The following is a 114,682-nucleotide window of genomic DNA, read 5'->3' as shown; positions in this document are numbered from 1 at the left end:
TTTCGTTCCTTGGCTCTGGAAGACAGATCAAAGTGACATACTTAGTTGGGCTTTGAAGGTTACGAGAGGAGAGAGTGAGAAGTGATCCAACTACAAAATGAGCAGAATGTGTGGAGTGGACAAGGGAGGGAATGGATGACGCGCGGAGGCAGACAGGAGAGTCAAGGTGATCAAGGTTTGCTCTCAATGGAACCTTGTTAAAGTGTTCGTTTAAGTGTTTCAGTGTATCAGACAATTACAGTTTTCACTGATGCTCCGTCTATTGGCGTCTAAGGATTCATCATTCTGAAGCAGTTAGAGGAAAATATAATTGTTGTTCAGCACTAGTCCAATCAGGGTTCTTTATTGGCCTGAATTGTGTTACTGCGGGAGGAACCAAATGAAAAGGAGGCACTGCAGACAAGTAACTGTCTGTCATATAACCACAGAAACAATCGGAAAACAAAGCTACTTTAACACCCTTTTTTAATTGAAACTAGCTTGATTGAGGGGATGAAGGGAAAAACTTAAAGAGACAGGGATGTGAACACAGGCAGGTGTTGTGTCATTTCATCAACCAGGAGAGGTGAGGTGAGGGGGTAATCATGGCAAAACTTTAATCAGATCAGATCAATTATTCATGTTGAGGGGCCTGGCGACGCGCACGCCCTTGCACACAAACGTACACACGACACACTGGCACACCAACGCACACACACACACACACACACACACACACACACACACACACACACACACACACACACACACACACACACACACACACACACACACACACACACACACACACACACACACACACACACACACACACACACCCCTGACAGGCAGACTGGCTAGAATGAATAATGCAAGCAGCATTTACACTGGGAAGTCCATCTCTGATCCCTAATCAGCCAGTTCAGGGAATGACAATTAGACAGAGAGGAAATGTCTCCTGATAGGAACAGGATGAAAGACAAAACCCTGAAGTAAATATGGGTCTAAAATCAGCATTCCCTACTACACAGTGCCCTACTTTTAACTTTGGTCAAGCAGAAAAGTACTGAGACAAAATTAGTGCACTAGGGAATAGAATGTCATTTCAGACCTTCTGAAAGGTGTGCCGTCCAACATAAGTACTTGGTGGGCTTTATGTCGTGTCGTTAGCATACTCTATACACAACAGGGATGAATTATCAGAGAGAGAATCAAACAACATCAACCACAGTGTTTTTAAAAGCAGTGTATTGAACATGTTAGGACGACTGAGGACGTATGACTCCAAAAAGTAATTGCAAGTACGCTGAACAAAAATATAGATGCAACATTCGATCTTGCGTTCGATCTTGCAACCTTTCGGTTACTGGCCCAACGCTCTAACCACTAGGCTACCTGCCGCCCCTATGGTGGTCACACCAGACACTGACTGGTTTTCTGATCCACACCTTATTTTTCTGTAAGGTATCTGTGACCAACAAATGCATATCTGTATTCCCAGTCATGTGAAATCCATAGATTAAGGACTAATGAATGTATTCCCATTGACTGATTACCTTAGAGTTTATATATCTCAGTAAACTCCTTGAAATTGTTACATGTTGCATTTATATTTTTGTTCAGTGTATGAACTTATTGGTGTGAAGGGAGGGAAAAGACAGACAGGGGGGTTGGGGGAGGCAGGAAGAGGGGAAGACGGAAGAGGACGACGAGGCAAGGAAGGAGGGGGAGAAGGGATATACATGCAGTAAAAAGGAGAGTGTCATTGTTGGCTGCCACCATTTATCGTTAAATCCCAACCATAAATCACCAAATAATCCCTCATGTCCTCCTCTTCTTCCCGATGCCCTTGGTACCACCACAGCATCAGGTCAAACCACTGGCCATTGAGGCACTTGTCCGTTCCACAGTTTGGGCTGTCGTTACATCATTTTTATGTCCAATATTTTGAGGTGCACTGATGATGTTTTGCTTTTTTCAGTTCTTCCCTTGTTTTGTTTTTTGTGGACCCTTTGAAAACGTACTCAAGTTCCTTGGATGAGAATCACTAATGGCTGCATCAGTGAAGCACACAACGTGTCAGGGTACAATAGCAGACGGTGGAAGAAAACAGTACATGCTGTACATTCCCTACAAGGCATCGCTAGTGATCCTGCATGTCAGAGGCTGCATTAACAAGGCAACACTGTCTTGACATCTCCATGGAAACGATCCATTGCATTACTGATACCCAATTCACCTGTGTTCTCTTTACATTCCATTAAAGCTTCAGATATTTGAGAGACACAGGAAGAGTAGCCTTCTTCCTAAACATTTGACATCTTTACATACATGGTTACAATAGAAAGACACAGCATATTGATACATAATAGCGTTCTACGGGATTTAGCCTCACCAATCAATAGTATTTGTCAATATAAATCTTATGAGGATAAAGTGCATGGATGGTTGCATATACACTATAGTAATGAAGAGGTTTATTCGTGTGGTAGTTTCAGGGAAACAACTGACTAACAACGCTTCTAAACGATCATTAAAACACAGAATAATACAGTTAGCATGCATAGTTTATAAATTATAATAACATCAATTGTTATGTTATTTAAAGAGTCCAATATGTCACGTTTACGTGCTTAAATCTGTTGATTGTGTTTGCTGGACAGCACTGTCTATCCTTGTCATGTCCCGGTCCCAGCTGAGGTGTAGAGGAGCGATGAGCGCTCTGGTCCGATGATGTACGGTGTCTCACTTTGACAATGATAGAAAGGTAGCGCAGGTCAGATGGACGGAGAGAGGGATCAGTTCTCCCCTCTATCCTCTACCTCTCCATGTCTCTCCTGTCATCTCTTGATGATGATCTTTATCTACTCTCCTGAATGGTTTCTAATGTCTCCCTCTCTCTCTCTCTCTGTGTGTGTGTGTGTGTGTGTGTGTGTGTGTGTGTGTGTGTGTGTGTGTGTGTGTGTGTGTGTGTGTGTGTGTGTGTGTGTGTGTGTGTGTGTGTGTGTGTGCGCATGCGTGCGTGTGGTGGGTGGGTGGGTTTTTTATTACAGGCAGGGATTAGCATCGACTTGGGGGACGTCTATGAAAATGTCATTGTTTAGTTGTGTTTTTGTTTTATGACACTGTTTATACAGTGTGGATGATTGTTGATACCCAACGGGGAGAGAGAGAGAGAGAGGAGGAGAGAGATAAATAGAGAGAGAGAAAGAGAGAGGAGAGAGAGAGAAAAAGAGAGTGTGTGTGTGTGTGTGTGTGTGTGTGTGTGTGTGCATGCGTCCATGTGTGGGTGAGAGAGTTACAAGTGTGTAGGTGCATGTGCATGGAGCGTATGTGCCTGTATGAGCGAGTGCGTACGCACATGCGTGTGTGCATGTGCTTCCGTCTGTCCGTGTGTGTGTGTGTGTGTGTGTGTGTGTGTATGGTCATTGGGGAGAGATTTCTGTCATCACTTTAGAAGGCTATGACCCCAGAACACAGGGCACTGAGCTGCTGTTTTATTCAGTCCATGTCTCACCCCTCCGTGATTGCTGGGAGCTGACTGACTGACATTTGCACATGTAAATCGGTTCCGTCCCCTCCCCCCCCCCCAAAACATACGCTGCTTAAGGAAAACAGTGGAGGGACCATGGTCTCTATGTGTGGAGGTGGTGGGATGGAGTGTGTGTGTGTCTGAGAGAGAGTGTGTGTGTTTGTTTGTGTGAGTGCGTGTCCTTATGTGTGCACGCACTCACGTCCATCCGTGTGTGTGTGTGTGCACGTCCGTCCGTGCATGTGCGTGTGTCCATCATGTGTCATGGTAGCTCCTAGGGTTTCAAATTCTGTCTGGCTCAATATCCCGCTCTGCTCCAGTGGTCAGTCTCCTCTCTGTCTCCTCACGAGCATCTCTGTCCCTTAGAGGCAGGCCAGGCTGGAGGAGCTGCCACCTCAACTACTACTCTGCATCTATTTCAGGTGCACTCGCCTCACCTCTTCTCTTGGCGCCACACTCACCAGACACCTCCTCCTCTCCCCCTCCTCCTCTCCCTGGGCTCAGGTGGGTATGTGATTGACAGCTGTCTTCTCAGTCGAGGCAGGAGAATACCACCAGCTGTCTCGGACTCAACAACAGAACAACAGAACAACAGTAGTTCTCAGACTGAGCCAGTGTTTTCTTTTTATCGGCTGTTAATTTGGAATGATCTCTCACTAACACCTCTATAGTTCAGGCTTTCCCAGAATGATCCATGGGGCTTCTACGGTTACAGAGATTCACAGTTTATATAAACCAAAATTAGAAAGTAGCTGTTCTTCTTCGATCCATAGGGTTTCACAACATCATGTTGTGGTGTCCCCCTGGGTTTGCGGAAGCCTTTAGCATTTTCAATGAAATCTATCATTCAAATGTACAGTTCCAGTCAAACGTTTGGACACGCCTACTCATTCAAGGGTTTTTCTTTATTTGTACTATTTTCTACATTGTAGAGTAATAGTGAAGACATCAAAACTATGAAATAGCACATATGGAATCATGTAGTAACCAAAAAAGTGTTGAACATATTTAAGATTCTTCAAAGTAGCCACCCTTTGCCTTCATGACAGCTTTGCACACTCTTGGTGTTCTCTCAACCAGCTTCATGAAGTAGTCACCTGGAATGCATTTCCATTAACAGGTGTGCCTTGTTAAAAGTTCATTTGAAGATAGCCCTATTTGTTATAAGACCAAGTCCATATTATGGCAAGAACAGCTCAAATAAGCAAAGAGAAACGACAGTCCATCATTACTTTAAGACATGAAGGTCAGTAAAATCCTGAAAATGTCAAGAACTTAAAACATTTTCTTCAAGTGCAGTCACAAAAATCATCAAACGCTATGATGAAACTGTCTCTCATGAGGAGTGCCACAGGAGAGGAAGACCCAGAGTTACCTCTGCTGCAGAGGATAAGGTCCATTAGCGTTAACTGCACCTCAGATTGCAGTCCAAATAAATGCTTCACCGAGTTTAAGTAACAGACACATCTCAACATCAACTGTTCAAGAGGAGACTGTGTGAATCAGGCCTTCATGGTCGATATGCTGCTAAGAAACCACTACTAACGGACACCAATAAGAAGAATAGACTTTGTTTGGGCCAAGAAACATGAGCAATGGACATTACACCGTTAGAAATCTGTCCTTTGGTCTGATGAATCCAAATTTGAGATTTTTGGTTCCAACTGCCGTGTCTTTGTGAGAGAGACACAGAGTAGGTGAACGGATGATCTCCACACGTGTGGTTCCCATCATGAAGCATGGAGGAGGTGGTGTGATGGTGTGGGGGTGCTTTGCTGGTGACACTGACAGTAATATATGTAGAATTCAAGGCACACTTAACCTGCATAGCAACCACAGAATTCTGCAGTGTTCCATCTGGTAGGACTATTTGATTTTCAACAGGACAATGACCCAACACACCTCCAAGCTGTGTAAGGGCTACTTGACCAAGAAGGAGAGTGATGAGATAATGATCATCAGATGACCTGGCCTCCACAATCACCCGACCTCACCCCAATTGAGATGATTTGGGATGAGTTGGACCGCAGAGTGAAGGAAAAGCAGCCAACAAGTGGTCAGCAGATGTGGGAACTTCTTCAAGACTGTTGGAAAAGCATACCAGTTTAAGCTGGTTGAGAGAATGCCTAGAGTGTGCAAAGCTGTCATCAAGGCAAAGTGTGGCTACTTTGAAGAATCTCAAATATAACATATTTTGATTTGTTTAATACTTTTTTGGTTACTACATGATTCCATATGTGTTATTTCATAGTATTGATGTCTTCACTATTATTCTACAATGTAGAAAATAGTCAAATAAAGAAAAGTAGGTGTGTCCAAACTTTTAAACTGGTACTGTATGAAGTGCTCTGTTTAAGTGCTCTATGGTAGAACATTAAGCTTTGAATAAGGTCTAAAGCAGCAGTTGCTAAAATAACTCCATGTTTGATAACCATGGCACTGGCAGCAAATTCAGTCATGCCCAAAACAACCCTACTGCTTGATGAAGACAAATGTGCAAACCCAGGTTGGCAGGATTGCTCTCTCGCCGAGCGTGCTCGGCTACAGTTGGGAGGGCGGAACCATAGCGTTGTGATTTATAGTTTTGTGTTGTCCCTGGTCGATGGATCACCACTCTCTGCTGCCTCCTAGCCACCAATGTAATTACAGTGTGTATCTATTAGAATAGAAATGTCAGGAATCCCAAGCACGTACACACACACACATGCACACACAGTCAAGGCACCAACCACCATAATTACCTTGTGTCTATTAGAATAGTGATAGTCATACTACCCAAAGCACATCACTGAGAGGTGAGGAGAGGGGGAGGGGAGGGAGGAGAGGAGGGAGAGGAGAGGAGAGAGAGAGAGAGGAGAGGAGAGGAGAAGAGGAGAGGAGAGAGGAGAGAGGGGAGAGGAGAGGAGAGGAGAGGAGAGGAGAGGAGAGGAGAGGAGAGGAGGAGAGAGAGGAGAGGAGAGGAGAGGAGAGGAGAGGAGAGGAGAGGAGAGGAGGGAGAGGAGAGGAGAGGAGAGGAGAGGGGAGGGGGAAGTATCACTTACCGGTGTTGTTGTGTTGTTATTCAAACAGTGTACTCTGCAATAAAATGATAGAGAGAAAGAGAGGACTCCACTTTAGGAACTACAGAAGATGTAAAGGTAAAGGTCAAAAAGAAGAATGGTTAGAAGTAGTACTGGAGGGAGTGGGAGAGGTGGAGTGAGGAGTAGTGAAAAGGCAGAGAAAAGGGTAGGCTACAATATTGTGTTTCTAATTGGAACATTCATTTCACAACAAATCTTAACAGTCTTTCTTTTCATTTTGTCAAGCAAGCCCTATATTCCAAATTGATGCACAATATCTAACAGTCCTGAGAATATCTGTGCTTTAATCCGTTGTAAAGGTTACATGAATATGTGCAATTGATTGAATTGGAGGTTCCAAGAACATACAATAGCTGGTCGTTAGACATCAAGGCATATTGAAAGCTGCTATTCTTCCTCCAATACCTCTCACATCCTACTACAGGGATGAGCCCTAGTATAAAGTATCTGTATCACAATGGAGGAGCTTATGCCACTGGGCCCAGTCAGTGACTGTGGACTTGGAACCTTGTAGCATCACCTAGTGGTCAAACTGACTACTTTTTGCAACAACAAAAAAATGTCCTGTAGGCTTTTGCTTCTTGGTGGATATTCAAAAGATGTTCTTACATTCTATTTAGACCATTGAAATGGAAAGGCGATCTAAACTCGTATGATGAGTGTTCTGTTCTGACCTTTCAGGTGATGAAAGGCCAGTGACTGTATGCCTCAGTAAGCAGAGGTCAGTGTCCTTAAACAGACAATTAGCCTTTGGGTGTAAAGACCCTCACTGTGCAGGAGACAGGAAGGGTTACTGCTGAAGAGAAGAGGCTAATAATGGCAGAGCTGGTGAAGCGTAATTTCTCACAGCCTCATTCTGGCGAGAATGACTCGTGAAAGCAGGATATTGGACTCAATGTTTTGGGGCTGATACCAGGAATGCACCATGGATGTCCACTGTACTCAGTACTTACTTAACACATGTATGACATAGGAAAGGTGGGGAGGGGGTTGCACTATTGAACTGTATAACTCCCCAACAATGCAGCTGTGTTGAATCTGAAGTGTGCAGCATTCTGACCTTTCGTCCTCAGGTCAAGAAGACCCTCCAATAGGTCAAGAGGGAATCTCACCGTAATAAAAAAAACACAGGACAGATTCAGGTGGCGAGAAAGAGGATGTCAAGCAAAGAATACAGAGTAGCGTTCACACGGATAACATAGCTCGTTACGGAAGTATCCGTGTCTCCAACTGCCCTTTCAGTTGCTTGTGTGCATTATTGGTGTGTATGGCTTATTAAGGGTAGCCTAGGGTCTAGGGTGGGTAGCTCACTATAGAGATATTCATCTTAAATAATTTTTTAGAATACATGTTTTTTTTTCTCCACTCCAGATACAAACGTATACATATGAACAACAACTTACAGACGCACACAAACAATGACTACATCTCACCTGCCCAGACCCACATGTTCTCACCCCCCAGCCATAAGCGCCTGCGTTATTGTTTTCCGCTTGTCCTTAAATTGTACCTATTTGTTTTTCTCGGTTGCCCATTTCAATATATACTTTTTTTTTTTTTCCATTATGTTAATGATGGCGGATTGATTGATATCTAATTTGTTAGTATACGTTTTTTTTCTCAAGATCAGTGATGAGAAGAGAATCATCTAGCCCATTGGATATTTCACTACGCCCCCATATACCATATATTGAAATAGGCATTCAGACGGATTAAAAGTATGTTTACATTGTAATACAGTAATACAACTTTCTATCCCAATGACTTATTTTGCCCTTTATAGCATTCCCAGAATGCATGGATTATTGAGTCATTCGTTTTACACTTAAGACACGACTCTGCTGTTGTGCTGTAGAATTTGTGAAAAGATTTGAAATCAACATTTCGTGATATCTTGGTCAGTCCAAAATTACTACATTTTTTCATTTTCTTCAATGTTGTTATAGTGTTCTTAACTATGAAGTTGTTCATGTTCTCAGCTTAAGCCTTTGAAGATAGACAAATAAAAAAATATTCTCGGGTTGAGCATGAGCATCTTCAAATATGTACCCATTGTTCCTCTTTACTGCATTTAACAATATGTCGCAAGTAAAAGCCTTGGGTGCCAGGTTGATACAATACCATGTCTGGAAGGGTAAAACCACCCTCAGACTTAGGAAGATGTCAAACTTTCCATTTTATTCTATGCATTTTATTTGCCCACGTAAAGTATGTTATGAACGAGTGTACTTTTTTAAAGAGAATGTCTGTGGTGGGGTAATTGGTATTACCGAAAGTAAATACCAAAACTTTGTCGGCCATGCCATTCTATAGAGTTTTTTTCTACCTGTGAGATTTATGGCAAGATTATTCCATTTTATTAGATCTGCTTTCATAATGTAATACAGTTTTCTTTATATATGACTCTATATGATATTGATATGACTACCAGGAAATGGAGCTATTGATCGGGTCAAGAAGAAGAAGCAGGGGTTTACCTTATACTTTCCACCAGAGCGAGAGAGGATACACATTTTAGTCAGTCAGAGAACAAACATTTGTCAATAGATTACACACACTGGACTGAGGCTTTTTCCCAATAGACATCAAATCGCATGCAATGATGTACACAAATTGTATAATGCCAGGGATCCTAGTAGGTCACACTTTTTAAATGTTTTATTCCAACCCAGTAGGTGGCACCATTGAAGTTGTTGCCAACAACGGTTAACACCACTGAAGAAGAACAGCTGAAGTCATCTTGTGGTATGTGCGTATGAAATAAATAATGTTTCCAAGGTATTTACTTGCTAATAAGTATATCGCTGGTGTGGTATTTTTTTCTGTTTAATTTGCAACATACACATATACATCAATGGCACGAATGTCTTCGACTTAGCTTCCATTTTAGGCCCTTTTGACAGCTTGCTAGCTGTTGTTGCTGTATCACTATAGACAGCAGTTGTAAATGAATTTGTTTATTTCAAAATGTAGCCAGAGAGAACATGTGGGAGACAACTTAATGGAATGATATGTAGTATCAAGCTATGTAACTAACATGTAACTAAACTAACTAAGATTTGCCATAAAGAGTGTGTTTGTGTGCCCTCTTCCTCCTCATATAGGGTAGTGTTCTTCCTCCAGTCCAGGGTAAGGAGGTTGCTACCTGGCGGGTCTGTCTGTTAGTATGTCGTCCAGGAGAGAACAGACTTCCATGTCCCTTTTAGTCGGCCTGCTGGTTGTACTGCTCAGTGACGCCATCTCCTTTGCACACGCTAGTAAGGTATATCAATTCCAGGACCATCAACTCTGGTGTATTCTAGCCCAGATCCGTTTCTGCTCTCTTTCCAATTCCATTGCCATAGCTGGCAACTTTTGAAGAAAGCTTGTGTGATAGCTTGTGTGATATTTGCAATGTGGATTTCATTGCCCAATGGCACAACCCCTAGACGGGGGTCTGGGGGTCCTGTTGTAAAAGCTCATTTCCTGCAATTCTACATATTCTGACATGGTTTAGGCCTATGACCAGAGTGGAAGATAATTTATTTTAGGACAACTGTTACGTTGAGTATGCACATTATTATAATATTTTTTAAATAATTATCTGGCTGTTTGACACTTTATTCAGACAGTAATTAAATGAGATGGGGAGACAGGAAAATGGGAAGGTTGGATGCAGGGATTGGTCCCTGTTCTCATGTGGAAAGTTGTATCTGACATGTGCCGGCGAGTGTTACCACTACACCAAAACTCTGTACAGTAAATACTAATATTAATGGTCTATGGCAGTGGGGAACCAAATCATAAGATTGTATTCTCCTTGTCCATAGACTGCTTTCAAGGTAAGGGCACAAACATTTTGTAATTTAGGTAAACTATCTCTTTAAAATAGGGCTGAAAATCCTGCTTGCTCTCCAGGAGGGTTGGCCACCCCTAATGTTTCCCCTGGGTGTTTGAAAATGTTCTTGTTATAACAATTAATTTCTCAAAATCACCCAACCTTCAATAAAAGTCTAATGAATTTCATTATTCAGGTGGTTTATTCCTTCTAGTTTAATATCATTGTCATCGTCTCACTCTACATAGATGCAATATGTGTTTTATGAGTTGTGAGTCCCCCCTAAAATGTCTCAAATGTTATTTGGTTCCTGGAGCATATAATATCCGGTGACGATTTGTATGACTCAATCAAAACGGTCCATTAATGGCTGAAAAAGACATGATTTAATATGATTAATTTTCAAAGACCCAGCAGTGTTTTCAAAGACACAGCAGTGTTTTGCTGACAAGCACACGCATCAACCCTATATTTTAGCCCATTGTTAAGCAGGAGAATTGTTCCACTGATCAGACTAAATGAAGTAAATAGATAATAAAAACTCATGAAAACAAGATTACATAAATCTACACCCTAACCAAATAATGTTTATATTTATTGTCCCCTCTGTAGAATAAAATCAGGTCACCCTGCCCGAAATTCCCTGCTAAAACATACTGTAGGTCTGTCTGCTGCTGCCTTTTTGTTGGCACAGCCTAAATGTCAATCACCTAACCAGGGGACTAATGCAAGTGTGGATTTAACATGCTGTCAAACGGCTGCATTCTGCAATAGAGGCGGGAGCAACAGCAGCCTCATTTTGTTGGCATTGTACATTAAACAGCTCTACCGTGCTACTATTGTTTTTACTTATATAAGCTCAGTGGATCAAGTTCTCTCTTTCCATTCAGTTCCACTCTAATCTTGAGGGGCGTTTCTCTAAAACATGCATCCAATCCACTTGATCCCTAACATAACGAGACCAATCCTATGCTTCAATGTTCCGCGGTTCACAGTGCTGTGGCAAGACAGGACGATGTTAGAGGTTCTGCTCGTGATGCTAACCTGCAGGCGCAGATGCTCCGATTTCAAAACGATTTGGAGCACAGTTGAAAAGTTAATGCGCTGACTATAATGGACGAATTAGGAAAATAAAAGCAGTGCTTTTCAATTACATGAGATATTAGAGATGTGCCATGAGAAGGAGGGTCAAACGCATGTGTCTCACAGCCAATGCGCGAGAGTTGGCAGCTCTGCATTGCTGTGATGGCCTACAGCGTTTGGCGTGACAAATGACAATGACAGCAATGGCGTTGACAAGACAGCACAAATAGACCTGGTATAAGCTAGTGTATACTGCTACTACTGTCATTTTTTTGATAATGCACATGTCACTGTATAGTAATAAAGATCTTCTCTATATTCTCAGAGTTTTGAAGATGTGCGCTGCAAATGTATCTGTCCACCCTACAGGAACATCACCGGACACATCTACAGCAGGAATGTCTCCCAGAAAGATTGGTGAGCAATTGTCTAGTGCATTACATGTGCATGCACATAATGCTGAATTCACAGTCTAGTCTTCCAATCTAGGGGTGGTGGATTTCAAGTTCCATACCAAAAAAACAACCATCCTAGACCAACTTTACTCCACACACAGAGATGCATACAAAGCTCTCCCCCGCCCTCCATTTGGCAAATCTGACCACAATTCTATCCTCCTGATTCCTGCTTACAAGCAAGAACTAAAGCAGGAAGTACCAGTGACTTGCTCAATACGGAAGTGGTCAGAGGACGCGGATGCTACACTACAGGACTGTTTTGCTAGCAGGAGGGACTGGTGCACTTCACAAAATAGATGGCATCGTGAGGGGGGACAATTATGTGGGTATATTGAAGAAACATCTCAAGACATCAGTCAGGAAGTTAAAGCTTGTTTGCAAATGCGTCTTTCTAATTGACAATGACCCCAAGCATACTTCCAAAGTGTGGCAAAATGGCTTAAGGACAACAAAGTCAAGGTATTGGAGTGGCCATCACGAAGCCCTGACCTCAATTCTATAGAAAATTTGTGGGCAGAACTGAAAAAGTGTGTGCGAGCAAGGAGGCCTACAAACCTGACTCAGGGTAGTGAGGTCTGCACAACGCATCACCGGGGGCAAACTACCTGCCCTCCAGGACACCTACACCACCTGATGCTACAGGAAGGCCATAAAGATCATCAAGGACATCAACCACCCGAGCCACTGCCTGTTCACCCCGCTGTCATCCAGAAGGCGAGGTCAGTACAGGTGCATCAAAGCTGGGACCGAGAGACTGAAAAACAGCTTCTATCTCAAGGCCATCAGACTGTTAAACAGCCACCACTAACATTGAGTGGCTACTGCCAACACACTGTCAATGACACTGACTCTACTCCAGCCACTTTAATAATGGGAATTGATGGGAAATGATGTAAATATATCACTAGCCACTTTAAACAATGCTACCTTATATAATGTTACTTACCCTACATTATTCATCTCATATGCATACGTAGATACTGTACTCTATATCATCGACTGCATCCTTATGTAATACATGTATCACTAGCCACTTTAACTATGCCACTTGGTTTACATACTCATCTCATATGTATATACTGTACTCGATATCATCTACCGTATCTTGCCTATGCTGCTCTGTACCATCACTCATTCATATATCCTTATGTACATATTCTTTATCCCCTTACACTGTGTATAAGACAGTAGTTTTTTTTTTGGAATTGTTAGTTAGATTACTTGTTCGTTATTACTGCATTGTCGGAACTAGAAGCACAAGCATTTCGCTACACTCGCATTAACATCTGCTAACCATGTGTATGTGACAAATAAAATTTGATTTGATTTGATTTGATTTAGTTACACCAGCTCTGTCAGGAGGAATGGGCCAAAATTCACCCAACTTATTGTGGGAAGCTTGTGGAAGGCTACCTGAAACATTTGACCCAAGTTAAACAATTTAAAGGCAATGCTACCAAATACTCATTGAGTGTATGTAAACTTCTGACCCACTGGGAATGTACTTCCGGCGCCGACAGAGATGGCCGCCTCGCTTCGCGTTCCTAGGAAACTATGCAGTTTTTTGTTTTTTTACGTGTTATTTCTTACACTAGTACCCCAGGTCATCTTAGGTTTCTTTACATACAGCCGAGAAGAACTACTGAATATAAGATCAGCGTCAACTCACCATCAGTACGACCAAGAATATGTTTTTCGCGATGCGGATCCTGTGTTCTGCCTTACAACCAGTGTAACCGAGTGGATCACATGCAGAGACCAAAAAAAAAAACGACTCAGAAAAAGAGGGAAACGAAGCGGTCTTCTGGTCAGACTCCGGAGACGGGCACATCGTGCACCACTCCCTAGCATTCTTCTTGCCAATGTCCAGTCTCTTGACAACAAGGTTGATGAAATCCGAGCAAGGGTAGCATTCCAGAGGGACATCAGAGACTGTAACGTTCTTTGCTTCACGGAAACATGGCTAACTGGAGAGACGCAATCCGAAGTGGTGCAGCCAACGGGTTTCTCCACGCATCGCGCCGACAGAAACAAACATCTTTCTGGTAAGAAGAGGGGCGGGGGCATATGCCTTATGACTAACGTGACATGGTGTGATGAAAGAAACATACAGGAACTCAAATCCTTCTGTTCACCTGATTTAGAATTCCTCACAATCAAATGTAGACCGCATTATCTACCAAGAGAATTCTCTTCGATTATAATCACAGCCGTATATATCCCCCAAGCAGACACATCGATGGCTCTGAACAAACTTTATTTAACTCTCTGCAAACTGGAAACGATTTATCCGGAGGCTGCATTCATTGTAGCTGGGGATTTTAACAAGGCTAATCTGAAAACAAGACTCCCTAAATTTTATCAGCATATCGATTGCGCAACCAGGGTGGAAAGACCCTGGATCATTGTTACTCTAACTTCCGCGACGCATATAAGGCCCTGCCCCGCCCCCTTTCGGAAAAGCTGACCACGACTCCATTTTGTTGATCCCTGCCTACAGACAGAAACTAAAACAAGAAGCTCCCACGCTGAGGTCTGTCCAACGCTGGTCCGACCAAGCTGACTCCACACTCCAAGACTGCTTCCATCACGTGGACTGGGAGATGTTTCGTATTGCGTCAGACAACAACATTGACGAATACGCTGATACGGTGTGCGAGTTCATTAGAACGTGCGTTGAAGATGTCGTTCCCATAGCAACAATTAAAACATTCCCTAACCAGAAACCGTGGATTGATGGCAGCATTCGTGTGAAACTGAAGGCACGAACCACTGCTTTTAATCAGGGCAAGGTGTCTGGTAACATGACTGAATACAAACAGTGCAGCTATTCCCTCCGCAAGGCTATCAAACAAGCTAAGCGCCAGTACAAAGACAAAGTAGAATCTCAATTCAACGGCTCAGACACAAGAGGTATGTGGCAGGGTCTACAGTCAATCACGGACTACAGGAAGAAACCCAGCCCAGTCACGGACCAGGATGTCTTGCTCCCAGGCAGACTAAATAACTTTTTTGCCCGCTTTGAGGACAATACAGTGCCACTGACACGGCCTGCAACGGAAACATGCGGTCTCTCCTTCACTGCAGCCGAAGTGAGTAAGACATTTAAACGTGTTAACCCTCGCAAGGCTGCAGGCCCAGACGGCATCCCCAGCCGCGCCCTCAGAGCATGCGCAGACCAGCTGGCCGGTGTGTTTACGGACATATTCAATCAATCCCTATACCAGTCTGCTGTTCCCACATGCTTCAAGAGGGCCACCATTGTTCCTGTTCCCAAGAAAGCTAAGGTAACTGAGCTAAACGACTACCGCCCTGTAGCACTCACATCCGTCATCATGAAGTGCTTTGAGAGACTAGTCAAGGACCATATCACCTCCACCCTACCTGACACCCTTGACCCACTCCAATTTGCTTACCGCCCAAATAGGTCCACAGACGATGCAATCTCAACCACACTGCACACTGCCCTAACCCATCTGGACAAGAGGAATACCTATGTGAGAATGCTGTTCATCGACTACAGCTCGGCATTCAACACCATAGTACCCTCCAAGCTCGTCATCAAGCTCGAGACCCTGGGTCTCGACCCCGCCCTGTGCAACTGGGTACTGGACTTCCTGACGGGCCGCCCCCAGGTGGTGAGGGTAGGCAACAACATCTCCTCCCCGCTGATCCTCAACACTGGGGCCCCACAAGGGTGCGTTCTGAGCCCTCTCCTGTACTCCCTGTTCACCCACGACTGCGTGGCCATGCACGCCTCCAACTCAATCATCAAGTTTGCGGACGACACAACAGTGGTAGGCTTGATTACCAACAACGACGAGACGGCCTACAGGGAGGAGGTGAGGGCCCTCGGAGTGTGGTGTCAGGAAAATAACCTCACACTCAACGTCAACAAAACTAAGGAGATGATTGTGGACTTCAGGAAACAGCAGAGGGAACACCCCCATCCACATCGATGGAACAGTAGTGGAGAGGGTAGCAAGTTTTAAGTTCCTCGGCATACACATCACAGACAAACTGAATTGGTCCACTCACACAGACAGCATCGTGAGGAAGGCGCAGCAGCGCCTCTTCAACCTCAGGAGGCTGAAGAAATTCGGCTTGTCACCAAAAGCACTCACAAACTTCTACAGATGCACAATCGAGAGCATCCTGGCGGGCTGTATCACCGCCTGGTATGGCAACTGCACCGCCCTCAACCGTAAGGCTCTCCAGAGGGTAGTGAGGTCTGCACAACGCATCACCGGGGGCAAACTACCTGCCCTCCAGGACACCTACACCACCCGATGCTACAGGAAGGCCATAAAGATCATCAAGGACATCAACCACCCGAGCCACTGCCTGTTCACCCCGCTGCCATCCAGAAGGCGAGGTCAGTACAGGTGCATCAAAGCTGGGACCGAGAGACTGAAAAACAGCTTCTATCTCAAGGCCATCAGACTGTTAAACAGCCACCACTAACATTGAGTGGCTACTGCCAACACACTGTCAATGACACTGACTCTACTCCAGCCACTTTAATCATGGGAATTGATGGGAAATGATGTAAATATATCACTAGCCACTTTAAACAATGCTACCTTATATAATGTTACTTACCCTACATTGTTCATCTCATATGCATACGTTGATACTGTACTCTATATCATCGACTGCATCCTTATGTAATACATGTATCACTAGCCACTTTAACTATGCCACTTGGTTTACATACTTATCTCATATGTATATACTGTACTCGATATCATCTACTGTATCTTGCCTATGCTGCTCTGTACCATCACTCATTCATATATCCTTATGTACATATTCTTTATCCCCTTACACTGTGTATGACAGTAGTTTTTTTTTTGGAATTGTTAGTTAGATTACTTGCTCGTTATTACTGCATTGTCGGAACTAGAAGCACAAGCATTTCGCTACACTCGCATTAACATCTGCTAACCATGTGTATGTGACAAATAAAATTTGATTTGAAAATTTGATTTGATTTGATTTGAATGTGATGAAAGAAATAAAAGCTCAAATAAATCATTCTCTCTACTATTATTCTGACATTGAAAAACGAGTTTTAATGACTCCAACCTAAGTGTATGTAAACATCTGACTTCAACTGTATGTGAGAATGCTGTTCGACTACAGCTCAGCGTTCAACACCATAGTGCCCACGAAGCTCATCACTAAGCTAATGACTCTAGGACTAAACACCTCCCTCTGCAACTGGATCCTGGACTTCCTGAAGGGCCACCCCCAGGTGGTAAGAGTAGGCAACAATACGTCTGCCATGCTGATCCTTAACACTGGGGCCCCTCAAGGGTTTGTACTTAGTCCCCTCCTGTATTCCCTGTTCACCCATGACTGCGTGGCTAAACACGACTCCAACACCATCATTAAGTTTGCTGACAACACAACAGTGGTAGGCCTGATAACCGACAACGATGAGACGGCCTATAGGGAGGAGGTCAGAGAACGGGCAGTGTGGTGCCAGGACACCAACCTCTCCCTCAATGTGAGCAAGACAAAGGAGCTGATCGTGGACTACAGGAAAAGGCGGGCCATACAGGCCCCCATTAACATTGACGGGGCTGTAGTGGAGCAGGTTGAGAGTTTCAAGTTCCTTGGTTTCCACATCACCAAATAACTATCATGGTCCAAACACACCAAGCCAGTCATGAAGAGGGCACGACAAAACCTTTTTCCCCTCACGAGACTGAAAGGATTTGGCATGGGCCTCCAGATCCTCAAAAGGTTCCACAGCTGCACTTTCGAGAGCATCCTGACCAGTTGCATCACCACCTGGTATGGCAACTGCTCGGCATCTGACCGTAAGGCGCTACAGAGGGTAGTGCGACCGGCCCAGTACATCACTGGGGCAAAGCTTCCTTCCATCCACGACCTATATAATACGCGGTGTCATAGGAAAGCCCATAAAATTGTCAGAGACTCCAGTCACCCAAGTTATAGACTGTTTTCACTGCTACCGCACGGCAAGTGGTACCAGAGCGCCAAGTCTAGGACCAAAAGGCTCCTCAACAGCTTCTACCGCCAAGCCATTAGACTGCTGAACAACTCATAAAAATCGCCACCAGACAATTTACATTGACCCCCCCCGTACACTGTTGCTTCTTGCTGTTTGTTTGTTACCTATGCATGACTTCACCCCCACCTACATATACAGATGCCCCTAGCCTGTATACACTGCCTCGTTATTGTTATTCTTATTGTGTTACTTTTCATTATTACCGTACTTATAATATTAGCCTACTTGGCAAATACTTTCTTCTTGAACTGCACTGTTAGTTAAGGGCTTTTCACGGTAAAGTCTACAGTTGTTGCCTACACTTGTGGCAAATAAAGTTTGATTTGGTTTAAATGAATAGATTTCCATTTGTTGTTTATGGTAGTCATGGAAAGGCTCAACTAAAAATGTAGACTACATCTTGGCCCAGTCCATAATGTCATCTTGGATCCATCATAATATGTGTATTTTTCGGTCCCCAGTAAGTGCCTCCATGTGGTGGAGCCCATGCCAGTGCCGGGCCATGATGTGGAGGCCTACTGTCTGCTGTGTGAGTGCAAGTATGAAGAACGCAGCAGCAACACCATCAAGGTACTGAGGTCTGACCCTTACACACAGTCCATCAACTGGTATTAACTGATGTTGGGTGTGGTTAAATTCCACGTGCCCATAGGAACAATTTTGCCTCTTAAATAACTCTCCCGAGGTTAAGGGTCACCGATTGTAACTCAGCAATGGTGGAAAGTGACTTCTAAGGACTTACTGTCCACTTAACAGATGGTTTCTAGCCTTAAGTTATGTTATGGCGTGGGCTGTGGGAGAACGGAACAGAACAGCTTTTATAATACGTTTTTTGTTCTTTGTGTTTTTTGGTTAATGTTACGGACTCTCTGGAGAACGTTTCTGCCCCCCTTTTTGTGCACAATTGTCTTATGAAACCTTTAAAATACAGTCGTGGTTCGCTTTATGCTTTGAATCCAGCATTTCCATACCTGAGCAACCGAAGATTCCCAACTGTGGTAAAAACTGACAGGTGGTAATGCTAAAGAGGAAATGGTATAGCAGCATGGTGTTCAAAACCATGAGGAAAAGAATACATTCACTGACTATCCATACAGCATGTTCTGTATGTAAGGCCCGTATCTAATAAGTGTAAATGCCAGATAATGAGAGAACCAGATTGTACTGAAATGCATGTTTTTTACACCTTAATGTTTATCAGTAAAATTCATTACAATTTCATTATGGTATGTGATGGCCGAATGTTGTACATTATGGCTGGCTTACTGGCATCTGTAAGTGTAGTAGAAGGTTCCACTACTCAGACCACAGGTTACGCTGTGAGTGCCAGAGCGGAGCTTAGTGGTGCAGGTTCCCAGGTGGTCATCGAAGTTCAGGTCCTTCTCCCAGATCTCAAACTTCAGGAAAGCACTGGATGCCACATTCAGAAAGTTGAATATGGCACTCCAGGATGGGTTTTGAGTGTCCTTGTCATGTCATGCCACCGGATTCGCCACCACACCAAACCTTGACATAGGGGTCAGGGGTAATTACCAGCAGGGTCCCCTCGAAGGCCGCTAGCATAACGACCCGACGTTTGCACCATGGACGCCAGCCAGGATACAGAGAAACAGAATTCTCAAGGACAGGGAGAGGGAGGAGGAGGCCATGGGGACGGCGGGATGGCGGGGGGGGGGACGGGTTCAAACACGTTACCGTGACAACAGGATGACCCTACTTAAGCCACATGAGTTTCCCCCTCCCCAAAAGGATGATGATAATAATAATAATTTTGCTAGGTATCGTTAGCTAGCGCTAGTTGGCTGTACCTGAGCCAAAACTCAAAACACATTGATAATCTTGAGAATCGCTATACATATCGTATCGTCACCAAAGTTTTGTGATAATATTGTGTCACGAGTTCCATTTGCAATTCCCAGCCCTATACTTCACAGAGAAGAGTAGATGCAAGTGAATAAAAAGTCCACTACATTCCTAAAGAAAATATGTACTTTCTACTCAATAGATTTTCTCTGACACCCAAAAGTACTCATTACATTTTGAATGCTTAGCAGCACATGGAAATGGTCTAATTCACGCACTTATCAAGAGAGAATCTCCGTCCCTACTGCCTCTTATCTGGCGGACTCACGAAACACAAGTGCTTTGTTTGTAAATGATGTATTATTTATACTTTTACTTTTGATACTTAGGTATATTTAAAACCAAATACTTTGACTTTTACTCAAGTATGATTTTACTGGGCGACTTAGCTTCTACTTGTCATTTTTGGATGAATTTACTTGTCATTTTTGTCTCTTCTATGGATGAATAGACAGCATGTATGGCCTCGTGTGGGCGAGCGGTTTGCTGATGTCAACGTTGTGAACAGAATGCCCCATGGACAACAAACACAATTGCATTTTGTGGACGCCGATTAGAATGCACAGCGATACCGTGACAAGATCCTGAGGCCCGTTGTCGTGCCATTCATCCGCCGCAATTCATCACCTCATGTTTCAGCATGATAATGCACGGCAAGGATCGGTACACAATTCCTGGAAGCTGAAAATGTCCCAGTTCTTCCATGACCTGCATACTCACCAGACATGTCACCCATTGAGCATGTTTATGGATCGACAGCGTATTTCAGTTCCCGCCAATATGTGGAGATGTGTCACGCTGCATGAGGCAAATGGTGGTCACACCAGATACTGACTGGTCTTCTGATCCACGACCCTACCTTTTTTTTTTTTTAAGGTATCTGTGACCAACAAATGTATATCTGTATTCCCAGTCATGTAAAATCCATTAGGGCCTAATTTATTTATTTCAATTGACTGATTTCCTAATGAACTGTAACTTTAATCTTTGGAATTGCTGAAGATTGCGTTTATATTTTTGTTCATTTTAATTTGGTAACAGAATTTTGAGTTGAATCACTTAATTCCAAAAACATATATATTAGTAAAAGCACTATAACTAATTGGTAGGTCTACCTTTACTTGTTACATCTGTGAACTTTCATTATACATCTGTGAACTTTCATTATTGTTCACCTAATACCTTTTTTGTACCATTGGTTAGAGCCTGTAAGTAAGCATTTCACTGTAAGGTTTACTCCTGTTGTATTCTGCGCATGTGACAAATAAACTGTGATTTGATTATGCTCCCTCATGAAGGAGAGAAATGAGAAAATATCTTTGGTAACGGAATTTCAAGGCACAGGGCAATGTTTCTTAAACTTTCACAAGGTAAATCATTTCTCCAAAACTAAATATAACTGTTGATATTATTTGGCAGGGGTCTTTAGGTCGACAGTAATGTGTTTTGATGTATTTCTAATACTTATTAAGACTTTTTCTGGTCGATGTTTTCTAAACACCCCTTTTCCATCTGACCAGAAATCTAAGCCTTTGCTTGTTCTTAATATTTAGGATAGAAAATAGCTGCTCAAATGTATATATGCCTTAATTTCTAAAATAAATATCTGGACTCTTAACTTTAATTTGACACTAGATTTGACATGCTCCTATGCAGTTCACATGTTGGTGTTCATGGGTCATTTTACTTCTTTTTTTACATGCCATGCTTTTTTAGATACTGCATTTGCCAATAATGTTTATAATAAATGATATATTTATAATATAGAAGTAATGTGTGAAATATCCCTCTCCCTCTGCTTTTTTTGTAATAATACATATTTTCTTCTCTTTGTATTCCTGCATATGTTTTAATATTTGCCTTTGCATTTCAAAAAGCAGCCAAAGGCCTTGTTTTCCCGAAATGTAATCAAAGCTGCATTATATCCTCTGTCCCAGGTGACCATCCTCATCTACCTGTCAGTGGTGGGCTCCCTCCTCCTCTACATGCTGTTCCTGCTGCTGGTTGACCCTCTGATCCGTAAACATGACCCGTATATCCAGCCCCTTCACAACGACGAGGACTCTGAGGTCGGCCAACCTTTTAAATACACATAGGCACACACAAATGAATGAGTTACTTTAACTGTTTGAATTCTGGAAGGTCAGACATATACAGGAGCTCTTTTTCCAGTTATCCTTTGTAGAGTGTCAAGCTTTTTGCTCCTCCACACAGTCATCACACAGAGGGATCATAAACTCACATTACCTATCAATTAAGCTTCGTGCTTTGATGACTTTAGTTCTCTTTCTTGATACCGCTACGTTTTGTTGAGGTTAACCAGGGAAGGTCAACAGGTGAAGAACACAGGAGTATGTGTGACGTCTTGTGTCTGTAACGTCCTGTGTCTGTAACGTCTTGTGTCTGTAACGTCCTGTGTCTGTAACGTCCTGTGTCTGTAACGTCCTGTGTCTGTAACGTCTTGTGTCTGTAACGTCCTGTGTCTGTGTCTGTAACGTCCTGTGTCTGTAACGTCCTGTGTCTGTAACGTCCTGTGTCTGTAACGTCCTGTGTCTGTAACGTCTTGTGTCTGTAACGTCCTGTGTCTGTAACGTCCTGTGTCTGTAACGTCCTGTGTCTGTAACGTCCTGTGTCTGTAACGTCCTGTGTCTGTAACGTCCTGTGTCTGTAACGTCCTGTGTCTGTAACGTCCTGTGTCTGTAACGCCCTGTGTCTGTAACGTCCTGTGTCTGTAACGTCCTGTGTCTGTAACGCCCTGTGTCTGTAACGCCCTGTGTCTGTAACGTCCTGTGTCTGTAACGTCCTGTGTCTGTAACGTCCTGTGTCTGTAACGTCCTGTGTCTGTAACGTCCTGTGTCTGTAACGTCCTGTGTCTGTAACGTCCTGTGTCTGTAACGTCCTGTGTCTGTAACGTCCTGTGTCTGTAACGTCCTGTGTCTGTCTCCTGTGTCTGTAACGTCCTGTGTCTGTAACGTCCTGTGTCTGTAACGTCCTGTGTCTGTAACGTCCTGTGTCTGTAACGTCCTGTGTCTGTAACGTCCTGTGTCTGTAACGTCCTGTCTGTAACGTCTTGTGTCTGTAACGTCCTGTGTCTGTAACGTCCTGTGTCTGTAACGTCCTGTGTCTGTAACGTCGTGTCTGTAACGTCTTGTGTCTGTAACGTCCTGTGTCTGTAACGTCCTGTGTCTGTAACGTCCTGTGTCTGTAACCTGTGTCTGTAACGTCCTGTGTCTGTAACGTCCTTGTGTCTGTAACGTCCTGTGTCTGTAACGTCCTGTGTCTGTAACGTCCTGTGTCTGTAATGTCTTGTGTCTGTAACGTCTTGTGTCTGTAACGTCCTGTGTCTGTAACGTCTTGTGTCTGTAACGTCCTGTGTCTGTAACGTCCTGTGTCTGTAACGTCCTGTGTCTGTAACGTCCTGTGTCTGTAACGTCCTGTGTCTGTAACGTCCTGTGTCTGTAACGTCCTGTGTCTGTAACGTCTTGTGTCTGTAACGTCCTGTGTCTGTAACGTCCTGTGTCTGTAACGTCCTGTGTCTGTAACGTCTTGTGTCTGTAACGTCCTGTGTCTGTAACGTCCTGTGTCTGTAACGTCCTGTGTCTGTAACGTCCTGTGTCTGTAACGTCCTGTGTCTGTAACGTCCTGTGTCTGTAACGTCCTGTGTCTGTAACGTCCTGTGTCTGTAACGTCCTGTGTCTGTAACGTCCTGTGTCTGTAACGTCCTGTGTCTGTAACGTCCTGTGTCTGTAACGTCCTGTGTCTGTAACGTCCTGTGTCTGTAACGTCCTGTGTCTGTAACGTCTTGTGTCTGTAACGTCCTGTGTCTGTAACGTCCTGTGTCTGTAACGTCCTGTGTCTGTAACGTCCTGTGTCTGTAACGTCCTGTGTCTGTAACGTCCTGTGTCTGTAACGTCCTGTGTCTGTAACGTCCTGTGTCTGTAACGTCCTGTGTCTTTAACGTCCTGTGTCTGTAACGTCTTGTGTCTGTAACGTCCTGTGTCTGTAACGTCCTGTGTCTGTAACTTCCTGTGCTCTGTCTCCCCTCACAGGACATGCGGCCGCAGCCTGAGGGTGCCAGCGCTGCTCAGGGAGGCAGAAGTAACACCGTACTGGAGAGGGTCGAGGGGGCACAGCAGCGGTGGAAAAAGCAGGTCCAGGAACAGCGCAAGACTGTCTTTGACCGACACAAGATGCTTAGTTAAACCCCAATGGCTGGCTTCAGATCAGAGGCTAGTCACCTCCTGAGCTTTGTCCACATCTGCTGCTGTTATACTGTCATTAGCTACATCGTTGTTGTTCAGGATTTCAGTTCCTTTGCCATTTCAATACATTCCCAGCACCTTTAGGACAGCTTATGTACAGTAATGCTGTTTGGAATGATGGCTGGCTCAAATTGTCCTTTGTTTCCAAAATGGTGGTTGCAGTCATGACTCCAAAGCTAAAGAATACAGATGTGATAGATGTGTACCAAATGAGGAGTATAACAAAACAGCATAATGCAAGTTGCATCTTCATCTCTGCGTCATACACTGAGTGTACAAAACATTAAGAATACCTGCTCTTTCCATGACACCGACTGACCAGGGGAAAGCTATGATCCCTTATTGATGTCACTTGTTAAATCCACTTCAATCAGTGTAGAATGAAGGGATGGAGACAGTTTTAAAGAAGGATGATTAAGCCTCGAGACAATTGGGACATCGATTGTGTGTGTGCCATTCAGACGGTGAATGGGCAAGACAAAATATTTGTGCCTTTAAACGGTGTATGGTGGTAGGTGCCAGGCTCACCGGTTTGTGTCAAGAACTGCAACGCTGCTGGGTTTTTCCACACTTCACAGTTTCCCAAAGGACATCCACCCAACTTGACACAACTGTGGGAAGCATAGGAGTCAACATGGGCCAGCATCCCTGTGGAACGCTTTTATGCTGTTCTGAGTGCAAGAAGGGGGTGGGGGGTGCAACTCAATATTAGGAAAGTGTTTCTAATGGTTGTTATACTTGGTGTATATCGTTAAATGAAACTGGATATATTGCAATGACGTCGTAAAAAAAAAAAACCGCTTGAAAGAATAGGACTGATTCAGAATGTCTTAATATGCTTAAGCACCTTTTAAATAGATATATATTTTCAACCCTCATTGTAGCATTGTTGTGTTGTGAAGCTACCTCGGTACCTCGGGTTTTTATTAAGCCTTGTGATAATGATTCATAGTTTTGCTGACTTTGTTTTGAGAGGCTCTGAAGTGGAGACTTGAGTTTGTTGAAACCTCTGAGGTAGCTGAATGAATGGCTTGGCTTGAAAACGCTCTTTTATAATGTAGTTATTAAGTGTAGAATCACTGGTTAATGGTTTTTGGAATTACTGGACTGCCAAATGGCTTTGAATGATTCCGGAGTGGAATATTGCAGTCAGTTGGATTGCTTCTCACATTGTTAGCGAGGACTGATGCTCTGTGCTGTGCGTGTGCACTTTCCATTCACAAGGTGACGTTATGCTGGCCTGCTTTTACTCAGACATACATGTTACGGAATGATGATGTCTGTTGAAATATTATTTCTTAGTGTGTTTTTTAGCTGTTGTATTTAAATGCAGATGCACTCTTTTTAATTGACGTTGTTTTGAATATAATTTTCATAATGTGAAAATGATCGGTTGATTTTTAAGACATCAACTGATACGTTTGAATCGGTTATTACATTTGTTTGTTACAGTTGTCATATCTTGCACTGTTGAAAGAATGTCTGTTTGATGTAATTGTCTACATCATGCTTGGAAAACAATAAAAGAAAAAAAGTTCCCTTGGTTGAGCTTATATATCCTGTTGAAGTTGTTTGGTGAAATCTGTTTAAAGTAGTTTGAAGCCGCTTTTGTCTTCATTCATTATGTTAGAGACCTTGTTGTCACTTGCTTTGCTTACTGAAGCCGTATCCCTCGTCTTCTGTTGTGCTTGTATTACTCATGACCACTAGATGGCAGCACATCATTTTTTTATATTTTTTTATAGGCCTGTCTATGTTAGCTGGGCCTGGGGGGAGATACTTCAAAGAACAAAATGACCAACCACACATTTTGTTAACAGAACACTTAGCTTAGTCCTTTTTAACAACGTTGCAGTAGCTAGAGGACTTGTGATAAGCTATTACACAGCCTTTATGATTCACCTTACAAGTTTAAATTAAATGCTTGTGTGTTGTTTTTTTTGTTTGGTATAGGAAGTTAGAAGTTGTGAATGGTATTCTTTTGATGCAGTTTAGACATGCCACCTGCCCTATCCTGGAGAGGGGTTCTGTGGAATTATGGTGCCGAGATCAATGTCAAACAGGTAAATATGTTGTGTAACACTTCAGAGAAATCATGACAACATGAGAAGACTCTTAATCGTCGCTAATGGCCCTATTCCCTATATATTGCACTACTTTTGGCCAGATATTGCACTACTTTTGGCCAGGGTCCTGGTCAAAACTAGCGCACTAAATAGGGAGTAGGGTGGCATTTGGGATGCATCCTTTGTGTTCCTGCATGCCAACTCACTGTGCTGTTCAGATGAAGAATGTTTATACTGTAGACTAGTTTGGGTTGGTACTATGATATAAACACTCCTCCATCTGCACTGTGTCACAGAAGCACAACAAGTCAGCCTGCCCTGGCCACTGAAGGCAAGAAAGAACATCCACACCTCTTTTCCTCCCTCTCTCCTCCCTCTTTTCTCCTCTCTTCTTTTTCATGTGTTCAGACAATGCCGCTAGAGCTGCTACAAGTACCTCCTTCCTGGCCTCCCTCTTTCCTCTTCTTCATGTTCACAGATTAGTGTCTTCTTTAGATCTCTAGTCGGTAAGGGGACAGCTGCACACTTTCTCTGTCTCTCTTGGGTACAGGCTGTTTTTTCTGCTGCCTCAGGAGGACTTCCTCTATCACTGACTGATCGTGCTTCCCCCTTCATCCCTTGTGCGCACCGTCCCCCACGCCCTCACCCCCCAAAACCCCCTTCGCTACCCCTCTACTCCCCTACACCCTCCTCAGCCCCCCTGCTGTCAATCCCCCTACCCTCCACCTCCAGCCTGTTAGCCATCCCCAAGCATGGCTACAGTCAGTCCCCTACCCTCCACCCCACCCCACCCCTGCTGTCAGTCCCCCTACCCTCCACCTCCAGCCTGTTAGCCATCCCCAAGCATGGCTACAGTCAGGCCGTCGTTAGCGCTCTATATTTAAATCAGGGAGGCGGCCGGGCCAGCTGCTGTTCTTCAAGCAGCTCTGAGACAGCTCCTCTTAAGTTTTCCTCTCCTGGTCTGGTGCAGTTTACTCCTCTAACAGGAGCCTGGGCCAAGTGGATCGCTGTCCTCTCCCTGTTCCTGTGGCTCTGAGGGAGAGAGAGACAAGAGTCAGGAGGACAGAAAGAAGGAGAGAGAAGGAAGGGAGTGGAGGCAGAAGAGAAGAGAGCACAGAACTGATGACCTAATGATTGTGGAAGTTCTGGAACTTAAGCGGGGCCACAGTGGAGTCACTACACAAAGTTGTGTAGCAGATACAAACGTTTCTGGAATATTTGGTGGTGATTAGAGGAGAGGACGTATCTTCCCAGGATTTAGAAGCTTTGTCCCAGGCGGGACAGTAGGACAGTATGGCGTCCAGCGGTGAGCCGGCGATGGCTGCGTTGACGTCGTTCATCATGAACGAAGAGGAGCTGAAGAGGAAGCAGAGGGATAAGTTGAAGAAGATGCAGGCGACGGGGGGTAACCCTCGCCCCGCCCGATCCCTCTTCTTCTTCACTCTCAATAACCCCTTCAGAAAAGCCTGCATTAACATCGTAGAGTGGAAGTATCCTTTCAGGGCCCGTACAGTACACAGAAATGCATGCGCGCACACATGCACCCTGCGCTCTTTAACACAATCCTGACTCTTGCTCTTTGATTCTGTCGAAGAAATGTTCCATGTGACTTATTTAAGTGATAATGCCCGAGAAGTACAGGTGTTTGTTGGATATGTTGGCACGGGAGTTGTTAAGGCCCGAGACGAAGTCGGGTGTTATACTCTCTGTATGCTCTCTACTCATGTCATGCCTTTATTCTCTACAGAACATTTATGTGCTTGGTGGTTGAACCTTCTATTCTACAGTATCACTCTCGTTTGGACATTTCACAGACTTTAAATGTGTCACTTGCCAAATGTTTTTTTTTAGACCAAGTACATATGCAAAAGCAATCTGCCTGCCATGCTAAAAGTGTACGAATAGTTTAACAGGGAACTTCCCAGCTGGTGCATTTAGTTCCTAAGCGCAGCCATGTCTTATAATCCTCTTTCAAATCTCTGTTGAGTAACTGTTGTAGGTGTTAAAACATTTGTTATGCAGCCTGCCTGGGTTGCCCACCCAGAGTCTATGTGAAATATGTAACCCCAGTCTTTTCACTGTCCGAGAGTGCTTATCCACGGGTTAACCCTGCACGATTTAAAAAACCCAAAGGTTAATGAAGCCAGTTCATTTAGCGATTAGTGTCTGGCTGACTTGGCTGCTTTTATGTGGAAAGAGCATTGTTGAAATGTTAGGGCACAGTTAGCCCATAGATATATATTCTACCAGTATCATATAGTAGTAGCCATAATATCTACGGTATTATATACGGCATCTACTGTGTTATTGGGTGCACTTTCAAATTGCCATGGTCTGAGCTGAGGGGCTTTTCCACCCATTCTAGTTATTCTATGTCTACGACAGTCAGCTTGATCCTGAAGACAGGTTGTTGAAGGATGTTTTCCTACTCTGGGGGTTTCCCACCCTGTTTTCGGATCAGTCTCGTTTACTATAGCTGTCTGCTGGTTATACATTGGTAAAAACATTTAATCTAGATTTCATCTAGTATTCGTCGACACTATTTCTCCTGGCCAGAGGCAAAAGGACTTTTGATGGTGGAGATTGTTATTTCTTAGATCCACTGCTTGTGTCCATCATAGATTATGGTTTGTAAAATAATTTGCCAATTGACAGGATGACCTATTCATAGATTAAAGATGGCACCTACTTTTGTTTTTCTGCAGGCATTGTCGGTTGTTAGGATGAAGCATCCTCTTTGCATTCAACCATAAAAAGAGAGTTTGATTGTTTACACATCACTTTGTGCTCACAGAATCCAGGCCTCAGGTACTCGGAGCAGAAGAATGTTCTAGAAATAGAAGCTAAAAATATATGCTCTTTACAACACTTGTAAAAATGACTTTTCCCTATGTGCCAGACACAACGCCATGCACGAGACCGACCTTAGTAATGCATCATCATCATAGGCAACTCATTTGAGTTTGTGGGACTTATTTGAGTTTGTATAAAGTGTGTTTAAAGGGTTTGTAAATATTCTGGGCTGGTGGTCAGTAGTGCAGCTGTCCTGTGGCATCACACTGAGACACTGCTGCTGAGCTGGCAGGGGATTTCTGACATAGCTCCACTTAGAGGTGGGAATGAGCAGGGCGGGCAGGATTATGGCAGGTTCATGGTCCGTTTATATTCGTTTTTATTTTTAATTCAGTTTCATTTTAGTTCGTTTTCAGACCTGATTTGCTAGTTTTTATTTAGTTTAAGTTTAATGAAAAATATTTATTTCGTTTTTATATTATTTAGTTTCAGTTAGGGACAGAAAGTATACGTGGGAGGCTAGAAGCCATTGGTGTATAGTTTCTGTGTTTTTTGGGATGTCACTTTTTGCCACTGGGGACAGTAATACAAAAAATGATGGGTCAGGTCCAACTTTATATGGACAAAGTGATTGATGATTCCACACCATTAATTCCTATGTGAAGACTCAATGGCCCATTTGAAGCTCAGGAAGTCGGTTTTACTTTGCTAAAATGGTGTTTCATGTTGACATAAAATCTACAGTATGAAGATAGGCAGAAAATGCTTCCCCAATAGAAATCCCGGATCACACTTGTTTTCAAGGCGACGTTAGCTAGCTAAGCTCATGCGCAGAAACACGTCATCGGGTCTAACGGTCAACTCGCGTCGAACTGCGCATGTGCAGGCTATCAAATCAAAGGCACTAATTTGATATAAAGTTGTTTTTGACAAAAATGAAAAAATTTGTCCGTTTTTCACTTTCACCAAGTTGGAATAACAACATGTTCAACTACTTAAATGACATTGGCGCGAATCTGTTGTGCATTTTGATTTAGGAGGCTAGATTCAGTGCTGCGCCCTCACTGAGTATCTCAAGGCCAACAGGGTTAATACAGGCTGCCAGTAGCAACTCAATTACATTTAGAACTTCTTCTGCGTACGATTTTAAAATAATCGGTTCACAGACATGCAGACGCAAAACAAATTAGGAAATCACTTGACTGTTTTCACCATCAAGGTCGTATCTCAGGAAGCATCACAGTGAAATCCACAACAAGAGCATATCTCTCAATAGCTCAATGTTCCTGTCTGGTCCAGTCTCATATTTTTAAATATTAGCCCTGTGTGTATCTGCCTGGTTGTTGTCTTCCTGAGCCGTCCTCTCCAGACCCTTTGAGATCATCATCCTGCTGACCATCTTTGCCAACTGTGTGGCCTTGGCTGTGTTCCTACCCATGCCTGAAGACGACAACAACGCTACCAACACCAGCCTGGTGAGAACCTACTGACCTGATCTTCAGTTTGTGTGTGTAAAGCTGTTCTGATTGTAACATAATTATGACATGCACTGAGTATACCATACATTAGGAAAACCTGCTGGCCCGTGTTGACTCCAATGACCCCACAGTTGAGGCTACATTTGGGGGGGTTTTCCCAGTGGAGTGATGTCACATCAACATGCAGTAAGAGGGTATTTTGTGGCTGATGGCAACTAAGTCATGTTGAACAAACTTGACGGTCGTCAGTTGGACAACAACAGCTGTGTCCTTCTATCCTTAGTGTATGACTGGTAGGCTAATACATGGCACAAATGCTTGAAATCCAAGTAATCTCCTTTCGAAACAAACAAAGTGTTTGGTCATAGTCAGTTGGTCATCTCGGTGCTTCCCCTTTCGAGTCATCGCCAGGTCAGACTGTCCTGTCCAGTAGCTAACTGCTCCAGCTATAGTACATCGGCCCCTTGAGTCCCATCCTCATCCTCAACATGCCTCCAGAGCTAAGACAGTGCTATACGTAGCGCAACATGTGGAAATATACTGACAAGGAGGCAAGGGAATCAGTGAGAGGGTTTTAGTTTACATGCTGAAAGTTTTATATAGAGGTTTTCAGAGTATGAGGTTGAGATTTTGGAGCCTTGGTTTTTGACAGTGTCACACCAGCATGGTAAATGAGACCATGACATTAGTTTGGATATAGTCGCTCATGACAGACTGTTAGCTGGAGAGATTTGTTTCTGGGTTCCAAGATTAGCCAGGATGTGATTTCCGTCCGCATACACTGGACAACAGCCGCTCATCATCTTAACACCGCTACGCTATCAACTAGGCTGGGTGACAGTCTGAACTGCTCTCTTACCAGCTCAAATCCATAATGAAATAGACAGGCACCCAGGCTAAGTATCAACAGCACCTAATAAAATATCTGTCGATCAGATATAGTTTTAATAAATTGATCACACTCTACATAGCAGGTGACTCTTAATGTCTCCAACGTTTATCACACTCAGTGACTGTAAGGCAAGACAGGCGTTAGGCAGGTGTTCGCCCTCCCTAGCCTGGTCTGAGGAGCATCCTGAGGCTTTATATTTAGGCCTGTTCTCATAGGTGTGTGTTGATGTACTGATGTGGGTGTGGGAGTATGGTGCAGGCCATAGTTCTGAGTCGGAGGGTTATACTTGTACATAACCCCACAACCCAGGAGGTTTTTCCATACACTCACCCCATAATTTAGGGGATTTCTGAAGGACTATTTGAAAGAGTCTTGAGATAACTAGTCGATGATACTGGAGAGTGGCTATGTGTGTAAGGATTGTCTCCGAAGATCAGAGACAGGCTTTCAGATCAGGCACACAGAACATGCAATGTAAAATAAATCTAGTTGTTTCAACTCATTATTTTTAAGTAACTGGTTCTGCAGTTTTTTTTCTCAGCCCAAGTATTACCTGAATAACCCAAAACATTGGCCAAACAAGAGAGAACTATACTGAACAAAAATATAAACACAACGTGCAACAATTTCAAAGATTTTACTGAGTTACATTTCATTTAAGGAAATCAGTCAATTGAAATGAATTCATTATGTCTTAATCTATGGATTTAACAAATTTGTGGCCAAAATTAGAGAAAAATAAGCTTTTTGTGCATATGAAAAATATCTAGGATCTTTTATTTCAGCTCATGAAATACATGTTGCATTTATATTTTTGCACAGTCTAGTTCTACACACAGACAGTGCTTTTAACATACATATTTGACACATGTTGCTCTTCATGATTACATTGTGCATGTTCATTTCTATAGTAATTAATATTCAACATGTCCTCACCTGGGATTTGAACTTGCAACCTCTTGGTTCACGGCATTCCAATCTTACAGCTACGCCACCACACCTCGGTCAATGACTGATTTCACCTGTGTTGCTACACTACGCACTTCAAAGTCAATCTCAACTCTGCTAGAAGTACACTCAAGATAAACTATTTTATTTATCCTAGTGATTAAGGATTTGCGTTAAAACTGAATAAAATGCCCCACCATCTTTAGACAACCGTACAGAAAAAAAAACAAATGACAGAAATAACCTACGTAAATCAATGAAGAGAGAATAGTCAGATGAACTGATAATTGACATTGACGTGGTGGCGTAGCTCTAAGCTTGGAATGCCATGAACCAAGAATTTGTGAATTCAAATCCCAGTTGGGGACAGGTTGAATAATAATTACAGTATACATGCACAATGTAATAATGCATGTCAACGTGTGACAAATATGTATGTTTAAAGCACTGTGTGTGTAACTAGTTGCTCAAACTTGCTTTAGTTGAGCAAACACATCATTTTTGTTGGAGCAAAGCTTAGGCCAACCATTTTTGTTATTGTTAAGGTAACACGGACCAAACATTTGAGTAAACAAAAAAAGCCTGTGGAACCAGTTAATCATTATTAGTTGAAACATTACTTGACACGCGGTCATAACCATGTCATAATATGTCACAACTGACACAACTTGCCATAATATGTTATAATCTGGTCGTAAACACTGTGATGACTCATACATTTACACCTGTTGCGGCATATATTGCGTTATTTTATGGCAGTCTATGACCCTGACAGACAGACCTTAGGCACCCCTACTGTATAAAATGTTTAGATGGAACACCCAGTGCACCAACTGCCCCTTAACGCCACATAGCTAGCTAGCGCACCCAAGTTCACGAACCCTGTGCCTGGCTCTCCCTAGTTCTGCTTCCTCGTAGTTCTGCAACATGGAAACTAGTTGCCTGTGCCATGGTCCTACGTGTCTCAGTTAGTAGAGCAGAACGCTTGCGGCGCCAGGATTGTGTGTTCGACTTCCGCTGGGGTCATCCATATGGAAAGAATAATACAAGCACTACTGTAAATCACTTTGAATAAAAGCATCTGCTTAATGGAACTCTGTCATGGTCCACATTCCACCTCCTTTCATCACAACAGAGTAACACTACCATGGCCAACATACTGTTAATGTGTTGTCCGTCCATATTATACACACCCATCTCATCACCCTAGATTACAACCCCAGCATGATCCATCTAGCCATTCCTGTCATTAAATCTGATTTGGCATAAGATATCCTAATGCTTCCCTGATTCATCCTGTATGACTCGTCTCTCAGCTGGCCCTCGGCTGGCTCTCAGCCCACCCACCAGCTCCTCGGTGAGTGAGTCATTCCAAGGATGCGAGGCCTGAAACAGGAGCTGTCCTCTGGGCTCTGGAGAAGCAAACCCACTCTCCCCCTATATATTATTATATATATATGTATATACACACACTACATGACCAAAAGAATGTGAACACCTTTTCGTTGAACATCTCATTCCAAAATCATGGGCATTAATATGGAGTTGGTCCCACCTTTGCTGCTATAACATCCTCCAGTCTTCTGGGAAGGCTTTCCACTAGATGTTGGAACATTGTTTCTGGGACTTGTATCCATTCAGCCACAAGAGCGTTAGTGAGGTCAGGCACTGAAGTTGGGCGATTAGGCCTGGCTCGCATTCGGCGTTCTAATTCATCCCAATGGTGTTTGATGGGGTTGAGGTCAGGGCTCCGTGTAGGCCAGTCAAGTTCTTCCACACCGATCTCGACAAACCATTTCTGTATGGACCTTGCTTTGTGCACGGGGGCATTGACATACTGAAACAGGAAAGAGCCTTCCCCAAACTGTTGCCACAAAGTTGGAAGAACAGAATCGTCTAGAATGTCTGTCACGCCCTGGTCTTAGTATTTTGTGTTTTCTTTATTAATTTGGTCAGGCCAGGGTGTGACATGTGTTTTTATGTGGTGTGTTTTGTCTTGGGGTTTTTCGTGGTATTGGGATTGTGGCTTAGTGGGGTTTTCTAGCATAGTCTATGGCTGTCTGGAGTGGTTCTCAATCAGAGGCAGGTGTTTATCGTTGTCTCTGATTGGGAACCATATTTAGGCAGCCATATTCTTTGAGTGTTTAGTGGGTGATTGTTCCTGTCTCTGTGTTTGTTTGCACCAGATAGGCTGTTTTGTTTTTTTCACGTTGTTTGTTTTGTATTATGTTCATGTTTGAGTTTTTCCTTTATTAAAGAACATGAACACCAACTACGCCGCATTTTGGTCCGATCCTTGCTACACCTCCTCTTCAGAGGAGGAGATAGAAGAAAACCGTTACAGAATCACCCACCACAACAGGACCAAGCGGCGTGGTGACAGGCAGCGGCAGGAGGAGCAGCGATCACAGGACGTGGGAGGAGATATTGGACGGAAAAGGACCCTGGGCACAGCCTGGAGATTATCGCTGCCCCAAAGCAGAACTGGAGGCGGTGAAAGCGGAGAGGTGCTGGTATGAGGAGGCAGCACGGCGACGCGGATGGAAGCCCCAAAAATGTATTGGGGGGGTCTCACAGGGAGTATGGCTACGCCAGGTAGGAGACCTGCGCAAACTTCCTGTGCTTACCGGGGGGCTAGAGAGACCGGGCGAGGCACCGTGTTATGCTGTGGAGCGCACGGTGTCTCCAGTGCAGGTGCATAGCCCGGTGCGGTACATACCAGCTCCTCGTATCGTCCGGGCTAGAGTGGGCATCGAGCCAGGTAAGGTTGGGCAGGCTCGGTGCTCAAGAGCTCCAGTGCGCCTGCACGTCCCGGTCTATCCAGTACCACCTCCACGCACCAGCCCTCCGGTGGCAGCTCCCTGCACCAGGCTTCCTGTGCGTGTCCTCGGCCCAGTGCCAGCACCACGCATCAGGCCTACAGTGCGCCTCACCTGTACCGCGCAGCCAGAGCCTTCCTCCTCTACAGCGCTGTCGGAGTCTCCTGCCTGTTCTGCGCTGCCGGAGTCTCCCGCTTGTTTAGCGCTGCCAGAGCCTTCCTCCTCTACTGCGCTGCCGGAGTCTCCTGCCTGTTCAGCGCTGCCAGAGCCGCCAGTCTGCATGGAGCAGCCAGAGCCGCCAGTCTGTATGGAGCAGCCAGAGCCGCCAGTCTGCATGGAGCAACCAGAGCTGCCCGTCTGCATGGGAGCAGCCAGAGCCGCCAGTCTGCATGGAGCAGCCAGAGCCGCCAGTCTGCATGGAGCAGCCAGAGCCGCCAGTCTGCATGGAGCAGCCAGAGCCGCCAGTCTGCATGGAGCAGCCAGAGCCGCCAGTCAGCATGGAGCAGCCAGAGCTGCCAGTCAGCCAGGATCCGCCAGAGCCGCCAGTCAGCCAGGATCCACCAGTCAGCCAGGATCTTCCAGATCCGCCAGTCAGCCAGGATCCGCCAGTCAGCCAGGATCCGCCAGTCAGCTAGGATCCGCCAGTCAGCCAGGATCTGCCGGAACCGCCAGTCAGCCAGGATCCGCCAGTCAGCCAGGATCTTCCAGATCCGCCAGTCAGCCAGGATCTTCCAGATCCGCCAGTCAGCCAGGATCCGCCAGTCAGCCAGGATCCGCCAGAACCGCCAGCCAGCCAGGATCTGCCGGAGCCAACTACCTGCTCGAGTTACCCCTCAGTCCCGAGCTACCCCTCAGTCCTGAGCTACCCCTCAGTCCCGAGCTACCCCTCAGTCCCGAGCTACCCCTCAGTCCCGAGCTACCCCTCAGTCCCGAGCTGCCCCTCAGTCCCGAGCTGCCCCTCAGTCCCGAGCTGCCCCTCAGTCCAGTGGGGCCCTTGGTGAGGGCTACTAGGCCAAGGTCGGTGGCGAGGGTCGCCTATCTAAGGACGCGAGGAAAATGGACTAAGACTTTGTTGGAGTGGGGTCCATGTCCCGCGCCGGAGCCGCCACAGTGGACAGACGCCCACCCAGACCCTCCCCTATGGGTTTAGGTGTGCGGTCGGGAGTCTGCACCTTGGGGGGTTCTGTCACACCCTGGTCTTAGTATTTTGTGTTTTCTTTATTAATTTGGTCAGGCCAGGGTGTGACATGGGTTTTTTATGTGGTGTGTTTTGTCTTGGGGTTTTTCGTAAGTATCGGGATTGTGGCTTAGTGGGGTTTTCTAGCATAGTCTATGGCTGACTGGAGTGGTTCTCAATCAGAGGCAGGTGTTTATCGTTGTCTCTGATTGGGAACCATATTTAGGCAGCCATATTCTTTGAGTGTTTCGTGGGTGATTGTTCCTGTCTCTGTGTTTGTTTGCACCAGATAGGCTGTTTCGTTTTTTTCACGTTGTTTGTTTTGTATTATGTTCATGTTTGAGTTTTTCCTTTATTAAAGAACATGAACACCAACTACGCCGCATTTTGGTCCGATCCTTGCTACACCTCCTCTTCAGAGGAGGAGATAGAAGAAAACCGTTACAATGTCATTGTATGCTGTAGCATTAAGATTTCCCTTCACTGGAACTAAGGGGCCTAGACCGAACCATGAAAAACAGCCCCAGACCATTATTCCTCCTCCAACAAACTTTACAGTTGGCACTATGCACTAGTTTGCCTCGCATCTGCCAAACACAGATTAGTATGTCAGACTGCCAGAGAACACGTTTCCACTGCTGTAGAGTCCAATGGCGGCGAGCTTTACTCGGCCATGGAAACCCATTTCATGAAGTTCCCTACGAACAGTTATTGTGCTGACGTTGCTTCCAGAGGCAGTTTGGAACTCGGTAGTGAGTGTTGCAACTGAGGACACGTTCTGTGAGCTTGTGTGGCATACCACTTTGCGGCTGAGCCGTTGTTGCTCCTAGACGTTTCCACTTCACAATTACAAAGTTTACAGTTGACCAGGGCAGCTCTAGCAGGGCAGGAATTTGATGAACTGACTTGTTGGAAAGACTGAGAAGCGTTTGTCTGTCCTAACGACCACGGTGGTGTTAGTTTCATCCTTTAGAAGGACGCTGGCTATTAAAGTAATTTTACCGATCAAATCTACAATACACGTAAATAGTTCATCTGAATATTGACTACTAATAAGTATAAGCAGTGAGTAACTCTGAGCCAACTGCAATGCTGCTATATACAAGACAATTCACTTTTCACTAATTCCATTATTTAACCTTTATTTAACCAGGAAGTCCCATTTGAGGTCTGAAGAGCTCTTTCTCAATGGAGACCTGGCCAAACTGGAACTCAAGCAGGGTTTAGTTCTGTGACTGTTCCTCACTGCACAGACATATGTAAATACAGTGTGGAAAACATTTAGAATAGCTATTTGAATCCATCCAATCGGTTTGTTTCAGTCAGGGGAACCAGGAAATAACTGAACTCCTTGGAAGTGATTTGGCAACACAGAGATGTAAAGGCCTAAACGTAGTCCCCGAAAAGTAGCTGTCGTAAATGTAGTCTGTCACGGTGCAGTTGTTGTGTGTTCCACAGTTCCTCTGCCTGTCTGTTCTAGCGACCGCCACAGTGTGTGTATAGAGACAGAGGGACACCCTACATGGTGCTGTTTATGTGTGAGCTTGCCTGCTCTTCCTGACACTATCAATGCTAGAGCTAATACCACAGGGAATCAAATGTTTATCCGACTTATCGTCTGTAGCACTATCAGCTCGAACAAAGGACGAGTCAAAGAAGATGATCTGTGTCCTTAATAACCATTGGTTACAAAACATCATACTTTCTCTCTGCGTACTGTTTATGTGAGAGCTAGTATGTTAGTATGTGAGCCAGTGTGTGTGTGTGTAGCTGACAAAACTACAATGGCACCCAGTCTCACCATACACGTCCCTCCTTACTGAGTCAGCGTCATCCCTTTAAACCCTGTCCAGGCCCTGCCTAATCAGCGCTGTCGCGAGAGAACAAGCTGGCAAATCTAATACCGTTAAAGCCCGTTTGATTCTACAGCAGCCGGTTGTGTCAAAGGTTTCAGTGACCCCAATCATTTTCCATTAAATGCTCACTCCTATGTTCTTATATCGTTAATGAAGGGGGGAAAAACAGAGGTAAATATCACAGAGTGGGCCTTGAAATTAACTGCCGCCGATAGGTCTTTTCGGGCAGATGGGCTCTTTGCTTTCCTAAAATGAAAGATGTTAGACCCGGGACTTGGGTATCAAATCTGATCCCAGCCTGTTCGGTGTGTATGTTGTGCGTGAGCTTTACAACTGCAAATTGGAACAAACTCCCTTGTCTCTTTTCTACTGGATAAGTAAAGATGACGAGTTTTGTAAAGAGTCTCATTGCCAAGGTTTTCGTGTCTTTCTCTTTCAGGAGAGTCTGGAGTATATCTTCCTGGTGATCTTTACGTTGGAGTGCTTTCTGAAGATAATAGCGTACGGCTTTGTATTCCACGAGGGAGCCTATCTGCGGAACGCTTGGAACTTACTGGACTTCGTCATTGTCTTCATGGGGTAAGACGTGCCCTTATAGGAGGGCTCCGTATGGAAGCCAATCAATCAAACTAGCACTGTATGGTTTGGTTCTGCACAACAGCGTATTACAGTCACATTCAGTTTTATGCCAGTAGATTATAAAGAGGGCATACAATGCATTACAACCACACCACAATGCATTACAACCACACCACAATGCATTACAACCACACCACAATGCATTACAACCACACCACAATGCATTACAACCACACCACAATGCATTATGCTTGGCTTTAGTTGGCTTCGGGTTAAAGGGTTACAGAGAAAGTCAATTGTTTAGCATCTCTGTGGTGTTCAGTTAGTTGCATGCCACTCTATAATGTCCTATGTAGCTGTTATAAAGGCTTTATAAATGCGTACGTAGTGAGCCTAGAGTAAAAGTGTCACCAGTTACTGATACTATCTGTTGTTTTTCTCCTGCAGCCTCTTCACCATCGCCCTGGACACCATCAACTATCTAGCAGGCATTCACATGGAGAAGGGAGGAGGGTTAGATATGAAGGCCCTCAGAGCATTCAGGGTGCTCAGGCCCCTACGTCTCGTAACTGGAGTCCCCAGTAAGAACCAACACATCACGCAAACACGCACGCCCACACACGCCCACACATTGTTTGATGTTTCAGTTGTTTGATTCTCCAGTGGAACGTTTCGACCAAATCTTCTTTGTCAAGGTTCGAGTAACATTCACAGTGGGTCATAGTGGGTCACACTGTCATCTCATTCCATTATGTTTTACAATATTGTTTCTTCAGGTTTTTTGCTTAGCGCGCATTTCTGTTTCTTTACCACACCATTGACCCTCATTGTCTGTTTTTATTTTTTATTGAAGTAGTACTGAGGTAGTGAGCTCCTACCTGTTGTTCCCCTCCAGGCCTTCAGGTGGTGATGAACTCTATCCTGAAGGCAATGCTGCCCCTGTTGCACATTGGCCTGCTGGTCTTCTTCATGGTCACCATCTACGCCATCGTAGGTCTGGAGCTCTTTAAGTGTAAGATGCACAAGACCTGCTACTGGACCGGCACAGGTAAGCGACAAAGTAGTAGATAGTAAAAAGTATGTGAAGAGTGTTTGAGGTAAGTCACTCACATTGAGGACAAACAACTATGACAACCAGGTAATATTTGGACAACCAGGTAATGTTTGGACAACCAGGTAATATTTGGACAACTAGGTAATATTTGGACAACCAGGTAATATTTGGACAACCAGGTAATATTTGGACAAATAGGTCATATTTGGACAACCAGGTAATATTTGGACAACCAGGTAATGTTTGGACAACCAGGTAATATTTGGACAACTAGGTAATATTTGGACAACCAGGTAATATTTGGACAACCAGGTAATATTTGGACAACCAGGTAGCTCTACTCTCCTCTTTGGATGGAGGTCTGAGTTGTAAACAAGGCACCTGGTCGCTAATGTGTTAGTGCTGTATACCGTAATTGCTGGACTATTAAGCGCACCTGAATATAAACCGCACCCACTGAATTATTTAAAAATATGTATTTTGTACATAAATACGCCGCACATGTCTATAAGCCGTAGGTGCCTGCCGGTACATTGAAACAAATGAGCTTGGTCACTATCTTCCTCCTCCTGTGCACTGAAACCACTGAAGTCATCTCCTTCGGTGTCGGAGATGAATAGCCTCAGAATTGCTTCATCCGATGTTGGATCGTTTTCATTGTCGCTCTCGTCACTTTCATCCGGAGGCAAATACCCCGCTGAGCTCATGCTGCCCCTTCAACACGCAGCAGTCCAGCCTTTCGAAACCCGTTGATGATAGTGGATTTTTTGACAATGCTCCACGCTGTCAGGACCTACTGGCAGACTTGACCATAAGTTGCTCTTCGCATGCAGCCCGTTTTAGTGAAGGATTTCTCCCCACTTGTCATCCAAGACTCCCACTGAACACGGAGCGCCACCTTAAATGCACGATTTACACTGATGTCGAGTGGCTGCAAATACTTTGGGCCATCTGCTTTTCTTCCCTCTGAAAGCCTTTGTTGTCTTTTTGCACTGAGTCAGTTCCTCATTGGGTTTTTCTGAATTGATTGGAATTGAAATCGAATTGACCCTAACCCTGGTCACCACACATCAACATCTTTCACAATAAAACATTTGGTTGTCTCTCTCTCTCTCTCCTCCAGACATCATGGCTACATTAGAGAACGAGAGGCCCGCCCCCTGTGCCCAGGCCGGTAACGGGCGCCGCTGCCTCCTCAACGGGACAGAGTGTCGTTCAGGCTGGGCGGGGCCAAACTTCGGCATCACCCACTTTGACAACTTTGGTTTCGCCATGCTCACCGTCTTCCAGTCTATCACCATGGAGGGCTGGACCGATGTGCTCTACTGGGTCAGTCTCTCCTCCCTATGAGAAGCATCTGACTGCATCACAGCAGAGTCCTGTGGCGTGCCATTACCTGAGAGGACCATACATCTAGGCACTTCACAGAACATGAGATGCAGTCAGAATCCGGCTGCGATTCCGCAGACAGCTTATTTTGCCTCCCAATGACCTAATTAAAGGCAGTGTATTAGAATAGATGACCCATCCAGCTTCGTCGTGGTGTAGCAAACAACCTACTGTATTACAGTAGTGACGCTGTAGTTGGTAGTAATGTTGTGCTGTCCTTCAGGTGAATGATGGCCCTGGCTCTCTTTTGTGACTGTATGACAACTCGGTCCTGGGGACCCCAAAGAGGTGCACGTTTTGGTTTTTGCCCTAGCACTACCCAGCTGATTCCAATTATCAACATGTCATCAAATTTGATTTTATGAATCAGCTGTATAGTGCTATGGGAACCAAAATGTGCCCCCCTTTGGGGCCCCAGGACCGAGTTTGGGAAAAACTTGTGTATTATGTTGTAGTGACATTGTAACAATGCAGTAGTGATGTTCTCCTGCAGGTGAACGATGCCATAGGGAACGAGTGGCCCTGGCTCTACTTCGTGACTCTGATCCTAATTGGATCCTTCTTCGTGCTCAATCTGGTCCTGGGTGTTCTCAGTGGGTATGATCATGTCCTCTATTCTACTCTACGCTTTTAGAAAAAAAAGGTGCTATCTGGAACCTAGAAAGGCTCATTGGCTGTCCCCATAGGAGAACCCTTTGAAGAACCCTTCTTGGTTCCGCATATAACCCTTCTTGGTTCCGCATAGAACCCTTTTTGGTTCCACGTAGAACCCTTTCTACAGAAAGTTCCACATGGAACCCAAAAGGGTTCTCCTATTTGGACAGCCGAAGAACCCTTTTGGAACCCTTTTTTTCCTAAGAGTATACTGTTCTTCTAGTTACCTTGTCTGGTGTATTTAATCAGAAATGTCCTCTTCCCTACACCCAGAGAGTTCACTAAGGAGAGAGAGAAGGCTAAGTCCCGAGGGGAGTTCCAGAAGTTGAGGGAGACCCAGCAGCTGGATGAGGACCTGAAGGGTTACATGGAATGGATCACTCAGGCTGAGGTCCTAGAAAACGACCAGCAGGGGAAAGGTAGATTGACTCGTGAGGGTGCCCGACATCTCTTGGAGGTGTCCGACGTCTAAATTGTTATAGGGTGTCTGATTTGTTCTGGGGGTTCCCAGGGATTTGAGCAACATTGCATTTTATATTTTAGTCATTTAGCAGAGTGCATTCATCTTAAGATAGCTAGGTGAGACAACTACATATCACAGTCATAGTAAGTACATGTTCCCTCAATAATGTAGTTAACAGCAAAGTCAGTGATAGTCAGAAAAGGCAAGTTGGGGCGGGGTGCCCCTGGGGGTTTATTTAAGATGCACTTCAAAGAGGCAGGGTTTCAGACATTTTCGGAAGATGGGTAGGGACTCTGCTGTTTTGATGTTAAGGGGAAGCTTGTTCCACCATTGGGGTGCCAGGACAGAGAAGAGGTTTGACTGGGCTGAGTGGGAGCTGACCCCCTGTAGGGGTTGGAGGGCCAAGAGACAAGAGATGGGTTGGGGTGTAGGGTGTCTTAATGTATACAAGTCCCCCTAATATTCTGTTTATTCTTGGCAGGACTCCTGCCTTTGACGGAGGCAGACACAGACAGTCTGATAGAGAAGGAGAGTGAGAGCCGGGTGGTGTACTATTAGTGAGTACGGAGATAAAAACATAAGCAATACATCATTTAAATGTAATATATATATATTTTTTTACAGATCATAGACACGGTAACTGACTTCAGACCATCCTCTCCTTCCTCGCTCTCCCTCATTCTCTCCCTCTCTGCTCTCTCTGTCTCCCTCTGTTTTTCTCCCTCTCTCCCTCTCTCTCTCTCTCTTCCTCTCTCTCTCTCTCTCTGTCTCTCCTCCTCTCCTCTCTCCCCCTCTCGTCTCTCATTTCTCCTCCCTCTTTCCATCTCTTTCTCTCTCAACCCTCTCTCTCTCCGTCCCTCTCTCCCTGTCTCTCCTCCTCTCCTCCCTCTTTCCCTCTCTTTCTCTCTCAACCCTCTCTCTCTCCCTCTCTCTCTCTCTCTCTGTCTCTCCTCCTGTCCTCTCTCCCCAGTCGTCAGGCTCGTCGCTGGAACCGGTTCTTCAGGATGAAGTGTCTCGTCTATGTAAAATCAAAGACATTTTATTGGTCTGTGATTCTGGTGGTCTTCCTGAATACTATTGCCATCGCTAGTGAACATCACCACCAGTCAGACATGCTTACTACTGTACAAGGTACACACACACACACACACACACACACACACACGCATGCACGCAGGCATGCAGGCATTCACAAACATACATACACACACACACTCATGCACACACTACTATATAAGGTCTGTTTTACGCTCTCACTGAAGCTGCCATTGACTAGTACATCTAGTAAGCATGTTCTGCATTGGCCCGATTCAGAGTAAAGATAAGCTGCCACAACTCAGGCTTTCGCTTAAATCGTTCATTGATGTCAATAAGATTCTTGCACAAAAATATTGCGTTATGCAGATCTCAGGTCAGAATATTGGCACATAAGCATACACAAGTGTATTGTATCTCGTTTCTGTTATGTCTTTATCTCTTTATATATACTGGGACCTCTTTTACTTATGGTGACTTTTTTTAGTTTACTAATGTTACCCCCATAGACAGAACCTGAGCCTCTAGTACAGAAATAGCAGCTCCCAGTACAAACCATAAACTACATCAAACGTCCTGCTGTCTCAGGGTCAGTTCTTAGCACCCTGTCCTGCCGATAATGAATGCGGGGGGTTTTACGCACATCCAAAATAATAACAGGAACAGGACAAAAAGAAGGTCCAATATATATTGCCTGGCAACCCAGACTCCTCCGGCCAAATGTTACATCACGCCTACGGACGTTAGTTTCTTCTCCCAATGAGTCTGAATCTGAATACCTGCCCGACCGACCCTTCACCGGATGCGAACCCATTCGGGGCCGCCTGATTGGTACAGAAACCGGTGGATTGGGCCAGAACACACGTGGGTAAAGCGGCGGTTTGGAAATGTCTCATTGGATTTGTTACTATGATTGGTTAGAGAAGATCACAGCGCTGATGACTTTGTTTTGTACCACGCCCCTCGACACCACAAACAACTTCAATGACGGCAGAGTAAAGTACGCAGCGAACGACAGAGCTGCGGAAGAATTTAGTGTGAGTCGTCAGGCGAAGAGAAAAAGCCATAAGGAAATGTCTGCTCACTGTTTTGCTTCTCCCAAAATACATATTTGAATAACCCAAAGGGGAGTCGATAGCCTAAGCCTTTGGGTGTTTGTTCCCAGCAGAAAGTATTCCAACTTGCAATGAAAAAGACAACCTTCACTCACAAATAAAATATTACTTAGATGGTGGCTGGTGGGAGGAGCTATAGAAGGACAGGCTCATTGTAATGGCTGGAAAGGAATCAATGGAAACGGTATCAAACACATCACACATATGGAAACCACATGTTTGACTCCGTTCCATGAATTCCATTCCAGCCATTATAATGAGCCCATCCTCCTATAGCTCCTCCCACCAGCCTCCACTTACTTAGCTGTGTTATTCTCTCTGGTGTCAGGTAGTGCCAACAAAGATCAGTTCTTAGGGGCCTGTCTTGCCTATCCCTGATTTCTTATCGGTTACCTCTTGCCTATCCCTTTGTCCTCGTTGTTTCCTGTGTCCTTTCTCAGATAATGCCAACAAGGTGCTGCTGACCCTGTTTGCGCTGGAGATGTTTGTGAAGATGTACGCTCTGGGCCTGCCTCAATACTTCTTGTCCCTGTTCAACCGCTTCGACTGCTTCGTGGTGAGCGTGGGCATCCTCGAGATCATCCTGGTCACTGCTGACGTCATGTCCCCTCTCGGCATCTCTGTCCTCCGCTGCATCCGCCTGCTGAGACTGCTGAAGGTCACCAAGTAAGTCACCTCACTGGAAGAGCATTTATTGACCAATCGTTTGCTATTCTGGCGAGCCTTATCAAATCCCAAGCTAGCTAGCTAGCTAGCCTTCCATCAGAGAGATTTAACATTTGGTGACACAGCTGTTGCTATGATTTTGGGGTTTGTTCTCCGGTGTCTCACAATCACTGAGTGGGATCTCTGTGCTTTCCAAGTTTAATGAGTCAACAATAAAACACCACTTGCCAAGCATTGCATTTGAAATGCCGAGATCAACGATATGATATGACATCAGTAATATAATCATAGTCAATGTAAACAAACATTTGATATAGTCTAGTATCTCTACGGTGGCCCTAAGAGGAAAAGTAGCTTTTTATTTTCGTGAGCGCACTGTCAGTAAACCTTTCACCTAAGTACCACCGTACAGTATATCTCTGATAACAGCCCACTACTCTCCCCACTCTCAGGTATTGGACCTCCCTCAGTAACCTGATTGCCTCCCTGTTAAACTCAGTCCGTTCCATCGCCTCGCTGCTCCTCCTCCTCTTCCTCTTCATCGTCATTTTCTCCTTGCTGGGCATGCAGGTGTTCGGGGGGAAGTTCAACTTCCCAGACCAGGAGATCAGACGCAGTAACTTTGACAACTTCCCCCAGGCGCTCATCAGTGTCTTCCAGGTATTGTGTGCTTTCTATTGTTGCGTGATGTGTTGACTGACTGGCCGGACTGTCGGATTTGGATTGAATGACTTCCTCCTCTTCATTCAGGTTCTGACAGGGGAGGACTGGAACTCCATCATGTATAATGGTATCATGGCTTACGGTGGACCAGTCTTCCCTGGCATCCTAGTCAGCATCTACTTCATCATCCTCTTCACCTGTGGAAACTGTATCCTTCACTTCACCAGTACATTGAAAAGGGTTTAGAATATTTATTGAGGAAATGGAATGGGATGTGAGGGGATTCAGGCGGAGACTGAGATGAAGCCAACGGCTGTAGAGGAAGGATCCAGGGGGTGGACTCTGTAGTGTTTGAGTCTCGGGTTGACATCATCATCATCCTCAGGCCGTGGTAGGCTGCTGTGGTGATGGCAGTACCCCTCAGGTGATCGGTTGTCACTAGTTACCACAGCCACAAAGTCAAAAGTGGCTTTGTCATAAAAATGTGTGAAAACAAAGTTGAACTTTTGTCTTAATGTAAGGTTCGGCATCGGGTTAGCAGTGTGGTTACTGGCCAACTCGATTAACATTTTTGTTACCGTCGGTCAGGATAGAATAGTTTGTGACGTGTTTGGTTACAGAAATAGGGCTTGTTTTATGGGATGTAAATAATTGTGTAATTACAAGGCTAGACTGTGGCATAGCTAAGAGCAGGCCCAAGTACAGGGCTGTTGTTTCCTGAGTGCTGTGTGAACAGACATCCTCCTCAACGTGTTCCTGGCCATCGCTGTCGACAACCTGGCAGAAGCAGAGAGTCTGACGGCTGCCCAGAAAGACAAAGCAGAGGAGCGAAAGAGGCGGAAACTGCTCAGGTAAACACAACAACCCTCCTTTGACTCAACACACTCTTGTTTGGCACCATTGCAGAAAGAGCTAAATAAATTGAAGATGTTAGCAGTGCTTGACTTAGACTTAGACCCAGTACTCATTTTGTGTGCCGGCACCGCTTATATTTAGTTGCAGGAGCTCCATAATACCTTTGAGCTAATATTCTATAGGAGGTGCGGGAAGTCAAGAAGAACAAAATCTGAGGTGCCGGTACACAGTTGCGGTGAACTCCTGCCCATGTCAAGTACTGGATGTTAGCTGCTGTTTGCTCAACTTTCTCTATCCTCCTTTATCTTTATCTTCCTTCCTTTCCCATCTTAATCAGCCGCTTGTTAGCTATACATACTTTATTACAACTAAATGTTCCTCTATTCTCCCTCTCTCTCCACCTGTTCCTACCAGGGCCAACATGCCAGACAAGGCTGATGAGGAGAGGGTTCTGCTGGCTAAGAAACTGGCTGAACAGAGGGCTAAGATAGAGGGGATTCCCACCACTGCTAAGGTTAGTACTGCTGACTCAAGAGTCCTCTGTCTGTACCTGGCAGGTTAGTGTATGAGGTTAGTTAACTAAGCCTAGCATTAAGAAGCTGGCCGGACAGAGAACTAAGATAGAGTGGATTCCCACCACCGCTACGATCAGTCAGCAAAGAGGGCTACTGAGCCAACAGCATCTAACACCACATCTCTTGGTGCAGGGTTACATTTCACTATTTCAGTCCTGAACCAGGTGTTGAGATGGCACTGATAGCCTACTGTGTACTGTGCCATTAAGCTGTCAATGAGCTGATGCTGGGTCCATGTGTGCTATTTAGTTAGCTGTGTCTCTTGTATTCTGAAAATCTCTATGTTTTTAGCTGTTTATAAACCTGTCTCATTACATATCTGTTGTTTTCAATTCCAGCTGAAAGTTGATGAGTTTGAATCCAACGTGAAGGAAGTGAAGGATCCCTTCCCTTCAGCAGACTTCCCAGGTAGGTGGTAGGCACTGTCTGAGCCAGCCCTAGGCCAGGCAAGGCTTCAGGAATGATCCCAGCATACACTACTGTACTATCACCTGAATCTCACTTCTGCTAATCGAACCGTTACAAAAAAAAAAAGAAGCAACTGAATCTAATCGTCGATAGCTAATTGCAGTAGGAAAGCTACTGCTTGATGTTGACGTCACTGCATTGGATTGAATGACCATCGGTGCTGCTCTCCTATCCGCGGTACAGTCAGTATAAGAATAGCCCCACCTAATTATTATTAGCCGCTCATCCCAAAGATCATCATCTTTTTAAGTCCAGTCTATTCTTACACGCTGTCCACTGCCTTTTAAAGGCTGTACTACCACACATGCTTTTGTTGTTATCCAGCCATTTTCCTGGAATCGGAAATATGAGTTGTCTGAGGTTGTTGTGCGCATCCTCGACAGAGCTCAAGGTCCTAAGCGATATCATAACCGCCATCGATAAGAGGCAATACTGTGCAGCCGTGTTCATCGACCTGGCCAAGGCTTTCGACTCTGTCAATCACCACATTCTTATCGGCAGACTCAACAGCCTTGGTTTCTCAAATGACTGCCTCGCCTGGTTCACCAACTACTTATCTAATAGAGTTCAGTGTGTCAAATCGGAGGGCCTGTTGTCCGGACCTCTGGCAGTCTCTATGGGGTTGCCACAGGGTTCAATTCTCGGGCTGACTCTTGTTGCGGATGAATCAGAATTAGTTGGGTAACATAGATAAATAAGATGTTTTATTTACTTTCATAATATGCTTATGTGAGATACTTGTCATTAGGATGTCTCCTTTTGGACTATACTGTTTCCCTTCTCAGCTAGGGAAAAGTCACTTGGGGCCCAGAGAAGGGAGAGGTCAGGTTTGGACATTGTCTTCATATGTGAATGTATCTGTTAAACCATGTGAAAGGCTCCACAATGTCTGTATGCCAGTTACTCCCTCCTTTTCCCATTGGGGGGAGGAGTATGGCAGTGTCTGGAACCATTATATTACCCCTCTGATGTTGCACTTATCTTTAATAGTATATGACCTAGAGGCTCACTCCCCTCCGTGACCTTGTCCAGGATTGGGGTGTTATTGAGATGGGAGTATCTAAAGTTGACAATTGATATGTGCCATTGGATGAGGTAATGTTTTGGTACTATGAAGTACCAGGAACGAGATTAGAACCTCGTCTGAGAAACCAAACTGAACGATAATTTATAGCTAATGCTATCTGGCTCCGGGATACTCCTCTCTCAAGTAAAAGTCTTTCTTTGTGAACTGTTCCTAAGATCTGTGGTTCGTCATGTAAGTTGAGAGGGGTGTATCTTGGCTATAAAAGATCTTGGTATTCTCTTATAGGCACTCTCAGAATTAATTTATAGACACTGAATTGATCTGAGAGTCAAAGGGTTATGGTGAAGCTCATATAATTAAAGATGAAGTTTAAGTATAACTTTGACTGGTGTGTGGTTTGTAAACTCTCCTCATTTAGTAATACAGAAAAATTACCACGACACTCTCTTCTCTGTATACATCAATGATGTTGCTCTTGCTGCTGGTGATTCTCTGATCCACCTCTACGCAGACTACACCATTCTGTATACATCTGACCCTGCTTTGGACACTGTGTTAACTAACCTCCAGACAAGCTTCAATGCCATACAACTGTCCTTCTGTGACCTCCAACTGCTCTTAAATGCAAGTAAAACTAAATGCATGCTCTTCAACCGATCACTGCCCATACCTGCCTGCCCGTCTAGCTTCACTACTCTGGACGGTTCTGACTTAGAATATGTGGACAACTACAATATCTAGGTGTCTGGTTAGACTGCAAACTCTCCTTACAGACTCACATTAAGCATCTCCAATCCAAAATTAAATATAGAATCGGCTTCCTATTTCACAACAAAGCATCCTTCACTCATGCTGCCAAACATACCCTCGTAAAACTGACCATCCTACCGATCCTCGACTTCGGTGTTGGAATTTACCTTCCAACACTCTACTCAACAAATTGGATGCAGTCTATCATAGTGCCATCCGTTTTGTCACCAAAGCCCCATATACTACCCACCACTGCGACCTGTACGCTCTCGTTGCCTGGCCCTCGCTTCATACTCGTCGCCAAACCCACTGGCTCCAGGTCATCTACAAGTCTTTGCTAGGTAAAGCCCCGCCTTATCTCTGCTCAATTGTCACCATAGCAGCACCCACCCGAAGCACACGCTCCAGCAGGTATATTTCACTGGTCACCCCCAAAGCCAATTCTTCCTTTGGCCGCCTTTCCTTCCAGTTCTCTGCTGCCAATGACTGGAATGAACAGCAAAAATCACTGAAGCTGGAGACTCATATCTCCCTCACTAACTTTAAGCACCAGCTGTCAGAGCAGCTCACAGATCACTGCACCTGTACATAGCCCATCTGTAAATAGCCCATCCAACTACCTCATCCCATACTGTATTTATTTATTTATCTTGCTCCTTTGCACCCCAGTATTTCTACTTGAACATTCATCTTCTGCACATCTCCAGTGTTTAATTGCTATATTGTAATTACTTCGACCACAATAGCCTATTTATTGCCTTACCTCCCTTATCTTACCTCATTTGCACACAATGTATATAGACTTTTTTCTACTGTATTATTGACTGTATGTTTGTTTATTCCATGTGTAACTCTGTGTTGTTGTATGTGTCGAACTGCTTTGCTTTATCTTGGCCAGGTCTCAGTTGTAAATTAGAACTTGTTCTCAACTAGCCTACCTGGTTAAATAAAGGTGAAATAAAAAAATGTAAAAAAGAGCACACAGCACATGTCTCTTTTATCCCTGCTACAGTAGCCGGATCCCAGATTTGTTTGTGCTGTCTTGCCAACTTCATTGTCACGCCACTAACCATAGGAGTTGGCAAGACAGCACAAACAGACTTGGAATCCGACTATTGCTACACTATGTCTTATGTTTATGAACCTAAAACAAATATGGTTGTGTTTTTGTCTGAAAAGAGGAGGCCTTATTAAAACAAAAATCTGGTTATAAATTACTTTAATAAAAGAAAAAGGATAGCGCACCATAAAAAAACCTGTAAATAAATGAATTTACTGTACAATAATTTAATGACTGCCAACTACCAACTGTCCTATCCACGACGCCTTCTGTGCTAGGTGATGACGAGGAGGAGGAGCCTGCTATCCCTGAGAGCCCACGGCCTCGACCAATGGCTGATCTCCAGCTGAAAGAGGAAGAGGTTCCTATGCCGGAGACCTACTCCTTTTTTATCTTCGGACCGGAGAACAAGTGAGTCGCACAGATCAACACATTCCCTATTCAATTCAATTCAGGCCAACAACGAACAATGGGTTGTATCTGACGTCTTATTAGACTGCTATTAAAATCATGTTTCAATAATAAATTGGCCTCGTGTTCCTGTCGGATGTTACAATAACTATGTAAGTTGAAGTTGTTGTCTTTTCTTTGTGTGTGTGTGTGTGTTTGTGTTCCCTCCGTGGTCAGGTTTCGTAAGCTGTGTCATAGGATCGTCAATGCCACCCCCTTCACCAACTTCATCCTGCTCTTCATCCTCCTCAGTAGCATATCACTGGCCGCTGAGGATCCCATAGACCCCAAGTCATTCAGGAATAAGGTGCTCAAGCTTTGTTCCATTAGGAAGTCTAAGTGTAGGGTGTCTATCTACTCTGGATGAAAACACGCTTTGGTGAATAAAATTTCACTTCCTTATGTTATAAAATACAATTTGTGTTCTGAATTCTTCAGTGGGGTCTTTCTCTAACATATGATTAACATTATATCCGAAAAGTCTGATAATTAATTATTAATTCAATTTTAAAAAGCTTACAGTACGCTCAGTGCTCCGTTGACATTTCACAGAGATACGCTTGCTTTTGCAAGAAATCTTCTAAAAAGAACAACCATTTCCAATTAATATGAAAAGCGAATACTAATATATAAGACATAAGGCTACTTTGAAGAATCTCAAATATAAAATATATTTTGATTTATTGAACTCTTTTAAAAATGTTTTTTTTTTTTTACTAATTCCGTATTGTTATTTCATAGTTTTGATGTCTTCACTATTCTTCTACAATGTAGAAAATAGTTAACATCAAGAAAAACCCTTGAATGAGCAGGTGGGTCCAAACTTTTGACTCGTACTGTATATTTTTGACAAAACAAAATCTCCGGCCTCCATTGAATTATTCACCTTAATTTTGGTCACCTGCAAGGGTAAAAACTACAATAACCTTATGATTATGATAGAGACATGAGGTTTAGACTACACAATTTACCCATTGGTCAAAATATGTGGTTTTGATTGGACACCCTACTAAGTGGTGTCTTCTAATGTGTTCCAGTCAGACACATCAAATAAAATAACATTTGAAATAAAGTGCATTCAAAATGAAACATCAATAAACGTTCCATAAAAGGACAAACAGTGTAAAGCAAGGTTACTCAAACTTTTTGTGGCCGGGGACCCCTTATGTGATAGCAAATGAATCAAGTTTCCTCATAATCGGAACACAACTCGAATTAGTAAAACTCCTTAAGTGCCATTGTTATCTATGACTGTGTCTTTTAAAGCCCAATGTCTTGGCATCGGAGAGAAAATTGTGCTGTTTTCAAGCTAATTTCCCTCAAATCTAAACATTTTATCACTGTGAATACCCATATCCCTGTGATTATCCCAGGCCCATGTTGCCCAGGGTTGAGAACATACATTGTAGATGAATATCATTGCATTGTATTGTATAACACAATTGAAACTTATTCCACGGATCCCTTGGCCAAAAGTTGTTTCATCTGTTGTTAGGAATATTCATCAAAATATATATATTGAGATCTGTCTGTGGACCCTCTCCAGTTCCTCGGACTCCCCTTCGAGAACCCCTGGTGTAAAGTACGCTACGTGAATGACTTCGCTATGTGATGATAACTCGACCAACCCTCGTTTTTTCTGCAGGTCTTGGCTTATGCTGATATTGTCTTCACCACTGTGTTCACCATTGAGATTGTGCTGAAGGTAAAGTGGTCTAAATTCCTATTGGATGAAATGGTATAATATTTAGGACATTACCCTGGTGACAGCTAGTGTATGTTATAACCCAAGTGTTCCCCCTCCAGATGACGGTGTATGGAGCCTTCCTGCATCCAGGCTCTTTCTGCCGTAACTCCTTCAACATGCTGGACCTGCTGGTGGTGGGCGTGTCTCTGTTGTCCATGGGAATGGAGTGAGTGTTGCTATCCTGTTGGGTGATAGTAAATATGTAGTGTTACTGTATTATTCCTGTGGATATAGACAGAGTTTACGAAACGTTGGAAACACCTGCTCTTTGCATGACATAGACTGACCAGGTGAATCCAGGTGAAAGCTGTGATCCCTTGTTGATGTCACCTGTTAAAATATCACTTGAATCCGCGTGGAACGCTTTCGACGCCTTGTAGAGTCCATGCCCTGACGAATCGAGACTGTTCAGGAAAAAAAGGGGGTTGCAACTCAATAGTTGGAAGGTGTTCGATAAAGGTTTTTTACACTCGGTGTCGTTCTCGATGTCTGAGTGGCGCCGTAGAGATGCAATAGAGCGCTGTAGAGATACACGCGTGACGTCATTTCAACCCGCTTCGCCTGCTGGGACGAGCACATTGTGAAGGCTGTCATGTGTCTGCCGTCGGACTCTAGGTCCAGTGCCATCTCAGTGGTGAAGATTCTCCGGGTGTTGAGGGTGCTGAGACCTCTAAGGGCTATCAACAGAGCCAAGGGCCTGAAGGTACTGTACACCACACACACACACACACACACACACACACACACACACACACACACACACACACACACACACACGTATTTCTATAGAAATGCATTGCCACACAGCTGGTGATCTGACCTGTATGTGTCATCTTTTTCACAGCACGTGGTCCAGTGTGTGTTTGTAGCCATCAAAACCATCGGCAACATCGTCCTGGTCACCATGCTGCTCGACTTTATATTCTCCTGCATAGGGGTCCAGCTCTTCAAGGTACGGTTCAACCTGTATGGTGTAGCTATATGCAGAAGCTCACATATGACACAGAAAAGCAAGGTCCTAGACAGCTCCGTGGCTTTATTATGATTTATAATATGCTAGACTGCATAGGGGTCCAGCTCCTCAATGTGAGATTGAATAATGTATGGAGTAGTAGGTAGATGACATCACTTGAGGTAGATAACAACACTTGAGGTCATAGCCAGCTCAGGGGTTATGGTTGTGGTTGGGGTTAGGGTTAGGGTTGAACGGGGATGTGGACATGAAGCTAGGGTTGTGGTTGTGGTTGTGGTTAGATTTGAAAGGGGATGTGGACATGAAGCTAGGGTTGAACGGGGATGTGGACATGAAGCTAGGGTTATGGTTGGGGTTAGGGTTGAACGGGGATGTGGACATGAAGCTAGGGTTATGGTTGGGGTTAGGGTTGAATGGGGATGTGGACATGAAGCTAGGGTTATGGTTGTGGTTGCGGTTAGGGTTGAACAGGGATATAGACATGAAGCTAGGGTTGTGGTTGTGGTTGGGGTTAGGGTTGAACCGGGATGTGGACATGAAGCTAGGGTTGTGGTTGGGGTTAGGGTTGAACCGGGATGTGGACATGAAGCTAGGGTTGTGGTTGGGGTTAGGGTTGAACCGGGATGTGGACATGAAGCTAGGGTTGTGGTTGTGGTTGGGGTTAGGGTTGAACGGGGATGTGGACATGAAGCTAGGGTTATGGTTGTGGTTGGGGTTAGGGTTGAACAGGGATATAGACATGAAGCTAGGATTGTGGTTGTGGTTGGGGTTAGGGTTGAACCGGGATGTGGACATGAAGCTAGGGTTATGGTTGTGGTTAGGGTGGACGGGGATGTGGACATGAAGTTAGGGTTAGGGTTAAGGTTGAGGTTAGGGTTAGGATTGTGGTTAAGGGTTGCTAGTAATCATATTTCAAATTACTCGAAATACGTAGTGGAAACTGTAAAGGTTGTGCATTACTTTATATCACTTAGCTCATGATTATGTTGTGCTCTCCTCCAGGGTAAATTCTACACTTGCTCAGACCCCTCCAAAATGACAGAGGTCACGTGCCGGTAAGACAGCTTTATTATCAGTCTCTTTAACTCTCCCTTATTCATTCCATTGGGCATTATTATGAATTCCTCCCTTTTCTCCAATCCCATCCTCTCCTGCCATCCTCCTCTCCCTCTTTCTCGCTTCCTTCCCTTCCTTGTCCGCCCTCCCTTTCTCTCTCAATTCAATCCAACTTCATTGACATAGCACTGATGATCGAATACTACATCTCTCCCCCCAGGGGTGTGTTCCTGAAGCACCAGGAGAACAGTCTTCAGGAGATGGTGTTGGCCCACAGGGAGTGGATCAACAGTGACTTTAACTTTGACAACGTCCTCAACGGCATGCTGGCTCTGTTTACCGTGTCCACGTTCGAAGGGTGGCCACAGTGAGTTAACCAGCCTGGAAGGCGAACTGGCTGAATCAGGGTTGGGGCTCAATTCCATTTCAACTCCTATTCAGGAACTGAAACGGAAATTCCAATTCTCCACGATGGTTTTCTGTGAAGAACATTTAGAATGTAGAGTTTAAATGGAATTGACCACAACTCTCGTTCGAGTGTCACCATTTCACTGTTGTTTCACTGTGCTGATTCAGCCTGGAACTGGACATGTCTTCATTGTATTGAATGGTTCCAGGCTAGATCAGTGAAGTGAAACAGTAGTGACACTGAGCAATATTCAGTTTGGATTCCAGACTAGGTACTGCAAGACATATAGCCATTATTATATGAATCCCTCTTTCATGTTCTTCTAACAAGGAAAGTCTTTTTTACTCTTTTCTCTCTCTCTCCTTTTATTGCTCCCTCTTTTTCCTTCCTTCCTTCCTTCCTTCCTTCCTTCCTTCCTTCCTTCCTTCCTTCCTTCCTTCCTTCCTTCCTTCCTTCCTTCCTTCCTTCCTTCCTTCCTTCCTTTACTCCTTCCTTCCTTCACTCCCTCTCTCCCTCCCTCCCTCCCCTCTGCCAGGCTGTTGTATAAAGCCATAGACTCAGACAGGGAGGATATGGGCCCAGTCTACAACAACCGTGTGGATATCTCCATCTTTTTCATCGTCTACCTCATCCTCATCGCCTTCTTCATGATGAACATCTTCATCGGCTTCGTCATCGTCACCTTCCAGGAGCAGGGAGAGTCTGAGTATAAGAACTGTGAGCTCGACAAGAACCAGGTAAGCTGGCGAAGCATATCGATGTGTTCTTAACTCTTTGTGATCGACAGCCTGACGGAGTCACAGAGTATTCTTATCTGCAAGTACTCTCTTTGAGATGTGCTTGACAGAAATGTCCATGTAAATATTCCATGCGCTGCTCAATGCAAGATTTACGCAAAAATCCAAGTTTACGTCATTTGGCCTGTTACTATTTAACAGATACTGCCTTGACTTCACTTCTCTCTCCTCAGCGTCAGTGTGTGCAGTATGCTCTGAAGGCCAAGCCTCTGCGGTGTTATATCCCTAAGAACCACTATCAGTACAACATGTGGTACATAGTCACCTCCTGCTACTTTGAGTACGCCATGTTCTTCCTCATCATGCTCAACACGCTGTGTCTCGGCATGCAGGTAAATCTAGAACACATCCATTCTATTCTGTTCGTGCTCAACGCATCTGGCTGCGTTTACACAGGCAGCCCAATTCTGATCTTTGTAGCACTAATTGGTGTTTTGTCTCTTTGTTCCTCATGGCAGATATTTTGGAGGTATTAAATAGTCAAAATGCTGTTATGCTATTTCCTCAATGGGTTTGTTGTGTATTTCCACCATGCAGCACTGTAACCAGTCAGCCCATGTGACCAAGCTGTCTGACACTCTGAACATGATCTTCACTGTCCTCTTCACGGTGGAGATGATACTAAAACTCATTGCCTTCAAAGCTAAGGTAGGGTTAGGCGCAGGCCCAGGCTCTGGGCTGGAAGGAATGTTTACTGTAGAATGTTTAGTCGGTCTTTTTAAGTATGCTGGAGGTTCTTCGTTTTCCAGAATCGTCTTTTCTCCATGCCCCTGTGTAATCTGTGTATCCCAGGGCTACTTTGGAGACCCGTGGAACGTGTTTGACTTCCTCATCGTCATCGGCAGTGTTGTCGATGTCATCCTGAGCGAGGTCGACGTGAGTACACAGAACAGCGGCAGCTACGTTTGTACACCTATGCAAGTCGTACGGTGGTAGTAGATACTGGCCGTGTTCAGTAGCAGAACATCTTGCAACAATAAATGTTTCCGAATGTTTTCTCCCAACTGAACGTGAACCTGGTGTGATCTTTTATAAGACGCTCCCGTGCAATGTGATTGTGTTTATTTAACGTATTCATAACTGTGACCCAGAAACACAAACTCCTGGCTTCACAGCAGCAGGCTGTGGGAAGCAGCACTAGTTCACAGCAGGACCTGGTTAGTACCACTGTCAGACACACGCCCCTCCACGCCCCACATGATCTCCACTCCCTTCCATTGGAATGTCTATGTTACATGTTGATTTAATATTGCGCCAAGGACTAATATTCTATCGTCGGTATCATCTCGTCCAGTTGAGTTCAGTGAAGTGAGGCTATGACAGGAAATACTACAGCATTTTTGAACTTCACCTTGTTTTCATGTCTTTATTTCCCCCTCTCCTTTCACTCGGTGAAGCACCAGGTTTCGTTTGTTTCTGTCTTCAGCCAACACGCACTCCTGTGTTTTCACCCCTCTGAACCGTCACCCATAAACATCTCCAGTGTTCCCTCACCTCCATCCACCTGTCTAACCCACCACCCCCCCCTTCCTCCTCTTCTCCTCCCTCTCTCTCTCTCCCCCTCTCTCCAGGCTGCCTTGGCCTCTAGTGGAGGACTGTACTGTCTCCATGGCTGTGCTGTAAATATCACTTTACACTGCATCTGTATCTGCATGGGCCTTCTTGCTGTGTGCTGAGCACTGTGAGCACTACTCTAGTTGTCTGTTACTGTGCCCGTGAGGCCCTAGCTGGATGCGCCCTTACAGAGAGATAGCGGATCCAGCCTATGGGGCATCTTGCTGTGTGCTGAGCACTGTGAGCACTACTCTAGTTGTCTGTTACTGTGCCCGTGAGGCCCTAGCTGGATGCGCCCTTACAGAGAGATAGTGGACCCAGCCTATGGGGCATCTTGCTGTGTGCTGAGCACTGTGAGCACTACTCTAGTTGTCTGTTACTGTGCCCGTGAGGCCCTAGCTGGATGCGCCCTTACAGAGAGATAGCGGACCCAGCCTATGGGGCATCTTGCTGTGTGCTGAGCACTGTGAGCACTACTCTAGTTGTCTGTTACTGTGCCCGTGAGGCCCTAGCTGGATGCGCCCTTACAGAGAGATAGCGGATCCAGCCTATGGGGCATCTTGCTGTGTGCTGAGCACTGTGAGCACTACTCTAGTTGTCTGTTACTGTGCCCGTGAGGCCCTAGCTGGATGCGCCCTTACAGAGAGATAGCGGATCCAGCCTATGGGGCATCTTGCTGTGTGCTGAGCACTGTGAGCACTACTTTAGTTGTCTGTTACTGTGCCCGTGAGGCCCTAGCTGGATGCGCCCTTACAGAGAGATAGCGGATCCAGCCTATGGGGCATCTTGCTGAGCACCGTGAGCACTACTCTAGTTGTCTGTTACTGTGCCCGTGAGGCCCTAGCTGGATGCGCCCTTACAGAGAGATAGTGGACCCAGCCTATGGGGCATCTTGCTGTGTGCTGAGCACTGTGAGCACTACTCTAGTTGTCTGTTACTGTGCCCGTGAGGCCCTAGCTGGATGCGCCCTTACAGAGAGATAGCGGATCCAGCCTATGGGGCATCTTGCTGTGTGCTGAGCACTGTGAGCACTACTCTAGTTGTCTGTTACTGTGCCCGTGAGGCCCTAGCTGGATGCGCCCTTACAGAGAGATAGTGGACCCAGCCTATAGGGCATCTTGCTGTGTGCTGAGCACTGTGAGCACTACTCTAGTTGTCTGTTACTGTGCCCGTGAGGCCCTAGCTGGATGCGCCCTTACAGAGAGATAGCGGATCCAGCCTTTGGGGCATCTTGCTGTGTGCTGAGCACTGTGAGCACTACTCTAGTTGTCTGTTACTGTGTGCCCGTGAGGCCCTAGCTGGATGCGCCCTTACAGAGAGATAGCGGATCCAGCCTTTGGGGCATCTTGCTGTGTGCTGAGCACTGTGAGCACTACTCTAGTTGTCTGTTACTGTGCCCGTGAGGCCCTAGCTGGATGCGCCCTTACAGAGAGATAGCGGATCCAGCCTATGGGGCATCTTGTTGCACTAGGAGCTAATTAGACATTGGGTTAGACATTGCTTACCATAGAATTGCATCAAGGATTTGGTCAGTATTCTCTTGACATGGTTTGTAACTGTATGGCTCTTCTCTGAGCGTGTCTAACGCTAACTAACTGACTTAATGTCATCAACACATTAAGTACTAATGTTTGTGTCTACATTTATAGTAGGCCTTGGAAGTTTATTTTGTATTTGGCATGCTGAATGTATCTATTAATAACTGTGTATCATAACTTCCCCCCCCTCCTGAAGTTTTGTAGAGATGAACACACATTCATGCTAAATCTATAAACATGTACTAATTCATAGAATTATCCACTAACGCAACAATAACGTCTGCGGCTAATATGATCGATCTCTGATTGTATTTCAGCAGACAAACCCTATGCAGGCCATTGCGGTAAGACAGTATTTTTGTTGTTGTAGTATCGTTTTCAATTACAAATGTATTAGTCTGACAAAGTTACTCTGTAATTATACCATTGATATGAATGAATGACAATAAAACCAATGTGTTTTTATTCACCTAAAGGATTCTGAGAATGCCAGAGTGTCCATCACATTCTTCCGTCTGTTCCGTGTGATGCGTTTGGTTAAACTACTAAACAGGTCAGAGGGCATCCGTAACCTGCTGTGGACCTTCATCAAGTCCTTCCAGGTCAGTACCAGTCAGTGTTTCCCTAACCTCAATTTACAGGCTTCCTCACATTTCTTCGTAAACAGCAGAGTGATGAGCAAAACTTGGAGTAGGGAAACACGAGACCCAAATGGAAGGTCGGGTCCAACTGGTGGTTCTGGAGCCAATTCCTACTGGGTTGCAGCAACCATGTATGGAACTGATGGTAGTTTAAGTAAATATCACCGGATATCACTGGTTGGCATGACTCAATGTGTGTTTGTTCTGCAGGCTCTACCCTACGTGGCTCTTCTGATCGTCATGCTCTTCTTCATCTACGCAGTCATCGGGATGCAGGTCAACTTTTAAGAGTGAACTGAATATTTTTAAGTACATACACACTATGGGTCCACTTACCCTTGAGTCTTCCCTTTCAGGTGTTTGGAAAGATAGCCTTAGTGGATGGCACACAGATCAACCGCAACAACAACTTCCAGACATTCCCCCAAGCTGTCCTGCTGCTATTCCGGTGAGTCAGTCAGTCAGATTTAGAGAGTGGATTTTTTATATTTTTTATTTAACCTTATTTAACAAGTCAGTCAGAGGTAAGGTCAGAGTTCACACGTACTGTATATCCACCACTGAGGTGCCTGTGTGTCTATGGGAGGGTGCAACAGAACTTTCAGATAGAAATATACTTGGTAAAAACACCATCTGTGATGTAGTGATTTGGCCTATTGAATACACTAGTTGTGTTACAGGAGAGGCGTGGCAGGTAGAGATGCTGGCTAGTATGTACGGGAAGCTGTATTGTCCTATTGTCCTAACTGAATCCGATGCCCTCTGTATTCTCCCACCAGTTGTACTACAGGAGAGGCGTGGCAGGAAGAGATGCTGGCTAGTATGTACGGGAAGCTGTATTGTCCTATTGTCCTAACTGAATCTGATGCCCTCTGTATTCTCCCACCAGTTGTACTACAGGAGAGGCGTGGCAGGAAGAGATGCTGGCTAGTATGTACGGGAAGCTGTATTGTCCTATTGTCCTAACTGAATCCGATGCCCTCTGTATTCTCCCACCAGTTGTACTACAGGAGAGGCGTGGCAGGAAGAGATGCTGGCTAGTATGTACGGGAAGCTGTATTGTCCTATTGTCCTAACTGAATCTGATGCCCTCTGTATTCTCCCACCAGTTGTACTACAGGAGAGGCGTGGCAGGAAGAGATGCTGGCTAGTATGTACGGGAAGCTGTATTGTCCTATTGTCCTAACTGAATCCGATGCCCTCTGTATTCTCCCACCAGTTGTACTACAGGAGAGGCGTGGCAGGAAGAGATGCTGGCTAGTATGTACGGGAAGCTGTATTGTCCTATTGTCCTAACTGAATCTGATGCCCTCTGTATTCTCCCACCAGTTGTACTACAGGAGAGGCGTGGCAGGAAGAGATGCTGGCTAGTATGTACGGGAAGCTGTATTGTCCTATTGTCCTAACTGAATCCGATGCCCTCTGTATTCTCCCACCAGTTGTACTACAGGAGAGGCGTGGCAGGAAGAGATGCTGGCTAGTATGTACGGGAAGCTGTATTGTCCTATTGTCCTAACTGAATCCGATGCCCTCTGTATTCTCCCACCAGTTGTACTACAGGAGAGGCGTGGCAGGAAGAGATGCTGGCTAGTATGTACGGGAAGCTGTATTGTCCTATTGTCCTAACTGAATCTGATGCCCTCTGTATTCTCCCAACAGTTGTGCGACAGGGGAGGCGTGGCAGGAAGTGATGGTGGCCAGTATGTACGGCAAGAAGTGTGACCCCAAGTCTGACTTCCTACCTGGGGAGGAGTACACCTGTGGAGCCAGCTTCGCTGTCTTCTACTTTATGTCCTTCTATATGCTGTGTGCCTTCCTGGTCAGTAGTCCTTTATCCTCTCCTCTCTTCTCTTCCAGGAAGTATTGTTGTTGTCTTAAGTTATCTTTCTCTCCCATCTCAGATCATCAACTTATTCGTGGCTGTGATCATGGACAACTTTGACTACCTGACACGTGATTGGTCCATCCTGGGTCCTCACCATCTGGATGAGTTCAAGAAGATCTGGGCCGAGTACGACCCGGATGCCACGTGAGTCATCTCTGAACCCAGATCCAAGTTTTGCGTGCACTGGTCAGCTATTTATGTCACTAAAGAGACTAGTCCTCTGTCAAGAATGCAGGGACAATGCCCCATGGCATTCCCTTTCAATCCACAATAAGTTAATGTTGGTAGGAGTTTCACATGACATCTGTATGTAGTTGATGCTCTAAGTCTTGGTACCCAGAGCTAATATATAGCTCCTCTCTCTAAATCAATGTGCCTAAGTGTATTCTGTCCTCTTGTCCTGCAGGGGGCGTATAAAACATCTGGACGTGGTAACACTACTGCGAAGGATCCAGCCTCCGCTAGGCTTTGGGAAATTCTGTCCGCATCGCTCAGCCTGCAAGGTAAGTCATGTTATTTGGATGAAATGGATTGCCATTTAAATGGGTACCATTGCCATGTACCACGGATGTGGTTTGGTGCCTGATAATGTGTACAGTACATCTTCTCACTGGTGTCCACTCTCTCTTGTTCCCCTCTTCTCCCTGACAACAGCGTTTAATATCCATGAACATGCCCCTGAACAGCGATGGCACAGTCACCTTCAATGCCACCCTTTTTGCCCTGGTCAGGACTGCCCTCAAGATAAAGACTGAAGGTGTCGAAGGTGTCTTGTCTCTAGCACTGCGCCCGTCTGACACCATAAATAATATTCCATGTTTATGTTTGTGTTTTTATGTAATACTTTGTTTTTCCTGTCTTATGTTGACTAGGTAACTTTGAGCAGGCTAATGAAGAGTTGAGAGCCATTATAAAGAAGATCTGGAAACGCACCAGTATGAAACTGCTGGACCAGGTCATCCCACCAATCGGAGGTGAGCATTTCACTGTGACCCCTACATGAACTCTACCTAACTGAAAGGTCATGTACAAAAGCCCCTAGAATGTAGCAGCATGCTAAGATGAACCCTTGTCAGCAAAGTTGATCTGATCTGTTGACTCTTTCAAACATCTTTCCTACGTGACTTTTCATCTTGGTCCTTCGAGCCGGATTGTGTTTTCCAGTGGTGTTGTGACAGATTTCCGTCCACCACAACATAGACAATTGCCTCCAGTTAGCTCTGTTTGGGTTTTGACACTTTGTTTTATTGGGATCTGTCCTAGATGACGAGGTGACGGTGGGAAAGTTCTACGCCACCTTCCTGATCCAGGATCATTTCCGTAAGTTTATGAAGCGTCAAGAGGAGTACTATGGCTACCGGCCCACCAAGAAGAGTGCTAATGGGAGTGCTCCAGAGATGCAGGTGAGTCCCTCACATTGTTGTATAGCAGGTTTGTGGTCAATTGGAATTGAAGTCTGTCAATTCAGGAATTCAACTGAAAAAAGTGCATCTATTTCTAATGACTTCTCAATAATCTGAAAAAGAGAAACTATTTATTTAAAGCATTTTTCTATTTAGAATTCAAATCACTCCCTGAAATGAGTGAATTCAATTCCAATTGACACCAATCAACGCTCGTTTGGATGTACACCTTTCTGCACACCATCTTTAGGCTTCAAAATCATCCTCAAATCATCCTCTGCTTGTGTCGAACATCTCAAACTCTACTGTAATCTCTACCTCTCTTTTACCCTCCATGTTTGTTTCTCTCCTCACTTTGGTCATCTGAAATTCATCCTTATTGTTCTCACCCTCTCTTTTCTCTGCCCTCTCTTTTCTCATCTTCCTCCTCTGTTTTATCCCTCTCCCATTTCCTCCCTAGGCTGGTCTGAGGAGTATAGAGGAGGAGGCAGCTCCACAGCTCCACAGGGCCATCTCAGGAGACCTGCTGAATGAGGAGGAGATGGAGAGAGCCATGGAGGAGTCTCTGGAGGAAGGCATCTACAGGGTGAGACACCGACGGAGCACTTTCTTTTAGTTTAGCAAACTTTATGATCCCATCTGGGGAAGTAAATATGGTTCCAACACACCATAAACAAAAAGGACGTTAAAAACAATATCATACCATATTGTGTATATATATATACAGTGCATTCGGAAAGTATTCAAATCCCTTGATTTCTTTACACATTTTGTTACGTTACAGACATATTCTAAAATGGATTCAATCGTTTTTTTCCCCCATCAATCTACACACAATACCCATAATGACAAAGCAAAAACAGGTTATTAGATATTTTTACAAAAAAAAAACGGAAATATCACATTTACATAAGTATTCAGACCCTTTACACCAGTAGTTTGTTGAAGCACCTTTGGCAGTGATTACAGCCTCGAGCCGTCTTGGGTATGACGCTACAAGCTTGGCACACCTGTATTTGGGAAGTTTCTCCCATTCTTCTCTGCAGATCCTCTCAAGCTCTGTTCGTTTGGATGGGGAGCATCGCTGCACAGCTATTTTCTGGTCTCCAGAGATTTTTGATCGGGTTCAAGTCCGGGCTCTGGCTGGGCCACTCAAGGACATTCAAAGACTTGTCCCGAAGCCACTCCTGTATTGTCTTGGCTGTGTGCTTATGGTCATTGTCCTGTTGGAAGGTGAACATTCACCCCAGTCTGAGGTCCTGAGCGCTCTGGAGCAGGTTTTCATCAAGGATCTCTGTACTTTCCCTCTATCCTGACTAGTCTCTGAAAAATTGGTGCCAGGTTTCCTCCAGACGTGACGCTTGGCATTCAGGCCAAAGAGTTCAATCTTGGTTTCATCAGAACAGAGAATCTTGTTTCTCATGGTCGGAGAGTCCTTTAGGTGCCTTTTTTTCAAACTCCAAGCGGGCTGTCATGTGCATTTTACTGAGGAGTGGCTTTCGTCTGACCACTCTACCATAAAGGCCCACATGTTGCAGTACTGCAGAGATTGTTGTCCTTCTGGAAGGTTATCCCATCACCACAGAGGAACTCTAGAGCTCAGAGTGACCATTGGGTTATTGGTCACCTCTCTGACCAAGGCCCTTCTCCCCCAAATGCTCAATTTGGCCAGGTGGCCAGCTCTAGGAAGAATCTTGGTGGTTCCAAACTTCTTCCGTTTAAGAATGATGGAGGCCACTGTGTTCTTGGGGACCTTCAATGCTGCAGATTTGTTTTGGTACCCTTCCCCAGATCTGTGCCCCGACACAATCCTGTCTCGGAGCTCTACGGACAATTTGACCTCATGGCTTGGTTTTAGCTTGGACTGCGTGAATCAGGTCTTCATGGTCAAATTGCTGCAAAGAAACCACTACTAAAGGACACCAATAAGAATAAGAGACTTGCTTGGGCTAAGAACATGAGCAATGACCATCAGACCGGTGGAAATCTGTCCTTTTTGGTTTTTGGTTCCAACCGCTGTGTCTTTGTGAGACACAGAGAATGTTAACGGATGATCTCTGCATGTGTGGTTCCCACCGTGAAGCATGGAGGAGGAGCGGTGATGGTGTGGGGGTGCTTTGCTGGTGGCACTGTCAGTGATTTATTTAGAATTCAAGGCACACTTAACCAGCATGGCTACCACAGCATTCTGTAGCGACGTGCCATCCGATCTGGTTTGCGCTTTGTGCGACTATCATTTGTTTTTCAACAGGACAATGACCCAAAACACACCTCCAGGCTGCGTAAGGGCTATTTAACCAAGGAGAGTGATGGACTGCTGCATCAGATGACCTGGCCTCCACAATCACCCGATCTCAACCCAATTGAGATTGTTTGGGATGAGTTGGACCGCAGAATGATGGAAAAGCAGCCAACAAGTGCTTAGCATATGTGGGAACTCCTTCAAGACAGTTGGAAAAGCATTCCTCATGAAGCTGGTTGAGAGAATGCCAAGAGTGTGCAAAGCTGTCAAGGCAAAGGGTGGTTACTTTGAAGAATCTCAAATCTAAAATCGATTTTGATTTGTTTAAACCTTTTTTGGTTACTACATGATTCCATATGTGTTATTTCATAGTGTAGATGTCTTCACTATTATTCTACAATGTGGAAAATAGTAAAAAATAAAGAAAAACCCTTGAATGAGTATGTGTGTCCAAACTTTTGACTGGTACTGTATGTGAATAAGATATTTCTGTTTTTTATTTTTAAGAAATGTGCATATAAAAAAACAGTTTTCGCTTTGTCATTATGAAGTACAGTGTGTAGATTGATGAGATATTTTTTTTTAGAATAAGGCTGTTACGTAATAAAGGGGTCTGAATACTTTCTGAATGCACTGTACATATATTTAATGTAGCCTGTCACAGTCTTTATCTTTAATCAGAGCAGGATAAGATAAACATATAAACGTCCCTTATTCAGGACCCTGTCTTTCAAAGATAATTCGTAAAAATCCAAATAATTTCACAGATCTTCATTGTAAAGGGTTTAAACACTGTTTCCCATTCTTGTTCAATGAACCACAAACAATTAATGAACATGCACCTGTGGAACGGTCATTAAGACACTAACAGCTTACAGATGGTAGGCAATTAAGGTCACAGTTATTAAAACTTAGAACACTAAAGAGGTCTTTCTACTGACTCTGAAAAACACCAAAAGAAAGATGCCCAGGGTCCCTGCTCATCTGCGTGAACGTGCCTTTCGCATGCTGCAAGGAGGCTTGAGGACTGCAGATGTGGCCAGGGCAATAAATTGCAATGTCAGTACTGGGAGACACTTAAGACAGCGCTACAGGGAGACAGGACGGACAGCTGATCATCCTCGCAGTGGCAGACCACGTGTAACAACACATGCACAGGATCGGTACATCCGAACATCACACCTTCGGGACAGGTACAGGATGGCAACAACAACTGCCCGAGTTACACCAGGAACGCACAACCCCTACATCAGTGCCCAGACTGTCTGCAATAGGCTGAGAGAGGCTGGACTGAGGGCTTGTAGGCCTGTTGTAAGGCAGGTCCTCACCAGACATCACCTGCAACAACGTCGCCTATGGGCACAAACCCACGGTCGCTGGACCAGACAGGACTGGCAAAAAAGTGCTCTTCACTGACGAGTCGCGGTTTTGTCTCACAAGGGGTGATGGTCGGATTCGTGTTTATCGTCAAAGGAATGAGCGTTACACCGAGGCCTGTACTCTGGAGCGGGATCGATTTGGAGGTAGAGGGTCCGTCATGGTCTGGGGAGGTGTGTCACAGCATCATCGGACTGAGCTTGTTGTCATTGCAGGCAATCTCAACACTGTGCGTTACAGGGAAGACATCCTCCTCCCTCATGTGGTACCCTTCCTGCAGGCTGATCCTGACATGACCCTCAAGCATGACAATGCCACCAGCCATACTGCTCGTTCTGTGCATGATTTCCTGCAAGAAAGGAATGTCAGTGTTCTGCCATGGCCAGCGAAGAGCTCGGATCTCAATCCCATTGAGCATGTCTGGGACTTGTTGGATCGGAGGGTGAGGGCTAGGGCCATTCCCCCCAGGAATGTCCGGAAACTTGCAAGTACCTTGGTGGAAGAGTGGGGTAACATCTCACAGCAAGAAGAGGCAAATCTGGTGCAGTCCATGAGGAGGAGATGCACTGCGGTACTTAATGCAGCTGGTGGCCACACCAGATAGTCCTGACTGTTACCTACGATTTTGACCCCCCCTTTGTTCAGGGACACGTTATTACATTTATGTTAGTCACATGTCTGTGGAAATTGTTCAGTTTATGTCTCAGTTGTTGAATCTTGTTATGGTCATACAAATATTTACACATGTTAAGTTTGAGAGGACGTGAGAGGACGTTTCTTTTTTTGCTGAGTTTAGATGTGCCTGGGTTGTTTTAACCACAGTGTTTGTGTTTGGTTGTGCAGCGCCAGGGCGGTCTGTTCGGGGACTATTCAGACCCGTTCTCCACAGAGACCAGCAGTGTCTCGCCCTCCCACATGGCTAGCCAGCGTCCCCTACAGCTATCAGAGAACCGCCCCGAGGAGGCTGAGTTGCCCCTCAGTCGCTCAGACTCCGTCTTCCTCCCCAATACAGAGTTCTTTCCCCTGACCCCCACCATACACAACAGCAACAACAACGCGTAAGTAATGTCGTCCCCAGGCTAATTGAGTACTGTTACTGACCTCAACCAAACACAACAGCTACAACAATCTATGAGTAGAGTACTGTTGCACCACCAAAGCTGCATTTGCTGCCACAGAAACGAATGAATGGAGGCCCAAGATTAATAAGCACTTTGAGAACCTGGAAAAGCACTGTATGAATCCAATCAATCAATGATCTTCTTTTGCAAATTCAGCACTATTTGGGTGATACGGTACACTTTGCTTGCTGGTATGTATAAGATACATGGCTTACCTGATTTATATATAGATTTTTTTATGTTTATAGGTTTTCTTATGAGAGAGAGGAGAGTCCGAAAGTGAGCAGGCACCATTCCAGAGTGGACACAGAGCGCAGCTCTCCAGGTCAGTTCAACATCAGCCTAGGCCGGGATTTAGTCTGCGTAAGGGCCGTGTTATAGCGTGGCTGACAGTCAAAGGTCACCTCCACTTGAGCTAACATGCACAGTGTTTCCTCTGAATGTGATCTCCCCGAAAAATGCCCTGAAAAGCCACATTGTCGGGTGTCTAGTGCGCTGCGCTAGGAATTGAATCCCGGCCCTATTCACGTAATCAATCCTACTATCTGCTGATCATCATCACCCTGCATGATATTTGACATACTGTTGGATACTCTTTAGTCATTCTTGTGTCCTACAATAAATAACTGTGTTCTTCTGTCTGTCTCCTGTAGATAGCAGACACTTCTCTGAGATCAGTCAGAAACCAATCAGAACAGACATCACTCAGGTAACATAATACACACCAGATTGAAGACCCCATAAAACCCATTTAAACACTAAATGGACCAGTGATGGGCAACTCCAGTCCTCGCGGGCTAGAGTGGTGTGACACATTTTCTCCATCCCGAGCAAACACCGCTGATTAAACTAAACTGCATTCTAAACTGAAGATCATATTAGCTAAATATTGGAGTCAGTCGTGTTAGCTGTGGCTGGGGCAAAAGTGTAACACCAATCAGGACCCTGAGGACTGGAGTTGCCCATCCCTGCCATAGGCAAAACAGATTGAATTTAGCTGAGTCATGATTCTGTTGTTCCATGAATGTCCTAACTGTAAGTGTTGTCTTTGTTGTTGCAGTTCCCCTATGACCTCAAATACGGTGAGATCCAGTCTCTCCCCAGCTGTTCCCAAGCTAAAGGGGAAGCTACAGAGGAAGCTGAAGGGGCCACAGGAGGCTCTGTGTCTGCACCTGCCGCTGACCAGCTGATCAAAGAGGTACGTTGATACTGATTGACAGATTGTTAATCAGTTATTTAAACTACATATGTAAATCCATGTTTTTCCTCTGTGCCAGGTTCCTCCCTGAGACCCTGTTTGTAACAGTAAACATCATATCAATGTACGTATCATGTCCTCCGTCAGGTCTTAGTGGTTGGCGGTCTTGGCGACCTGGCCAATGACAATTCGTTTGTGGCGGTGACTCGTAATGAAATGGCCGAGGCAATGCGCATGCCCATGTCCCACTTTGAAGACGTGGCCCTGGGCCTCCTCAACGGGCGCAGTGGCCACGCAACCTCCGCCACGAGGAAGAAGAGCCCAATCCCTGTGCCCCCTTCCGCCCCGGACCGGCCCTCTAGGTCTACAGAGCTGAAACCGAAACCCCAGGAGCAGAGAAAGAAGCGCCTCGTCACAACCTTTAAACAACCCCTGAAGGGGGAAGAGGCAGACACCAAAGTGTAGAGAGTCTGTCATCGGAGTGCCCATGACGACAGTGGCGTTATCTTGTGACATGATATTGACACTTGACTTGACAAGGCTGTGTTGTAGTTGGTGACATCACACACTCGCAGCATTAACAAATCCTGATTAGTTGCAGTGGCGATGAGCTCAATCCACTAACCATAGTTTCCAATGGAGACTGGAGGAAATAGGCCCTCTAACCAGGGTTGATGGCCGAGTTACTAGGCTCTAGCTGGTTGGCTGTTCAGGTTTTAACATGCTATTCCACTGTGGTTGTCAATTCCACTCTTGTCAATTCTGATTGAATTCTTGAATCAGATTCATGATTCTTATGGAAAACTAACCGACAAAGGAAAAGGAATATTCTGCTACGGTAATACATTTGAATCTTCTCAGTCCCGCCATATTTATTTCAACAAATTAAAAAAGAACTTATCACAGAGTGCACAGGTTCATGAACCTCTTTATTTGTTATGTTTGTTGACGTAATAATCTATTCCATAGAGTGGTTAGACAGAACAACTATGTCCAGTCTGCTGTGTTTCTTACTAAAACCCTAACTAATGCCCTGTACACACTGCAGGATAGCATTTTTTTGTCATGAATCTTGTTCTAGAGGCAGCGCTGCAGTGGTCACTAGCGAGCATTAAAAAAAATCTAATTTTGAACGTAACCCTAACCTTAAATTAAGACCAAAAAGCCCATTTTGACTTTGCAGCTGGCCTATTGCTCCATTCTGCCTCCAGGACAAGATGCATGACAATAAACTTCAACATGCGCACACACACAACTTGTATTGTGTGCATGGTGACAGATGGTGCTTTCAAGACAAATGGGAAAAAAACAAGGTCAAAGCTCTTTTTTTCCCCCAAGTTGTCTTGAAGGCACTGAAGTCGGAAGTCAGAGATTTCTGAGTTACCAGTTGTTTTGAACGCAGCAAAAGTCTGTGAGTGGAGACAGGGGTGTCCCAGCAAGGGCTGAAGGGGAAAAAGGAGGTGAGAAAGAAAGAATGCCATTTTGGATCACCTGTGAGTGCGTTTCAGTGAGTTTCTATTTATCTGGGAAAACTGCAACTGTTGCATTTGAACAGTTTAGTTCAAGCTTTTGAAAAGAGTCTCTCCTGTTAAAACATCCAGGATGCCAAGGAAAGGCTTAGTACACACTCAGGTTGTACATCTGATGCACAACACATTTGACACAAGTTTTGATAAAGCCTTACCATAGAGATAGAGGACTCTGCATGGATATCACCCGTTTTTAGCATGGACAGTGCCATTGAGGGCTTCCATCATTTTAACGTGGTTAACTGGGTGGGGACTCCCACGAGTTGGGAGCAATCAGTCACTGAAGAACATGAGCTACTTTAAAATGGAGATAGCTTCAATAGCACTGCTGTCACAGACACTATAATGGAGCAGTATACAAAGATGAGTCTATCTCTATGAGCCTCACTGTTTGTGTTCTTAAAGGCAACATCCTTCATTTATGTCGTTAAAGGGAGGACTTGCCATCTTTTTACTTTATTTACACTTGTCTTCATTTAATCGAGACTTGTAAAACACTTTCCTTGATACTCAACCTCCTCCCACTGTGGGTTTGGGCACTTTTTTAAGAGGAAGTTTATTTTATTTTTTTAAACGTGTTGGACATTTCTTTGTACTTTTAATTTATTCATTATTATTGTATTATCAATGTTTGAATACTCACTGAAATAGGTGTATAGGGGAGAGTGGGGTAAGTGGAGTAAATGTTTCATTCAGCATCACTCTGTAAAGGGAAATATATTATTTCTAACAAAAAGGTATCTACATATATTTCAGGATGTTGCACATCCCTTGAAATAATCAGAATTCATGTCAAAATTAGTTTTGAAAACATCACTATGTTTTTGGACAAGATGTCTCTTGGCACAACTTATCCCCAGGTTAAGCCACCAACACATTTCTGTACTGAATGAAATATTACCATTACTTTTTTAAAACCATGTCTATCTTTATTTCCAAACACAATGATAATCACTGTTTGTCTTTTAATCATATTTTACCCCAAGCTTAACGCCTAACAAACACTTAGTACATTTGAACATATCCCAGTGATAATGCTTTGCATTATGCTTGGGAAGAAAACACATTCACTTACCCCAAGACAAACATTTTGGTTTAGATTCAAGCATCATGAAACCTCAAATTCATTTGACTTGCTGAAAATCAGTTTTTTTTGGTCTTAACTTGCTTACCACTTTTTACATGTGGTTTCTTCCTTCACAGACTCCACAAAATGACATTTTCCTAAATATTTGGTCAAATTATACATTTTGTTTGGGGTTTCCTAGAGACGAGGGAGGCTCAACTTACCCCACTCTCCCCTACTGGTATTTAGCACTTATCTAACAGATCACATTGTAGTTCATGAAGATATTGTATTTCATACAAACCAGAGATTTTGTTAAATGAGATTATGTATTAATGACCAGAGGTTAAAATGAAGTTGAAAGTAAGAAGAAAATGTAATAAAAGGTGATTCAGGATTTTAAGTGGTGCTGAAGTTAGTCTAGATTTGATTTGATCAAGAGTTGTTAGTCATATCAGCATACCTGGCGTATGGTGGATTTAGCATGAAAGCCCACATAGGGGATTAACTGGTTTTGTACAAAACAACTTTGCACATTTTTTTGTCTGGGGAAGGATCTCAAAAGTATTTTTCTCGATTCCTTGCGAGCTCTTTCCTCACCTTTTCCTGAAAATGTAAATTGCAAGCAAGGAGAGCATTGGAGAAGATCTGATGTTTTGAGGATGCAAAGAAAGACCGAATCAAGGAAAATACCTTTGAGATTCACACAAGGTCTGTTTTTTAATTTAGTTATCTTAACAGGTCCTAAAGGAGTTATTTTTCACTTCATCATCCTCGTTGGCCATTTCTGCCTTAGAAACCGGTTGGTCTTTAAAAAGATAACGCTGCATAAATCAGACATTAAGTAGTGGGTGGGACAGCTTCTAACCCTGCTATATCAAGTAAACCCATCTTCTAATATGTGCCTTTCAACAAAATGTTTTTGTTTGTTCTTCATGTCAGTCAGATGGAGCTTACACTGGCAAAACAAATAAAACATCCAAAATATACATCACTTTGGTTTACTTGATTTTTTGTTGTTGTAATGTGCCATGCTTGACTTGGACTGAAATAGGTTCTGGTACTCATTTTGGGTGCCGGTACTGTTTAGGTGCAGGAATCCCACAATACTTTTGAGCTAATATTTTAGAGCTCAAGCAGTAGAACATTTGAGATGCCAGTACTCCGCTCCGGTGAACTCCGTCCCAAAGTGAAGCACTGGTTATCTGCAGAAATAAAAATGTACAAAAGGATTAAGTACCATCAGGGTTGAGACGTGGCCGGCTGTTTACAACACAACGCAAGAAGCATCAGCATAAACAGGTGAGTTTGCTCAAATGGTGCTGAAAAACGTGATACGACAAATATAAATGGCTGGCCTCTAGAGGGAGCCTCATGGAAAGACATGTCAAATTTGAATAACCGCTCCTTCGTACTCGTTGCTGGGAGAAAACTGAGGCAATACTTTTGGCATGTCAAAGCATACGTACACTTGACGTACACTCCACTCACCCTTATGGACCGGAAAGTCCTGCCTCAAAACACACATACCCGCGGGATGAATAAAAGTTATAAAACACAGGGACCGAACACTAAACTTAAAAGTTATGAAAGGGTTCAACCTACTTCTACCACAAATACACAATTAGAATACAAGTTAAAATAGTATATTTTATTAACTAAAAAATAATCGATACAATGTCAATGGAATAAACGTGTCTTATGCAAAACTGACCCTTAAAACGGATAATTACATTTCCCATTGGCCCTGGACAGATTTTAAAAAACAGAGGCAGGGGGGACACTTTAAAAGCAGACTCCATCCCCAAGTCAATAGGGCTGAACTCATAAACCTTCCTCACCTTTATAAATTGACCCTTGCCTTAGTGATACAATTCATAAAGATTGGATATGAACATGCACCTAATGTAAAATGAATAACAATAAAATAACTGCTTTTCATCATTCTGGTCTTAAGTCATGTTCACCAGTTGTTCCCCTCTTCAGAGGAAGCAGCTAATCTAACAAGGTGGTCAAATTAGATGGATTTCCTTAATTGAGTTTCACAGTTTATATCCAATAAGAATTAAAACAGTTGTGATTTACCTCGTATTAAATTAGGTCATGGTTAGAATTAAAAAATATATATATAATAATTTGGTAACTTCCCCAAAATTCCCAGTTGGAGGATTCCTGAATTTACTGCATGTTCCCTCCTGATTCCAGGTTAACTTCCAACAGGGTTTTCTGGAAAACCAGGACATTTGGGGAAAGGCTCAGAGCCTGTCTGGTAAAACTAACAGGTGGCTTGGTAGCCCGATTTAAACCGTGCTGTTTCGTTTCACTTCACGTATATTTTAGGGTTGCGCCACTCACAGTCATGCTTGCGGCTCCCCTTCAACGACATCAAACGCCTCCGTTTCTCCAACACCGCCATGGTATTTCCTATGGGCTGTTTTACTTTATGGTCGTCTGGTGTACAAAGACGTCTTCTTATGTGTCATTCCTGTTGGTGTAACCAACTGTGGCCATTACTGACTTAATCTTACCAAAAAAGGTAGAGAAATAATAACCATAGCCATTGCTGACATTGAGCCACACCTTGAAGTGAAACAACCAGAAAATTCAGCTTGGATACAGGCTAGTTAGACGTGGGGATTTTAAAATGCTCAGATGACATCTGACTGGGAATGAAGTGGCCACCTAATGGGACCTAAGGGTCTTCCAATCCTGACACAATTCAGACAAAAGTTTTTTTGTTTTTTTAAAAGTAGCACAATAAGTAGGGGGGGGACCAAAAAACAGGCTGAACACAAAGTAGAAAATAGCAGAATTTCAGATACTTCCATTACATAAACCAGTGAAATAACAGAAAGCAAGAATTTGAAGAAAGGGAAAGAGGTTAGTAGAAAACATTTATGAGACCAAAAAACAAGAAAAAAGCGTAATGGTTACATGTAAATACATGATCATTGTCAGCAGGTTCCTACCGTCTGAGGGACAAAAGCCTGATACAAATACACAAATTGTCAACAAGGCATGATTTCCAAATCATTTTACAATTTGTCTAAGCCTCATATAACCTTGTCCTGAAATACAATACTCACATGGTTCCAAATTAAAAGATTCAAATTGTATAAATGCACATTATATTCAAGGTGAAGCTTTCTAGAAATAACAACTTGCAGCTGCTGTAACTTGTCTCACCCCCTTCAGAAATAGCAGAAATGTTCTAATTCTAATATACTCCAAAAATACAGAAATTATTTTTAAAAACATGATAGCAAACAACATCTATTAGCTAATGGATGTTTGATCCACAATACAACCAATACACCACAGAACACATTATTAGCTACATTTGCCATCCATAGACACGAGCGATTTGGGTCATATTCATTCAGTAGGGACTAGCTGGACTTGTCCAATAAGAAACACAAAAATTCTGTTCTCAGTTACAAAAATGTGTTAAAACATTTTCGGTTGCCTGCACTAATGAATACGACCCTGGTTTAGTTGGATAACCAGAACGTCAAAATGCCAAAGAGTTAAAAGGTATGCCTGTCATTTTGCTCCTCTCCTCTGTGTGATGTCCTACTTGTTGGGGTTCTACTCGTTGGGGTTGGGGTTTGCGTCAGGGTACACCGACAGGTCAAAGGTCAGTACTTTGCTGATGACGCAATCTCCTTGCTGTGTGGGGGGGAGGGGGGAGAGTGACGCTGTCAGTTTTGCCCTTATTTCAGAAAACAGTTAGCATACATAGCTACATTCATTCTATTATCTAAAATGTGAGAGAAAAATGTCAAGATATTCTTATAGTAATGTTTTTATGTGAAAGCGATGCATTACAAGGCTTTAAGGATAGGTGTGTTGCATCTTGTGTTTTGTTGCGTCTGTACCTCTGGATAGACCCCGATGAGAGAGTCAGCCTTGGTGTAGAACTCTTCCTTTAGAGAGATCACTATGGCCTGAGTGTTCACGGACTGGTCTTTGATGTAGTTGGCCACCTGCATAGATGGACAGTATTAGACATAACAGCATGGTCATGACATAACAGTATAGTCATGACATAACATAGTCATCTGGATAACGTGGATTGACAACACATCAGACATCTCCAACCTATCCCTACAATATATAGTGCACTACTTTAAATTAGTGCACTTACATCAAGAATAGGGTGCCATTTTAGACCGATAGTGGTTTTAGCGAGATTTCAGGACAACGACATCGTAAACACATAAAGGTATTTCAATACATTAACAATGATCGTTCACGCGGCAGGGTTTTAGACACAGACCTTGCCAATGTTGGTGTTGTCTAGCGCAGCATCAATCTCGTCCAGGACAAAGAATGGGGCCGGCTTGTAGCTGTGTATGGCGAACAGCAGAGCCAGGGCAGCTACAGTCTTCTCCCCTCCAGACAGGTTGTCCATGGGTCTGAACCGCTTACCAGGGGCAACACAGTTATAGTTGATCCCATCCAGGTAAGGCTCCTCGGGGTTCTCCGGCCCAAGGAAGGCCTGGGATGAAGGAACACAACATCAACACACCGACAAAAGTTTTGTTCAAATCGAAAGGGGTGCAGTCAAACAGACCATCGATTTCATATGGAATGACCCCTATGTTAATGCAAATACCACATAATACAGTTTGTAGCTATTTTGACTTGGTGGAATACGTTTCAGACCGTTCGCGTATGGTACAGTACTACTATGGAGTATTGCTGAGGGACAGTACCTGGGCAGAGCTGTTGCGTGACAGGGCTTTGTAGATCTCATCAATGTTGGTGGATACAGCCTCAAAACAGGCGTTGAAGCGGTCAAACCTCTCCTTCTTGATCTGCTCAAACGCCTGCTTGGCCTTCTTGGCTCGCTTACGGGCCGCCTCAAACTCTGGAATGCAGAATAGAGCACCGTGAACACATTACGCAAATGAATACGCATCCTTCCCTGTTGTTTCATTCGACACATTTGCCAAGAGAGAGACGGTAAAAGTTAGTCCACGTCCTCAGACTCATTCTCCTCCGTACCGTCGCTGGTCTCCTGGAACTTGTCCCTGACGGACTCTAGTTTCTCCATGGCCTTCATGTTGGGTGCGCTGATTCTCTGCAGTATGGACTGCTGCTCGTTGAGACGTTGCTGCAGCGTGTGCATCTCTGCCTTGATCTCATCCTCCGCCAGCGCGTCCTGAGAAACAGCAGACAAATATGCTAGGCGACTCACACTACATTTCAAACTCACACAAAAAACAACTGCTGGGTATTGAATCATGGCTGAAACAGACAATTTTCCACTTACAGTCCCCCACAGTCTATGGGGGAGATGAACTGCGTCCCAATTCTGCACACGTCTCCAAAAGTGTGCACTTGCACACTCCCCGACATAGCCTTGGTATGCAGGGTTCACGCACGGGTGTATTTCTTACCTTGAGGTCTTCAGACAGGATGCTGTAGTCTATCTCTATGAGTGCCTCTTTAGCCAGGACAGTACTGGACGTTCTCTGACTGCTGCTAGACTCCTCCTGTTGGGAGCTCCCCTACACACAGAGAGAGAAACAACAAGATAATTACATAACACATAAAATAAATAATAAATAAATATATATATGGCCAAATAGCATTCTAGTTGGCTCTTAAAAAAAATAAATAATAATAAATATATATATGTGTGTGTATATTTTAAAAAGAGCAAACTAGAATGCTATTTGGCCCTATATATATTTTTTTTTTAATTTATTTATCTGTTTAGGGCCAAATAGCATTCTAGTTTGCTCTTTTTAAAATATATACACACACACACACACACACACACACACACACACACACATATACATATATATTTTAAAAAGAGCAAACTAGAATGCTATTTGGCCCTAAACAGACCTCTGTAGACTGACCCAAACTTAAGGAAAGCTTTGACTATGTACAGGCTCAGTGACCATAGCCTTTTTATTGGGGAAGGCCGCCTTAGGTTATGTGCACACTGCCTACAAAAGGAGGTGAAAACTGAGCTGCACTTCCTAACCTCCTGCCAAATGTTTGACCATAGACACAGATTTCCCTCAGATTACACAGACCCACAAAGAATTCGAAACAAACCCAATTTCGATAAACTCCCATATCAGCAGCAAGATCGGTGACCTGTTGCCACAAGAAAAGGGCAACCAGTGAAGAACACCATGGTAAATAGAACCCATTTATTTTCCCTTTTGTACTTTAAATACTTGCACATAATGACATTTGAAATGTCTTTATTTCTTTGGTGAGTAATGTTTTTTTTATTGTTGATGATCTATTTCACTTGCTTTGGCAATGTAAACATACGTTTCCCGTGGAGAGAGCGAGCATGTCAGAGAAAGAGAGAAAAAGGGAGGTAGAAAGCTGGACAAAGAGAGGGTGGGAGAGAGAGAGAGTGTTTAGTACCTCTCCCTGGCCGATGTCGTCCATGGTCCCAGAGCGTAGAGGCAGTCTGATGTCCTGCATCTTACAGGCCTGCAGCAGGTTGTGGCGGTCGCTGCGTTTCTGCTCCAGCTTGGTCTCGATGGCCGTCACTTCCTTCTGCAGCTGGGTCAGCTCCCTGGGGGAATAACACACATCGGGGTCAAACAATACCGCTGCAAACTGCAACGCTACAAAACGAGTAACTGTCTCGCTGGGTCAGCTCCCCAAGGTAAACACAAACACACAATTGTTGAACACAAACCAAATGGCAATGCTACAAACGGTTATTTCTTTTTTAATCACATACAATAATAATGTAGTAAGTAAGACATATGTGCCTTTCAGAAACGGGCAGAAAAAGAGGATGGGAGTTTGAGTGGGCGCAAGCGTCTATGTTTTGCGACTCACTTGTTGGCTCCTCCCAGTTTCTTGCGTATCTCCTCCATGTTGTGGTTCTTGTCGTTGACCTCAGACTTCTTGGTGAGGTGCTGGTTCTTCAGGTCCTGCAGCTGGGCCATGGTCTCGTCGATGATCTTCATGTGGCGGTGCTCCTCCTGGGAAAGGGACACAGGGAGAGAGGGAAAAAAAGTTTAAAAACCATCCAATCTCACCTAACAAAGAGAGTACACATTTGATTAGAGCCATTGGTCTAAGAATTTAGGCTGTGTCCCGAGTCTCCTCCCTTCACCCGAGGCGTGCACACTCCTCGTCATGGATATAAAAGCATTGGATTGGTGGATGGGTGGTTGGACGGAGTTTCCGCCATTGTTAAATCCATTGAGTGGGAGTGTGCAACTGCACATTTCAAGACTTAGTTCGGAAGCCGTTTATGTTAATCTCCCTTTACCTTCTTGAGTCGCTCTATCTCCGCCTCGTCCTTCTTGACAGTCTGCTCCCACATCATGACCTTCTCCTTGTCCTCTTTCAGTTGGTTTTTCTCATAGTCCAGCTGGATGCCCAGACGAGTCTTCTGGGTTTCAAACTCCAGCCTAAAGGTCACAAAATGGATGACGTTAGGTTAATACACTCAAAGAAACCGTCTCTCTCGCTCTCTCAATTCCCTTCCCCCTCAGACCTTTGCGTTTTAAGAAACAGGTGAGAGGATATGAGGAATGAAAGGAAGATGAATTGAGGAAGAGCCTAAGAGACAGACAAAATGGCTGACTACAGCACACAGAAACAGGTTCACATTCACAATGCCTATTCCCCCTCAGGAGACTGAAAAGATTTGGCATGGGTCCTCATATCCTCAAAAAGTTCTACAGCTCCACCATCAAAAGGATCCTGGTTGCATCACCGCCTGGTATGGCAACTGCTCAGCTTCCGACAGCAAGGCGCTACATAGGTTAGTGCGTACGGCCCAGTACATCACTGGGGCCAATCTTCCTGCCATCCAGGACCTCTATACCAGGCAGTGTCAGAGGAAGGCCTTAAAAATGACCAAAGACTCCAGCCACCCTAGTCATAGACTGTTCTCTCTGCTACTGCACAGCAAGCGGTACCTGAGCACCAAGTCTAGGTTCAAAAGGATTAATAGCTAATCGTACTATTTGCATTGACCCCCCCCCCCCATTTTTACAGTGCTGCTACTCACTGTTTATTATGTACGCATAGTCACTTTACCCCTACCTACATGTACATATTACCTCAACTAACCTGTACATTGACTCGGTACTGGTACCCTCTATATGTAGCCTTATTTTATTGTTTACCTTTTATTTTTTACTTTAGTTTATTTTGTAAATATTTTCTTAACTCTTCTTGAACTACACTGTTGGCTAAGGGCTTGTAAGTAAGCATTTCACAGTAATGTCTACACTTGTTGTATTTGGCGCATGTGACAAATAAAGTTTGATTTGACATTGACAACGGAGGAGAGTGACTTACCGTTTCTTGGCGATCTCGTTCTGCCTCTTCACCTTCTCCTCCTCGAACTCTCTGATGTTTCTGACCCCAATCTCTTTACAGAACTCGATAAACACCTCATCTTCCACAACGTTCATCCGGTCTCTCAAATTATTGACCTCCTTTTCACGGGATTGGATGATCCTCTTGATGTCGTTGATGCGAGGGCCGAAGTTAGCCAGCTCACTCTCCAGCTTGGATTTCTCCTACGGGGGATGGGAAAAGGTCTTCAAGCTAGTCTATTGAAATCACAACAGTGTGTCTACGGGGTTCTAGAAACCCTACCGACACACACATTGTGCAGTAGAAACCTCTATTGATGACTTTAAATAAATCATTATAGATCACCACATCACATAAAAAGGCCACATGCAGCTCCAGAGCCACAGGTTTCAGACCCTTGGTTTAGGGCTACCGCAAAACGAACGGACACTGTGTTGCTACACATCCATACCTGCATGTTGAGGGAGAGGTGTCGGGTCTTGGTCTGCTCCAAGTCGCTCTGGGAGTATTTCAGTCTCATCTGGAGGCCGTGGGCCTGAGACTGAACCTGGCGCAGCTCTGCCTCCTTCCTCTTAGCCTTCATTTGCTCCTACACCCAAAGAGAGAGAGAGAGATGCCCCATTGTTATTGTAGTCCTGTTCCTTTCAGAGACGCATCATTGTTATCGCAGTGCTTGTGTTCAGTTATCAGCCTTGACAACGTTCTAATAGATACATTAGGCTGCTTATCCAAATGCAGCTTGATAACAGATAAGTAAAATAGGTTTTACGGTACTTAAGTTTCATATTAATACATGTTATAAGTATGGTAATATGTTATGAGCAATATGCCCTCTAAGCCACGTAGTAGAAATATCAGCCCGCGTAGAGAAGCACGGGATCAAAACTCTGGAAAGTTGAGTGAAGTTCAGTTAACACTATCAACGTTTCCCTTTACTGTGGGAATTGTGATCGAATCAACACAATATTATCCACTTTCAATTCAACATACCGAGAGAGAGAAAAAAAAAAAAAATTATGCAAGACTTACTATAATAATGCTGTGTTTACAGCATGAGTGGTCGTTTTTTGAGCTTGTTTTTTAATTTTTTTTTAATAGATCAAAGCGAGTGCCACATGTGCACATTTGTTCATATCCGTTAGTAGTTAGTGAGTTATTAGCCCAATTATAGATCAGTCAGCAAGGGGGGACTGTTTGCTTCCTAGAAGAGCACAATGTGTGTTTCTAGAAATCTTTGAAATGCGAGTCAGGTAAAAGAGCTTTTTTTTGTCTTAAAGGCGCAGTGTTGTATTTTGAGACAGCGAGTAGTATAATTTGACTGATTCTCTGTGATTATGGTAAGAGAATAATGACATTCTATATTTTGTAAAGTGGTTTCTTACAAACACAACAACCTTTTCAGTCACCAACTTGTCTGAAGGACAAGTGGATAAACAGGTTAATGTCAAGCCCTGTGTGTTTTTTCACATTGGCTGCTACTGTAGGCTGAATGATGGAACAGCTATTTCCATGTTAAAATGTTATGGAATGCATTTCTCCATTGTTTTTGATGGTAGGCCACTCTGGTAGACCTGCATTATTATAAAATAGCCACAGTAGCCTGCTTGACCAGTGTTAAACCTAACCTAAAAGCAGGTACGACCTCAGGGTTCACAGTTAAACGTGCCGGAAGTTACACCGAATTTTCAATGTTCAAGTTTGTGATCAACAGACCTGAAATTTGCCCAGTGCCGGAAAACAACAGAGGGAAGATTGGTTATGAGGTAGGATGCTCCAAATCACAATGGGATGTGCGACTGGATTACCTGGAGCGACATAACATGTTATGATGATGGTGATGATGCTGACGATGCTCAAGACCCCAGTGGCCAGAGTGACCGCTTACCTTGAGTTCCTCAGTGAGTTTCTCCTTCTTGTCCTTGAGTTTGTCCACAGCCTTCTCATCCCAGCGCCTGGCCTTAGCCTTCAGATCACTAGCACCCCCAGAGATCACACCGGACTTCTGGAACAGAGTACCGTCCAGGGCCACTGTCTGGAGGGAGGTAGAGGGAAAGAGAGGAGTCAGTGCACGTCTTCCACTCAAGGTGTGTGCGTACCTTGTGTCTGTGCGCAAAAAAATACAACCTAGCATTAGAATGTACCAGAGGCCAACAAAATAGAGAATTTCATTTCCGGGCTGGCTACTCTATGTGCTTGTTGAAAACACTACGGTGTGTGTGTGTATGCATCAGTGTGCGTGCGTTTTCCTCCTACCTTGTGTCTGTAGGGCCCTCCGAAGGCGATGCGCCGAGCGTCCTCTACGTTCTCGCAGACCAGTGCGTTACCACACGCGTACTGCAGGGCCTTCTTAATGTGAGGCGGCTCGTAGCGGATCACATCGATCACCAGCTTGGCGCCGCGCAGCTCACGCAGCTTCTCATCTGTAGGCTTCACCTGGAGACACGGACCGTTAAGACTGACACGAGCACAGAGCCGGAGATCAATAGACCGGACTGATACGGGTCTGTGTTCACATGGACATAATGCCATCGTGGAGTCCCATGTGTAAGTGACCAGTCCCGTTAACACTTAAGTCTTCCCCCAGTGTGTTACCTCCAGATAGTCGAGGGGCAGGAAGGTCTCCGGCTCTCCTCGCTGCTCCTTGATGTACTGGATACAGTCTCTGCCGGTCTTCTCCGAGTCCACGATGATGGCGTCCATGTTCTTGCCCAGCACCTTGGTCACAGCGATCTGAAACTTCTTCTGAGTGGGCTGGCACAGGTCGATCAGGCGGCCGTACTGCGGGGAAGAAGGAGAGAGCGCTGGAATGTGTCAAAACCATTTCACGGCCACGTCAATATTCTGAGGGAAGAAACATGTCTAGAAGACAGGAACAGTGAGCAGTTGCGGGGAGAGTAAAACAGAGAAGGAAGAGGGCATCCCAGTGACAGGCATAGATAGCTTACTCTGGTTGTCCTATTGCCTACAATGCCTCCAGTCCACAGTCCCGCCACAGATCCGGGATAGAGTTTTTAAGCTCTCCATGATCTCTGCTTTGTCTGGTAGCCTCTAGCCTTACCAGCTAACTGTGTGCTAACTATGCTAGCTGCAGCCTCCCGTAATTTTAGCACAGATCCAGCGTAGAATCTCTTAATACTTGGTGGTTGCCAACTGACATTCCCCAGCCCAAACTCTGCATCGGTAGGTGCCCCGCAGTCTTACCACCGATCCGGGATACAGTCTCTTGATGCTCTCCATGATCTCTGCTTTGCGTGCCTGCCTGCTGTTCTCCTGTCTGTCAATCCTGGCGTCGCCCAGCTGCTCCATCACCTAGGGAACAGAGATAAGATGTCAGTCAAATGTCCTCAGGCAATGTCGACTGATATGACATGGTCCTGGGACTTGCCATTTGCTACCAATCTACATAGCAGCAAACCCCACAGGAGAGAAGGGCAAAACTGAAAATGTATCGTTTTTTCCTCTTCCAGATGAGCAATTCTGATACAGTTATCATGCAATGTCAACACAAAACATTTTAACTTTCCCCCGGTGCGTTTCAGGATCAACCAATAGCTTGGATTGGTTGACTGACTGACAGATAAGTGTTCCAGTACCTGGTTGAGTTCCAGGTTGATCTCGTCGATCCTCTTCTTGGCCCCCTCTACCTCCTCAGTCAGCTCCTCCTCCATTCTCTTCTGTTCATCCAGAGACTGCTTGCTGGTGGTAATGTAGTCCTCCAGCTTCTCAATACGCTTCTGGTTCTCCTCTATCTCACGGATCTTCTGCTTGATCTTGGCCTGCAGATGTAACATATTAATAATGTTAAGCTCTCTTTTTCCATTGCGTGCCCCGACGAGCACAACCCTGTATTCCGTATCGTCCTCATCCTTTTACCTCGGTCTCCACTTTCTTCCTTTCCTCAAGGTCAAGCCGGTCCTGGTCGGCCTTCTGGTCTCTGTTGAACTTCTCCAGCTCCTGGGCCAGAGTGGCCGCCCGCTTACTGGCCTCCTCCTTCAGACGGTGGTAGGCCTTCACCTGGGGAGAGCGGGAGGAAGGTGGCGAGTATAGAATATTCACCTACATATTTGAGAGATAGTAAGTCTGGCTAACCTGGGAGATGAACCAGCGACCTTCCCATACATCCCTCACTGAGGCAACACTGCTGCCTGATAGTCCGCTGTAACCTTTCATAGGATCCCAGTCTATCTCCCTGTGACCATTCATATTTAACTTAGGAACACCCTTATGACCGTTCATAGGCTCCAACCTGGTTTTCCTCCAGTGTGAGGTCCTGTCCCTGGCTCTGGGCCTCCTCCTCCATGCGGTCGTCAAACTCCTGCCGGGCCATCTCCACAGCGCCCTGTTCTTTCTCCAACTCATCCATGTCCCCCTTCCTCTTCTTGTACAGCTTCTGGGCGTTCTGGAGGGACTTCTTGGCTGCCTCCAGTTTTTTGATCTTGTGGGAGGTGTTCTCTTTGGCCTTGATGTACTGCGGACGCTTTTGGTTCAGTTCAGCATCCTTCTCCCTGTAGGAGGAAGAGGGAGTGGAAAAGGTTAAGATATTAAATCGGTTAACTTCCAAAATGGCAACAATTCCACCTGGTCTATCGTATTCTTAGGCTCTTCTTCACGGCCTGTCCCCATTTCCCCTTGCTCCCTCCCTACGCACTTGACCTCCTCTACAGTCTGCTGGTCTCTCAATCCTCCCCAGCTCTCCCTCCCTACTCACTTGATCTCTTTCTCCACAGTCTGCTGGTCTCTCAATCCTCCCCAGCTCTCCCTCCCTCCATCCCCACTCACTTGATCTCTTTCTCCACTGTCTGTTGGTCTCTCATCATCCTCCCCAGCTCTTTCTTCTTCTCCTTCAGTTCCTCCTCCACGTGGTCCATCTTCTTGCGGTCCTTGTCGATCTCCTTGTTGCGGTGCGACAGCTCGCGGTTCAGCTTGTCGATCTCGGCGTCGTTGTGGTACAGCTTGAACAGCTGCATCTGGACGTGGGCCTTCACAACCTCGTCCTTCAGACGCTGGTAACGCTCAGCCTGGAGAGGGGGAGGGAGAAAGTGTGAATGATACATCAAAACTACATAGAAGGTTCGCAAATGGTGGCAATTTTTATTGAAACATTTTTTGTGTTGTAGGGCGAATTGCAAAAATAATGGGGTCTATCAATCTGTCTCAATATTACCTTCTACCTACTGATGGGAAGTGTGAGTGAGCTCTCGTGAGAAGAGAAGGATGCTATCTGACTGGCTGTCTTCCATACCTCCTCTTTCTCCTGCTTGGCCTCTTTGCGTTCAGCGGCGATGTTCTTCTTGCGGTGGTAGTTAAATTGGGTGTCCTCCTCAGCCTTCACCATCTCCTTCTTCCTACGGTCGTACTCCTGAGCCAGCTCCCCAGACCGGGAGATCTCCTCAAACAGAGCAGTACGCTCCTTAGGGTTCTTCATGGCTATCGACTCCACCGCACCCTGATTGGGGAATACATAGAGGTCAGAAGTTACGAACACAGTCTTAAACAGAGTAAGCGAGGTCCATGGACAAACAGTCTCTAGGGTTCTCTCACCAAGAGAGCTCTCATCTACATTATTCGTAGCTGTCTATTTACCACCACAAACCAGTGCTGCACGAAGACCGCACTCAACCAACTGTATTAGGCCATAAGCAAACAAGAAAATGCTCACCCAGAAGCAGCGCTTCTAGTGGCTGGGGACTTTAATGCAGGCCAACTTAAATCCGTTTTACCTCATTTCTACCAGCTATAAGTTATACAGCTGCACCAACGAGAGCCTCTTGACCAGTTGCATCACCGCCTGGTATGGCAACTGCTCGGCATCTGACCGCAAGGAGTTAAAAGAGGGTATTGCGTACGGCCCAGTACATCACTGGGGCCAAGCTTCCTGGCATCCAGGACCTCTATACCAGGTGGTATCAGAGGAAGGCCCAAAAAATGGTCAAAGACTCCAGTCACCCAAGTCAAAGACTGTTCTCTCTGCTACCGCACTGCAAGCGGTACCGGAGCTCCAAGTCTAGGACCAAAAGGCTCCTTAACAGCTTCTACCCCCAAGCCATAAGACTGCTAATTAACAACTAATCAAATGGCCACCCAGACTATCTACATTGACCCCCCCCCATTTTGTTTTTACACTGCTGCTACTCGCTGTTTATTATCTATGCATAGTCACTTTAGCTTGACTATCCTGTACCCCTGCACAGTCACTCGGTACCCCCTTGTTATTGTTACATACATTTCTTGTATTACTTTTTGACTTAGTTTATTTAGTAAATATTTGATCAACTATTTCTTGAACTGCATTGTTGATTAAGGGCTTGTAAGTAAGCATTTCACTGTAAGGTCTACACCGGTTGTATTCGGCACATGTGACAAATAACATTTGATTTTATTTGCTTTTAAGGAAGCTCTACACATATTCTGCTCAAATATGCAAATTGTTTGCATGTGCATATGTAGTGTACATTTTATATGAAGATCGAGAAAATCTGTCTACTTACACAAAACAATATGTAGATATATATATATAAATATTTGCATGTGACTATTACTGTGTGTGTGTGTATGTATGCCTTCTTCAGGCAGAAGTTTGCATCCTGTAGCTCCAACTCCAAAAAGTTCTGGGACACTGAAGTCCATGGAGAACAAGAGCACCTCCTCCCAGCTGCCCACTGCACTGAGGCTAGGTAACACGGTCACCACCGATAAATCCATGATTATCGAAAACTTCAATAAGCATTTCTCAACGGCTGGCCATGCCTTCCGCCTGGCTACTCCAACCTCGGCCAACAGCTCCGCCCCCCTGGCAGCTCCTCGCCCAAGCCTCTCCAGGTTCTCCTTTACCCAAATCCAGATAGCAGATGTTCTGAAAGAGCTGCAAAACCTGGACCCGTACAAATCAGCTGGGCTTGACAATCTGGACCCCCTATTTCTGAAACTTTCCGCCGCCATTGTCGCAACCCCTATTACCAGCCTGTTCAACCTCTCTTTCATATCGTCTGAGATCCCCAAGGATTGGAAAGCTGCCGCAGTCATCCCCCTCTTCAAAGGGGGAGACACCCTGGACCCAAACTGTTACAGACCTATATCCATCCTGCCCTGCCTATCTAAGGTCTTCGAAAGCCAAGTCAACAAACAGGTCACTGACCATCTCGAATCCCACCGTACCTTCTCTGCTGTGCAATCTGGTTTCCGAGCCGGTCACGGGTGCACCTCAGCCACACTCAAGGTACTAAACGATATCATAACCGCCATCGATAAAAGACAGTACTGTGCAGCCGTCTTCATTGACCTTGCCAAGGCTTTCGACTCTGTCAATCACCATATTCTTATCGGCAGACTCAGTAGCCTCGGTTTTTCGGATGACTGCCTTGCCTGGTTCACCAATTACTTTGCAGACAGAGTTCAGTGTGTCAAATCGGAGGGCATGCTGTCCGGTCCTCTGGCAGTCTCTATGGGGGTGCCACAGGGTTCAATTCTCGGGCCGACTCTTTTCTCTGTATATATCAATGATGTTGCTCTTGCTGCGGGCGATTCCCTGATCCACCTCTACGCAGACGACACCATTCTATATACTTTCGGCCCGTCATTGGACACTGTGCTATCTAACCTCCAAACAAGCTTCAATGCCATACAACACTCCTTCCGTGGCCTCCAACTGCTCTTAAACGCAAGTAAAACCAAATGCATGCTTTTCAACCGATCGCTGCCTGCACCCGCATGCCCGACTAGCATCACCACCCCGGATGGTTCCGACCTTGAATATGTGGACATCTAGAAGTACCTAGGTGTCTGGCTAGACTGCAAACTCTCCTTCCAGACTCATATCAAACATCTCCAATCGAAAATCAAATCAAGAGTCGGCTTTCTATTCCGCAACAAAGCCTCCTTCACTCACGCCGCCAAGCTTACCCTAGTAAAACTGACTATCCTACCGATCCTCGACTTCGGCGATGTCATCTACAAAATGGCTTCCAACACTCTACTCAGCAAACTGGATGCAGTCAATCACAGTGCCATCCGTTTTGTCACTAAAGCACCTTATACCACCCACCACTGCGACCTGTATGCTCTAGTCGGCTGGCCCTCGTTACATATTCGTCGCCAGACCCACTGGCTCCAGGTCATCTACAAGTCCATGCTAGGTAAAGCTCCGCCTTATCTCAGTTCACTGGTCACGATGGCAACACCCATCCGTAGCACGCGCTCCAGCAGGTGTATCTCACTGATCATCCCTAAAGCCAACACCTCATTTGGCCGCCTTTTGTTCCAGTACTCTGCTGCCTGTGACTGGAACGAATTGCAAAAATCGCTGAAGTTGGAGACTTATCTCCCTCACCAACTTCAAACATCAGCTATCTGAGCAGCTAACCGATCGCTGCAGCTGTACATAGTCTATTGGTAAATAGCCCACCCATTTTCACCTACCTCATCCCCATACTGTTTTTATTTATTTACTTTTCTGCTCTTTTGCACACCAATATCTCTACCTGTACATGACCATCTGATCATTTATCACTCCAGTGTTAATCTGCAAAATTGTAATTATTCGCCTACCTCCTCATGCCTTTTGCACACATTGTATACAGACTCCCCCCTTTGTTTTCTACTGTGTTATTGACTTGTTAATTGTTTATTCCATGTGTAACTCTGTGTTGTCTGCTCACACTGCTATGCTTTATCTTGGCCAGGTCGCAGTTGCAAATGAGAACTTGTTCTCAACTAGCCTACCTGGTTAAATAAAGGTTAAATAAAAAATTAAATAAATACTGTTTGTATCAGTTCTCACCTGGAAGACGAGGAAGTTCCTGGCCTTGATGAGGATTCCTAGTTTCTCCAGCTCCTCGCTGTACTCTGCCAGATTCACCACCTTACTGTTGATACGGTACTCTGACGACGAGCCTGACACAGAGAAGATTTGTGATAGTTATGGCTATCCGACAAGAGATCAGAATATCAAGGGTCTGTCCAAAATGGCACCCTATTCCCTATATAGGGCACTACTTTTGACCAGGACCCATCAAAAGTAATGCACTATGAGGGATTTGAGTGCCATTTCAGACTCAGTCCGACACCACAAATTGGACTAGCAGACATTAAGGGAAGCTTCACAGCCACACAGTTTATCACATCTGGATGTGGAGACAGCTGTGGCATACCAATGATGATTCTGGTGAAGGTGCGCTCTTCCCCGTTGTCCTCATGGTACACCATGCTCACAAAGGCTCTGTTGGCTGCCGGCTTCCCCACGGGAGCTCCATGGATCAGGTCCTTCAGAGTCTTCACACGCAGGTTGCTGGTCTTCTCAGCCAGCACAAAGCTGATGGCGTCCATGAGGTTGGACTTGCCTGGGAGGGAGAGAATATGAATGGGAACCAATGGAGTCAGCCAGTGAACTATTCAAGTCTTGCAAATATTGTTTACTTGGAAAAGTATGTAAATAACTTAGGACCTGGATAAGGTGATACCTAATCAGTTGCACAACTGAATGCATTCAACCGAAATTTGTCTTCCGATTGCACTCAACCCCTCGGAATCAGAGAGAGGAGGGGGCTGCCTTAAATCGACGTTGACGTGATCGGCGCCCGGGACTACATTAAACTGTTGATCTAGCTCATGTTTATTAGATCAACTACCTGCAAGGTCTCATTCAAAGTCACCAGAGGGCACGACAAAACGTATTCCCCCTTAGGAGATTTGGCATGGGTCTTCAGATCCTCCTTACAGCTGCACCATCGAGAGCATCCTGACGGATTGCATCACTGCCTGGTATGGCCTCCGAGGGTAGTGCGTACTGCCCAGTGCATCACTGGGGCCAAGCTTCCTGCCATCCAGAACTTCTATACCAGGCGGTGTCAAAGGAAGGCCCTAAAAATTGTCAAAGACTCCAGCCACCCTAGTCATAGACTGTTCTGGCAAGCAGTACCGGAGTGCAAAGTCTAGGTCCAAGAGGCTCCTAAATAGTTTCTACCCCCATGCCATAAGACTCCTGAACAGCTAATCAAATGGCTACCAGACTATTTGCATTGCCCCCCCCACACTCTCTGTTATTATCTATGCATAGTCACTTTAACAACCCTACCTACATGTAATTGAGTTAATATGTACCTCGACACCGGTGCCCCCGCACATTGCCTCTGTACCGCAAGCCCCTGTATATAGCCCCGCTATTGTTATTTACTGTTGCTCTAAACATGAGTTATTCTTATCTCTTACTTTTGTTGTTGTTGTTGGTATTTTCTTAACTGCATTGTTGGTTAAGGGCTTGTAAGTAAGCATTTCACTGTAAGTTTGTATTCGGCACATGTGACAATTACAATTTAATTTGTCAGTGAGGGAAATGTTTATCATAGCAAAACGTTTTGGACCCGTGGCTAGCTAGCTACAGTTATAGCAACAACAACAAAAATGTAGCTAATATTAAATAGAAAGCAAGTGTTCATATGCTGTCGTTATCGACAAAGTAACAAGTATAGTCGCCCATGCATGCATTGATGCAAATAGTCAACCTGGCTAAACTAACATTAGCTAGCAATTTAGCTAGGACTAGCAGTACAGTAATGTTAGCATTAGCTAGATAGCCTACTTGCAATGTTGATTGGCCACTACTTACCGGATCCATTGGGTCCAATAATCGCGGTAAACTTGTGAAAGGGACCGATGATTTGCCTGCCCTTGTAAGATTTGAAGTTTTCGATCTCTATTAGTTTCAAATAACCCATTTTTGACCAGATCACTTGTGCGGAAACAGAAGAAGGAATATGTGTTGTTGTGCTAGCAGCTAATGTCGCTAATGCTAGCTAGCGTTTGAACTCAAACGAGAAACATGCAAGCATATGGTAAACACTTAAAATAAATAAAAAATAAGCTAAAGTTTCATAATCGGTTGGTGTGCCCGGCTAACTAACTCGATCAGCTTGCAAGCTAGCTTTCAAAATGTACGACTGCAACAACAATGCGCCATTTTACAGTCCTACTCGATTTGAGACCTCTGAGCGCGCGCGTAAGTGAATTAGTTCTCGCGAGATGTTGTTGCTACAATGTATCCAAAGCGCCACAATGCTACTGTTTATTTCTCACATTTAACAAAATGGCATTTGTAATCGAATGTATTCACACTCACTGGTGTCATTATTATTACCGTGAAACTGATAGGGTCAATCTTGTCATCGAGATACTTTTTTTGTTGCACATTTAGTTCACTGGTGTTGTCATGGTGATTTGTGTCGACTAAACAAAAGGCGAGTGAAGAAGGTGACCTTTGAATGATGATAGTTGCACCTGTTTTGTGGTAGGTTCTCATATTATTAGGAATATTTAATCGCCAAAGCAACAAAATCATTATCTTGTTCAACTTTTATGCCTACTATAGATACACCAGACCTAGAAGAGGCATGTATAAAGTGGATTTGCCGGTGGACAACTCCGCGGATGTGGCAGTGGAACGCCGACGGGCCGCAGAGGCTGCGCGCCAGGCTCGCATTTTCAACACCAGACACCGAGTGATGGGTCTGGATCTCAAAGCACTGGAGCAACAGGTGGCGGAGAACAAAGAACGGGAGGAGATGGCGGGTCAGAGAGAGAGGGCTTTCGGTAAGCACAAGGCAAGGGGACAAGTTTAAGTTTTAGAGGAGGAACTTCGGAAGAACCAAATTTGAAAGCATTTTACCATACATTGCCTATGTGTGTTATTGTTTTTTTCTCAGACATGTTGAGAGTGACTCAAGATGAAGTGTTGATGAAACAGCAGCAGGAGGAAGAGGAGAGGAGAGCAGAGTTAAACAGAGACCTCATCCAGTACCGGGCCATCCGACAGCGGGCAGAAGACACCCGGGATGCTGATCTCAATGTTCACCTGCAGGGGGCGCTCGGGTTGTCCATTCCCATCCCAGAGTCTGAGCTGGGACCTGCCAGTATGCAAGTGTTCCAGGTATCACAGATGACACTATTATAAGCAACAAGATATCAGAGTGTTAGCATGTTGAAATGAATGAAGATTTTAGCACATTTTCTTTAAAAATCAGGACATAGTGTTAAGGTATGTATGTATGTAAATATGTATGTATGTAATGTATGTTGAAATGAATGAATAATGCAAATGTATATCTATGTATGTATGTATGGATTTGTATGCACATTTTCTTTAAAAATATTTTACTTATTTATTGATTGTGTGTTTTCATGGACATACTGTATTGTATGTATGTATGTATATGTATGTATGTATGTATGTATGTATGTATGTATGTATGTATGTATGTATGTATGTATGTATGTATGTATGTATGTATGTATGTATATGTATGTATGTATGTATGTATGTATGTATGTATGTATGTATGTATGTATGTATGTATGTATGTATGTGTGTGTCTTTTTCTTCTGCTTCTGTTTTGTATGCTGTACTCAGGGAGAAGGCATTGGGGACAATGACAAGAGGAGAGCTCAGATGGAGCAGACAGAGAGAGCACTACGAGCACAGAGAGAACAGAGTGAGAAACTACAGAAGGAGAATAAACTCAAAGGTGAAACAGACACACAGCTATCATACACACTATGCACAACTGCACTGTACACACCTACACTGCACATCACCCGCACAAATAACACAACCCGCTCTCATATGCATAACTGCACTCTAAACATTAGCATCTCCCATCAACGGCTCCTAAGAATACGCACTGTGACCGCGGGAGTGTATGAGTGGTGTGTGTGCAGGATGACGAGGCATTTGGATGATTTAAGGACACTACCTAAACTAAATGTGTGTGTGTGTGTGTGGCAGAGCTACTGAAAGGCAAGGAGCTGGTACAGCAGGACCTGAGGGCTGTTCAGTTAGACGCTCTGGAAGAGGAGTGTAAGAGGGCTGGCCGCATCGCTCTCAACAACTACAACCATGCTCAGGTACACATCGTCTCACACACGCCACCAGCCAAGGATGCACTGATGAGACTGTGAGCTGTGACATGACATGTACTCAGACAGTGTATCTTTTTTTTTTTTAATTACAAAGCTAATTGAAGACATTAAGCGATGCGTACACACTCACTCAGGGGAGATGACAAGCACATTGGAGGCGCTAAGAAACCTGCACGGGGCGTAAACTGCTTTGTGCTCACACACGACTACACAAACTGCTTTGATGTATGCGTTGGCAGATAGTCTCCTTTCTAAAAATGCTTTTTTCCCTCGTCTCATTTGCCTTGACTGACTTGATATGAATAGATTCTCCCCAGTGCGAGGCATCATTATAAACGGTTCTGGTCACACTGGTTTTCATGTCAATGTGGTTTGTATTCAGGTTTTTATTTATCACTTTGGTACTATTTTCAGAAGTATGTGGTACATTTTCACAACTCTTAAGCACAAAACTACAAACTGGTCACACTTGTAACGGAGCCTGTTTTTCATTCAAAACCTGTCATTGTGCATTCATTTGGATTGTAAAACATCTCTCACCACACAACCATTGATTCAAAATATAAGTTTATTGTGAAATGTAATGAGAACATTGGTTTAATCACTAAAACACAACATAATGATATCTTTTCAATTGAGTCATTTTACATACCAGTTAATCCAATAGCAAAACAATTCAAGATATGCGTTTCAAATCACCCTTAGAAGTGCTGAAAGTAATATGCTACAGAACTGTAAATTACAGTTTTCACATGAGGCAATATACACTTCTATTACCCAACAAAATTGACAGAAAATCTATCATTTCCATAGTATTTTTCCAATGTGTAATCAAAGGTGTGATCAATGATGACATCCTCTACAGTCAATCATGCAAAGAAATATATATTTTTCAAATATATTTGCAAAAAAGGTATACTGTCTTTAATCAAATGTAAGAAATGAAATGAACCTAATTAAAAGAATGAAAATAAAACAATGTTTAGCACGCATTCATTTGCATCACGCCTGTCTTAAGCATTTGGCCATAAATTCTCATCCACATCACAGTGAATGTCATTGTTCATGCACCGCGGGAATAACCTTTTGGCATGGAGAATCCAAGCTTGACATGGGTCTGCATTGATGTCGTCGCATGTCTCATCCATGGCCAGGAGAGTAGCGCGCTCATGGGGATGGCGATCCACCTCCATGCTGAATAAAATCAATAGGGATGAGGAAAGGAGAGTATGGGGGCAGGTATAGGGTCACGAATCGGGGATGGGCCCGAAACCATGCCTAAACCACCTCTGCATGGTGGAACCTGACATAGTCCCACACAATGACATGGGTGACCCCTTCACCTTGACAGGCCTGCTCAATTTCATTGAGAAACACACTGAGGTGAGCAGCGTTGTAGGGTCCAAGTAACGGCCTACGTCCTACCACACCATCTTCAGAGATAGCTGCGGACATGGAGATGTTTCCCCCACGTTGTCCAGGCATTTGGACGGTCGCCCGTTGGCCGATGAGGTTTGGCCAGATTGAAGCCTGCTTCATCAATAAAGACATACTTGTGATGGTACACAGCAGCATCAAGTAAAATCACCCACTAAATATATATTTTGGTTAGTTATTTTTTTTTACATATTGTGAAGTAGCATGCACATTAATAGGAACAGTAATACACTATATAGTGCTGTACCTGAAGATTCTCTGCCCACAGTCGTTTCACCCGGTCGTTGTTTCTATCATAAGGTACCAGGTAAATGTGTTTCATAGATATCTGGTGCCTCTTCAAAAGGCAGGTGATTGTTGGTAGGCTGATGGATGCCACATTGGCAAAGGTGTCATCGTTCTCCTCAATGGCCTGCTTTATTTTGTACAGCCTTATGTCATTCCTGGCCCTCGCCGTTTCCACCACGGCCCACTCCTGCTGGTCGGTCAGCACACAGCCACGGGCACCACCATGGGGTGTTCTGTCAATTCTGCGGGTAGAACAGAGTCTACTGTCAGTAGATCATACTGTAAGAATACTGGGTCATGTGTTGTGAATTGACATGCATTACAATGTAATTGACTGTTAATGTCATGGTAAAGCATAGTGCATATCCTGCAGACTTACCAGTTTTTTTGGCGAAATGTTCTCATGATCGAATTGACAGTTGATCTTTTCATATTGCGGTGAAAAGAGTCTGGCAGCCTCTGCCATGGCAAGGCCTCCGTTTACCACGTGCGTCCCTCACTCTGATGTCCACCTCTTTGACCTCTGACGGGGCCCATGCTCACCTCTCTGACGGGCCCCCTGGTCCATGAGCTCTTTGGTTTCTTCCTCTCCCTTGCTGTCTATCCTGCTCCATATTGAAAGACCTTGCAAGTGTTTTTAATATGGTGACCACTATGTGAACTCCATAAGCAATAACGACTAGTCGTTATGTATGGTTATCATGTATCATACATGTCATTTAGATGTTTCTACTTTACAAAGACACCTTCTATCGGTTGTTCTCAAAATCCTTTTATAGTAGACAGACCAGTTTAAAATCTCTAGGTTTACCAAACGGTTAAGTGATCAACCATTGGATTAAGTGACGGTCAAATGTATTTTTAAACAAATGAGAAGAGAATCATATGAAAAGTATTGTGAGCATTGCATTGTGACAGGTGTTTCTAGGTGAAACACTGATTAGGTTTGGTGAAAAAGTTACTGTGTGATTTTGTGTGTGGTACTTAAGTCAATTGAAACGGTGCTTGAAGTTGGGGGGGGGGACAGCCTTTTTGGATGGTCGGTTTAGATTTCTGTACAAAGAGTTGTGAAATGTTACCACATACTTGTGAAAATAGTACCGAAGCGATAAAGAAAACTGTAATAACCCTTTATAGCTTAGCTACACTACAGAACGACAGTGTGCTTCAGAAAGAGATATTTCTAGAGCCCTTTTAGCAGGTAGCCTCTTAGGAGGTAATTGACTGGCTCCAGATAGACATGAATGCCCTTGCTCTCTCTAGGATCAAATTAACCCTAACCAAAACAATTAGGTTGAAGAGTAAAGGTCAGATTCAATCTGTATCGAGGAAGTACAGCACTATAGCGTGATTGAAATGTAAAGGTCATTTCCGATTGAGCTGACATATGTTTACCGTGAATGCGGCCTCCGTAAAACGCAGGAACATTGCCTTTAAGTTTCAGTCGCGCTATAGTGCTGAACTTCCACGATACAGAATTAATCAAGTCCTAAATATACACTGAGTGTACAAGACATTCCTAATATATACCCCCTTTTGCCCTCAGAACAGCCTCAATTCGTCAGGGCATGGACTCTATAAGTTGTCGAAAGCGTTCCACAGGGATGCTGGCCCATGTTGACTCTAATGCTTCCCACAAGTTGTGTCAAGTTGGCTGGATGTCCTCTGGGTGGTGGACCATCCTTGATAGGCACGGGAAACTGTTGAGTGTGAAAAACCCAGTAACATTTTGTTACTAAAATGGATTAAATAGTTGTTTTTCATCATCAATCTACACGCAATACCTCGTAATGACAAAGCAAAAACATTTTTTTAGTTAAAAAAAAAAAAAATCACATTTACATAAGTATTCATACCATTTACTCCAGTACTTTGTTGAAGCACATTTGGCAGTGATTACAGCCTCGAGTCTTCTTGGTTATGACGCCACAAGCTTGGCCCACCTGTATTCGAGGAGTTTCTCCCATTCTTCTTTGCAGATCCTCTCAAGCTCTGTCAGATTGGATGGGGAGCATCACTGCACAGCTATTTTCAGGTCTCTCCAGAGATATTTGATCAGCTGGGCCACTAAGGGACATTCAGAGACTTGTCCTGAAGCCACTCCTGCGTTGTTTTGGCTGTGTGCTTAGGGTCGTTGTCCTGTTGGAAGGTGGACCTTCACCCCCAGTCTGAGGTCTTGAGCGCTCTGGAGCACGTTTTCATCATGGATCTCTCTGTACTTTGCTCCGTTCATCTTTCCCTCAATCCTGACTAGTCTCCCAGTCCCTGCCGCTGAAAAACATCCCCACAGCATGATGCTGCCAACACCATGCTTCACCATAGAGAAGGTGCCAGGTTTCCTCCAGACATGACGCTTGGCATCCAGGCCAAAGAGTTCAATCTTGGTTTCATCAGACCAGAGAATCTTGTTTCTCATGGTCGGAGAGTCCTTCAGGTGCCTTTTGGCAAACTCCAAGCGGGCTGCCATGTGCCTTTTACTGAAGAGTGGCTTCCGTCTGGCCATTCTACCATAAAAGCCTGTTTGGTGGAGTGCTGCAGAGATGGTTGTCCTTCTGGAAGGCTCTCCCATCTCCACAGAGAAACTCTGGAGCTCTGTTAGAGTGGCCATCGGGTTCTTGGTCACCTCCCTGACCAAGGCCCTTCTCAGTTTGGCCGGGCGGCCAGCTCTTGGAAGAGTGTCAGTGGTTCCAAACTTCTTCGATTTAAGAATGATGGAGGCCACTGTGTTCTTGGGGACCTGCAATGCTGCAGACATTTTTTTGTATCATTTCCCAGATCTGTGCCTCGACACAATCCTGTTTCGGAGCACTACGGACAATTCCTTCGACCTCATGGCTTGGTTTTTGCTCTGACATGCACTGTCAACTGTGGGACCTTATATAAACAGGTGTTTGCCTTGCCAAATCATGTCCAATCAATTGAATTTACCACACGAGAAATCCAATCAAGCGGTAGAAACATCTCAAGGATGATCAATGGAAACAGGATGCACCTGAGCTCAATTTCAAGTTTCATAGCAAAGGGTCTGAATACTTATGTAAATAAGGTATCTGTTTTTTATTTTTAATACATTTGCAAAAACTTTTTTTTTTTTTTTTTACTGTTTTTCACTTTGTCATTATGGGGCATTGTGTGTAGATTGATGAGGATTATATATATTTTTTAAAATCAATTTTAATGTAAGGCTGTAACACAACAAAATGTGGGAAAGGTCAGGGGTTCTGAAAACGTACCGAATGCACTGTATCAGTGGTTGGGTGCAACTTCTACTTACTCCCCAGATCTTGTGACAGTGACCCTTAACTCTCTCGTCTCTTAGGAGGTCATGGAACCTTTTGGTCTAACTTCTGACCCTTGAACTCTAAACCTATCTATGACCCCCACCCACAGGCTGCAGAGTGTGTAGAGAAAGAGAGGAAGGAGCGCATGTGGAAGGAGGGCAAGGAGATGGCGGAGGTGTGGCACATGGTGACATCAGACATCCTAACGGAATGTCCCAAGGCTGCAGAGAGACAAGTAGACGGAGGCCCAGTGGGCGGGCCCAGGGTGCTGACGGACAGGTGGAGGGGGATGAGCCCCGTTCAGCTGAGCGCTATCCGCAGGCAGAGAGAGGAACAGCGCCTAGAGGGAAAGGTAATGATAACCTCGTGAACGACTTTAATTCTAGTGCAAATCTTTTGCAAACCTTCCATTGACACCAATACATATTTTAAAGTCAAATCAGTTCCAAATCTGCATTCAGCTTAAAGACAACATATTCGTTCATGATTGTTGCGATTATATAAATAAGATTGTTTTATCTCTATGGTTTTGATAGGCAATCACTATTGTTGATTGCTTATTGAAGAAGCAATCTCATCATGAACCTCTCCTTCGATCTTCACCCTCTGGCTTCTGATCATATTTCCACAATTTTCTCAAATCATTTTAGAGGCTGAGGGAGATTGAGAGGCAGAGAGACGCTGCCTGGGACTTCCAGCGCATGGTGCAGACCCGAGAGGATGACGAGGAGGAGAGGAAAGCGATGGAGCTGAAGAAGGAGAAGAGGATGGAGATGGACCGATACAATGAACAGCTGGCCAGAGAGCAGCGCGAACAGTAAGCACACAAACCACACTCAGACACATCAATCTTTACATTCTTTCCTTACAGATACTGGGTGAGACACATCATGGCACATAACCACACAAACCACACTCAGACACATCAATCTTTACATTCTTTCCTTACAGATACTGGGTGAGACACATCATGGCACATAACCACACAAACACTTTACTGTCAAAGTATAAACAGATACTATACACAGTGAAAGAACATAAAAATAGACATTTTAATTGTAAAACAGACATTGACAGTGTATTTTTTCTCCGTCTCGTCTCCACCAGTCAGCAGTTCCTGTCCAAGACGCTGTACACCAACAGACCCACGGCCCAGTACTTTACTCAGTTCAGCAGCAGCTCACGCTGAGATGACCAACACAAACTCACCGCACAATACTGGATCTCAGATTTAGACGATGTGCACAACACAACAAGCAAATAAAGTTGATGATATAGTCATACTTTACATGTTTTTTGGTCTTTTTATACCTAGAATTTAGTCACTAGGTCAAATGTTGCAGTCTTCTGCAACTTATCTCAGGAGTATTTTAAGTATATACTGGACACCGTGACTGTCTATCTAGCTGTTCTTTTATGTTTCATGCACAGTAGGGATTCATATCTAATTTCTCTGATCTTTTGAGGATAAAACGTGCACGTCACCATCTTTAGACATCGACGCTATGAGTGATTCTAATGATGACACAACGAGGGCCGCCTCTTTTGGTTCCGATTAGTCCAAGGTTCTTTATTTAATTCACTGTCACATATTTAGTTACAAGTGGCTGATTCATAATGCAGATCGTTACAATGTCATTGGACCCATAACATATAGTACAACACCACTCCACACAGTGACCCCCTCCCTAACCAATCAACCCGCTCCACTTCCGTCTCAACCAATTAGCAGGAACACACTAGCCCGGTCACAGATCTGGTTAGGCTGTCCTGCCAACTCCTATGACTTTAGCATGATATCGACCATAGGAGTTGGCCATACAGCACAAACAGATCTGGGATCAGACTACCAATACACTACAGTACCCTCCAATCCCCCAGTTCCATTGTGCTAATGGGACCCCAAACACACCACACAGAGGGACTCGGTCTCCCCTCAGGCAGTGAAATACACAGTATCCGTCCCCTCCCTCCATCCCTCCCTCCTATCCCTCCACCACGACTGTAAATTCATACATTTAGTACCCTAATGAAGCTGATGCTGTCATTCTCTTCTATATGCAATTAAAATTCACTTTTCATTTTGAATTTATGTTGTAAGTATAAAAGAAAACATGGAAATGAAAGTAACAGAGGGGAAAGTAAGAAATGCTAGCACTAGACCTGGCTTAGACGATCCCCTCACTGACCACATGGAAAATCAAAAGCAGAGATAGCTAGAAAGGCAGGCAGTAGAGTGAGTATCTGTTTGTTCAGTAGTTCACTTATTCCCCAACTCATTCATTCAAAGCTAATCACTTGCCCTGACACTACTGACGTCACACCATGACAAGCACAGATGGTTAGCAGCGAGATAGGCTATGTCTGAAATGGCACTCTGTAGTGCACTACTTATGACCAGGGCCCATAGTGCTATCCCTGAACACCGGGCCCATATGGCTCGGGTCATAAGTAGTGCACTACACAGGGAATAACGATGCCATTTGAGACACAATCCATAGTCATGAGAGAATAATTGGCATATTATTTCATTTTATCATTAATATTATTCTGTATGAAAATAGATTTCTGAAATTGATTTTTTTTGTTGTTGTCCTGAGTGTGTCTGTAACAGCAAACTACAGGGAGCTGAGCTCACTCAAACCTCTCATTAGGTCAGACTCACTGGCTGCGTCTGAATTGGCACGCTATTCCCTATATAGTGTACACATCCACTGTGTGAGGAATAGGGTGCCAATGCGGATGCACCGATTGCCTTTCTGCCAAGCCAGAGACGATCCCTTTTCTCTATCCCATTTCCCTGGGACTCACTGTAAATTAACAGTGGATGATAGCTTGGCTTGCAGTAGGACCTGGGTTCAAATAGTGTTTGTTTTTTTCTCAACTACTTAAGCTGTGCTTCTGGCACAATGGACCCAATAGAGTGGCCCCAAAAGTGCAAACTGTTGTCTCCGCCCATCTTGCAATCCAGGCAGGCTCAATCAAACTCTCCTCTGAAAGAAAATGAAACTTATTTGAACCCGGGTCTGTCTCTGGGTAGACTGTAGGCTAGTTTGAGTGGGGTGAGCAGTGAGGGCAGAACCAGCACATTGCATATACTCCCTGTGGTGCTTCATCACATACTAGCTCACTGCCTCCCTCCCTCCCGTCCTCATCATCACATGGCCTCAGCACGATGAGTGTCCGAAATGGCACCCTATTCCCTGTATAGTACATTATTTTGACCAGGGAATAGGGTGCCATTTGGGACATAAACATAGACTCTCTCAACACGGATACTCACTGTACTGTAATGCTTAAAGGGACACACAAAAAATGAAGGCGAAGTGCCCCTTACAAGCCAGGAAAACTTGATGGACATGATGACCATTAGCATAAGTTTAACCTCAGCTTTCAATGGGTTGGTATTGGTTCTACTGTATATTCTAAAACAACAAAAGCTACTGATGTAATCTTGGCACACAGAACCAAATTTCACGTGCGCACTTCTACTACTATTGATGTAAAATGTGTTTTTCTTTTTTTGTAATTTTTTATCTTGTTTTGCAACATTTAAGGAATGGTGGGAGGATATTTTTTTTTTGCCTTTTTGTTTATATTTTGCTTATCTATTAACGATTTTTCTAAAACAGTCAAATCACTGTAATTAGGTGTCAATACAGGAAAAATATGAATTCATTAGGTTCATTACAAAAAAATACAATAAAACTACTTGCAACATTTGAAGTAAACTTAAGACAAGAGTTTTAAAACACACACACTTGGTATCAAACAAACTCATTGCTAAATAACACAATCTTTTGGGTTGTATTTACATTCAGAGTGACATTTAAAAAGCTCTCCCTCTCTAGTCTCTTTCTTCTCTTTTATCCGTACCAATACCTCTGTTCTCCTTATCTCTAAATGCTTATGTCATGATTCTTGTCATTGTCTAATTCAAAAAGAAGGGTTTTTGGCATGTAAATATTATTTCTATCCACGCCAACAAAGAATACAATCTATACCTTAGATGCAAAAAGCAACCAATCTACACATTTGCCTTTCATCCCAACCTGCCAATCAGGTAATCCCTGTTTTGGATTGACAGCGTGCATTGTTCAGGGCATGAAAGGAATATTGAACGCGTGTGTGTGTGTGTGTGTGTGTGTATTTCACTCCCTGCTAACTGTAAATATGTAGAAATACTGCTTCCTACCACACATTACAGTGTGCAATAGTATTATGTTATACTATGACATGAAGAGGTATGGGAAAGATAACGTTTAACAGCGGACATAGTTTAATACACCGTAGAAAGAGACACAGATAGAACAAATACAGAAAGCTAGTACACAAAGAGGTCTACACATAAATTACATTATCATACCAATAATGACATCACACTTGTGGTGAAAAGGCGAGAGTAAAGTAGAATAGACTAGAGTAAGCATGTAATCTGGTGCTCTGTATAGAGGGCCAGTAGGCACTGGAACTCATAATGAACATGTACATACATACTGTATCTATAATACTGTATATGGCTAGATAGATAGATGTAATGCACAAAAATACACCGATTTGCTTAATGCTATACAGCATTTTCACCCAATTCATTTGCTATGAAAACCTGGCTAGGGTAAAATTATGATTATCTTGATTTATGTAGAAATATGTAGAAAACAAATCTAAATATGAATCACCTCATATATGCAAATGATCTATAAAACAATATATTCTTTTTTTTTTAAATGAGAAAATACAAAGCAAAACAATGTTGACTTTTTGTATTCAAAAAGTTAGTAGAAAAATAAATTAATCATAAAAAAATTGTTGCCAACTGTCAAAGACATAAAAAAGTGGATGTAGAGATTGAAATCATGGCAAATAATATAAAAAGGTGAACGTAATAAACATCTGTAAGACTTGCCATTTGTAACCCACATTAGCTTGCGCTGTCTGTATCCTCCCGCAAGCCTCTGTCTGTCAATCATTCCCTTCCCATGTATCCACATCTTCCCTTCATGTCTGTGTACCATCATACCTGAAATTACATTGGCTTCTCTTCCTAGCATCGTTTTTTCATAATTCGTTCTCTCCCAGTCCAATATGTCACAATGATTTGATAGAGGGTGAGAGAGAAAGAGTGGGGGAGTCACGAGATATGAAGGTCTGTCACTCAGGTATGTTGTAAACTACATAGAGAAAGACGGGTCACGGGACATCTTTAGGCTGAGGTGGGTCTGTCTGTCTGTCTGTCACGTCAGTCAAAAGGACACTCCTTTGGTCAAATAGTCCAGTCTGTCAGATGGAGAGATAACATTAGGGGTGAGTGGGGTAAGTTGAGCCAAAGGGGTAAGCCTTTGTTTCTAGGAAACCACACACAAAATGTATCATTTGACCAAATATTTAGGAAGAGGTCACAATTTCTGTGTAGGTTATGTCTGTGAAGGATGAAAGCACATGGAAAAAGTGGTAAGCAAGTTAGGTCCCCAAAAATTATTTTCACCAAGTCAAATTAATTTGTGTTAGAGGTTCCGTCTAAACCAAAGTAGATAATTTAAAGATGGTTTTATACATAATTTGGGGTCTCTATAAGATTCAATATGAGGTCCTAAACCTAGCATGAAAGTGCATCCTTGTTGCTATATGGGCTAATATTATCAAAATGTTTGCCTTGGGGTAAGTTGAGCCAATGGCCATGGAGTAAGATGAGCCATGGTTGAAACAATGGCAAGTTGAGCAAATTTAAGTGTTTTCTTCCCAGGCATAATGCTAGGCCGATGTTAAAAGTGTTAAAAAAATAGTACAAAGTGTTTGTTAGGTGTTAAGCCTGTGTTAAAATATGTTTAAGTGGGCTAAATCAGGGTCACACAGAGTGTCTCTTGTGAGCACCAACCTACATTGAAACAAAGTATACACCTCACACACATGGTTCTGAGCTTACAAAAAAGAAGACACCTGTACCATGTCAGATATACTGTAGAGCTGAAATCTATTCCATTTTGAGTTGTTTTGTCGCAGAAACTGAAATTATGCAAACTATTCAAATTTTTGCAACCAGGAAATGGCGGAGCAATTTCTGCATAGTGCATCTGTTAAATTACTAAAAGACAAAATAAAAGCTATTGTGGTTGTGTGGAATTGGGTTTGGGAAATACATTTAAAAAGGTAGTGGTAATATTTCAGTCCAGAAATTTGTAAGCAGCTTAATTTACTCAGTCCCGTAGCTCAACATATCCTATACCCAGGGTAAACTGTGGCAAGAGACCACTTTTTTTTTGGATAAGCTGTTTTCAAAACTGTCATGTTTATTCATTTGGATTATTTCCAGGGAGACACACCCTGAAATATATGTAGATATCTTTGTTAGAAAGAATGCTATAGTTCCAATGACTGGGTGATTGTCAATGTAAAACATGGCTCAACTTACCCCACTCTCCCCTATTGAACAACAGATGTATCTAAATGGTCAGTAGTATATTGATCATATAGTCAGTGAGCTTATCGATGGAAATGTCAGTCGAGTAGATAAACCCATGTATTATAGATAGCTAGAAGGGTGTTGGCTGTGGACATGTTTGTATCATTGACATGTTATAGTTGACATGTTGTTGACAGATATGTTTTGGTCTGACAGACAGTCCTGTTGCCTTAGTAACCTTAAATCTAAAATGGCGGCCTTTTACTTTAGTCTAATCTAAGATGGCCGCCGAGTTAGGCAGGCCGTTGTTGGTGGGTGTTGGGGTGGTGGCGGTGGGGTTGAGGGGGGAGCTGTCCTGCAGTGTACCCGGGTCCGGGGTGGCTTCGCTGGGCCGGCTGTACTGGCTGACCAGGGAATCCTCCATGTTCACCTCGGTGACAGCACTGCTGCCGTTGTTGTAGCCATCCAGGTTGTCCTCACTGGTACACAGCTTGCTCTCGTCACACAGAGACGGCTGGCTGGCTGTCCGCTTCTCCTCGTTATCGCTATAGGATGGATGGATGGAAAGAGAGATGGAGAGAGGGAAAGGGAGAGAGAAAGAGAAGGGGTAGGGAGGGAGAGGCAGAAAGATAGAGAGCGAGAGAGAGAGATGGGTGAAGAAAAGACAGAGATAGAGGAGGTGGTAGGTAGAGGGAGAGATTGTCACTATCTGTGGATGGTTGACATACCAAGGTCCTGTATTATATCACGTTGCCACAGGAGGTATATTGGGTAGGGATATTGGGCAAAAGGAGAGGAGAAATAGGCGAGCCTCTATAAGAAACATTCACTATTTCAAATAAGTAGCAGAGGCTGCATGCACAGTAGAGCACCTTACAGCATACCTTTCTAGAGATCTGGCAAAGCAGGGGCAAGCATTAGGGGAAAGAGGGTCGGCATAATGAACACAAGAGGTTGGGATAAAAACATACTATTATCTTTTCAATCAGGGAATCCAAGGGATCACGTTGACTTTGGCATGACACTTAACACATGCAATTTTGGAGGATAATGACTTGCATTGGGTTTAAGGTAAGCTTTTGGTGACAGCAACCAGGTAAACAAAACCAAAACATGGATCGCTGTCTTACCTTTTCCAAAGTCTGCTTACAGAGTGAGGAAACCAATATGTCATTTTGTAACTTGGGTGAACCATCCTTTTTTAACTCTGTGCTAATATGAAATGATTAAATGATCAGCAGGCTAGAGTTAGTAAAGATATATTAATAAGTGATCAATGTGTAACAATCCATATGTAATCTGATTAGACAGGCCAACCTGTACTCTCCGAACGTTTCATCCTTCATAGGGCGCGCCTCAGAGTCTACCTGCCCCTCCTCCTTATCTTTGACTGAGAGAGAGAACGAGAGAGAGAGAGAGAGAGAGATTATTGGATAATAGTATCTGTTCATTAATCAGTAGAAGCTCCTCTCTAAGCTAGTAGCTGGCTAAGGGGTTTTGGTAATGACAGATACTGGCTAGGCACTAGCACTCAGGAGGATATGTGTTGTGGTTTTGTAGAGCTACCTGGTCTGCCGCGTGTACTTTGTTTGACTGCTACTGTACACGTGAACTTCTAAGCCTATTCTTGATGATATTGGGCTGGTTGCTGATAGGGGAAACTTGCTGAACGATCAGCTATTTACAGAAAAATAAGTCCTCAATGTTTTGCTAGCAATAGACAGGAAAATCACAGGGGCCGACAGATCGGGTCCCGGTTTGGTGAAGTGTGCAGCGCCCATTATGGTTGGCTCAATAACCCTTTCGTTTTTTTGAATACGCTGTTATCAGGAAATATTCCAAATGTGTGGATATCAGCTCTTGTGCTGCCACTCCATTAGGACAAGATAGTAGCGATCTTCAGGGCTTCCTTGTCGCGCTACGATCCCGAATCCTTGCTAAATGTACAACTTTGCTCTCTTTTATCTGAGAAATGTATTTTGAATGTAAATCAATCAAGCCTGGGCATTGCAGTATTACAGCAACCACTTCAGTTGTCAATGCTTTAGACACTAAACTGAAATGTGCTGCTTGTGGCTCAGTTGGTAGAGCATGGCACTTGCAACGCCAGGGTTGTGGGTTTGATTCCCACGGGGGACCAGCACAAACAAATGTGAAAATGTATGCACTGTAAATCACTCTGGATTAGAGTGTCTGCTAAATGACTAAAATGTTTTTTTTTTAAATGCTTTGTTTGTGGACCTGTCAAAAGCTTTTGATACTGTTGATCACGCTATTTCATTGAATAAGGTGTCCTCGATGCGCCTTCATGATTATCTTGGTGACAGAACTCAGGCTATCGTGATGGATAGGGTTAAGTCTGAATTTCTTGAAGTGCATAAATGAACACTATTTATATAAACACCATTGGTCAAGCTGTAAAAATGGAACTTCATCTCTATGCGGATGATACTATCGTGTATGCTGTTGCCCCTGTGAGGGAAAATGTAGTTGTCTGAAGAGATAGCACTGAATTCCACACAGCATCTCCTCTCCCTCTATCTTGGTTCGTGCAGGTGACTGTGACCTCCTCCTCAGACCAATCGCTAGTACACCCGGGAACATTGTCCCGGGAACCAAAAGGGATATCTCAGTTTCAAGGTCTCAGCTTGGAGAGAAGAAGCCTTGTGATGTATTGGTCGGTCACATACAGGAACCAAACGTTAAGGATGGATTAATTATGAATAAGCTAAATCATGCAAATATAAATGGTCTGTGTAAGCAGTATATAAGAGAACTAACGGGACTGCCCCGGCGGAGCTCCCAACCGACATGTACTTTGGTGCATTAAGTTTGCTGGAATCGCTCCAGCTTGCTGGTAACAAAGACGGATTCATTTAAGCTTGACTTTGAGTCCCTTGTGGTCATTTCCACTACAATTTGGTTTCACAGTGAACTAGGTGATTGATTCTGTCTGCGGAGCATTCCAGGGAGGGTCTGCGAGGAAAACCGGTGGCGCATTTTATAAAGCGTGAGGGAAATCCCCGTCTGACCAAAAGACGACGAGGACCTGCTCAGATCAGACCCTTACTGCGAGCTGCCCAGGAGGAGACACATCATCCGTTAACAATTGAGGGACATGTCAACTGATTTCATTTAAGTCAATTTAAATGAATTTGTATAAAAATAATAATTAATAATAAAACTAAACAAAAATAAAATGATGTCTATGTGGTCTGGGACCACTGTAGCCTGGGACTACTAGAAAGGTACCATGGTCTCTGGGAGACTAGAGTCGTCTGGGATGACTGAGTGAGGGTAGAGAAGCCCCACCGACAGCTGTCTACAGGCATTTCTGGGAATTGTCTATTTGGTCTGGGACTTTGAGTCCCTTGTGCTAATTTCCATGACACCCTGACTGTTGATCTGGCTGTGTCAAAACTAAAGTCATATTTTATAGCTATGCAGGAATCCCTTGTTTTAAAACTTGAGGTTAAAACAGGCAAACTCTCGTAAGAATGTTTCAAATGAACTAAATGTTCACTCATTAGATAGTTCTCCAATCAAATGTGTTCCTGCATATTAAGTTGAAGTCAGTAGTTTACATACACCTTAGCCAAATACATTTAAACTCAGTTTTTCACAATTCCTGACATTTAATCCTAGTAATAATTACCTGTCTTAGATCAGTTAGGATCACCACTTTATTTTAAGAATGTGAAATGTCAGAATAATAGTAGAGATAATTATTTATTTCAGCTTTTATTTCTTTCATCACATCCCCAGTGGGTCAAAAGTTTAAATACACTCAATTTGGTAGATTTTCCTTTAAATTGTTTAACTTCAGTCAAACGTTTCAGGTAGCCTTCCACAAGCTTCCCAAAATAAGTTGGGTGAATTGTGGCCCATTCTTCCTGACATAGCTGGTGTAACGGAGTCAGGTTTGTAGGCCTCCTTGCTCACACACGCTTTTTCAGTTCTGCCCACAAATTTTCTATAGGATTGAGGTCTGGGCTTTGTGATGGCCACTCCAATACCTTGATTTTGTTGCCCTTAAGCCATTTTGCCACAGCTTTGATAGTATGCTTGGGGTCATTGTCTATTTGGAAGACCCATTTGCGACCAAGCTTTAACCTCCTGACTGATGTCTTGAGATGTTGCTTCAATATATCCACATAATTGTCCTTCCTCATGAGCCATATATTTTGTGAAGTGCACCAGTCCCTCCTGCAGCAAAGCACCCCCATAACATGATGCTGCCACCCCCGTGCTTCTGGCATTTTTATGGCGGTTTTGGAGCAGTGGCTTCTTCCTTGCTGAGCGGCCTTTCAGGCTATGTTTATATAGGACTCGTTTTACTGTGGATATAGATACTTTTGTACCTGTTTCCTCCAGCATCTTTACAAGGTCCTTTGCTGTTGTTCTGGGATTGATTTGCACTTTTCTCAACAAAATACGTTCATCTCTAGGAGACAGAACGCATTTCCTTCCTGAGCGGTATGACGGCTGCGTAGTCCCATGGTGTTTATACTTGCGTACTATTGTTTGTACAGTTGAACGTGGTACCTTCAGGCATTTGGAAATTGCTCCCAAGGATGAACCAGACTTGTGGAGGGCTACAATTTTTTTCTGAGGACTTGGCTGACTTCTTTTGATTTTCCCATGATGTCAAGCAAAGAGGCACTGAGTTTGAAGGTAGGCCTTGAAATACATCCACAGGTACACCTCCAATTGACTCAAATTATGTCTATTAGCCTATCAGAAGCTTCTAAAGCCATGACATAATTTTCTGGAATTTTCCAAGCTGTTTAAAGGCACAGTCAACTTAATGTATGTAAACTTCTGACCCACTGGAATTGTGATACAGTGAATTATAAGTGAAATAGTCCATCTGTGAAAAATTACTTGTGTCATGCACAAAATAGACGTCCTAACCGACATGCCAAAACTATAGTTTGTTAACAAGAAATCTTCAGAGTGGTTGAAAAACGAGTTTTAATGACTCCAACCTAAGTGTATGTAAACTTCCAACTGTATATACTTAGATCCATATCAATCCAAATGCCTAACATTTAAAAAACATAGAGATGAGCTGGTTAAGAAGCTAGGATTTAAAGTTTGCTTTTTCAGTAGGAAGCAGATTAGTCAGTCAACCTTTTAATCTGTTCTTGATTATGGTGATATTATTTATCAAAGTGCAGCTGCTATTACTCTCAAACTTTTGGATGCCGTCTACCATAGTGCCCTTCATTTTGTTACAGGCGACAGTTTTGATACTCATCACTGTATCCTGTATGAAAAGGTTGGCTGGACTTCGCTAAAAACCTGTAGATCTCTACATTACTCCCTTTTTGTTTACAAGGCCCTACTTCATAAACTTCCATCTGATCTAACTTTGCTGTTGAAGTATTGAACCCGAGTTGCCTCGTTCTCAACATTTCGTCACTGTCAAAATAAAGGTTCAATAAAATAATAGAAAAAGAACATTTGTTACAAACTGCCTGACATGTATGGTTTCTCACAAACAATCTAGTACATGTAGCATTTTAGAACGTCCTATTCTTATATGAGACTTGTTACAAACTACATTCTACAGTATACAGTGCATTCAGAAAGTATTCAGACCCCTTGATTGTTTTCCACATTTTGCTACTTTACAGCATTATTCTAAAATGGATTAATTTGTTTTTGTCCCTCATCAATATACACACAATACCTCATAATGACACAGAAAAAAAATGTTTTTTAGAAAATGTTGCAAATTTCTAACCAAAAAAACGGAAAAATCACATTTACATCAGTGTTCAGACCCTTTACTCAGTACTCTGTTGAAGCACCTTTGGCAGCGATTAAAGCCTCGAGTCTTCTTGGGTATGACGCTACAAGCTTGGCACACCTGTATTTGGGGAGTTTCGACCAATCTTCTCTGCAGATCCTCTCAAGCTCTGTCAGGTTGTACAGGGAGCGTCACTGCACTGCACATTCCAGCATTTTCTTGGCTGTGTGCTTAGGGTCCTGAGCACTTCATCAAGGATCTCTCTGTACTTTGCTCTGTTCATCTTTCCCTCGATTCTGACTAGTCTCCCAGTCCCTGCTGCTGAAACCTCCCCACAGCATGATGTTGCCACCACCATGCTTCACCGTAGGGGTGGTGCCAGGTTTCCACCAGATGTGACATTGGCATTGTGGCCAAAGAGTTCAATCTTGGTTTCATCAGACCAGAGAATCTTGTTTCTCATGGTCAGAGTACTTTACGTGCCTTTTGGCAAACTCCAAGCGGGCTGTCATGTGCCTTTTACTGAGGAGTGGCTTCCGTCTGGCCACTCTACCATAAAAGCCTGATTGGTGGAGTGCTGCAGAGATGGTTGTCCTTCTGGAAGGTTGTCTCATCTACAAAGAGGAACTAGAGCTCTGTCACAGTGATCATCGGGTTCTTGGTCACCTCCCTGACCAAGGCCCTTCTCCCCCAATTGCTCAGTTTGGCTGGGTGGCTAGCTCTTGGAAGAGTCTTGGTGGTTTCAAACTTCAGCCATTTATTAAGAATGATGGAGGCCACTGTGTTCTTGGGGACCTGCAATGCTGCAGAAATGTTTTGGTACCCTTCCCCAGATCTGTGCCTCGACACAATCCTGTCTCGGAGCTCTACAGACAATTCCTTCGACTTCATGGCTTGGTTTTTGCTCTGACATGCACTGTCAACTGTGGGACCTTATATAGACAGGTGTGTGCCTTTCCAAATCATGTCCAATCAATTGAAATTAACACAGGTGGACTTCAATGAAGTTGTAGAAACATTTTAAGGATGATCAATGGAAACTGGATGCACCTGAGCTCAATTTCAAGTCTCATAGCAAAGGTTCAGCATACTTAAATCTAGCTCCCAGTATGCAATTCCTATGGCTTCCACTGGGTGTCAGCACTCAATGTTCAAGGTTTCAGGCTTGTTTCTTCCAAAACGAGTAAGAATAATGAGTTTTACTACAGGGACACAGTCTTGGAAATTTGTGTATGCGCGCACGATGAAGAGAAGATGCATCTGCTAATATCGTTTTCCTATTGAACATACTTCTTCTTTCCGTATAGCTTTTACATTTTAGGGTATCTGAGTGGTCAATAGAAACGTATTTTGACTTGCTTTAACAAAGTTTAGCGGTAGATTTTTTGGGGATTCCTTTCTCTGCATGTTGAACGAGTCGATTACTCAAGTCGTTGGCGCCAACTAAACTGACATTTTGGGATATAAAGATGGATTTTATCTAACAAAATGACACTACATGTTATAGCTGGGACCCTCTGGATGACAAATCAGAGGAAGATTGTCAAAAACTAAGTGAATATTTTAATCTCTATTTGTGAATTTATGAAACCTGCGCCGGTGGAAAAATATTTTTATGTGGGGCGGTGTCCTCAAACAATCGCATGGAATGCTTTCGCTGTAATAGCTACTGTAAATCGGACAGTGCCGTTAGATTAACAAGAATTGAAGATTTCAACTGATTTAAGCTTTCAACTGTAGGTATGTACCTACATGTTTAATATCAATATTATTTATGATTATTTATTTGAAATGCGCGCCCTCCAGTTTCACCGGAAGTTGTCCTGCTAGCGGGACCCCTAGCCCTAAGACGTTTTTAAGAGGATTTATGTAAATAAGGTATGTTTTTTACATTTTTTTTATAAATATTTTTTTATAAATAAAATCTGTTTTCACTTTGTCATTGTGGGGTATTGTGTGTAGATTGATGAGGAAAAACATTTATTTAATCAAATTTAGAATAAGACCAACATATTTTTTTGGGGGAAAAGTCAAGGGGTCTGAATACTTTCCGAATGCACTGTATGTGGTTTGTTAGATCTGACGTCGTTTGTCTGGTACTTGTCTGGTGCATGTTGCTATATTTAGAGCTACCTGAATACTTTCCCCCCTTGCTCCTCTTGATGAAGCAGAGGATGAGCAGTACCAGCAGCAACAGCACGATGGCGCTCACGAGCCCAATGAACCAGCCCTGAGTAGCAAAGCCTGTCTGCACATCCACCACTCCTACAGAGAGAGAGAGATAAAAGAGAGAAAAGAGAGAGAGAGAGAAAAGAGCGAGCGAGAGAGAGAAAAGAGAGAGCGAGAGAGCAGGGAGGGAGGGATCGGAGAGAGAGGGATGGGGGATGAAAGAAAGGATGAAAGGAAGAGAAGAGATTGAGAAGAGAGAGAGTGGATCTGGAGCTTACACACGGGGGCTCAGTCGACACACACACAGACACACACACAGACACACACACACACAACCTAACAGACATTACACTAGAGATGTAGGCAATACAGTCCAATGCCCCAAACAAATACGACTAACGGAGTATTTCATTTAGCAGCTGAAAGCTTTGCCATTTAGTCTCCTTCATCTAAGACACGTAAACAAAAAAGCACTTCACACCGATAGAGCTGCAGCAGTGGGCCCAGAGGAGGGTGTGTGTGTGTCAGGGGAGGCTGGTGGGGGGAGCTATAGGAGGATGGGCTCACAGTAATGTCTGAAATGGAATACATGGAACGGTATCAAACACATCAAACATATGAAAACCACGTTTGACTCCGTTCCATTTACTCCATCCAAGCCAATACAATGAACCCGTCCTTCTATAGCTCCTCCCATCAGCCCCCTCTGGTGGGCCTGCCTGCGTCATTGTGTGTGTGTTTTCTTACTACCTGCACCATCGGTTCTGATCTCAGAAGGTGTTGTTGTTGAAAGTGAATCATGTGTGCGGTGTGTATTTAGGTGTGTATCTAGGTGTGTGTGTGTGTGCTACTGTAGGTCTACCTGCTCCCTCTGTCCTGATCTCAGTCTCCCAGAAGGTGTTGTTGTTGAAGGTAAATCTGAGCCGGTACTGTGATCCTGGGGTTAGACCCTTCAGCTGGTAGAATGACTGGGACGAGTTTAGCTTCTCAGACTGCTTCCACTTTCCACCGCCTGGAGAGAAAATAAACCCTTTATTTGTTTACTCTATTCCTTCTATGTATTTATTCAGTAAAAAAATGACAGGGTGGTTCAGACAAAATATATACACCACCGTTCAAAGGTTCGGAGTTTTTTGAAAGAAAAGCACCTTTTTTTGTCCATTAAAATAACATCAAAATGATCAGAAATACAGTGTTAATGTTGTAAATGACTATAGTAGCTGGAAACGGGAGATTTTTTTATGGAATATCTACATAGGTGCACAGAGGCCCATTATCAGCAACCATCACTCCTGTGTTCCAATGGCACGTTGTGTTAGCTAAATTAAGTTTATAATTTTAAAAGGCTAATTGGTCATTAGAAAACCCTTTTGCAATTATGTTAGCACAGCTGAAAACTGTTGCCCTGATTAAAGAAGCAATAAAACTGTCCGCCTTTAGACTAGTTGAGTATCTGGAGCATCAGCATTTGTGGGTTCGATTACAGGCTCAAAATGGCCAGAAACAAATAACTTTCTTTTGAAACTCATCAGTCTATTCTTGTTCTGAGAAATGAAGGCTATTACATGTGAGAAATTGCCAAGAAACTGAAGATCTAGTGTACTACTCCCTTCACAGACCAGAGCAAACTGGCTCTATCCAGAATAGAAAGAGGAGTGGGAGGTCCCGGTGCACTACTGAGCAAGAGGACAAGTACATTAGTGTCTAGTTTGAGAAACAGACGCCTCACAAGTCCTCAACTGGCAGCTTCATTAAATAGTACCCGCAAAACACCAGTCTCAACATCAACAGTGAAGAGGCGACTCGGGATGCTGGCCTTCTTGGCAGAGTTCCTCTGTCCAGTGTCTGTGTTCTTTTGCCCATCTTAATCTTTTCTTTTTATTGGCTAGTCTGAGATGTGGCTTTTTCTTTGCAACTCTGCCTAGAAGGCCAGCATCCCAGAGTCGCCTCTTCGCTGTTGATGTTGAGACTGGTGTTTTGCGGGTACTATTTAATGAAGCTGTCAGTTGAGGACTTGTGAGGAGGGAGAACAGGCTCATTGCAATGGCTGAAATGGAATACATGGAACGGTATCAAACACTTCAAACATATGGAACCCATGTTTGACTCCGTTCCATTTATTCCATTCCAGCCAATACAATGAACCCATCCTCCTATAGTTTCTCAAACTAAACACTCTAATGTACTTGTCCTCTTGCTCAGTTGTGCACCAGGGCCTCCCACTTCTCTTTCTATTCTGGTTCGGGGTCAAATTTCTAAGTGACCCCAGAATTTTGAACGGCAGTGTATATATATATTTTTCTTATGGCTTACAGACAGGGGAGTGAAAGAAATGACAAATGTGTTTGGTTTTCCCACAGGCATACTGTTGGTCGGCTGGTAGCTTACTGTTCTTGTTGAGGTACTGGACCTGGAAGCCCACACTCCTGTGTCTCTGGCCTGGCACCCAGCTCAGGTTAACAGACTTCTCACCTACAGACAAGCTGATGTTGGACGGAGGAGCTGGAATGGGTTGAGAAGGAGTAATTACATTCCCTCTTACCCTCCTTCACAATCTCAAACGATCAGTCTTGCACCAAGAAACGGAGCCGCATCCTGTTAGTGTTAACCAACTCGGTGTAATAATATTTATT

The 114,682-nt window shown here is 44.1% G+C and overlaps 5 protein-coding genes across 15 annotated transcripts in view; 3 read left to right on the top strand and 2 right to left on the bottom strand.

Moving 5' to 3' along the window:
- Window positions 1–9,260: 9,260 nt before the first annotated feature.
- On the top strand, window positions 9,261–25,672 carry LOC112221686 (proton-transporting V-type ATPase complex assembly regulator TMEM9). 3 transcript variants are annotated; one of them, XM_024383926.2, is made up of 6 exons: window positions 9,261–9,336; window positions 9,696–9,853; window positions 11,817–11,908; window positions 18,454–18,562; window positions 21,793–21,924; window positions 23,905–25,672. In XM_024383926.2, the coding sequence occupies exons 2-6, from the start codon at window positions 9,758–9,760 to the stop codon at window positions 24,055–24,057; spliced, it is 582 nt and encodes a 193-aa protein (XP_024239694.1). In that variant the 5' UTR covers window positions 9,261–9,336; window positions 9,696–9,757; the 3' UTR covers window positions 24,058–25,672. The 3 variants fall into 3 exon arrangements, with proteins under 3 accessions (XP_024239694.1, XP_024239695.1, XP_024239696.1); XM_024383927.2 differs by having other exon boundaries at window positions 9,302–9,340; XM_024383928.2 differs by having other exon boundaries at window positions 9,302–9,369.
- Window positions 25,673–27,008: 1,336 nt separating this feature from the next.
- Window positions 27,009–72,474, top strand: LOC112221688 (dihydropyridine-sensitive L-type skeletal muscle calcium channel subunit alpha-1-like). Of its 5 annotated transcripts, none has more exons than XM_042303643.1 (45): window positions 27,009–27,673; window positions 30,346–30,451; window positions 38,586–38,725; window positions 39,173–39,306; window positions 39,621–39,773; window positions 40,903–41,108; window positions 41,662–41,765; window positions 42,096–42,241; window positions 42,767–42,842; window positions 43,256–43,416; window positions 44,876–45,101; window positions 45,554–45,761; window positions 45,852–45,972; window positions 46,501–46,615; window positions 47,034–47,133; window positions 47,533–47,602; window positions 50,778–50,910; window positions 51,127–51,256; window positions 52,595–52,654; window positions 52,756–52,862; window positions 53,312–53,399; window positions 53,541–53,648; window positions 54,672–54,724; window positions 54,946–55,092; window positions 55,670–55,871; window positions 56,105–56,263; window positions 56,469–56,579; window positions 56,724–56,807; window positions 57,023–57,088; window positions 59,341–59,367; window positions 59,500–59,625; window positions 59,875–59,940; window positions 60,021–60,112; window positions 61,324–61,483; window positions 61,566–61,693; window positions 61,956–62,052; window positions 62,204–62,306; window positions 62,422–62,523; window positions 62,813–62,952; window positions 63,413–63,538; window positions 67,415–67,629; window positions 67,941–68,017; window positions 68,346–68,401; window positions 68,753–68,890; window positions 69,038–72,474. In XM_042303643.1, exons 1-45 carry the CDS (start codon window positions 27,477–27,479, stop codon window positions 69,353–69,355), a joined length of 5,682 nt encoding a protein of 1,893 aa, XP_042159577.1. In that variant the 5' UTR covers window positions 27,009–27,476; the 3' UTR covers window positions 69,356–72,474. The 5 variants fall into 5 exon arrangements, with proteins under 5 accessions (XP_042159577.1, XP_042159579.1, XP_042159576.1 ...); XM_042303645.1 differs by lacking the exon at window positions 57,023–57,088 and adding an exon at window positions 57,503–57,550 and having other exon boundaries at window positions 27,010–27,673; XM_042303642.1 differs by having other exon boundaries at window positions 27,010–27,673; window positions 62,204–62,315.
- A 647-nt stretch (window positions 72,475–73,121) lies between these two features.
- On the bottom strand, window positions 73,122–90,799 carry smc1a (structural maintenance of chromosomes 1A). Its single transcript, XM_024383908.2, has 23 exons — window positions 90,414–90,799; window positions 88,960–89,148; window positions 88,590–88,702; window positions 85,056–85,259; window positions 84,593–84,831; window positions 84,060–84,318; window positions 83,687–83,827; window positions 83,407–83,589; window positions 83,015–83,122; window positions 82,406–82,591; window positions 82,067–82,246; window positions 81,699–81,845; window positions 80,265–80,402; window positions 79,793–80,016; window positions 78,753–78,894; window positions 78,314–78,459; window positions 77,888–78,041; window positions 76,891–77,001; window positions 76,496–76,652; window positions 76,204–76,358; window positions 75,765–75,986; window positions 75,364–75,471; window positions 73,122–75,154 (listed from the first exon to the last, which is right to left on the bottom strand). The coding sequence occupies exons 1-23, from the start codon at window positions 90,520–90,522 to the stop codon at window positions 75,074–75,076; spliced, it is 3,696 nt and encodes a 1,231-aa protein (XP_024239676.1). The 5' UTR covers window positions 90,523–90,799; the 3' UTR covers window positions 73,122–75,073.
- Window positions 90,800–90,842: 43 nt separating this feature from the next.
- Window positions 90,843–99,008, top strand: ribc1 (RIB43A domain with coiled-coils 1). Its single transcript, XM_024383913.2, has 8 exons — window positions 90,843–91,091; window positions 91,173–91,393; window positions 91,507–91,730; window positions 92,211–92,325; window positions 92,586–92,704; window positions 97,835–98,077; window positions 98,376–98,542; window positions 98,833–99,008. Exons 2-8 carry the CDS (start codon window positions 91,195–91,197, stop codon window positions 98,912–98,914), a joined length of 1,149 nt encoding a protein of 382 aa, XP_024239681.1. The 5' UTR covers window positions 90,843–91,091; window positions 91,173–91,194; the 3' UTR covers window positions 98,915–99,008.
- A 2,973-nt stretch (window positions 99,009–101,981) lies between these two features.
- The window catches only part of LOC112221676 (neural cell adhesion molecule L1-like), an 84,249-nt gene continuing 71,548 nt past the window's right edge, over window positions 101,982–114,682 (bottom strand). For 3 of the 5 annotated variants that reach the window (XM_024383907.2, XM_042303651.1, XM_042303649.1), the window contains 6 exons: window positions 114,438–114,551; window positions 112,912–113,061; window positions 112,014–112,145; window positions 105,443–105,515; window positions 105,010–105,021; window positions 101,982–104,670 (listed from right to left, as the gene is read on the bottom strand). In XM_024383907.2, the coding sequence (XP_024239675.2) occupies window positions 104,397–104,670; window positions 105,010–105,021; window positions 105,443–105,515; window positions 112,014–112,145; window positions 112,912–113,061; window positions 114,438–114,551 (755 nt within the window). In that variant the 3' untranslated portion in view covers window positions 101,982–104,396. Of the gene's footprint in view, window positions 104,671–105,009; window positions 105,022–105,255; window positions 105,268–105,442; window positions 105,516–112,013; window positions 112,146–112,911; window positions 113,062–114,437; window positions 114,552–114,682 lie in introns of all 5 variants that reach the window. The other 2 variants (XM_042303648.1, XM_042303650.1) reach the window with 2 other exon arrangements.

Source organism: Oncorhynchus tshawytscha, linkage group LG22 (genome assembly GCF_018296145.1).
Source record: "Oncorhynchus tshawytscha isolate Ot180627B linkage group LG22, Otsh_v2.0, whole genome shotgun sequence".
Classification (NCBI taxonomy): domain Eukaryota; kingdom Metazoa; phylum Chordata; class Actinopteri; order Salmoniformes; family Salmonidae; genus Oncorhynchus; species Oncorhynchus tshawytscha.
The sequence above is the reverse complement of the archived record's forward strand: the minus strand, read 5'-3'. Positions and strand labels throughout refer to the sequence as shown.

Bases quoted from the DNA above. Each gene is read 5' to 3' on its own strand.
- smc1a (XM_024383908.2), bottom strand. From the start codon at position 90,522: ATGGGTTATTTGAAACTAATAGAGATCGAAAACTTCAAATCTTACAAG. The intron at 84,319-84,592 runs GTGAGTGGGGAT...TTCCTCCTACAG, and splicing joins ACAGTGGAGAAAGAGATCAA to GGAGAAGGATGCTGAACTGA. The intron at 75,987-76,203 runs GTACTGTCCCTC...CCTTCATCCCAG, and splicing joins CACGCAACAGCTCTGCCCAG to GCCTTCCTTGGGCCGGAGAA.
- LOC112221688 (XM_042303642.1), top strand. From the start codon at position 27,477: ATGGCGTCCAGCGGTGAGCCGGCGATGGCTGCGTTGACGTCGTTCATC. The intron at 27,674-30,345 runs GTATCCTTTCAG...CGTCCTCTCCAG, and splicing joins ATTAACATCGTAGAGTGGAA to ACCCTTTGAGATCATCATCC. The intron at 41,766-42,095 runs GTATGATCATGT...CCCTACACCCAG, and splicing joins GTCCTGGGTGTTCTCAGTGG to AGAGTTCACTAAGGAGAGAG.
- ribc1 (XM_024383913.2), top strand. From the start codon at position 91,195: ATGTATAAAGTGGATTTGCCGGTGGACAACTCCGCGGATGTGGCAGTG. The intron at 92,705-97,834 runs GTACACATCGTC...CCCCACCCACAG, and splicing joins ACAACTACAACCATGCTCAG to GCTGCAGAGTGTGTAGAGAA. The intron at 98,078-98,375 runs GTAATGATAACC...AAATCATTTTAG, and splicing joins AACAGCGCCTAGAGGGAAAG to AGGCTGAGGGAGATTGAGAG.
- LOC112221686 (XM_024383926.2), top strand. From the start codon at position 9,758: ATGTCGTCCAGGAGAGAACAGACTTCCATGTCCCTTTTAGTCGGCCTG. The intron at 18,563-21,792 runs GTACTGAGGTCT...CCTCTGTCCCAG, and splicing joins GCAGCAGCAACACCATCAAG to GTGACCATCCTCATCTACCT. The intron at 21,925-23,904 runs GTCGGCCAACCT...CTCCCCTCACAG, and splicing joins ACAACGACGAGGACTCTGAG to GACATGCGGCCGCAGCCTGA.